Source organism: Lutra lutra, chromosome 3 (genome assembly GCF_902655055.1).
Source record: "Lutra lutra chromosome 3, mLutLut1.2, whole genome shotgun sequence".
NCBI lineage: Eukaryota > Metazoa > Chordata > Mammalia > Carnivora > Mustelidae > Lutra > Lutra lutra.
Window position 1 is genome coordinate 6,422,618 of NC_062280.1, and position 144,179 is coordinate 6,566,796.

Below are 144,179 nucleotides of genomic sequence, written 5' to 3' on the forward strand. Positions count from 1 at the left end.
ACATTTCGTGTTCATGGACTAGAAGACTTAACACTATTAAAATATACATACTACTCAAAATGATCTGCAGATTCTATGAGATCCCTATAAAAATTCCAGTGACATGTTCTTGTATACATAGAAAAAGACATCCTGAAATTCACATGGAATGTTAAAGGATCCCAAATAGCCAAAAAAATCTTGACAAAGAAAAACAAAGCTGCAGGTCTCACACTTTCTGATTTTAAAACCTGTTGAAAGCCATAATAATAATAACAGTATGCACAGGGATTAAGACATATCCAACTAATGGAACAGAACAGAAAGCTCAGAAATAAATTTGTATCTGGTCAGAAGGTCCTAAACAAAGGTGCCAAGGCTACTCAGTTGGGAAAGTATAGTTTCTTCAACAAATGGTGTTGGTGAAATTGAATATCCACATGCAAAAGAATTAAACTGACCTTTAGTTTACACCATATACAAAAATTAACTGAAAATAGATTATAGACCTAGATATAAGACCTGAAACTATGAAACTCCTAGAAAAAGTGGGGGAAAGACTTCATGACATTAGCTTTGGTAAGATGTTGTGGGTTTTTTTCGTCATTGTTGTTTATTTTTGTTTTTGTTTTAACTATGACAGCAAATACAAAGGCAGCAAAAGAAAAACGAACAAATGAAACTATAGCAAACTTTAAAAACTTCTGCACAGCAAGGAAAACAGTCAACAGAGGGTAAAAGCAACCTATTAAATAGGATAGAATATTTGCAAACCATATATTAAATAAGAGGTTCATAGCTAGAACATATAAAGAACACTTATAGTTCAACAATAATAACATAATTTGATTAAAAATGGTCAAAAGATGCAAATAGACATTTTGAAAGATGGTATACAATTGGTCAAGTATATAAAAAGATTCTCAACATCAACCATCAAAAGTGAAATTGAAACCACAATTAGATGTCACCCTATACCCATAAAGATATCCACTATCAAAAGAAAGAAGGAAAGAAAACAAAGAAAAAAAATGGTGACAAAGATGTAGAGAAATTTTAACCCTTGTATATGTCAGTGGTAGTGTAAAATAGTGCTGTTGCTATAGAAAACATTATTGAAGTTTCTCAAAATGTTAAAAATAGAATTACCATATGTTCCAGCAATCCAATTGCTGACCTTTGAATGAAGCAGGGGTTAGGGAAACTGAGCCCCAGGCAGTGAAAAATCTGTGTAAAACTTTGACTCCTCTAAGATTTCACTACTAAATGCCTACTTTTGACCAGAAGCCTTGTCTATAATATTAATTAGTTAACATGGTAGCGAATTAACACATTCATTAATTAACATGTGTTTTGTATATTTTATGTGCTATATACTGCATTCCTAAAATAAAATAAGCTAGAGAAATGGAAGTATTAGTGGAGAAAATTTTAAAAAAGAGATAATACATTTATAATATTGTATTGTATTCATAAAAACAAACAAACCTGTGCATAAATGGGCCCAAGCAGTTCAAACTCATATTGTTCCATGGTTAACTGTATATCCAAAAGAACTGAAAACAGATCTCAAAAGACATTTCCACACCATACTCATTGCAATATTATTACAATAACCGTGGGGTGGAAGGAACATAAAGCTCCATCAATAGATGAATAAAGAAAATGTAGTATACACTATACAGTGGAATATTATTCATTCTTCAAAAAGATGGAAATGCTGTTTTATATTACAACGTGGAGGAAATTTGAGGACATTATGCTAAGTGAAACAATTCAGTTGCAAAAAGACAAAAAATGTATGATTCCATCCTTATAAGTTATCTAAAGTAGTAGAACTCTTAGAAACAAAAAGTAGAATGGTGGTTTTGAGGGGTTCGGGGAGGGAGAAAAGGGGAATTGTGTCATGGATATAGAGTTTAAGTTTGAGGAGGAGCAAGATGGTGGAGGAGTAGGAGACATAAATATCATCAGGTCCCAGGAGTTCAGCTAGATAGTTAACAAACCATTTTGAATAGCTACAAACTCAACAGGAGAGAGAAGAAAAGAGCAGCAATTCTAGGAACATAAAATCAACCACTTTCTGGAAGGTAGGACTTACAAAGAAATGAATCCGAAATGACAGGAAGATAGACCACGAGGGGGGGGGGGGGCAGCTCCCAGCAAGTGATAGAGCAACAGATCACAAGGTCAGAACTTTCAGAAGTCTGCTCCACTGAGGGACATCACTCCAGAGACTAAGCAGGGGAGCCCTCATAGGGACAGTGTGGTCTCAGGAACCATGGGGGTCACAGAAAAACCAGGGGTGTCTGAGTGTGGCAGAGCTCCCAGGTATTGAAGCCAGAAGCCAGCTACAGAGATGGAGCTGAAGAGTGGGCTCTCAGCTTGGGATTACCTTAAACCATGACCCACACCACAATCAGAATACTGCTTTTTGGGCAGGGACCCAACACAGCAGACCTGGGGAGACTCACTTTCCTCCTCTGGGAGGAGTGGCGTGGGAGCATGCTGCAGGAATCAGCTGGATTTGGAAACTCCAAATAGGACCATGCACCAGAGATAGAGATGTTCAGTCACAGGCTGGGTAAGCTCAGAGTGTGGCTGGAGACCAGGGAGAAAGAAGGGATTGACCGCTTTTCTTTGAGGGCACATTGAGGAGTGGAGCCCCGAGCTCTGGGCTCCTATGGAGCTGAAGATTGGGAGGCTGCCATTTTCATTCCTGTCCTCCAAAGCTGTATGGAAATTGTTCAGGGAACAAAAGCTCCTGAAACCAAAAATGATCAGATGACTTAGCCTAGCCCCTCGCAAGTCTGGTGCAATCCCGTCTTGGGCAAAGACACTTGAGAATCACTACAACAGGCCCCTCCCCCAGAAGATCATCAAGAACATTCAACCAAGACCAAATTCACTGATCAATGAGAACTGCGTAACTCCAGAGCTAGGGAAAAGCAACACATAGAATTCATGGCTTTTTTCCCATGATCATCTAGCTTTTCAAAGTTAAATTTTTTTAAATTTTATTTTTTATTCAATTTTTAAAAATTCCTCTTTCCTATTTTAATGTTTTTAAACTATTTTATCTTATCAAAACCTTTGTTAAAATATTTTTTTAATTTTCATTGTTATAATCATATTTTATCCCTTCATTGTATTTAACCTTATGTTTTCTATAAATATAGGGTTTTTTTTCCCCTTATAATTTTGGGATAAAGTTTCTTCTAATAGATCAAAATATACCCTAAATCTAGCACATGGCTTTTTTCTAGTCTCCAGCCTGATCACATTCTTTCCTTTTTTTTTTTTTCCTTTTTTCAACCAACTTGTTATCTTATAAATTCCCTTTTATAATCTTTTTAAATTTTCATCTTTACAATCATATTCAATCCCTTCAACATATTTACCCTTATTTTTGTGTATATATAATTTTTCTTTCTATAAAATTTTGGAAGGTAGTTTCTTCTAACAGACAAAAATTAACGTAAAATCAAGTGTGGTGTTTTTTTTTTTTCTTTTTACTTTTCTCCCCCTTTCTTCTCCCACCAGTTTTAGGTCTCTTCTGATTTGGTTAATGTATATTTTTCTGGTATTGTTGCTACCCTTTTAGTTTTGTTCTTTCATTCATCTATCCTTATCTGGATAAAATGACAGGGTGGAAAAACTCACCTCAAAATGAAAAACAAGAGGTAGTACTGACAACTAGGGACCTAATCAATACAGACATTAGTAAGATGTCAGAACTAGTGTTCAGAATGTGGATTATCAAGGTCTTAGCTAGGATCAAAAAAAAGCATGGAAGAAGGGCACCTGGGTGGCTCAGTGGGTTAAGCCTCTGCCTTCAGCTCAGCTCATCATCTCAGGGTCCTGGGATTGAGCCCCACATTGGGCTTTCTGCTCAGGAGGAAGTCTGCTTCCCCCTCTTTCTCTACCTGCCTCTCTTCTTACTTGTGATCTGTCAAATAAAAAATAAAATAAAATCTTAAACAAAAAAAAAGCATGGAAGATATTAGAGAATCCCTTTCTGGAGAAATAAAATCCCTTTCTGGGGAAATAAAAAACCTAAAATCTAACCAACTAGCAAGGCTATTGGTGAGGTGCAATGAAAAATGGAGGCTTTTACTGCTAAGATAAATGAGGCAGAAGAGAGAATTAGTGATACAGAAGGCCAAATGATGGAGAAAAAAGAAGCTGGAAAAAAAAAAAGAGAGAGAGCAAGAGGGAAACAATTACTGGACCAGGAGGGGTGAATTCGAGAGATAAGTGATACCATAAAATGAAACAAATTAGAATAATTGGGATCCCAGAAGAAGAAAGAGAAGGGCAGAAGGAATATTGGAGCAAATTATAGCAAAGAACTTCCCTATTTTGAGGAAGGAAATAGGCTTCAAAATCCAGGAGGTACAGGGAACCCCCTCAAATCAATAAAAATAGGTCAACACCCTGTCATATAATAGTAAAATGTACAAGACTCAGTGACAAAGAGAAAATCCTGAAAGCAGCTCAGTAACGAAGAAGACTGTAACATACCACGTTAGAAATATTAGATTGGCAGCAGACCTATCCACAGAGACCTGGCAGGCCAGAAAGGACCGGCATGATATATTCAGAGCACTAAATGAGAAAAATATGCAGCCAAGAATACTATATCCAGCTAGGCTGTCATTGAAAATAGAAGAAGAGATAAAGGCTTCCAGGGCAAATAAAAATTAAAAGAATTTGCAAACACCAAACCAGCCCTACAGGAAATACTGAAAGGGGTCCTCTAAGCAAAGAGTGAGCCTAAAAGCAATAGATCAGAAAGGAACAGAGACAATAGACAGTCACAGTCAACTTACAGGCAATACAATGGCACTAAATTCATATCTTTTCATAATTACCCTGAATGAAAATGGGCTAAATGCCCCAATCAAAAGACACAGGGTATCAGAATGGATGAAAAAACAAGACCCATTGATATACTGTCTACAAGAAATTCATATTAGACCCAAAGACACCTCCAGATTTAAAGTGAGGGGGTGGAAAACAATTTACCATCTTAATGGACAACAAAAGAAAGCTGGGGTGGCAATCCTTATATTAGATAAATTAGCTTTTAAGCAAAGACCATAATAAGAGTTGAGGAAGGACACTTTATCACACTTAAAGGGTCTGTCCAACAAGATCTAACAATTTTAAATATCTATGCCTCATTATATAAACCAATTAATAATAAAATTCAAAGAAACAAATCAAGAATAATACAATAATAGTAGAGGACTTTAACACCCTCCCTTCACTGAAATGGACAGATCATCCAAGCAAAGATTAACAAAGAAATAAAGGCTTTAAAGGATACACTGGATCATAGACATCATAGATATATTTAAAATGTTCCATCCCAAAACAACAGAATATACATTCTTCTCTCGTGCATATGACACATCTTCCAAAATAGATCATATCTTGGGTCACCACTCAGGTTTCAACTGGTACCAAAGGACTGGAATCATTCCCTGCATATTTTCAGACCACAGTGCTTTAAAACTAGAACTCAATCACAAGAGGAATGTTGGAAATAACTCAAATACATGGAGGCTAAAGAGCATCCTACTAAAGAATGAATGGGACAACTAGGGAATTAAAAAAGAATTTAAAAATTCATGGAAACAAATGAAAATGGAAACACAACTGTTCAAAATCTTTGGGACATAGCAAAGTCAGTCCTGAGAGGAAAGTATATACTGATACAAGCATTTCTCAAGAAATAAGAAAGGTCTCAAGTACACAACCTAACCCTACACCTAAAGAAACTGGAGAAAGAACAGCAAAGAAAGCCTAAACCCAGCTGGAGAAGAGAAATAATAAGGATCAGAGCAGAAATCAATGAAATAGAGACTAAAAGAACAGTAGAACATATCAGCAAAAGTAGGAGCTGGTTCTTTGAAAGAAATAATAAGATTGATAAATCCCTGGCCAGACTTCTCAAAAAGAAAAGAGAAAGGACCCAAATTAATAAAATCATGAATGAAAGAGGAGAGAGCACAACTAACACCAAAGAAATACAAACAATTATAAGTGCTTATTATGAGCAACTATATGCCAGCAAATTTGATAATCTGGAAGAAATGGATGCATTCCTAGAGACATATAAACACATATAAACTACCACAACTGAACCAGGAAGAAATAGAAAACCTGAACAGACCCATAACCAGTAAGGAGATTGAAGCAGCCATCAAAAATCTCCCAACAGGGACGCCTGGGTGGCTCAGTTGGTTAAGCAGCTGCCTTCAGCTCAGGTCATGATCCCAGCGTCCTGGGATCGAGTCCCACATCGGGGTCCTTGCTCATCAGGGAGCCTGCTTCTCCCTCTGCCTCTGCCTGCCATTCTGTCTGCCTGTGCTTGCTCTCTCTCCCTCTCTCTCTCTCTCTCTCTGACAAATAAATAAATAAATAAATCTCCCAACAAACAAGAGCCCATAGCCAGAAGGCTTCCCAAGAGAATTCTACCAAACGTTTAAAGAAGAATTATACCTATTCCCCTAAAACTGTTCCAGAAAACTAGAAATAAAAGGAAAACTTCCAAACTCATTTGATGAGGCCAGCATTACCTTGATCCCAAAACCAGATACCCCATCAAAAGAATTACAGACCATTATCCTTGATGAACACAGATGCAAAAATTCTCACCAAAATACTAGCCAATAGGATCCAACAGTACATTAAAAGGATGGTTCACCAAAACCAAGTGAGATTTATTCCTGGGCTGCAAGATTGGTTCAACATCTGTGAATCAATCAGTGTGATATAATAAATTAGTGAAAGAAAGAACAAGAACTATATGATACTCTCAATAGATGCTGGAAAAGCATTTGAAAAAGTACAGTGCCCTTTCTTGATCAAAACTCTTCACAGTGTAGGGATAGAGGGTACATACCTCAATATCACCAAAACAATATATGAAAAACCACAGCAATATCATTCTCAATGGGGAAAACCTGGGAACTTTTCCCCTAAGATCAAGAACATGGCAGATGTCCACTATCACCACTGGATTCAGCATAGAACTAGAAGCCCTAGCCTCAGCAATCAGAGAGCAAAAAGAAATAAAATGCATCCAAATCAACAAAGAAGTCAAACTCTCACTCTTTGCAGATGACATCATACTTTATGTGGAAAACCCAAAAGGCTCCACTACAAAACTGCTAGAACTCCTACAGGAATTCAGTAAAATGTCAGGCTATAAAATCAATGCACAGAAATCAGTTGCATTTTTACACACCAACCACAAGACATAAGAAAGAGAAATTAAGGAGTCAACCCCATTTACAATTGCACCTGAAACCATAAGATACCTAGGAATAAATCTTCCCAAAGAGGCAAAGAATCTGTATTCAGAACACTGTAAACTACTCATGAAAGAAATTGAGAAGACAAAAAAATGTAAAAACATTCTATGCTCATGGATTAGGAGAACAAATATTGTGAAAATGTTGTGCTACCTAAAGCAATCTACATATTTAATGCAATCCCTATCAAAATACCATCACTGTTTTTCAAAGAAATGGAACAAATAATACTAAAATTTATATGGAACCAGAAAAGACCCGAAGAGCCAGAGGAATGTTGAAAAAGGAAACCAAAGTTTGTGGCATCACAATTCTAAACTTCAAGCTCTATTACAAATATGTCATCATTGAGACAGAATAGTACTGGCACAAAAACAGACACATAGATCAATGGGACAGAATAGAGAACCCATAAATGGACCCTCAACTCTATGGTCAACTAATCTTCAACAAAGCAGGAAAGAATTTCCAATGGAAAAAAGTCTCTTCAACAATGGTATTGGGGAAAATTGGACAGCCACATGCAGAAGAATGAAACTGGACCATTTCCTTACACCACACACAAAAATAGACTGAAAATGGATGAAAGATCTCAATGTGAGACAGGAATCCAACAAAATCCTTGAGGAGAACACAGGCAGCAACCTCTTCTACCTCAGCTGCAGCAACTTCTTCCTAGAAACATCACCAAAGGCAAGGGAAGCAAAGGCAAAAATGAACTATTGGAACTTCATCAAAATCAAAAGCTTCTGCATAGCAAAAGTAACAGTCAATAAAACCAAAAGACAACTGACAGAATGAGAGAAGGTATTTGCAAGTAGCATATCAGATAAAGGGTTAGTATCCAAGATCTATAAAGAACTTCTCAAACTCAACACCCAAAGAACAAATAATCCAATCAAGAAATGGGCAGAGGACATGAACAGACATTCCTGCAAAGAAGACATCCAGATGGCCAACAGACACATGAAAAAATGCTCCACATCACTCAGCATCAGGGAAATACAAATCAAAAACCACAATGAGATACCACCTCACACCAGTCAGAATGGCTAAAATTAACAAGTCAGGAAATGACAGATGTTGGCAAGGATTCAGAGAAAATAGGACCCTCCTACACTGTTGCTGGGAATGCAAGCTGGTGCAGCCACTCTGGAAAACAGTTCGTTCCTCAAAAAATTGAAAATAGAGCTATGCTATGACCCAACAATTGCACTACTGGATATTTCCCCTAAAGATTCAAATCTAATGTCCCAAAGGGGCATGTGGACTCTAATATTTATAGTAGTCATGTCCAAATAGCCAGATTATGGAAATAACCTTCTGTCCATCAACAGATGAATGGATAAAGATGTGGTGTATATATACAATGGAATACTATGCAGCCATTAAAAAAATGAAATGTTGTATTTTGCAACAATGTGGATTTAACTAGAGGGTATTATGCTAAGCAAAATAAGTCAGAGAAAGACAATTATCATATGATCTGTCTGATATGAGAAATTTGAGAGGCAGGGCGGCAGCTCATTAAGGGTAGAGAGGGAAAAAATGAAACAAGATGGGATCAGGAGGGAGACAAAGTATAAGGGACTCTTAATATCATGAAACAAACTGAGGGCTGCTGGGCAGTGGGGGGGAAGGTTAGGATGGCTGGGTTATGGACACTGGGGAGGGTATGTGATATGGTGAGTGCTGTGATATGTGTAAGGCTGAAGATTCACAGACCTATACCCCTGGGACAAATAATACATTATACATTAATTTAAAAAACAACAACAAAAAAAAGAGTGTAAGTTTTACAAGATGAAAGATTTTGGAGATCCATTGCACAACAGTATATATACAGTTAATACTACTGTACTCTACATTTAAACATAGTTAAGATAGTAAATATTATTATTTTTTTTAACCACAATAAAAAAAATTATCTCAAAATTACCTCAAGATCAAAGAGCCAAGTGCAGGAGCTAAAACTAAAGAAACTTTAGAAGAAATCATTGGGAAAAATCTCCATGACCACAGATTTGGCTCTGATTTCTTAAATATAACACAGAACAGACAACAAAAGAAAGAATAATATGTAAACTGGACTTTAAAATTAAAGATTTCTGCATCAAAAGAGTTTATCAACAGAAAGAAAAGGCAACTCACAGAATGGCAGAAATACTTGCAAATTATGTATCTAGTAAGGGATTCATATTCAGAGTGTATAAATTATTTCTACAACTCAGCATCAACAAAAACAAACAGTCCGATTTTTTTTTAAAGTGTTGAGAACATGAACATTTCTTCAAAGATATACAAATAGTCAATTAACATATGAAAAGATGCTCAACATTTATAATCATTAGGGAACTGTAAATCAAAAGCTCCAAGACATATCTCTTCCTGTCTGTTATATTGGCTATTATTAACACACACACACACACACACACACACACGGAAAAAAAAAAAAAAAGACAAAGTCTTGGTAAGGATGCACAGAAATTGGATGCTTTGTGTATTGTTGCTGGTGGATAATTGCTGGTGGATAAGTAGTGTGCTGCAGCTGTTTTGAAAAACAGTATGGCAATTCCTCAAAAATTTTTTTTAAAAGTACACCATATGATCCAACAATTCTCCTTTGGATATAAAAGAAAATAACCAAAAGCAAGGAACTGAACCAAAAAGATATGTGTATACTGAAACATTCATAACAGCATTATGCACAATAGTTGGGACACAGCAGCAATCTACATGTCCTTTGATGGTTGAAGCTAAAACAAAATGTGCTATATACATAAAATGGAATATTATTCAGTCTTTTTTTAAAAGGATTTTATTTTATTTATTTGACACAGAGAGCACAAGCAGAGGAGCAGCAGAGGGAGAGGGAGAAGCAGGCTCTCCACCAAGCCGGGATCCCCATGGAGGGCTGGATCCTGGGACCCTAGGATCATGACCTGAGCTGAAGGCAGACACTTAACTGACTGAGCCACCCAGGTTCCCCTATTATTCAGTCTTAAAAAAATTCTCATGCATGGGACTCCGTGTGGCTCGGTCAGTTAAGTGTCTGCCTTCAGTTCAGGTCGTGATCCCAGGGTTTTTTAATAGAGTCTCACATGAGGCTCCTTGCCAGCAGGGAGTCTGCTTCTCCCTCTGCCTGCTACTCCCCTGCTTGTGTGCTTGCTCACTTGCTCTCTTTCTCTCTCAAATAAATAAAATCTTAAAAAAAAAATCTCACAGTACTGCAGCATGGATGAAGCTTGAAGACATTATGGTAAGTGAAATAAGCCAGTTATAAGAAACACGTGCTCTGTATAATCACTTTTATGAGCTGTCTAGAGTAGTCAAGTTCACAGAGACAAAAAGTAGAATGGCGATTTTCAGGAACTGAGGAAAGGAGAGAATGGGGAGTTACTGTTTAATGGGGATGAAATTTCAGTTTGGCAATATGAAAAAAATTCTGGAGATTGATAGTAGTGATGGCTGCACAAAAATGTGAATGTACTTAATGCCACTGAACTGTGCACTTCTGTGGTAAAAATTATAAAAATTTTTTATTATGTGTATTTGACCATAATTAAAGAAAAAAAAAAACCCATTTGGGCAGCAAGGAAGTTTATAACATACATATGCTCTCTGTAGGTCCAAAAAAAAAAAAAAAATCTTTCAAATGAAAATTTGAGATTCAAGTTCATGCACTGTTCAAATTTATACTACCTAAATGGCCATGAATCCTAAGATGGGCTCAAGCTGTGGCTAATGGCAAAACTGAGATGCTTGTAAAACAAAAATGTGAAGTTTTTAGAAATGATTTTATAATTGTGGGCATAGGGAGGTACAACTGAAAACCAAAAACCATTGAGTATGATCTTTATAAAAAGATTAAATCATATGAGAAGATAAATCACCATATGAGACAGCAAATGCAACATAGACTTAGCTTAAACTACCAAAAAGTATAATAATTTGAAGAAAACTAAAGGATAAAATAAAACTTATTCCAGAGGATAAAATAACTAAATGTATTAAAAAATAATATAAACCATCATGGAGAAATACAATGATGAGGAAAAGAGAAAAATCAGAATCTACAAAAGGAGAAAATTTTTTTATTTTTATTTATTTATTTTTTAAGATTGTATTATTTGAGAGAAAGAGTGTGAGCATGAGCAGGGGGAGAGGCAGAGGGAGAAGCAGGCTCCCCACTGAGCGGGGAGCCCAATGCAGGGCTTGATTCCAGAACCCTGGGATCATGACCTGGGCTGAAGCAGACACTTAATTGACTGAGCCACCCAGGTGCCCCAAGAAAACCAAATTTTAAAGAATAAGTATGATAACTAAAATCTAACTTCAATAGATATGTTAATTATCATATGAATAATAAAATGCCACAAGTCACAAGAAAATGGGAAAATGTAAAAACATTTAATAAAATTAGAAAATAGAATGAAAAGTTATAACCTAATTCAAATTTTGCAATAAAATTACAGAAAAAAATTTAAATTATAGATGTGAATATTTGAAGAGAAATTTGATAATATATTTTCAGAATTTAAGCGTCATATAGATCCCTAAATTAATAATGACATGAATCCCCAGGGACCCAGTGACTTCTGAGAAGTGTCAACAGAAATCGAGGAAGACACAAAAAAAAATGGAAAAACATTCCATGCTCATGTATTGGAAAGACAAATATTGTGAAAATGTCTATGCTACCTAAAGCAATCTACATATTTAATGCAATCCCTATCAAAATACCATCATTTTTTTTCCAAATAGAACAAATAATCCTAAAATTTATGTGGAACCAGAAAAGACCCCGAATAGCCAGAGGAATGTTGAAAAAGAAAGCCAAAGTTGGTGGCATCACAATTCCAGAAATAGATTCAAAACCATACAATGAAACATCAACATACTGAAAAGAGTGAATATCTTAACATCAATGAAGATGTAAAGACAAGTATGCCAAACCGAGAGCAGATTTCTCATCAGCAAATTCACAGGTTGAGTAAAATAAGGAAAAAAAAAGTAGTTTTATTTTATGTACAATGAATTATGTACAATTCCTAAAAATGATATGAAGTGCTTGAAAATAAAGAAACAGAAAAATATGCTGTATACTGACAAAATATGTGAGTAGTAACCAAAAAATCAGAAAAAAGAAGTCTCTAATAAACAAAACAGGAATATTGGGATGAGCAGGAAGGATTGGTGGAGACGTGGTGAAACTAAAGCCCTAGCTCACCAAAAGCATATCCTCAGAATATATGAATGCAAAATTTAACCCACTTTTCAGGAGAAGTCTTAATAAACTCTCTTAGAAAAAAACTAAACCAAACATAAAGAAAAAAAAAAAAAGTAGTAGATCGATGTTAAATTTTATTCATTCAAAAAAAGTCCTCATTATTCTCAGAATTTACCAAATAATTCAGGATGGTTAAGTAATCTATGAATACTTAATCAAAGATCATCTCTTTCCTTCTACACGAAAAAGCAATGAGGTTTGTTTTTCTGGTTTCTTTGTTTGTTTTTTTAAACATGAAGGTTGTCAAGGTATACATCTAAAGCAAAGGTAGAAAAGCTACATATCTAAAACAAAAGAAGAAAATGTTCATTTTTTTTTATCCCTAAGTAAAAATATGGCAGGGTTTTGGCTGATGATTTTAAAGTTTAAAACTCATTTAAGTTTTCATTTAACTCATTCAGTCTTTGAAAACATAATTTATTATGAAATTCATCAACTTCATAAACATGTTCTTTTCTGAGGCTAATCTGTCCTGGAAGGAGACCCTGAGACTGAATTTCAATGCAAGTAGTTTCTTTGAGAGCTGATTATGGGAACTACCATAGAAGGAGTAAGGGGGACAGTGCCTGGAAGAAAGTATTAAGAGCTCTGGGCTATTGGTGTCCAATCCCAGTGGGAACCTCTGGAACAAAGTGGAAATCCTACATCAGATAGGTCTTCTGAAAGGCATGAAATTGCCTTCATTTTGGGTCAGGCGCTGTTACTGGGCTGGTAAATTCTAGCACTTAGGACCTGCAGGTGTGAAGCTAAAGCATGTTTTGGCCTGAGAAAACGTTAAGCAAAGAGTTTTAAGTACTCATAGTAAGAAGCTGTGGTATCTAAAAGACTTGTGAGTGCTGGCATAACAAGCCTGAGCTCTGAGAGCATCTTCAACAGTTGTATCTTTTCCTAAGACTTGGGTTCTTTATATTTAAATGAATATATGCATGACAGAAAGCATCCACAACTTCTTCAAAGAGTTAATAAATCGACTTCAGAATAGAGTTAAACAAACCGGCAGAACTTCATTGACTGAATTGACTAGCTGGTTACTACTGTCATGTACGTATATATTCATTACTATTCATTACTATGGTAAGACAATAAATGTTAAAATATAGAAAAAAATTTCCTAGTAATTATTTATACTTGTGATTTTCTGCATAAGTGGAAAAATAATATAATAAAAATACATCTTACATTTGTTGCTTTAGATAAATTATCTGGCATGGAGTTTGTTTCTGTATCCCGAGGCTTTGGTAGTCATTATCCCTAACTCAATTACTTTCCTCGTCATGTAATTTTGAAAAGTTTTTTTTCCTCATTAAAAAAATAAATCCTCTAATTACTAATGTGGAGGAATAAAGGATAAAATATATAGTTTAGATATTATCTACTATATATTCTAACAGATATTGGGCACTCATAAATGTTTATTTGAACAAAAAAATTTCAGTGAACACTTATTTCATTTTGATGTTATGCTTTAAAAAGATAATTTATACTTGTTCAAGAAATTAAAATCTTATATAACCAAATTTTAGGTTCAAATAGCTCTTTATTTGTTATTAATATGTATTGTTTTTATTTATTTATTTGACCATGTATTGCTTTTAAATGTGTAATTATAAAAATATTTTAGGATAAGCCAAGTAAAAACTTGAACAAAGCAACTCCAATATACATTGCTTATATAACAATTTTAAACTAATGTGTCATCTTAAATCATGTCATAACCATATATTTTTCATTTGTTTCCTAAATTTCATGAAACATAGTGTGAATTCATTATAATTATAAATTTTTATTTTGACGATTTCATTCTGGATTAATGTTTCAACCTCCTGGCAAGGAAGAAAAGAATCTAAGTTTGTCTTCTGACTCTTTGTAATATTTCTGCTAAATGTAGTGAGGAAAAAATAATTTAAATTTTAAATTCATTTTAATTTCATTACTAAATACCCTCTAGGGAAAACATTTCTTCTCTGTCGACATAATTAATAATTTTAAAGGGTGTTTTCAATATGCATTTGCCTGTAAGAAAATATATAATACAAAGGCTTGGGAAAACAAAAATTATATATTTCTAGATATGATATGCTCCATGTATCTATTGGGAATGTGACTACATTAATATCCAAAATTAAACATAAAAGATACATACTCTTCACAAAGTCAGTCTCTGAGATAATAGCCTATTAATATCAAAAATAAATAAAATATTTTGCTTCTATTTGCTTAAGCAGTTTCTAATTTGTTTTTCAGAACTGCAGTAAGATACTTTCTGACACAAATGTTTTGCTTTGTGAGCCCTCCCTCTCATATCTTCTCTCCTATCAACCATTTCCAACGTGTATAGTGACTGTTTTCTGTGATGAATTACTTTTTACCTCTGTTGGAAAACATTAAGTTTTTATGGAAAAGGGGGAACAAACCAATGCTAAATAAAATGCCTACTGAGTAAACTCAAGCACTGAGCATGTTATTGTATTTTTTACAACCAATAACACAAGGTGGGTGGCAATTTTATTTTATGGTTTGTTTCATTTTGCTTTTTGACTTAATTGCAAAAATTTTATTCTTAGGTGATTAAAAGATTCGTAAATGTCCCAAGGTGGGACAAGACTGTGTGATGGATGATGATGCAATGGGAAGAATGTGGCCAGGGGAGCCCTTGATCCCAAGCCAGGCGACAGGACTGATCCATCTGACAAAGCAGAATAATCTAATCACGAAACACATGACTTGATGTTAGGTAGAAAGTAACCTTTCAATGAACATCTAAGGCTACTCTCAGAATAACACCAAGTTATCAAGTGTAAAATTTTACAGATTGTATCTGAATAACTGTTGAAAATCAGTCCTGCGTAAGGAAGGGAAAAAAATTGGCATGTTAGATCTAACTGGATTTGAACCTTGATTTTGCTGTTGAAAAGATGACTGAATTTACCTGAAATATTTAAATACTCCGAAATTCCTCTTCCTATGTAAAATGTGTACACTAAACAATCTTTAGGTACGTTCCAATAATTAAGTAAGATAAAAAATGTAAAGTTCAAATGAGTGAGGTGATCTATAAAAGTGCTCTTTGTCATTATTGTTTTCATAACGTATATTTTAATAATAGCATAATTACAGTATTCCCCCTTTATCTGTGAGGATACATTTCAAGACTCCTAGTGGATCCCGAAAACATAACACTAAACTTTATATATACTATGTTTTTCCTATGCATACAAACATATGATAAAGTTTCATTTATAAATCAGGCACAGCAAGAGATTAATCAATAATAATAATAATAAAATTGTATAATTAAAACAATGTAATAAAACATATGAATGTGCTCTCTCTTTCTCAGAATATCGTATTGCACTGTATTCACCCTTCTTGTGATGACATGACACAATAAAATGCCTACGTGATCAGATGAAATGAAATGAATATCGGAGGTGTTGAGGCTATTATTGGATGGTCTAGTTCAGAAGACGGATGATCTACTTCTAGACTGCAGTTGGCTGTGGGTGAAAGGAGCCTCCGAATGTGAAATCATGGGTAAGAGCGGGACCACGGTTATCTTGTTTAGTAGGGATCTCTCCTTCAACGTGTAGATACTGATGTGTGTTACTGATAACCTTTAAGCGTTAGCCATAAAGCCCATGACTAAAAGGTGGTTGTGGCAAAAAATAATATGAGCTTTATGAATGTACTTATAAAACTGAAGTTCTCTGAAGCCAAACTCTATAGACCACTTTTTTTCATGCCCATCAAAAGCCAATTGAAGAATGCCTGCAAGTTTGGTGGCCGACTACACTCTTAAATGAAAGGCTGTCCGGAGTCTGGGTGGCTCAATCGGTTAAGCCTCTGCCATTGGCTCAGTCATGATCCCAGTCCTGGGACTGAACCCTGCTCGGGGCTCCCTGCACAGCAGGGAGCCTGCTTTTCCCTCCCTCTCTGCCTGCCTCTCTTTCTCTTTCTCTCTCTGTCAAATAAATAAAATCTTCAAAAAGAAAATAAATTCGATGCCACTTGGACTTAAGTATTATGCTTTCGTAAGACCTGGTGAGTATCCTAGCCAGTTACACAAGCACTGGGTGCTGTCATGTTGGTCCGGTTAAAGTGATTCAGAAATTACTGCCGCCAAATGAAGATTTTTAGTTGTTTGTCTTTAGAATTCCATTTGGGAATGTAGATTGCTATAATGCTATAAAGATGCAGCAGAAACCGTTTTATACTTCGTCATAGCTTCATTAAATTATATAACCAAGAGCATGGCTTTCGTGAGAAGAGTGAAGCAGATCCTGAACTTGGAGCCTGTGCTTGGAGGTTCTCAACTAACTCTACTCCTCACAGCTGAAAGTCAAATGAGGGAGATCTGAACAGAGCACTGCCATTGCTGACACGGGATTATCCCAAGCACTGAATTATGACAGAGTGGTGGATGATTGGTGGATAATACACTTCAAATAATTAGTAATCTTTGTACCTCAAGATAGGAGTAAACAAAACCACCTCTTTGAGCATAATTACATTGCTTTAACACACACTAATTAAGTCTTATAATGATATTTGAATAGCCCCAAAATTTAAATTTATGTCTCCTGCAGCCCATTAATTAATATTAACTCCCTATTCTGAAAGTGTTTTACCATGTCCCTCACTGACACCAACATCAAATTTTATCAAGCAGTTGATAAAAATTTGCAGAATAAAGTAATAGCAAAAGAATATGACCAAAATCCTTGTTTAAACTATATTCAAAATAGGCTGTCCTATGTGAAAGATAGATACTCTTTATGAAAACATTTCCTCAATAATATTCTCCAGGGCAAGGAGATTAATACTTTGGAGAAAATTATTGAATATTTGCAGAAATCATGAAATAATTATTTTTTTTGTAACTCAGTATCTAATGTCATTAATTGATAGACTATTCCATAAGTAAAGGACACATGTATATAAAACCAGTGTTCACATAGAGCACAGCATCACTGGAATGAACAGCCAGAATATGGTTCAACATTTTGTTAAAATATGTGACACGTTACTTTCTATTTGTCTGTCCACCTCATTAGTTGTTCCACGTCCTCTAATAGTGAGGCTTATTGTAAGCATCTATTAGTGCTTTCCATATGGTAATTAGTATTTATCGAATAAAGAAACACTGATGGGTAGAGTAAAACACAAGACTAGAAAGAGAAGGCTAACTCCTTCTCTTTGGGCAAAGAACTCACAGGGATTATTGGGACATTTCTTCATCTGAGAGACACACTTAACAGATGGTCTCCACTCTTTATTTGATGAATAGTCAGAATTAAAACAAAGATTTGGAGAAAATATCAGAGTAAAGATCAAAATGACATGTTATAGATTAAATAATTTTCAAGAATAATTTTGAAGGCTTTTTCTAATCAGGGCATTAAAGTTCTGTGAGTATTTCATGAATACTAATTTTAATTCCTGTTCTCTACAACAAGTGTCTACTCAAGAAAATTATAACCTCTGCTAGGTTTTGTTTTGGTTTTGGTTTTGGTTTTTCCCTAGAAAAGAACTGGCAACAATTAAGAGAAAGATGGATTCCCAATACTTGGTCTCTGGTAGTGGCAAAACCCCACACAATTGTTTTGTGCCTCAGGTATGTTCTCTACCAGAAACTCTATTGCACAGAAGCATTTTCCTCCATCTAAAAAGTCCCTTCAAGTAATTGCTACTGCAGAAGCAAACATTCTGATTTGCATTGACTTACAATATTTCCTGCAGTCATGCAAGACCCTAAATGCAGTTTTCTCATCTAAAAACATGAGTTTATAAACTCTAGATTATTGATCATTTCTGCTATTGGGTAGATATTATTGACTAATGCAGACATTCTTTCATAATGTTCTCCCATTAAGGAAATCTGGACTAAGAGTGAAAATACACCATGGGTCTGCCTTGATACACAATTTCCATTTCAAAGATACAAAAATTGAAGCATACTGAGATGTTAAGTGTGGTGGATAAAGCTACATAAAGAATGAATATTACAAATTAAAATTGAGTTCCATAAGAATTCAAAATCAAACATAGCAATAAAATATGTTTAACTACTTAAATGAAATGTTTAAGCTCATACATTAAAAAAAATCTATACAATAAAAAAAAAAATCTATACAATAGGGAAAAGATGGTCTCTTCAACAAACAGTGCTGGGAAAACTGGACAGCTACATGCAAAAGAATGAAACCAGACCACTTTCCCGTACCATACATAAAAATAAACTCAAAATGAATTAAAGATTTAAATGTGAAACCTGAAACCATAAAACTCCTAGTAGAAAACATAGGCAGTAATTCTTTGACATCAGCCATAATTTTTTTTTTTTTTTTAGATGTCTCTCCTCAGGCAAGAGAAACAAAAGCAAAATTATTGGGACTATACCAAAATAAAAAGCTTTTGCACAGTGAAGAAAACCATCAACAAAATGAAAATGGGAGAAGACATTTGCAAATGATATATTCAAAAAGAGGTTAATATCTAAAATGTATAAAGAAATTATGCAACTCAATACCAAAAAAATAATAATCTGGTTAAAAATGGGCAGAGGACCCAAATAGATATTTTTCCCAAAAAGATATACAGATGACCAAAAGGCACATGAAAAGATGCTCCTTACCACTAAACATCAGGGAAATAAAAATCAAAAACTACAATGAGTTATCACTTTACACCAATCAGAATGGCTAAAATCCAAAGTTAAGGAAATAACAAAGTGTTTGTGAGGATGTGGAGAGAAAGGAACCCTCATGGGCTATTGGTGGGAATGCTAATTGATGTAGCCACTGTAGAAAACAGTATGGAGATTCCTCAAAAAATTAAAAACAGAATTTCCTTATAATCCAGTAATTCCACTAATGGTTGTTTACCATACACACGTACCACACACACACACACACAGAACACTAATTTAAAAAGATATATGCAGGGCGCCTGGGTGGCTCAGTGGGTTAAGCCGCTGCCTTCGGCTCAGGTCATGATCTCAGGGTCCTGGGATCGAGTCCCACATCGGGCTCTCTGCTCAGCAGGAAGCCTGTTTCCCTCTCTCTCTCTCTCTCTGCCTGCCTCTCTGTCTACTTGTGATCTCTCTCTGTCAAATAAATAAATAAAATCTTTAAAAAAAAATAAAAAAATAAATAAAAAAAAATAAAAAGATATATGCAAACTTATGCTTATTGTAGCATTATTTACAATGGTCTAGATATGGAAACAACCTAAGTGTCCATGGCTGGATGAGTGGATAATGAATATCACCTATATCTATGTCTATGTCTATATCTATATCTATAACTATACCCCCCCCACAATGGAATACTACTCAGCCATAAACAAATGGAAATCTTGCCGTTTGTGACAACATAGATAGACTTGGAGAGTATCATGCTAACTGAAATAAGACAGAGATAAATACCTATTGTTTCACTTATATGTTGAATCCCAAAACAAGACAAACTAACCAAACAAAACTAGTAGATATAGAGAACAGATTTGTTGTTAGGAAAGGGGAAGGGTTTTGGGGACTGAGTGAAAAGGGTGAAGGGAGTTGATTATATGGTGACAAATGGTAATGACTAATTATGATAGCATTTCATTACATAATATATGCAAATATCAAACTATTGTGTGGCATACTTGGAACTAATATGTTATATATTAATTTTGCCTAAAAATTCTTTGTTTCCTGATACTGCTATTAAGAATTACTATACAACCCAAATGTGTTTCTTAAACTTCTGGAGCTCAGAAATCTTAAAGCAGTTTCACTGGGCTAATGGCAACGCTATACTTGGATGTGAAAATGTTATATAATATAGGTCTAAAAGTATATTCAATTATTTTCTGAGACCTTGATTCTGGCTCTTCCTATTATACATTAAACCATACTATTATTATCAGTAAGTATCAATAATCCAATGTCTGTTGCTTTCTCTAAGGAATCTTTCTGAAACAGTTCTCAATTGAAATATTTTCTCTTTTTTTTTCAGTTGTTTATTGTTAAACATTAGTATTTATCCTTTTTCAATTGAACATTTAACAGAAATCTGAAATATATACAGAGTCTGTCCTTTGAGGACCTCCTTTGAGGAGCATGTAGATTGGTGTTTTACAGATAATATTCTAATTACTGTATGTTTATGAGAGTTCCTGTGGTATCAAAAACAAATAAATATATAAAAGGGCAGGTATGGACTGCTCATGTTAATATGGCAAGAAACAAAGATTAAGATCAATTTAGAGTTGTCTACCATAAGACAAGACAAAGTGTATATTTTCCTTTTTACTTATTTTACATGATATTCAGAACAGTAGTTAGAGTTTCAACCTAAATCATTAATATTGAAGCTGCAGGATCCTTACTTAAGCAGCACTGTTTTATTTATGAAATAGATCATTGTTTCAAAAACCCTATTTCAGAAGACTAGTCCAACCCTATTTACAGTGACTACTACTCTGACTAGATAATTATAATTTATATTATAATTAAAATGCTCAGATTGGTTTTATTCTCTGCTAGATTGTAATGAAGCTTTATGGGTAACTATAATTAACCTCCACTGATATTAATTATACACATTTAGGGATTTTGAAATTGCTGAACATGCAATTCTCTTCACAATGCATAGGGCAGTGTGGAATAAAGCATCTACACAGCAGGGCTTGCAGCCACAGTCTATGTGGTGAACAAGAATAGATAGTTGCTAGAAGTGACATGCAAGGGTCATTCAGTTCATGATTATAAATTATTTCATTTTCTGCCTGTTAGGTATATGAAAGCCATGTATGATGTCACACATTTTCTCCAAAGTAGCTCAGGCTCTCAGTAGCTCAAGCTACCCAGCCAATCTGTAAAAGGTAGATGACATGGTTCAATTTTCTATCAGTGACTTTCATCCTCTCCAAGGTTAGCCAAAGAGATCCAGCAAGATTCTGTTCCAGAAGAGAACATAATGGGAACTAAATCTTTATGCAGTGCCTTTATGTTTGAAATGTCAGGGCAAAAGCACATCCATCTCTCCTACCTCTTCCATTACTCCCTTTGTTACAACCCACTCCTAAAGTGCTTTCTTTCTTTGGTTCTAATAAAGTCCCTGATTTTGTGTTTATTAACATCAAGAGCAGAAGCACAATGGGAAGCGTGGGTGCATAGTTCAGCAGAACTACTGCTTAAAATATAACAGCATTATGTAGACAAAGGGGAGCCCTCTTACACTGTTGGTAGGAATGCAAATGGGTGCAGCTGCTCTGGAAGACAGTAGGGAGGTTCCTCAAAGAGTTGAAAATAGAGCTACCCTATGACCCAGTAATTGCACTACTGGGTAATTACTGAAAAGATACAAACAGTGATCTGAAGGGGCACTTGAACTCCACTGTTTATAGCATCAATGTCCAGGATAGCTAAACTATGGAAAGAGCCCAGATGTCCACTGACAGATAAATGGATTAAGAAGATCTGGTTACACACACACACACACACACACACACACACACACACACACACAGGAATATTACTCAGCCATCAAAAAGAATGAAATCTGAGTCCTTGGACTGCCTGGTGGAGTGAGCACCAGGCCTTCCCCTCGTCAGTGGAGACTTCCCTTTCCTTGAGGTTTCATCCTCCCAGCTGTTCGTGGATATGGCACCCAGAAACCAGGTTTGACAATGCTGTGAGAAGACTCTTGTTTTTGGAAATGGTCTTCAAGAAGGAAAAGCTGAAATCAAGCAAGAGCAGTTGATGAACAAGATTGTGGCAAACTCTGAGAGCACTAGCTCCCTGAAGGCTTGCATTATTGCCTTGACTGCCAAGATCAGCAATTATGAAGAACAGATGTATAAACATTGAAAGGACAAAGTCCACAAGCGTTAATCCGTTGACGAACATCAACCAGAGGAAAATATGCTCAGAAACCTCTGTAAGACCAACTACAGTTTCTTTGAGAAGACATGCATGGAGCTGAGGATAGAGTACACCTTCCCCCTCTGTACCACCAGAAAGGCCACCAACTCTGGGCATCCAAGAAGACCCTGTGCATTTGGGTTTTCCAGGAGGTACAAAAGCTCAAAAACCAAAAAAAGGGCCTTCTAAGCTAGAGCAGCAGCAGCCCGGAAATGTGGCAGAAGAACCCAGACAGCCTTCCGAAGGTGGAAGAGAGGAAATCAGAGAAAACCAATAAATTTTATTAGAGTCAAAAAAAAAAAAAAAAAAAAAAGAATGAAATCTTGCTATTTGCAATGACAGGGATGAAACTAGAGGGTACTATGTTAAGCAAAATAAGTCAATTAGAGAAAGACAATTATCATATGATTTCACTCTTATGTAGGATTTAAGAAACAAAACAGAGGATCATAGGGGAAGAGAGGAAAAAATAAAATAAGACCAAATCAGAGAAGGAAACAAACCATGAGAGACTTTTAACTATAGGAAACAAACTGAAGGTTGCTGGAGGGGAGGTGAGTGGGGAATAAGGTAACTAGGTGATGGGCATTAAGGAAGGCACGTGATGTAGTGAGTACTGGGTGTTATATGCAACTGATGAATCCCTAAACTCTACCACTGAAACTAATAATACACTGTATGTTAATTCAATTTAAATATTTTTTTTTAAAAAAGGACAAGAAAAAATATAACAGCATTATGTTTTAGAACTAGCCTAAGAACCTGGATTACACATTTTCTCTTTTTTTTTTCCAGCTGTGGAAATGTAACATGTATTTTTGTTTTTATATTTAGTTAGCCAACATATAGTACATCATTAGTTTTTTATTTATTTTTTTTTATTTTTTTTTTTTTTATTTTCAGCGTAACAGTATTCCTTGGTTTGGCACCACACCCAGAGCTCCGTGCAATCCGTGCCCTCTCCAATACCCACCACCTGGTTCCCCCAACCTCCCACCCCCCACCGCTTCAAACCCCTCAGATTGTTTTTCAGAGTCCATAGTCTCTCATGGTTCACCTCCCCTTCCAATTTCCCCCAACTCCCTTCTCCTCTCTAACTCCCCTTGTCCTCCATGCTATTTGTTATGCTCCACATATTTAGTTTTTGATGTTGTGTTCAATGAACCATTAGTTGCATATAACACCCAGGTCTCACCACAATTTCTTTTGACCAAGAACACCTGTCTTTTGCTTGTGTTCCTTCTCTATCCTCCTCTTCCACAACTTCTAATACCTATTGAAATACCTATTTCACTCAATGCATTTAGTCACCATAGATGGGGTATAAACCACCACCTTTAGGAGTGGGACAAAGACCAGAAAAAATCTATGGGAGGTATGCATATATAAACATAACTGTGAAAAACTCAATTTAATTTAAAGTATCTTCAACCTTAACCCCAAGCCATCTCAACACAATTTCAAATTTCATGTTTTTCAAAATTAGCAACTCCAGCAGCCAGAGGGCATGAATTAGTTCCAGATAATGGGAATTTTCCTATTGTTATGGATCAAAAGTTCATATTTATCTCCCTAACTGTTTCTTCCAGTAGGCAATACAGTATTCTTTCTGTATTTTGGGACGTGCATTTTTTTCTTTACCCAGTTTATTCTCACTAGCTAAAAACCATTAATATGGACACCGCATGATCCTTACTTAAGTTGCATTGTTTTATTTATGAAATAGATCATTGCTTCAAAAATCCTATTTCAGAAGACTAGCCCAATCCTATTTATCGTGACTACTATACTGACTAGGTAATTGATACTAACAATTAGGTCTGAAACTATGCAGGACCTTAGGTATTACACTGTTAGTAGGACAGCCTGCTGTAGTTTTACCCACACATATGCACACACACACACACACACACACACACACACACACACACACACACTCAAGCAGGTATACCCCTCTTTTCAAAAGGTCATACTAGGCCACTTTGCTTTTTTGAAAAACCTACATCTGTACATGTTTTTGCTAACTAAAAGAAATGTGAAAAGGACTTTCGCTTTTGCAGGAAGAGGTGAAAAGTAAAAATAGCATTCAGCATGAGTTTTGCAGCAAACTCACCCCCAGCACCCAGAGTGCTCCCCGAAGCTCTTACACCCAGCATCTCAAACCACTGAACTGTGTCTGTGAACGTATACTTTATCTCAATTTATCTTGTGCATTCTTAGCAAGATGTGCCTTAAGTTTCCAGAAAAAACTTAAGAGAGGTTTTTTTGGGGGGTCTGGAAATGTTCAAAAAATTTTAATATAATTTAATGATAACTGTTTCTTCACCTAAGTTGCTTCAACTTACAAAAGTTTCCATAGGAAAGCTCTTCTCTCAGACAGCAGGAGACCCCGGTATAGATGTATATATGTATACACACATGTATATATGTACATGCACATACATGTGTTTATATATGTGCCTATACAGAGAGTATGTGTGGGTCTATCTCTCTATAACAATCTGTATCCATATCATCTATATCCATATGTGTCTACACTCTACTAACAGGAACACCATATTTCTGGATCAGAAAATAGATTTTTTATTTACTCACAGAGCAATCTGATCAGCACCGATTCCCTGTGCCCAGTCCTCTGCAGGGTAAAGCAATGAGAGCGAAATGTCACTGCATGCTGTGGTTGCACCGGGGAAGATGCAGTTATGAAATCCTGAGTGTGTGTAGGGCAGCTGGTACATCCGACCATTCTCCCTCTGGAGACAGAGTGAAGGAGACCTTTGTTCTGGGATACAGAGAAATCCTCTCTGGGAAAGGATAAGGGAAATGGAGAGAAGGTGTCTAGCTCTCTTATGAGTCTGAAAAGTAAAGAAATGACTCCAAATTTATTGTTCTTAGAATCTAAGTAAATGGATCCAGTGAAGAGGCCAGTTTATATTCCTTTGTAGTCATACACAATGTCTCACTTCAAAGTCATGTTTCCCATTCAATCCTCCTTCAACACAAGAACCAGTTTTCTTTGCGCTCAAAGCTCTGACCACATAGAAACATAAAAAAATATTCATGAGTGTTGTTTCCAGACACTAACATAGGGTGTTTCCATAGATATTTTGTAATTGTGGGATCTAAACTCTAAGATGTACTTCCTTATTCCATTAAATTAACAGCATTCTCTTCCCTCCAATCATTCTAGCTCCCTAACATAATTTTTTCAATGATCTTAAATAATTACAACCCAGTGGTTTTCATTACAGAAGGACAATACTTTTGCATTACACAGCCTGCCCAAGTTCCGATATGGAGGTCCTTAGATGTTGGTCTAAGTGTTGAAGCCATCTGCTCTCATTAAGGGAGACCACTGGCTTTTTGAGCAGGAGTGTGTCCATAGTGTTAATTTATGAGGATTATTTCAGTAGCGATTGGTTTGAAATATAAATGTGGAGAAACAGAAGACTGAGAAAATACATTAGAAAATATTGCAGTAATCCAGGTATAAGACGATATATTCATGGACTAGAGTAGCAATAAAAATAATGAAAAGGAGGAAGTTAAAGCAGGAGACATTCGAAGGAAAAAGCTGATACCTGAATTTGGAAGTATGGTTATAATGAAAAGTCAAAATCACCAATACTCAAGTGGTGGGGAAAATGAAAATAAATTTACTTATAATTAAAGGGAAAGGAGGATGTCAGATATGGTGGGAACAGAGAGCTTTTAGAAATGTTACGTTTGAAATGTTAGACTAGGCAAGGAGAAAGGAACAATACTCTGGAGTGTCACTACCAGAGCACTGGGCTGTAGTGATCATGGGCATGCCAAATCAATTATATGTATGTTCTTTCCATTAGAATAGCTAGTTGATCCCTGGTCTTATTCACTTAACGAAACTATTTTTCTGGTGGAAACTTAGTCTCTTAGACGAGTACGGCATGCTTTTCTTATGAAGTCTTCACACATTTCTAGCTGTGTCATCATTTTCAGGAACATTAACTGTCACAGGTAGTATCAAAACTTTACAGGTTTTTGTCCTCTGAAATCTCTGTAATATGTTCTGTGTATGTGTTTCGGGGGATATCTCTTCTTGCCTTAAAAACTAAATTGCACACAGTTCAATCTCATTACATTAGGGATATTACATTATGGGTGTTTCCCATCTCTGAGGATTAGTTGTATATTTAAGTAAAAGTGAATCAATATAATTATATTTCTAATGATTTTACTTTTCCTGTTAATATTAATGTATTTTATGAATGAATAGAAAATGTACTTCTAATATTATTTAATGACCAATTGTTCCTTGTAAGTATTATTCCCAAAAATGTTGTCAGTAATCATCTGCCGTTTTCCTTTTCTGGAACACGTAGGTCACAATAGGATGTCAACACAGACCTTTATAGTTTTTACCTCCTTTTGATTTCATGTAAATGATAGGCATTAAAACTTTTAACAAGTTTTCAAATTATCTAAAATGATACAACTAATATTTGGTTGTAATTCAAGAACAAAAAATGTATAAAGCCTTGAACTAATCTAATTCTCTGATTTATTTTACAAAAAGCAGTTATACTTAATAAATAACCCTACCATTAGAACACTCCTGGTACTTTAAGGTAAGGTATGGTGCATATTGGTATGTTATATCTGAAGCTAACAGTAGTCTCCAGGAACACAAGCCTTTACTTTCTTGTCTAGTTTTTATATTTTGTTGAATGAACAAATAACAAAGGTGAACACTTAAGTGATAGGTAGTAAATTAAACTTTCAAAGAAGGTACTACAGTTACTAAGTGAGTAAAACCAACAAACTGACATATTTTTCAAACTACAGACCTTAGACTGGGTAAAACTGCATGTGCCTAGGGACGTGTGGGTGGCTCAGTCTGTTAAATGTCTGACACTTGATTTCAGCTCAGATCATGATTTCAGCAACATGACATTGTGATTCTTTCTGTCCCTCTCCCTCTGTCCTCCCCCCTCTTAAAAATGCATGTGACAAATGGTTTAGTCTGGGCATGCATATATTGTCATAAAAGGAAGTGGATAAATATAGTAATTTCAGGTGTCTAGATAACATCATTAATATAGTTCTGACTTGATGATATACTTTTGTGACTTCTTTGGTGGGCTTAAATATGCATTTGGGGGAAAAAAGTGTCTTAAGATATCACCCAGTCTAATGTGGTTTTTACTGAAATGAAAATATGCAACAATAAACTTCCATGGCTCAGATTTGAGATATGCCACTTTAAAGGAAAAACATTTTAAGGGGCATAGTCTTGATGTTGGAAATCTGCAAAGAGAACTGGATTATAATGATGTATAAACTCATAGCAGAGTTAGTACAAAATCAAATCTTATCAACCTATATCCTTGAGATACAGAAATTGTTTGATTAAATTAAAGTGTATTTTTAGGCATCTTTTACCATATATTTCAATTGTGCGCTCCTTCTCTACCAATAATAAGCTGAATGAGCTAGGAGAGAATTAAATATCAATATACTTGTAGGAATACTTCCTACTTTTGAAATGGCTTATTTGTGGAAATGACTTTAGGGGACTAATATGAAGAATGCCATGGAAGCAACCTTATGATAAGTCATTTGTTTCTCTGTAATCTGCCTTATTGTTTATCTTGTTAAGAAACTTGTTGAGCAATTCGGTTGGATCTTCTGGCACCTGACAGGGGCCTCATCAGTCACTGCACAAGCTTTGGCCTACAAACTCTTTTATGGGATTCAGGAGGGATATGGATTTAAATTTTAAACTGGTTTCTGTCAGTGTGACAAATGAACACCAGAAAATTGTAGGACAATGGTAGAAGGTTGAAATGCATGCCAGAAGTAATGGGCCAATCTTCAAGTGGAATCGACAAAAATAGCCTTAAAGCATCTCCAGGTTATACCATTACCTTCATTCTGTGTCCAAGGCATACGGACAGCCTGCTACAGAAGATTTCAATTCTGCATTATATTCCCAAGTAACATAACTGACTGCTCTGAGTAATTAAATCCATTAGAATGGAAAGCCCTGTTAAAAAAGCATTAAATTTCTTAGCATCAATTTTTTCAAGAGTTGAATAACAAAGAATAACCTAACAAAGTCTTAAGATAATGACATCTAAAATCCTCTCCCAGTTTGTTTTCCCCAGATTCATTTGCTTTATTCCTTTACTAGTTATATGTAATGGTGATACTACCTGTGACAGTTAATGTTCCTGAAAATGATGACACAGCTAGAAATGTGTGAAGACTTCATAAGAAAAGCATGCCATACTCGTCTAAGAGACTAAGTTTCCACCAGAAAAATACTCTGCAGTGTGCTATCTTATGCAGATTTTAAGAATATGTTTTTGCCAGAAAGAACTAGAAAAGATAGATTATTGCATTTGATGACGTGCGTTTTAGTAGATCTAGGGACTCATAAGAGAAATAAGTGAAGCAGTAACTGTGATGTTATCAGACAGAGCCCAGTGGGGCCTGCCTCAGGGCTTGGGTTCCATACTTAGGAGTCAAAGTAGAAGAATGCTGGGCCATTATTTCTGAGAGAGAGAGAGAGAGAGGTGAGGGAGGACAGAGAGGCGGGGGAGAGAATCTTAAGCAGGCTTCATGGAGTCTTGGGTGCTTAACTGAAAGAGCCACTCAGGCATCCCAAGGGCCTAATTTTAAAACATGAGATGATATCTATTTTATTTACAGATAATAAGGGATACCGATGGCTAGAAATATGTGTTTGCTTTTATTAACATGTTTTAGCCATTAGAGTAAGTGTTCAAATAAGTCTTCAAATTATGATGGCACAATTTAATACTTCACTGAAAATGCAAGGCTTTCTTGTTTATTATATAAAAACTATATTTCCTATATGAATTTATCTAAAGTAGAAATGATTTAAGCCATAGAGCCACCAAATATTTGAATATTAAATACATATATATATACATATATGTATATGTATGTATGTATGTGTGTGTGTATATCTATATATACATATATATATATATATGTATATATATATATAGGATAGTGGGCTTCAAGTTTCTAAAGGATTTGTATTACTCTATTGATATCATTGATATTCCCAAACATGTTAAATGAAGCTACTATAATAAACAGTAAAGTAGACCTGGTAAAATTTTAGCAATCTCGTACATCTCTAGTCAGTTCAAATCTGTGTGACTTACAGATCAAACTGATTCTCTGGGGAGTCTGAGGAAACACCACCTCTTTATTTATTTTTTTTTTAAGATTTTATTTATTTATTTGACAGAGAGAGATCACAAGTAGGCAGAGAGGCAGGCAGAGAGAGAGAGAGGGAAGCAGGCTCCCTGCTGAGCAGAGAGCCCGATGCGGGACTCGATCCCAGGACCCTGAGATCATGACCTGAGCCGAAGGCAGTGGCTTAACCCACTGAGCCACCCAGGCGCCCCAACACCACCTCTTTATAATCATCCTGCTAGCTATAGAATATATTTATGTAGCATTGCTAAAATATTATAAGGGCTATAAAATATATCACTAATCAATTTCATACAGAAATAATGATAATGACAAGTAGCTAAGGTGAACTCTATTCTAAAAATGCACATACTACAGGAAATTGTGTTAGCAGAGCTATGAATTGATACACTGAACTAAATACATTAGCAATATGTTGTTTAATTTTTCTTTAGAGTATGGGAACATATGTAAATGTGAAATATCAAGACATGAAAGAATAAGGGAAAAAAGGTTTGGGCTGTGAGCAAATTCAAATATTAAGGAAAGTGGAATATAAAAAAAAAAGGAAGGTAATAGAACACAAGACTGTAAAAATTTCACCAGAAATATAGGTTCAAGTAAAACGAATGAAGGTAATAAAGTGAAATGAAATGTGCTTTAATTTTCTTTCAACATCTCGGAGTTCTGAGCAGAATTACAACACCTACCCCATAAACTTGTTTAGCAAATATTCATTAAAATGAAATATAATGATGATGGTTGCCAAAAGTGAATAGAATTGCTCTTCTTTCTAAATACTGTGTAGTCGATTATATTGGAAAAGTCAGGATCTAAAGCCAAAATTTCTCGGCAGTCAAATAAAAGCAAAATCGTCTTTGTCAGTCCTAGTCTAAAAACCAGCCTAGAAATCCTTTAAACTCAAATTAACCTTCAAATTTCCTTAGCAAGTTGTGATGTTGAAGACCTACACACTTTTTCTCATATGCTTGGCTATAATTCAACGGAAGCTTTTCTCTAGCATTGAAAGATAGAGCTATTTTGTTTTGCAACAGCTAAAGTAGTTGTCTTACACTGGGGGGCTTTATATTAAATTTAAAATTTTCCTTAAATATCTAGAATCACTTTCAGCATTAGGAGAGATCTGTCTAATTCTGGGCCAGGGGGTTCTGAACCTAAGGGAAGGAGCAAATTTAATTATTTCAGGCTCACTTTTGGGTATAAATTCAGTAAGTGGATTGATAATAAGAATTGTCCAGGCTATTTAATTGCTATTTCTATCTCTGAAAAAAAATCCCAATCTGTCTTCTTCCAAAGTCCCTGCATATACAATCAAGAATATTAAATACAGTTAAGTTGAATGTATGTGTGATGTGATGCCACAATATAATTTTTATAGTATTTTGTCTTTATGTTAAATTCCCTTTATTAAGGTTATCTTATTGTTTTTACCTTTACAAAAACATGGATATGTCTTTCTTCCCTAAATTGGTCCAAATGATTCCTTTGAATTAAATCAAGAGAGTTGCTTATTTCCATATCTGATATTCTGGTTAATTCTGACATAGTAAAGTGCTGGAAAAGATAAGGACATTTGTCAAGGGGATTACAATTTAACTTAAGTGAGTAGAGATGTGTAAAAATAATTTCAGTCTCACTTGGGACAATGCAATTTACTTTTTTCTCAAGATGCCAGGTGGATTCGTGTGGACTTACGTGAAATGTTTCTTATGCTATATCATAAGCACAAGCATTGGTTATAATTCTTGCTCTTTTATATACTTGAGTCATTTACAACAGAAATTTCTATCTGCTTTGCACTTAAGAGTATTAAAAATCCCTCTTTTATAAACCTAAGCTATTTTATACCTTTTTGTAAAAAATATGGTATATAAGAGATATACATGTAAAATCTCATTAAGTGTCAGTTAAATACTAGAGAAAAACCAATTGATGAATAGTGGAGAGAGACATGGCAGCTTTGAAACATTTTAAATGTTGATACCAGTTTTTCTCCACCATTTCACAGATTGTGATCTGATAATATTCTCTCTTTCTTCAATATTTTATTTATTTATTTGACAAAGAGAAAAATCACAAGTAGGCCAAGAGGCAGGCAGAGACAGAGGGGGAAGCCGGCTTCCGTTCCCGCTGAGCAGAGAGCAGATAGATGCGGGGCTGGATCCCAGGACCCCCAGATCAGTCAGGACCTGAGCGCAAGGCAGAGGCTCAACCCACTGAGCCAGCCAGGTGCCCCTGATAATATTCTGTCTTGATGGAATTCTTGGTTTATGGACTATGACACACCTCCTGTTTTGCTTTTTCTTCTAGTGAAACTCCAGCAATAATGGTACCAAGGGATTCTGGAGTGAAGAGAAATCGCTTCCTACTAAAGAGATAATGGAGACTAATAGAACAGAAGGTTCTGATGAACTGAACACTGGTGGTGGATGAGAAAAAGGAAAGTATCAGAAGGGCTGAGTAGGCAGTGTTCTTATCTGAGGAAGCAGAGAAGGAGAAGGTGAACCTCTGAAGAACATAAAAAGTTAAGTGATGAGAAAAGAGCAACTAAGAGGAGAAGGGGAAGAGATAGGCTGAAAACATATGCAGACGTTTGAAAGTTCTAGTCCAGCTAAGTAGTTTGGGCTTTATTTTAAAGACTAATTCACTGTGGACTATCCTCATTTATAAAGTTAGGATAATTCTATTATATATTGCATAAAGTTGTTATAATAATAACTTCAATACATTGTGTTAGACAATGTTTAAAAATGTGTTTAGTATTAAAACTCCTTTTTGATATAGATACCATCATCTCCGTTTTATAGATGAGGATTGAGTCAGAGAAAAATAAATTTTACAAATCACACACTTTGGACATGCAAGCATTCCTTAAATGTCAGAACCAAATTTTATACTGAAGCAGTCCATCGCTAGCTGCTGGGCTCCTCACCACACATATACTAGACTCTGTTTCAGAACTAAGTGAGATTATGTATGTGATGAAGGAATGTCACCACTCCGCTACGGTTTATGTCCTACGCTCTAAAATCAACACCCCTCCTTAAAAATCTTAACTCTTTTAAATCCTGTACAAATTTTTATAATCTTGTTCAAAAGCTATAAGCTTGCTTCATTTCCTCAGCCTCTGTAGATTCTCATACCTGTACGTCCCCAATTTCAATATCTCAACCCTCCTCTCTCACTTAACATCAAGTAAGATAAAATGAAATGGTAAAATAAAATAAAATAACAGAAAATGTGTAAATAGCCTCAGCTTCCTGTCAATTAAGGTTAAAATTGTGTCTCTCACCCACTTTGGTGCCCCATTTCATATCCTAAGGATATTTAAATAATTCCTATGACTAGATTTTCTGACCAGTCTGACTAATGCACTTAATACCCAACTGCATTTTCTTACAGAAAGGGAAGAGATTATAAAAAGTTTGGGGCACCTGAGTGGCTCAGTGGGTTAAGCCTCTGCCTTCAGCACGGGTCATGATCTCAGGGTCCTGGGATCGAGCCCCGCATCACATCGGGCTCTCTGCTCGGCAGGGAGCCTGCTTCCCCCTCTCTCTCTGCCTGCCTTTCTGCCTACTTGTGATCTCTCTCTCTCTCTCTGTCAAATAAATAAATAAAATATTTTTTTAAGTTAAAAAATATGTGAAATAGTTATGACAAAGGAGCAAAACCATGTTACAAATCTCAAGAATGTGTATATCTTGTCCAAATAATTGTTTTCAAATAGGTGTAGAGTCAAGAATTCATTAAAAAAATAAAAAATAAACCACACTTTTTGAATCATGTCAAAATCCAATTGTTTAAAAAGTTTTCCTTTTAGATTTAGTTCTACACATTAATCTCCTCAGCAAGAGAGACTGTTTTTGTTTTTGTTTTTCTTATTTTGGTTTTGTCAGTTTTGTACCCTTTAAATGGTTTATTTCATTATTATGAGTTTTAGTGGTTCAGAAGTATCTGCACTTTTTTGGTAATATAAAATTATTTTCTCCTTTGGTGACATTGTTTGATAAAAGTGCTTTGGTATGATTCTCAATACAGTCACTATAGTTCTTCCAATCAAATAGTTTGAATTTAGATATAAAGAAATAGAAGATTCCAACAGTAGATGAGACATCCTGTTCAAAACAGACATGACCATAAACCAAAAACGTACTTGGAAATGATTTGAAGGTTATAGAAATCCAAGAAGCTGGACACCCCTGTGGCTCAGTCATTAAACGTCTGCCTTCAGCTCGGGTCATGATCCCAGGATCCTGGGATTGAGACCTTCATCCAGCTCCCGGCTTAGCCGGAAAACCTGCTTCTCTCTCTCCCACTCCTCCCTGCTTGTATTCCCTCTCTTGCCATCTCTCTCTCTATAAAATAAATAAATAAAATCTTTAAAAAAAAATCCAAGAAGTTATAATGAAAAAATTATCTCAAGATCATCATGACTATCAACTCAATTCATTTACAGATAGGACTTTGTTTTTTTTTGTTTTGTTTTGTTGAAACATGCCAGAAAATGATGTGGAATTTCAATTTCATTATCCATTAGGTATTTGCTTCCAACTAAGATATATTACAGATAAGTTAGTTTTGATACTTTTGTCTTGTCCTTCTAATCCAAATAATGATTCCTCACTGAAACAAAGCCACACCTTTGATCTATTTTACTTTTAAAATTACAAATTCAAACATCCAACTGTAGTTTTTCTTCACATACAACTTAGTTTTTTCTTCTAAACTGAGTCCATATCCTCCTATTTTCTTCTTACGGAATCTATAAAAAATCCCCAAAATATCTGTTTTACCACACAACAAAATTACAATTTCCCTGTACATCAAATTAAAATTATTTTATTTCATCCATTTTAGATATTGTATTTTTAAATTATGATTTCACATATCTAACATGATTTCATTTTTTCTCTTTACCCTTCCTTGAAACATGAAAAATGTAAATGTGATTTTGTCATGGAACAGAGGGATACATGTTGAATATTCTTTACTGAATGTATTTGGAATTATTATTGAATGGTATCTAACTTTCTCTTGTTAGAAAAATATTAAGATTGTCCTTAAAATACTTAAATTCTTACCTACAAGCTTCCTTATAGTGGAAAAACAAACCAACCAACCCAGCATTTCCTTTAATGTATGGAAGATCTTTGATATAGTCCTAAATAGTCTTTAATTGGGAGTAATAACATATGAATGAGTTTGAGATTCTGAGAGTAGACGTGTTAATATTTTTTTTAAGAATCTAGCTTAATAGCACACTTAGCCTTTTTCTGATTCAATAAAAAATCTTATAACCATTTTTCTTATAGATGCAAATGGGAAAAAAATCCTCCCTGAGACATATAGAACCAATGTTCTGTTATATTAACAAGAAATTTTTGACTAGTCATTAATTTGCCTCTTGAATTTTATTTTTAGCAGAATACTTTGGGTATCTCTTTTACTGGACTCATACATTATTTGAATTTCAACTATCTTTTATGTGTGAAAGTATTTCCCCATACTAAATAAAAATAGCTTACAGCTTTTAGGTGTCGATTCTATTTCTTGCATATTTCTACAGTTTTGGTGCTAATAATTTGAAACTATTGGGACAATAACATATACATAAGTTTTATACATGGTATTTATTATACATGTCTTATTATAAAGGGAAAAATTCTGTCTCTAATCATAGAAATTAACAATTTTAGAGTTAATGTTAAAACAAATAAATTCCCATTTTAAACTCTAATATTCCTGAAATTGTACTAACTTTAGAAATGGCTATCTTGGGCATCTGGGTGGCTCAGTGGTTGAGCATCTGCCTTCGGCTCAGGTCATGATCCCAGGGTCCTGGGATCAAGCCCTGCATCAGACTCCCTGATCAGTGGGAAGCCTGCTCTTCTCCCTCTCCCACTCCTGCTGCTTGTGTTCCTGCTCTCACTGTCTCTCTCTCTCTCTCTCTCAAATAAATAAAAATGAAATCTTAAAAAAAAAGAAAAAAAGAAATAGCTATCTTCTCCATAATATTTATAATTAATGTTTCTACATATATTTGAAAAACATTTCCAGAGTTTCAAAATTCTTTTTTATGTTGGGGTTATATAATCAAGAAGTCCTCTCTTTTTATTTAAAAAAAAAAAAATCTTAGTCTTTGGACTAAATATAGTTTCATGGTTGGAAAAGTTCTTTTTGTCAATCTCAGGCAACTGCTTCTAGCACGCAATTTGTCATTTGAGAAGTAAGTGGAGCATGGCCCAGGTGTGAAGTGAACTGATGGAAAATTATGAATCAAGTTAGGAAGAAGGAGAATTCCAAGGTTGGCTTGAAATAGCAGGAAGACCTACGCTTCAGGAATCATGGGCAGAATTATGGAGACAGTTCTTGTAAGGCATTAATAAAAACAGTCTCAAGAAACGACACAAAGTTATTATGCTAGTTGAAGGCTTGAAAAGTAGGGCAGATCCTGAGAAAAACTTCAAAGGGTAGAACTGAAAGCAAACAAAACAAAACAAAACAAAACAAACAAACAAAAAAAAACCCAGGAATGGTTTAGTCAGTCTTACTCAAAACATATTCTTGTTCTTCAAACTGTAAAGCAATATGTTATATCCTGAGGATAAAAATAATAAATAAAACAAATAAGACCCATATACTTCTGAACTTAAAGTCAATACTGCCAAGATCAAGTCTATATATATATATTTTTTTTATCTTGAGTATAAACACTGGTCCCTCTACAACCCATACTCAACTCTGCAGCCAGAGTGGAGAAACCTGAGTTGGTCTAACTAGGTCTACGGGGAAGTCATACATGCACTATAGCCAGAAGTCACCAATCAAAAAATTCAGGTATGGGGTATGGTGCGGTTTGTGTTACCTGCTCTAACAACACTGATTATTTTGATTAGAAAAGTCTTAAGTGTTATTTGAAAAATATCATATAGTTTTTAAAAAAGTATAAAGAGTAAAACCAAAGTCATCTTTCATTATATCTACCCCTGGTTGCTCTGTTAACTTCTTTTTTTTTTTTTTAACCTTTTTATGTGTATCTCTTCAAAGCTTTAATACAAATTTAGATAAGCTATTGATTTTACTACTGAATTACTTTTAAAACGTTTTTATCATTATGACCTTTTACTTTTGATCAAATCCAAAATCCGTAACAGGCCCTGTGTATTCCTTTACCCTCTTAAACCTGACTTGTCCTTCACTAAACTGGACAACAGTCCAGACAAGCTCCTCACACTGACCCAGCGTCGAGAGAGGTGGTAGATGTGTTTGATATGTTCTTGCAACATGCCAGCTCTCACTGACCTAATCCTTCTCCTTATGTGTATTGCATCTTAATTTTCATTTTTCTTAATTTTTTAAAAATTTTCTTCATTTTTTTCTTTTCATTTTTCTTAATTTTTCATTTTCCTTGATGTCCCCTAACCCCTCAGGCAAGGTTGCATTCTGTATTCTCCACAATAATCAATACACTTGATATATCTTATTTCTGCCTCTTAATTCTCACTACTTCTGTTTTTAAAGCTTTATTTATTTATTTGAGAGAGAGAGGAAAGGGACTAGATATTTGAGAATGCAAGTGGGAGGAGGGGGAGAGAGTGAGAATCTTCAAGACCCATCTTGGGTCTTCAAGAATCTTCAAGAATCTTCATGACCCATGAGATCACACCCTGAGCCAAAACGAAGAGTTGGATGCTTAAAAGACTAAGACACCCTGGTGCTCTTCTCACTAACTTCTTAATTATATTGTTATATCTTGTATCTTTACTGATTACTGATATATTTTCACTTAGTAAATGTTGGCTGAATCAATACACTTTTCATAAACTGATTATTATAAATTTTAGACATATTTCCATATTAACAAACACAGGTCTACATATCTTAATAATAACATATTTCATTAAGTAATTTGGCTGTGTTTTACTCAGCAATTTCTCCTTGAACATTGACAATAACCACTTTGATACAATTTTAAATAAACTTCTAATGAGCAATTTATACAAACGCTTTATTTATTAATTAACTTATTTACTTAAACACATGTATTAGAGAGAGAATTGTTAGGTAAAGTACATGTATTTTCTTTATTTTGGTATGTACACACGTAAGATATATTGCTAAATGAGCTCAATACTAGCAATAAACGTACAAATTTATTTTTATATTAGTAGAATATAAAAGGCAATAGCCATAAGAAATGGCATCTGAAGTCTAATTTATGAGTCTTATTTGATGCTGTTCTTCCACTTTATTATGAAATAATATTTTATATATATTATTTTATGTTGAGTTTAAAATTTAACCCTTTGTTCATAAACATTCAAGTCTACTTGTTTAAAATGATGACAATGATGATAATAATATAAAAAATGGCAGTAATAACAAATAGTGACAGTAGTATTAGAAGCAGAAGAAACAGGTGTTACCGACGTATCACTCGGAATGTGGCATTCGCTGCTATCCTATTGGAATAGGAACCCTCTTAAATATTTATAAACAAGTCCTGTCTTAACACTAAGGATAATTAAAGACTAGATTGGGTTGCTGAACATCTAAGGAAAGACAAGAGCCAAAGAATAAGCAAATTATTTTATAAGTAAAGCATATGCAAAAGGAAATAGGAAGTATTCTTAGTGTCTCTGCTAACTTCTCAATTCTACTTTTACTTAAGTTTTCTTTTTTGTTCAAGATTATTTATTTATTTATTTGGGAGAGAGAGACAGAGCCTGCACATGAGTGGGGGGAAGGGCAGAAAGAGGGAGAAAGAGACTCCCCACTGAGCAAGGACCCTGATGCCGGGCTCAATCCCAGGATCCCAGGATTATGACCTGAACTAAAGGCAGACATTTAATAACTGAGTGTACCCAGGCACCCTTATTTTTATGTAAATCCTTGAATGGATTCTACTACACTCCAAAATTATGCATTACTTACTCATTATAGCAATTATAATGACCAAAATTTTCTCTTTAAGATTATGATCTTTCTTTACTTTTCTTCAGCATCTCTAAAATACTGTAATCACTGAATAAATAACAGTTATATTGCTTTACAAATGGGAACTTCTTTCCAGATTAAAAAATGCATTACTAGATTTCTCTTTTCAGTTTTGTTTCTCTGGTATGACTAATATTTTGCTTTGCAATACTTGTCTGACATTTTTAAAATGTCAAGAATTGCAAAGAACTAAAATTACAGTTTTTTTTTAATTTCTGATTTTGTAGAGAAATCAAGAAATTCAGGGACACAACTAAAATGAGGGATCTGTGGGAAAATTTATATGTATGTAAAATTATATATATACCTATATACAAGTAAAACACAAATTTGTTCAATATCTACTAAGCAGAATCCAGAGTAGCTTATTTAAAAATAAATAAATAAGTAGGGTCTATTAGTGGAGCATGGAATTCTGAATAATTTAGATTGATCTAGTAGAAGCTTTGTTTGGGCATGCTTATACATCTTATACTACAACAAACTTAATACTACAATCAATGATTTAATTCAGTATTTCCCTCTTCCATAAAATGTTTAGCAGTTATATGCTCTGTTAGCTATATATTAAAATATAATAAACACATGGCTTTATGATATTATTATATGCATTTTTAAAAAATTAGAAGTTCTCTGAAGAAGCAAAGTGTTGAGGCTCATTTCATTTCGATTCCTGTTATAGATGTTTTATACCATGATATTGACTTTGGTTGTGAGCTGCTCTCCTGGTAGAATTGATTTATGATACACTCTGTTGCTATCCAGACAGTTTCCAGTGAAGTGACAAAGAAGTTCTGCTTCCATACCCATCTAATCAATGGAAAGCAAAGCAAGACCAGACAAAACAAAACCCTTTATAAAAAGGTGACTGGACACTAAATGTCATGTTGTGTTTGCTATGTGTGAAAATAAATAGTGGACATATATACTTTGTTAATTGACATTGTTATGTGCTTCCTAAAAGACCAATTTATACCTGGTACAGAGACTATAAAAACTGTTGTTGCATCAAATGGTTTGTTAAAAAAATAACTGCCCATACATTTTATGTGAAACTTAATACTTCAACTTTTAATCTTTGCTTTTTTATTTGTGAGGATATAGATGTCAAAACATTTATAGAATAAAGAGTAAGTGACAAAATGAGAGAAAATATATATTCAGGTAGAAAACTGACTGATAAAATATTATTTTGCCAAATTGAAGACCATGAAACACATTACATATTATCTTTATAGTCTAAAACACTGAATATTGCAGTGCTCTGTCACTAAAATATTAAACCAGGAAGAGAGGAAAGATAAATATGGAGAAGTGAAGGAAAGATACAGTGAAGGCAGATTTTAGTGAGTCTTGGATGCCATGATAACCCATAAAGAAAAATCAATTAATTAAAAAAATAAACTGAATGTCCCATTTGTATTTTGCTTTAGAAATATGTTTGTGGGCAGTGTGCACAGGAAAGGGACTGGAAATACAATGGATCAAGACAAGACTTTTGCTCTGGTATGAAGAATATTGGGAAAGTTTCTGGGAGGGACAATATTATAGAGAATTAAGAAGAGGGAGCATATTTTGTGGTGTTTTGAATATAAATTGGGTAACTTAGGTATTGATAGAACATGGATAGTAAAATACAAAAATGAACCAAGAGTGTTTCTAAGATTCTAGTCCAAGTGAGTAAGTACTTTGAAATGTCATAGATTAAGATACGCAACGAAAAGAGAAGAACATTTGGAAAGTGGATGCAGGGATTAAGATCACATCTTAATATTGATCTTAAGATCAATCATAAGTTTCTCAATTTCCAAAATGAATCCAGGTAATCTCTGTAGAAAGTGCAAATAAACTCTCATTATGGCGCTTACCACTCCCCACAGGGTGTAATCCAGTGTCATGCTGGCAGATTGATTACATAAGACCACTTCCATCATGGCAGCAGTGATCCTCACAGTGATAGACATATATTTGGGGAGTAGACTTGCCTGCTCTGTCTACAGCAGTCCTGCCAGGACTATCACTCACAGATTTATAGAATATTGTGATCATTACCAAGGTATTACATAAAACGCTGCCTACCAGGGAATTTATGGCAAGGTAAATGTGGTCGTATACTCCATGGCAAGGAACTTTCTGGTCTTATCACACATTCCATCAACCCCAGGAACATCCGACCTGGGAGAGCCATATAATGACTTTCAGAGGGCTCAGTTAACGTAACTGAGGCCACAATGAACATGTTGCATTGGGATGTTGGCTTTATGATGAGGCATTTGTCTCAAATCTGCAACCAGCATATAATGCAGTCTCTCCCCTGGCCCGAAATATAAATCCTAAAACCAAGAGCAGAGATAGGAATGTTTTTTTCTTATAACTGTACCTAAATAATCTATATGAAGAATGTTTGATTCCCATAACTTGAGTCCACGGTGTCAAAGGAAGACTGCTACCATCAGAGAATCTGGCAATAAATCCAATGAATTGGAAAATGAAATTGTCTCCCATCATTTGACATTTCTCATTCAGATTAAATAACAAATCAACACGGATACTATGATATTAGTTGATCCTGATTACTAGGGAAAATTATGTTGTTGATACCTAACAGGGAACAGAAAGACTCATTGGAAGTCAGAATGAATTCACTGTGATTCTTCTTACAACAGTCTTTCCTTATAATTTTGGTCAGTGGAAAACTGTGATTTCTACTAAAAAAAAAAAAAGTCAATAGTAACTTTGTGCAGGAATAACACGAGTTATTTCTCCAGGTCAAGAACTCAATTTATCTGTGGTGTAGAAGAGGATAGGGGAGATACGGGATGATTAGTGCCTATCATTATTTAGACACATAAAGGTGTCTATTTTTACTAACATACTTCATGGCTAGCTAGGAAGCCTAGGACTATCGCAGTCATATATTTTATATTACGCATTTTTCTTCCATATTCCTACAACCTTATAAGAAGAATGACAGTGCCTACAAATGGATAGTACCCATGATGATACATTTACTAACAGATGATTATACTTTGTGTATGCCCTGAAATGGAGACACAAAATTTACCTGAAGGAAGTATGAGAGTGAAGGATGATGGACTTTAACAGATCTTCCATTTGTGGTTCTTAAAAAAAAAAAAAAAAAAAAAAAAGATTTTAGTTACTTGAGAGAGAGAGCAAGCACAAATGATGGGGGGAGGGGAAGAGAGAAGGGGACAAGCAGACTGCCCACTGGGCTGGGAGCAGAAAGTGGAGCTGGTTCCCGGGACCTGGTGATCATGACCTGAGCCAAAGGCGATGCTTAACCGACTGAGCCACCCAAGCGCCCCTTCATTTGAAGTTCTACTTCATCTTCCCCTTTCTACTCCTACACCTTCCCTCTGCCTTGGGAAGCTGTGCTCATTGGCTTCCAATTTTATACAGGCAGTGCAGAGTCCTTGCAAAAAATCATGGGGAGGAATTATATTGATCGAAATCTATTTACTTCACTCTATGTATCCCTGGGAGGTATTTGGTCTGTCTGTGTCCCTTGCATGGATGTCACTACTTCATTTAATACAACTTGCTTTACCCACCTCTTTCCAGGTTCTGTGAGCCGCTTCCTCATGCCCCTTCGTGCCTGAGATATTCAGAGTTGTCCTGCTATCAGGGGAATAAAAGCTCCTCTGATGCTACTTGCTGTGGATTCCTGCATGATTCCTTGTGGTTCAAACCATCCTCATACCTTGTGCGTATCTTTATTGTAGAGAATATACAATGAAATTTCCTAATGTGAGTGTGCCATGCATCTCCTTTTAGCACCATGAAGTTGACACTGTGTGAGAGCTTTCTAAGACAAGCCATGTAGGAAGCCCTGAAAGTGCAACAGGGAACACTGGAAATTTTGAGTGACCACGGTAGGTCCATCTCATAAATTTTCAACATATTTGTTGAGAGGAAACTGCTATGAGCAAGAATGACGGACCAAAGCAGAACTGCTGGTAGAAGCAGAGGAAGTTGCTTTGAAATAATCTTTGATATGAAAGGCTGCAGATCTCAGAGATCACTACTAAGATACAAGTTGTAAAAATGAAGAGAAGCTGGGACTGGAAAGAACTAAAAGAAAATACAGAGAGTCTTATTTTTTAAGTCCTTTGTCAAAGCAGCAATAAAAAACAGAGAAATTTTCTACAGGATCTATATAAATTTTAAAAATTACCTAATATATGGGGCGCCTGGGTGGCTCAGTGGGTTAAGCCGCTGCCTTCGGCTCAGGTCATGATCCCAGGTCCTGGGTTCGAGCCCCACATCGGGCTTTCTGCTCAGCAGGGAGCCTGCTTCCTCCTCTCTCTCTGCCTGCCTCTCTGCCTACTTGTGATTTCTCTCTGTCAAATAAATAAATAAAATCTTTAAAAAAAAAAATTACCTAATATATTTAGAGAAACTAATAAAAGGCTGATGAAGCAAGTTTAGCCTTGAAAAAACAGCATAAAGAATGTACACAACACACACACACTCATAGAAACAAACAGTAAAAGATGATGGCAGAAAACAGAATAATTTGCAAAGGAAATGATAAAAATTATGAAATATTTTTAAGTCTAAATAATTCCAGTAAAGACAAAGAATAGTTTGGGTATCTTAAAAATGCTAAATCAGTTGGCATCATACTTCTGGAAGGCAGAATTTCCTGTTGGAAAGCAGTTGCTACTTGAAGAAGATACTTAAGAAAAGACCATGGAAAGCAAGAATATATTATCTACACAACTTTTCCTTTGAGGAAAAGAACAAAGACAAATCTTTGGAGTTTGGAACATTAGAACTTGAGTTCTAGACTTGAGGAATCTATATAGAAGATGACTCCTAAATATTCTAGAGAAGTTTCAGCCAAAAATTGTTGATTAGGAAAAAGTGGAAAATGTCTGGAGGTGAACACTGAGAATATTTAACTATAACATTAAGAGTAAAACAAAGGAGCAGTAGATAGTTCAATATAGAATGTAACTGGTAAAAATAAGAAAAAAATAAAAATGGGAAGGAACGGATAAAAAAAAAAGTAGAAGTGGACCGATTTCCCTAATTTTCTCTTGTGTAGTAGCTGGGAATTAAAAGCTGACAAATCAAGTAGTGAAATTATCTCAAAAATGCAAAGATCAGACGTGGTAATACTGAAGGAACTGATAGGGGTTAGGGTAAAGGTATTACAAAATAGCATACATATAAAGACAGCTATGAAGAAATAGAATATTTGCCTAAGTATAAAAACTACTATAAAAGGATTAAGAAAACAAAACACATTTTAAGACATATACACACAAATGGTTAATATAACATAAAATATTATCACAGGACTATGACTGAATGTATCTATATATGATTAAGATAGGGAGGTTTAACTCTGTAACAGAAAGAAAAAAAAAAAACCTTAAACGCATCATTTCCTTGACGTTTTTTCATATTTTAACATAAAATGGACATCTTCACACATTATTACATATTTATTCCATAAAATTATTTCCTAAGGCTACAATAGTATAAAAGTTACACTAATAGGAATTTAATTAAAATGTAAACTCATTGTTTAAAATAATTCATATCTTGAAACTTTTACTCAGACTACAATTTCTAAAATGCACTTGATAATTTTTCAAGTAGATAGTGATATTCATGGTTAAAAAATTTCTTCATTAGATAAAAAAATCTCAATTCCGTATTTGAAAACCTTTTTTTTTTTTTTTTCCCTCTCTCCCTCTTTTCTTTTGGGAGAAGAAATATTTTTTGCTATAGAAATAAAACAATGAGAACAGAATCATGGTAAAATTCCACTTTTGTTTATTTTAAAGTCAGTGGCCAATATTTCTTGGATATACTTAGCTACTTGGATATTTTGATGTTTCAAATATTCCTCCTACTTCAAGCTGCCAAAGCCAAGTCAGACATGTGCCATCAGAGCAGCAGGGCTGCTTCCGAGGAAAAGGAAGTGCTACATTTTATAAGAAAAGGTGCTGGTTAATCAATCATTTCTTTTTTGTTTCTCTATATAAGCCATATATACAAATGATTTTTAATTTGTGTAACTTTTTCATAAAAATTATTTAGTTTAAGTTCTATATATGAAATAATTTACTGTATTTTAATTCACACTTATGAAGCCTTTTAACTCATATTTTATGACTCTTATGCAAGGGAAAAACACATATACATGTTGTATAATACCCAAATTGTTCAACAACCTAGCACGATATTCATGAAGTAAAAAATAAGAAAATATTGATACAAAATAACCACCTTAAATTATTTTCAAATATATCATTTTTTTCTTTTAAGTTAAACATTTAAATACATAGAACATATAAATTGAACAATCATCGCAAAAATGTACTAAAATTTGATTAAAAGAAATGCCAAGAGGAATTTGAATTAGTTTCCTATTTTTTATAACTATGTTTAGAAAAAAATAACAATATTATTAGTTTTATTTCTTCCTCACCTTTAAAAAAGTTCTTTTCCTGGGGCACCTGGGTGCCTCAGTCAGTCAAGCATCTGTCTCTGGCTTAGGTTAAGATCCCAAGGTCCTGGGATTGAGCCCTGTGTAGGGCTCCTGGCTCAGTGGGGAGCCTGCTTTTCCCACTCTCTCTGCAGCTGCCCCTGCTGGTGCTCTCTCACTCTCTCTCTCTCTCTCTCTCTCTGTCAAATAAATAAATAAAATCTTTTTTAAAAAAATTCTCTTCCTGCCACTCTTGGTTTTTGTTGGATATTTTTAATGATTCTATTTTGTCTATTTTATTGACTTAGTTCTATCACCTATCTATCTATCTATCATTTGAGAGAGACTGAGAGAGAGAGAGAGAGCATGAGCCAGGGGTGGGGGTATGGGACAGCTGTGAATCTCCAGCGACTTCCTGCTGAACAGGGACCTGAACCTGGGGGCTCAATCCCATGACCTTGAGATCTTGACCTGAGCCTAAATCAAGAGCCATCGACCTAACCAACTGAGTCACTCAGGTACCCTATGCTCTAGGATTCAAAGATTCCCATTATTAATTTATAACTGGTCCCTGGTTTCATGCATTATTCCCATCTGAATGCAGTGTGAGAAGCTTATCGCAGTATTCTTACATTGTAGGTTTCCTAGCCTTTGTGCCATTGATCCCATACATTTTATGTCTAAGTGTGTTAAAAACTCTAAAATACCTTGTTGTTATTTTCCACTGTTATTTTTAATCCACTTTTGTAGTGTTAACAAATAAAAAGTATTTAACCATATTTATTTAATTCTATTTAATCATGCATTTACCATTCCCGGTGCTCACTATTCACTTTTATAGATATTTTACAACTATCTCTTGAGTATCATTTCCTTCTCCCTGAAGTACTTTGACATTTTTGCAGTGCTAATCTGCTGACAATGGGTTCTCTCTACTTTTTATGTCAAAAAAATAAAACAAATCAAAAACCTAAAAACAAAAAACCACAAGTCTTTATTATGCCTTTTGTAAAAGATATTTCCTCTTGGTTTAACATCCTAATTTACTGTCTGATCTTTTCTTCCAATTAATACTTTTGTTTTTTCTTTTCAATACTTTAAAGATATAGGTATACAATGAAAAACTATGTTAATAAAACTATGGGGAATGCTTATACTGTGGAATAACTAAACTTTCAGTCAGAGTATTTGACCCTAGGTTTTAGAACACCTATAGTGTCACGTTGAAGAAAAGAGACAAAAGCATAGAAACATGGAAGTAAAGGCTATAAAGACAATTGGAAAAAAAAAAAAAAGATGTGGAAGGTGACGTAGTGATGAGGTGCCCATTTGCGTGAAATGTTCAGAATGTTTCTCTAAGTGTGTGAGTATAAAGGAGTCAGCTAGAGCATGACAGACAGCAGAAAATATAAACCCAAGCCTTGGAGTAGGTGAGTGCTTGGGTTATTCCAGGTGATTTTCCCAAGTCTCTTATAGCTGAAAATCGTAAGTTAAACTAAAAAACGTGGATTTGACTCATATAGCAAAAAGGAAAAAGTATATCTACCATTTTTGCTTGTTTTTTATGTTAACAAAAGTCCAATTCCAAACTTTGAAATATGGTATTTTTCTGATCTGTCTTAATTTTTAATTGTACAGATTGTGAAAAATCACTAATTCAGCAGTTAGTTCTTATTGAAAGGTACTTGATGAATCATATCCTCTTATAACAAATGGTTATAAATCACTCTCCTTTAAAATCTTTATTTTTTAGAAAATATTTCTTTTTTTCCCTTTTTTCCCTGTAGAAAATAAATTACATCTTAATTTAATAAATCATTATTAACTGTCAGTAAGTATGTTGTAAGTATGTCAGTAAGTATGTAAGTAAGTATGTTGATACTGTCTACCTACATAATTAGGTCCTTGATATGATTAGATGCTTTACTGAAACCTAGTAAGAGTCAACTGATGGTGACTTAATCTATGACAAAAAAGGAAAGACAGTCTCTTCATAATGGTGCTGGAAAAACTGGACAGCTACATGCAAATGAGGGAAACTGGACGACTTTTTTACATTATACACAAAAACAATCTCAAATGGACAAAATACATAAATGTGAAACTTGAAACCATAAAAGTCCTAGACCAAAACAAGCAGTATTCTCTTGGCCATCAGCCTTATTTTTGGATGTCTTCTCAAGCAAGGAAAACAAAAGCAAAATTAAAGTATTGGGACGACAACAAAATAAAAAACTTTTGTACATCAAAGGAAGCCATAAACAAAACAAAAAGGCAATGTATTAAGTAGGAGAAGATATGTGCAAAAGATATATTTGTTAAGAGGTTAATATTCAAAATATATAAAGAATTCATACAACTTAACACCAAAAAAACAAATAACCCAATTAAAAAATGGACAGAGGACCATATTTTTTTTCAAAGAATACATACCGATGTCTAACAAATATATGAAAAAATGCTCAACATCACTCATCATCAGGGAAAAGCAAATCAAAATCTAATCAGAAAAAAAATGAGATATCACCCCACACCTGTCAGAAGAGCTACTGTCAAAAAAAAAAAAAGTCAAAAAGACAAGAAATAACAAAAGATGTGGTAAAGATGTGGAGGAAAGAGAACTCCTGTACACTGTTAGAGGGAATGTAAATTGGGGCAACAACTGTGGAAAACAGTACAGAGATTTCTCAAAACATTAAAAATAGAATTACTATATGACCCAGTAATTTCACCACTGTATATTACCCAAAGAAAACACAAACAGTAGTTAGAAAAGATACACACCCCTGTTTATTATAGCATTATTTACAATAACCAAGATTTGATTTGCAAACAACTCAAGTGCCCATCAAATGAATGGATAAAGAAAATGTTACACACACACACACACACACACACACACACACACACACACACACACAAACACACACACCAGGACACAATGGAAAAGGAATATTATTAGCCACAAAAGAAGAATGAGATCCCACCATTTGTGACAACATGGATGGACCTAGAGGGTACTATGTTAAGTGAAATAAGTCAGGCAGAGAAAAACAATACCATATGATTTATTTTATATGTGGAATCAAAAACAAACAAAACAAAAACAGAAACATACTCATAAATAAAGGGAAAAAATTGGTGGTTGCCAGAGGGTAAATGGATTAGGGGGATGGTAAAGTAGGTAAAGGGGATTAAAAGGTAAAATAAGTCATGGAAATAATATAAATAAAATAATAATATTAAATAAAAAATAAAATTATAAGTCATGGAAATAAAAAACACAGTATAGGGAATATAGTCATTAATGCTATAATAACATCGTGTGGTGATAGATTATAAAAATATTTATTATGGCAAACATTGCACAATATATAAAATTGTCAAATCATTTTGTCATGCACCTGAAACTAATATAACATTGTATATCAACTATACTTAAATTTTTTTTAAAGTGTCAACTGAAATATAATCCATTATCGCTAGCTTCCCACACCCTTATTTTATTCTGTATTTAGAAAATAGAAGACTGTTTCTTCTCCAAGACAAAGCCTATGCATATCATTTATTTTTTAAAAAATTACTATTATTCTTTTATCAAACAAAAACAATCAACATGGTCAAATTATGCAGAATGTTTCATCACAACCTGGATGAATTTTTACAATTTAAGCCTTTATATTCAGGTAGGACACTGAAAAACTACTATTGATATGGTAGCTTTAAATAGAGTTAAGGAACATAGTCCCCTGGAAAATAATGCTCATTCAAATTAAACAATTAAATATATACATACATATATAGATACAAAGTCTATATATATTTATATGTTGTTTAATGTATGTATGCATTTATGGCTTTGTATATGTGTATGTATGGACTTAAAATATATGTATATGTATATATACATATATATGTATTTTTTCACTGCCCAATTTGTGATTTCTTTTCCTATGTATATACATAAGTCATAGAATGTTTACTATAAGCAAATTCTTGAATTAGAATGGATCCAGAGTCACAGCCACAAAATCAGTAGACTGGTAAAAGCTCAACCTAAAATATAGTTTTGGGGAACAGGCCAAAAGTATATATTGAATTCTTCAAATCTATGTCACACTTGTCAATGAACCATAGTCTCGAGCATGCCTTCTGGAAATATAGAAAAAATTGAAACTCGGATATTCTTTCTGTTATGGTCAGTTTATCAGTTTTCTATTGCTATGTAACACGTATTATCTCTGTTTCCGTGGGAGAGAAGTCGGGACATAGGCTGGATAGGTCCTCTGATCAGCATTTCGTCAGGCTGAAATCCAGGTATCATTAGGCCTGTGATCTCATCTGAGGCAAGAAAGCATACTCAGATAGAACGAAGTGATTACCTTCAATGTCTCTTACTAGAGAGAACACAGGCTTTTCAAACATAAACATTTATAAGCTAATGCCAGACAAATTCCAGATGAAGGATCACCCTTCATTCTGCTCTGTATCTTTATTCAAATAAATTATTTAAAGATGTGTCACTTTTATTATTTTTGTTACAGGCTTGGGTTTGTTTTCTATTTGGCTGCTTATATTTTGTTACTATATTACCATTCCATCGTAATTTTTTCTTCAATTTTACTATATTTTCTTCCCTTTCAAACAGAATGCTTTTTAACTATAAATAACAGACATTCAGTGTTAGTCCAAGAGATCAACAGTGCTATCAAGAACCAAAATCTGTCTTTGTTCTGTTCTCTACAGTGCTGGCTTCCTCCTGTTACTGATTTTTTTTATGTGGTTATAGCAAGACAACTAAAAAAGCAAGAGGGATATTAGTACTTATCACTCATTTCAAGAGAAAAACAGAGTTTCATTTCTTTTTGCTCTCTTTAAATACTTAATGTTTCTTTACCAGGAGGAATTGACTTGCTTCAGCCAGGCTCTGAACTCCTTAGTGTTAAGGAAAATGGAAACATGATTGACTTCGACTAAGTTTCCGTACCCCAAGTCTCTGGAGCTGTGGTCAAATTCCCAATTCAAATTATTGCAGGAAGGGAGAAGTTGCCCGGAATTCCTCTTGAGGACCCAAGTGCCAATGTCTCTTTCACTTCCCTTTATTCAAAGCATACATTATTTTGTTTACCTACTATGTTCCAATATTTGGGGAGACACTGCAACTAATGTTATTAGTTCTGTCATTGTATACTAGTGTCTTGAGCTGCAAATTAAAACCTTTTCATGATTCTATGTGTCATTTAACCAAAGAAAATGATTTCAAAGAAAAGCTCATCAAGATCCAAGAAGGCTAAAGAATTATATATGTATATAGGGGTGTATATTTTTCCATTAAATGTATTTTTATTGATTTTTATGCTTAAATATATGAATACATTAAAATTTTATTAAATGCTTACCTAAAACAACTGGAAAATTATTTTCATAATTATGTAAATTTATTATAAGTATGGCATACTCCTAGTTTCTAGTAAGAAAATACTTATGATTATAAATTATTATTTTGTAAGCAATGTTGCATTAAGTTAGCTTTAATGGAAGAAAAAACCTGCAGTTTTCAGATTGCTGCTAGAGAGAAATTGCTGGCTGAGGAGAGGGAGCTAGCAAAATGGCCTCATTCGAGATGAAGTAAATTTAATTAGCTAGGTCTTAGAGTGGAGCAAATATTAGAGAAAAGAAACAAAGTTTCTTCCTAGTTGAACTCTTGTTCTGCTCAAACTCTCCAAGGTTACATTAACCTAGAACTGTCAAAAAGTGCTGCTGTTATAGCTTAAACAGCCTTAAATAAATTATTTTTCAGGATTGGGCATTTTATAGAAAACCAGAGTATTCAACAGACAGCTACGCTACTTGTCCTCTAAGGGGAGATAACAGAGAGTAAAATAAAATGTCTTGAAGTGACAAAAATAAAGTCATGTGGATAAGCAAATTTAGTATCATTTCACCTGAATTAATGAATCTGGCTGGATAATAATGAAATGCCAATGACAAAAAAGTGGCAGTAAACATATTGGAAGAATGCAATATAATGAAGAGATAATTTAAGATATTAGGCCAAGCAAATGATAGTTAAAAAAAATAATAACTTTTTTAAGATTTTATTTATTTATTTGACAGAGAGTGAGAGCATAAGCAGGAGGAGAAGCAGAGAGAGAGGGAGAAGCAGGCTCCCCGCTGAGCAGGAAGCCTGACGTGAGGTTCAGTTCTAGGACCCTGGGGTCATGAACTGAGCCAAAGGCAGACACTTAACTGACTGAGCCACCCAAGTGTCCCTGATACAGAGTTCTTAAGCTCTTTTTTTGGCGGGGGGGGGCTTAGTGAGGGGAAGCAGTAGTAAGCATTAAATACTTTCAATTAGAAAACAGTCAATAGTGACATAGGCGAAAGGGATTGAGTATACTTAACACGATGAGCACTGGGTGATGTACGGAGCTGTTGAATCCTGTACTGTACATCTGAAACCAATACAGCCCTGTCTGTCAACTGCACTGGAGTTGAAGTTTTTAAATAATAAAAAATTAAAAGTAGTCAATCAAATCTTTGTGTAAATCTGTAAAAGGAGCAAAATATTGCTCTTAACACTAGGCAACTGGAGAATTATACACTATAAATTTCAACTTTTAACTTCGTTTCTACATGTTTGCTTTCATTTCTAAACTAGAACTTGAGTTCTAGTTTAGTAATGAATGCATAATTTCCTTTACTAATTTGCTAATTTCTTGCTTCTCCAACTCCTTTTTTACCCTTAGTTCAAGTTATTCTTGATAGCCTGTTAAGAGTTACAGACTTCTATTTGCAAATGAACTGTAATCGAGGATTATTCATAAATGAATACATATAGTGACAACTAAAGATATCAAGTTTCCCTGTAATTACTGAATTAAGAGAAAATATGTACATGTTGTTCTGAGTACTTGTTCAATGATATTTTAATATTATACACATGAGACATTTTTGTGTCATTAGACATTATTTGTAGCTTCTTAAAAATATAATTATTACTAACCTCAAAACTATGCCCAACCTGAGAAAATCTTCCAAATTACTATCTGAGACTTCATTCTGAAACAAGATTAGTATTGTTTTTGGAAAACTGGCAAAGTGTAACCAGATCATAATGCTCTGGATTGTCTGAAATGCTTTCATTTAGGCATATAAGTGTATCCCCATCTTCCAGCAGTAAGAGACAAATGGCCTTTCGCTGAATGTATATTTCTGAATCTAAGTCATAATGCCTCAATATTTGTCTTTGCTGGTGAAGTACAGTCGACATTTCAACAACAGGAGCACCGAGTGGGTGGATCCACTTACGTGTGGATTTTTTTTTTAGTAGGAAATACTGTAAAGTTTTTTTTTTTTATGATTTACTTAACAACATTTCCTCTAGCTTACTTTATTGTAAGAATATAGTATATAATGCATATAAACATGGAAAATATGTATTAATCCACTGTTTATATATTATAGTATTTCCAATAATTGTAGGCTTTCAGTAGTTAAGTTTTTGAGGAGTCAAAGTAATATATGGATTTCTTAATACAAACAGGATTTGGCACCCCCAATCCTCACCTGTATTGACAAAGTTATATTACATATTACATATTGTATATTACATAATATATTATTACATCAAAATATTATACTATACTATACCTTGATATATTAAAGTTATAAATTCTAGAATGGAATATGAAGAACTATTCTTTATAAGTTCTCATTAGAAATATATATTTTACTTGTATTTTGGTTTTCCAAGTATTAAATCTCCATAGATTATTTGCTAACCTTATTTTAAAATATTTTATGACTTGTACATAATACAAGTTCATTTAGCATAGAAAGTTTACAAGATATACTTACAAATTTGTGTGTGTCAAGTTCTTATTCTTGTAACTTTTATAACAAAATTTATAAAATTATAAATTCAATAGATTTCATTTAGAATTTTAAATTTATCTTTCTAAGGAAACGATGTGGTACCTGGGTGGCTCAGTCATTGAGCGTCTGTCTTTGGCTTAGGTCATGACCCCAGGGTCCTGGGATTGAGCCCAGTATCTGGCTCCCTGATCAGCTGGAGGCCTGCTTCTCCCTCTCCAGCTCTCCCTGCTTGTGTTCCCTCTCTGACTGTATCTCTCTTTGTCAATAAATAAATAAAATCTTTAAAAAAATAAGGAAAGGAAAAGAATATAGGCTAGACTTCTTTTTTTTTATTTTTTTATTTCTTTCCAGCGTAACAGTATTCATTGTTTTTGCACCACACCCAGGGCTCCATGCAATCCGTGCCCTCCCCGATACCCACCACCTGCTTCCCCCAACCTCCCACCCCCCGCCCCTTCAAGACCCTCAGATTGTTTTTGCAAAAGGTTTTTACATACATAATCTTTTGTTAATTTAACATAGCATTCTGGTACACAAAAATCGAAAATTTAGTTTTCAATAACTGTTTCACCTCAATTTAGCTTTATTATCTTAAACAAAAATATTGTATAATACTATAATGTTTTTCTTGTTTTTAAAACTTTAGCAAATAAGACTTCATAAATATACAGTCCTATTTTACACATCAAATAATACTTAATTAGATCCCCTAAATGACATCCAGTCTAATATTTTGAGAATAGGGTAAAATGTGTATTTTTATTTGGTAGTGATCTCTAGTATATATTGCTAGAGTGATATCAAATAGGATATCACAACATAAGTGATTCTAACTTGCAGGAAATAGGTGATTTCCCCTAAAATAATAAAAATAAAATATTAAATATTATAAAACCCACAGATTACATAAAATAGCTAAGGAAATAATGTTTATGTTTTTAAATATATAAAATTTTATAACTTTTATAAGCAGGTACCTTATTATATTCAATTATTTGTTTTCCCAGAATAAATTCTTTTTGCATTATTTATTATTACTACTTCTGTTCATCTATATATTTTCCAGTTGCTATAACTTCTACTAGAAAGTTCGGCATTTTTTTAACCTTGATAGTTTTTGCCCATACTTACACATTTTTTTTTTTTGTCAAAGTTGGCCTAGTGTGTGTATTTTTCCAATAGACATTTTCTACTAAAAGTACCTGACTTTTTTTCATCATGATCTCTGTGATCTCATGAATTCTGTTTTTGGAAGGGTCCATTTCAAAACCTCCCAATGCATATGTATTATATTGTTTGATTTATTAAAATCCTAATAAGTAATTTTTGGTGTTGCTACTTCAACCACTGGGCTGAGAGTTTATCAAACATTGCCAAAAAAACTTAAGAAAAAATTTTTTTTTCATAATTATATATAATTTCCCTGAGTTTCCAATCTATCAATGTCCTTTTTCAAAAGCTTCAGATTTTTGATTAATTAATGAATCGAGTAGTAGGGATAAAAATAATCTAAATAAAATATTACCTAATGTTACTGACATATATAAAAGACTTCCCTAGAGGTCAATTATCATATGGCAAGTGAGAATTCAGATCCCTGCTGATCTCCTTGTGACTTCACCAAAATAGCTGATGTATTGAAAGTCTTAAAATCTGTCATCTACATTTTTTATATGGCTAGTCAATGGAAACTAGTTTAATATTTACACAGCTAAAGCTTATCCAGCTATATTTTCAAAAAGAAATAGGTATGTATGTGATCCTTTCTAAATTTTCTTATCTTCTATAGAAGAATTTTTGGAATTTTCTTTTACTTCTCCCAATAATTTTATTTATTCTATTCTATTTATTCTATTCAATATCATTGATTACGTGTTTCTGTTTTGTTTTTTCCAACTATTTTCATCTTCATCACTGTTCTTATGCTATGTACAACAATTTCTGAAATTTAAAACAGAACAAAATAAAAGTTTCCTAGAAGCATTTCCCTGTTTCCATTCTCCTTCCTTCTATTACATCAGACATATCACAACTTGATTACATTTTCTATCCTAACTATGTAACATTGGTCTTCTTTAATCTTTCTTTTTTCTTCTTTAATATGGAGTAATTATTTTTGTGTTTAGTAAATCCAGGTTTTCCTTTCTTTTGCAATTACATGATGGATTGCATTCTGATTTGCACAGATGCTAAAGATTTCCAAATTAGCAAATAATTAAAATGACAAAGTTATAACCCATAATTTAAGAGAAGGAGAAAATATAGGGGCACCTGGGTGGCTCACTGAGTTAAAGCCTCTGCCTTCGGCTCAGGTCATGATCCCAGGGTCCTGGGATCGAGCCCCGTATCAGGCTCAAGCCTGCTTCCTGCTCTCTCTCTCTGCCTGCCTCTCTTCCTACCTGTGATCTGTCTGTCAAATAAATAAATAAAATCTTAAAAGAGAGAGAGAGAAGGAGAAAATATACAGTTAACATCATCCTTTTGGTGTTATTAGTTATCTATACTTGATTACTAATGATGACAATAACTACAGTCATACGCTTTGATCTCATCAAAAGTCATATATTTGAATTTTTGTTGCTGTTGAAATTTCTAATTCTATTGTCCAGTGTGATATGGCCTGGTAGAAACAGAGTGGAATAAATAGGTGGGAATATTAGGTAAAACAAGAATATGTTCTGTTGTTGATAAAAAATGGCTCAAAAAAAAAAAAAAAGGCTTGAGACATTGCCAGAAGGATTGAGAAATCAGAATTTTATGATGAACAAAGAAGAGAACAAGAGGAATAAAACCTATGAATGACAGCAAGGAAAGTCCCGGGAGAATACCAAATATAATACAAAAACGTAGTCCAGAATTACAAATGAGAATAGAGTATGGTGAGACATTGATGAGCTTTGAAGCTTGTGTGCCCTAAGATCTGAGTGGTTCAGATCTATTGGTTCACCCTCCCATGAGTCTCTAATATTCTGGAAAAGTCTGAAAAAAGAGCTTGCAAAGCCAACTGCCTCATGATGTCTTTATTAGGAATTCAAAGGATTCAGCTGTGTTGCTGAATATCAATATGTTCTTCTCATGGAACTAATTCAGGATAAAGTTACAGAATTACATTTGACATTGGAGATTATTTGGATACTAAAGCGTACAAAATTTAAACATAAAGAAATAAATATGGTTCATGAGTCCCACATGCCATCTTTTAAAACAACCAGATCTATTTTACTGATTCTCATTCAAAATCAACAAAGAGCCTATTTTAAACATTTCAATTTGTACCATACCTTTTATAAGATGAAAAACAAACAAACACAAAAATAAACAAAAATAATATCTTCCAAGGCAGGGTCCATTCAAAGGGACTAATTTGCAAATGTGATAACAGCTATTCCACTATTCAGGATCTAAGGTTAAGCTGAAAAATTTATTCGCCACTCTTTCACTGGTCGGCATTATAAGATAGCACCACTTGGTTTTGTGATTTTTCTTTCCTCACACATTATACTTACTTTTTTCATGTCTTCCTGTTAGTACAGAGTAAACAGAATATATTCACTTTACTGGCACAATAGAATAAATACCAACTCAGATAAAAGAATAGGGCTAGGAAAATGTTTTACTTTTTTATATTACTAAATCACAAGTACATTTGAAAACAGAGCTTGGAAGTTGAAGTCTACTTCAATAATGTATAAGTCCTTGTCTATGTTGAGGTAGACTAATGCTTAAAGTTTCCAATAGATGAATATCTTTCTCTTTCTTAAAGAAAAAAAAATCAAAGAGACATTTGAGCCTGTGAGTATGGGCTTTGTAATCCTAAATATGGTGATTTATCTTCTTTCATGGACATAAATTGCATAGTAAAATTGTAAAGAATGGAAAGAAATATTTAAGTTGAGGATATATATCAAAGTACTTTGAAAATGTTACTTTCTAATACAATACAAATATGACTTTCATCTTAAATATGATGTTGATTTTCAGAAATTTGTGGAAGGCCTAGCAATTTGTAATGTGTGGTGATAAACATCTTTCTTTGTCACAGCCAAGATACATGACAAACAAGGAATAATAGAGTAAAAAATAAATACGCAAAACCAGGAATACCGTCTTGAAAAACAGTTGCCATCAGAAGCAATAGACTTCAGAGTGGAACTTCTGCATCAGTCTATGACGGCAGGGTTTATATTCCTTTCTTGACTTATTTCTAACCTTACACTATAAAATTAGATTCTTACAAAATCAGAGCTCTAAAACTCTCCATTTTCCACTGTTCTTCCTTTCTCATTTTTAGTCTTTGCATCTAAAATGATCTGTGAAAGAATAAAGTTATACTTCAGCTGCTGCTGTGTTTAATCTATCAGCATTCAGACATCTCTCCAATGACATTATTCACAGAGTCAAGAAATAAATGCAACTTCAAAGCATGAAATCTGGTCTCTCTCTTTTTAAATATGATAACATTTTCAAAGGTGAAAGAGGTCTTCCTTGAAACTAGCAACTGATTTCATGCTGTAAGTTCCTCATTTGATTTGAATTTGATATTAAATAGACGGGCGCACAACCATATCAAACACGATGGCCCTACTTTGTTAAAGTCAGACATATTAGAAAGCAAGGACCTATGCAATCATTATTGATCAGAAGATGACAATGTGTCACAACATTTATTGAGCACCTATTTTTATTGGACATTAGTGTCTAATATAATATCCATAATTTCTCAATATGAATAAAATTGTAGTATATGGGAAAAAAGGGACAAGTCATGGATATGGAAAACTTCCTACTTTAATTCATGGCAGTTTCTAGTCAAATGATTTTGGCAAACTACTTCATATATCTCTTTCATTTTTCTGACTTTTAAGATGAGGGTATTAATCTACTTCACTGTCTATGAGCATTCAAAGAGTTATTTTATGATAATTTGCTATAAACCATAATATATTAAACAATTATAAATCATTTGTAAAGGTCCTATCATAAGATAGTAAAATTATAGAATTTCAGAAAGCATGGCTATTCTTCAAAGTAAAGTTGGTCAGATACCTCGTTACTTAAAATAAATCTTTCTAATAGAATCATGAATATTGGGAACGAGATTGCCCATGGCCCCCACTTACTCATAAAGCAGAGGTTCCAAGCCAAGAAGACCACAGTACCAACCCCCTTGGTGCCCACTCACTGAGCAAGAGAGCCATTCCAGGAAAACAGCCTCAGTGCCATGGCACAGGATATTGCCCAGGAAGAAAGCAGGCTTTAGAGATGCAAATTATTCAGCTCAGCCTAAAGGGACTGCCTCAGTTTGAAGCAGAGAATGGGGAACTCCTTCTTAGGGTACTGTCCAAAAACAATGGAGATCTTAATGCAGAACAGTTAAGAGAAGGCTGATAGCTCCATGATATAAGGAACAGGCAGAAAAGCTAGAAGTTTAACAGAAATAACCGGGGGCAGGGCGGAGGTCAAGAGAAACCCTCCTGGGATCACAGTCAACCCTGGGGATCTAAAAGGCTGTGCAAATGTCCTATGTTGGACTCACTCAGGAGCAATCAGAAAAGGATACAGAGCTGACTTGAAAACACACAAACCCATCAACACAGACAAGAGGATTTATTGGTATCAAGGGCTTAAAGTACCTTTGAGCAGAGTCTGAACATTAAGTCACTCTGACCTAAGGGCAACTTCTTGGAAGGCAAGCTTAAAAATAAAATCACACATAGCTCTGGAAGTCTGAAAAAGTCTTTCAGTAACCAAGGATGTACCCTTTGATATCCCAAAAGAGAACTTTCAATATAAGAGTCCTTGGCTAAAGATGGGAGCAAAGAAAGAAAGAGAGAGAGAGAAAGGAAAGGAGAGAGGGAGGGAGGGAGGAAGTAGGATCAGGGACCAGAGTTACATATGACCCAGAAATTCAACTTCTAAATATATTCCTCATGAAATGAAAAGACACACCCATCCAAAAATTTGTCCACAAATGGATCAAAGCAGTATCATTCATATTATCTAAAAATGGAAACAAATTATTCATCACTGGATATATTAATAAATAAGATGTAAGTCAAATGTGATATATTCATACAATGAAATATTATTCAACAATAGAAAAAGAAATAAATGAATAAAACATGTTTCAACATGGATGCAACTTAAAACCTGGTAACTCTGTATTTAAATTCTTAAGAAACTGCCAAATTGGGGTGCCTGGGTGGCTCAGTGGGTTAAAGCCTCTATCTTCATCTCAGGTCATGACCCCAGGGCCCTGGGATTGAGCCCCACATTGGGCTATCCCCTCAGCAGGAAGCCTGCTTCCTTCTCTCTCTCAGTCTGTCTCTCTGCTTACTCTCTCTCTGTCAAATAAATAAAATCGTAAGAAAGAAAGAAGGAAGGAAGGAAGGAAAGAAGGAAGGAAGGAAGGAAGGAAGGAAGGAAAAAAGGAAGGAAGGAAGGAAGGAAGGAAAGGAAGAAAGAAAGAAAGGAAGAAAGAAAGAAACTTCCAAATTGTAGTATTGGGTTATTCAGTAGGAACAAAAATATTCAAATTAGATTTTGGTAATGGCTTCACAACTCTATGAACATACTAAAAAGCACTGATTGTACAATTTAAATGGGTGAATTTTATCTTAGTAATACCATTTTTAAAAACACGAGCACGTGGTAAAATTAATGCCAAAATGTGCCGGGAGTTAACACTGAATATTGAATTAGTAGGATTAGATGTAAAATGTCTTCATAAGTAAAGCTTCAATAGACATATTTTGCCGTTTCTGTCCTTTCATGTTTCATTCCTTAAAACACCTTTCCAGCCCAAACTCAACACCTAAGAAATGCCATAGAGGTATTTTGACTTGGTGACTCTGTCCCTAGGTGCCAATGATTTGGTCAGGGACTAACTCCTACTCTACTAGAGAGTCCATCAGTGGACAAACAGGCAGATTAGTTTTCTTGAAAATTTCAACGGAGAGACACATAATTTCCAGTAAGCTCATGTTGAAGTGGAGCTTGAAAAGCCATTTTAGAGACATTTTAAAACAACATCTGTAGCTGGCTATTGCAAAGAAAACTATTGGCCACAAAGAAGCCCATGTCTGGAGTAGACATAAAGAGCTAAGTAGAGAAGATGAACTGAGGTTTGGGTGGGACAGAGAATGACACAGAGAGAAAGAAGAAATGGATCATTGCTTAGGTTACTTTGGACTTCCTACTTCAACGTCTGCTCACATTGCTTCAAGTCTGCATTTTTTTTTTCTTGAAAAGTTTCCACACATTCCACTAAACTTGACACAGCTTTGGGGAGTACTGGTTCTTAGCAACAAAGGAACTCTATAAGAAAATAAAAATTGATGACAAAACTTAGCGTATAAGTAAAAGACTGTCAGAGATGAAGACATGACTATGGAGATGCACGGGCTAGACTTAGCACCTGGTCCAGACATGAAAGTAAACAGTCTCTGATATGATGTGCCAATAAAGGTCCTTAAGCTGGAGAAGTTGCGTACCCATGCCTGTGATGATGACAGAACCTAGAGGATTTAGTTACCAAAAGCAGAAGACATTAATGTTTCTCTAACAGAAAACAGAGATGATACATATTCACAATTCAGGTTTTGAAAAGATATGCTGTCAGCAAAGTGAATTTCATCTAGAAATACAAGGGTCAAGTCATAATATTTAACTTGCTAAGGGAGAGATGTAACTGTTTAGAATTAAGAATATGTTGTTTCAATATTCAATGGCAAGTTTTATCTTCTGTATATTTATTTGTCATGGGGACTAGCAACACATAACAAAGTAAAGCTCTGGCCTTAATTTGATCTTCATCAAAGGTCCACTATTTGAGTGTTTTGGCACCTAATTCTTCAACATTTTGGATAAAGGCAAAGGCAAACTTATCTCCAAAGTCTCTAAGAGGGCACAGTCCTCAGACAATAATCTTAAGAGTAGAATGTCTATGTAGTCTGCTTATCAGTCTTTACAAAGATTTCCTTTTTGTACCAGGGCATCAGGGAGAACCAGAAAAATGTTAATACATAATAACAAAATACTATTTAAAAATGGAAAATGAGCTTTGAATAGTAATTTAGAATTTGTGCAATGTCAAAGACATCCCCAAGAGTAATAGACGAAAATAAACAAGCCTTTTTGTAACGTAAAAATTCCTCATGAGACGCTGTCATTAGATAGATTATTACCAGCGTTTTTTCTTTTCTCTTCATATTCAATAAAAACTTAACATTCGCTGGGTTAATGTTTCACACAATAAACTGTAAAATAAGAATTTACAGTAGTAGCAGAAGCTACATAAAATTTGTTTGTTATGTTGTATAGTATATATAGGCTCTGGAGACTTGTAAACTCTGGTCTTTCCAGAATTCTCTGGAAAAGAGCAGTGTTAAGACTGAAGCACATAACACTGCATGCAAAGGATTGGTACACTTTTTTAGCACATTTTGCCTGGTGTGATGACAGTTTTTAATTAGCTTTGAAGCTATTTGGCTTTTTAACATATGAGAAAATTTTACAGTCAAATTAATAATTCAATATTCAAAGTAAAGAGTAAATTTGGGCTGAAACATTCTGTCTTCTTAATTTGTGTACATATACATACATTTTTCAAGCGTCGTATTTTAATGGGTAAATCTTTCTAAACTGGTATTTGGCTTCACTGGTTCATGAATGCTTTGAAAATATATAAAAATTATATGTGCATATATATATATATATATATATATATATTTGTCTCCAGTTGTGATGTGTGTTCATTACAGTCCCAAAATAGTCCTTAAGTCAAGAAAGTTGAGAGAATCAATACTCTAAATGTTGCTAACAATGTGGGGTAAAAGGTATAATTTGAAAAAACACTTTTTAAACTTTAACCATGTTGTGGAAAAAAAAAATAGAAAAAAAGCCACCAAAAACAGAGAAACAGGTTCCCTGTGTATTTTCTGTTTAAATGTCACATGTTCCAAATGTTAAATCTATGAACACAATTTATCATTGATGCTTTGACATTGTTATACTGATGATGGCCTTTAAAAATACTTTGCTTAACTAAATTCATCCTGTTAGAGAAATGCTTAGTCAAATGATAATGTCCTTGTGCACTGAGAAGAGACAGTCATAAATCATCTCTAGTAAAACAAACATTTCTCAGCAACCTTTCCATTTTAATTAATAATGAAGAAGATAATTCTGTTCAGAGGATAACATGATAACTTTGTCTCTAGAGACCATGAAAGTCTTTTTTAACAAGACTCTTTGAAAGAAATCTATCCATCTGTCCATCCATTCACTGACCCACTGAGCTCTTATTTTACTCATATATACCAAGTCTCTATAGTTATTTAAAAGTCTCTATAGTTATTTAAGTCTCTATAGTTATAAAATAACTATAATTATAAAAATAACTATAATTATAAAAATAATTTTGAACTCTTGTAATGTGACAGCACTGGGGATATTTTTTTAAGATTTTATTTATTTATTTGACAGAGATCACAAGGAGTCAGAGAGGCAGGCAGAGAGAGAGAGATGGAGAAGCAGGCTCCTTGCTGAGCAGAGAGCCCGATGCAGGACTTGATCCCAGGATCCTGAAATCATGACCTGAGCCGAAGGCAGAGGCTTAACCCACTGAGCCACCCAAGTGTACCTGCACTGGGGATTGAATAGTAAAACAAAAAAAAAAAAAAAAAAAAGAAAACAGAAACATTATTTTCCACCTGAAATTTATATTCTAATGAAAGCAATAGATATTTATCCAATAGTTAAACAAATATATAATTCCAAATTGTCATAGCATACTTGAAAAAAATATAGGATCTCTAGGAGTATATGAGAGGAAGACTTATCTAGAGGCAGATTTTATAACAGAATTTATAACTGATTTTATCAAATAAAGAAAAATCCACTGAAAAATTTTACCCAAAAAAGTTACATAATTTTAAAAAATCCAGTGCTAAACAACATAGTTTCTTTTTTGTGTACTTTCTTTGGTTCCTGCAGCCTTATTTGTTTTATACTTGGTTGTTTTGGGTGATAATGATAAGATTCATTTTTACTGAACTTGTTTAGGAAACCTATTAACTTGTGAGTTTATCATTCTGGCCAGGAGAATTAAATGTGCTATTTGCAAATTGTGAATGAAGACAGGAAGTTTTCAAAGAAAACTCGCGAGATTCTTGTTCCTACACCATACTTCAGTACATGATGTCAACTGTCACTTATTTTAAAAAAGCAAAAAGGAATTTTTTTAAAAAGAAATAAAAAAGGAAATTCAACAAGTACAAAATAGTATAAGGATAAGAGGATCATACATTCAGTTTTTTGAAATTCCGAGGATAAAGAGCTCGTCATAGTCCTGAGGGGAGATTTTGAATGGGTAGTTGTCTCTAGCTGCACGGAGTTTGGTGGAGTAGAATCAGGAAAATAGACTTGGGGTTCATAAATGAATACATAAAACCATAAACTGTGGGCATTATAAAATCATGTGAGTAAAAATTGGAGCATAAGAGGGACCTAGGACTGAGTCTTAAGTCTAATACATAAAAGCCAGACGGAGATGGTGGTCAAGAGATTTAAAGTGTTAGCACTGAAGGTACTAAAAACTTAGCTATCTACTCCACACAAGGGAAAGTGGAAGCAAAGACTAGAGGGAGTCATGAATATGCAGTTTCAGAAGGATAAATTTGAAGTTCCTTGAAGAATGGTTTTGGTGAAAGTAGTTAGAAGTTAGAAGGCCGTAGTTAGAGGGATATGCCTTTGATGTTAAGATACATCCATATGACATTCTGTATGTAAATGTACATGTACACATGGGCAATAGCGAGATATTTAATAGCTGGTAACAGAGGATCTTGGAGGCCCCTGCAGTGCAAACATCTATGCTTTAGTTGTTGGACTGAAGGGACCTAGAAGGCAGAGAACAAAGTAACTCCTCACTAATACCTGAGGAAATATTTAAATATTTTAATAGTAAATCCACAAGATTTTAGGAACAAGCAAAACTCTACTTCTACCACTTGTACAATTTCTATATAATCAGAACTTTTTCATGATCATTGTTAAAAACAACACTTAAACCAGGTCTTTGAGTCTTGCCTATGATGCCTCTGAATGTGTTCATAATACCTACAATGCCGTAACAATATATTTTGTAAAACTTTATCATTATTCCAAATATATTTGCAATCTTTAATATACAGTCAGGAAATACTCAGTTCTTCAAGCATGGTCATTTTCCTCATCTTCATTTAGCAACTTCAAACCATTTTTTATAGGTTCTAGTGATTTAGGCCTCAAGTGTTGGTCATAACCTTTTCTAGTTCAAATGTATCCATTATTCTATATAAATTCAATATCTACAAGACCATTCTTTTATTACAGCTATTTGATTCTTTAACTCTAATTACGTTTCCTTCATTCAGCTTAGGCCACCTACATATCTACACATAAGTGTGTAGTATCTCAGATATATTCAACTTCTAAAGTATGAAAGAAATCATATTTTTACCAAATACCTATTTAATCCTTTAATTACTTCCACTAAACCTCCTCTCATACCTGTATTTATCTCCTGGTTTCTATCTGTCTCAGTCTGATTTTCTCTTCTTAATTGCCCTAAACATCTCATTTCATAATTTCAAAGACTCTCATCTTCTTAGTCATTCCCCATCGTCCACCCTGTGTCCTCTGCCTCAGCTGCCTACAAAACATCAGCTCTCTACAGAGGAGATGTCTTGGCCACTCTTATACTTGCATACAGATCCCTTCATGAAAAGACAGGAAAAAAAAAAAAAAAAGCCACACTTGAAAGTCATGGTCTCTAAACTCGTCACAATTTTGCCTTACTTGGAAATTTTTAGTCATATTTTTATTCTTGAAAAAAAATAATTATTTTCTTTAATGTTTATTTAAATCCACTTATCAAATATAATAGACAATTTTATAGTGCTATAATAACTTCAAAAATAAGAACTACCTTTCTCCACATAGCTTAAAAATTAAAATTATTGAAAATTAGATAGGTCCTTGCATGTATCTCCTCAATCCTATTTCCTTCTGTTCCCCAGAAGTGGACAGTATCCCAAATTTTGTATTAATGTTAGTTTGTTTTTATTTCTAGTTTTGCCACATATCTATGTATTACTGGATTGCATATTTTAAAAATTAATATAAATGAAATAATTACATACATTTTCATTTTCTTTTGTCTCACTATTCTCAATTACATTATGTTTTAAGATTTTTCTACATATCAGGAGCTGTGAAAGGTCTGAGATTTTTAGCCTACTTCCTAACTGACAAGCTGGTCTGCTGCAAGTTCAAAGATCTGGCAGAACACAGATGACTTCTTGGTAGAGACAAAGGAATAGATTACTCCCCATACAGTGAGCAACATGACCTTCACGCTCTCATGGGTGCATCTTGCCCCAACGAGCCCCACGGGGTGACATGGTGTCAAGGTAAGGTGAATGCGGCATACACATAAGTCTGTGTCAGAGTTGAAGAACCCAGAGCTTAGGAATCCATAATCTTTGAAAAAAAGGCTGCAGGCAAGCCTAAATTTTACCCCAAATGGAGACATTATCTTTATGATCTTAGACAGTAAATAAATATGCCCTCTACCTGAAAGACACTCTAGTTCCCAAGCTGTTTGCTTTGTAAACATCCTTGAAATGATAGTTATAAAAGATGTGTAGAAACCACAAGGAGGATTATCTCCCAACCTTACGTTCATGTGTGTAGATGCCATTCACTTATTCGTATTGTATGGTAGTCCTGTGCATAAACAGACCATATTTATTTATTAACTGAGTTGCTTTCAGGTTGTTAATATCACAGAAATATCAATTAGTGAATTTACTGAATGGAAGGGCATGCTTATCTTTATTTTTTTTTAAGATTTATTTATTTATTTATTTGACAGAGCAATCACAAGTAGGTAGAGAGGCAGGCAGAGAGAGAGGGGGAAGCAGGCTCCCTGCTGAGCAGAGACCCCCAATGCGGGGCTCGATCCCAGGACCCCGAGATCATGACCTGAGCCAAAGGCAGAGGCTTAACCTACTGAGCCACCCAGGCGCCTCGCTTATCTTCAAATTTAAGAGATGATACCAAGTTAATTTCAAATTGGTTGAACTAACTTACATAATCAACAAGCAGTGTTTAAGATTCCCACTAACCCATATCCTCTCTTGGTGCTATGCTTTAGAAAGTTTTGCAAAATGATGGTGATGCAAGAGCTCGATTTGACTTGGACTTGCATTTCAATGACAATCTACGAATTTTTTTTTAAATGTTGATTGGCCATTTGTGTTTTCTGCAAGACACTTCTTTATATCTCTCGAAGATTCTATTCTACTTGATATTTGTAATGTGTTGGATTAAATTTAAGGAAATGTCCATGTGTATTTATTTATGTTAATTTGTATATAATTTTTTTAAAGATTTTATTTATTTATTTGACAGAGAGAAATCACAAGTAAGCAGAGAGGCAGGCAGAGAGAGAGGAGGAAGCAGGCTCCCCGCTGAGCAGAAAGCCCGATGTGGGGCTCGAACCCAGGACCTGGGATCATGACCCGAGCCGAAGGCAGCGGCTTAACCCACTGAGCCACCCAGGTGCCCCCTAATTTGTATATAATTTGTACATATGGCCATATCTGTATCTAACCACATGATCATTTTTTGCTTATAGGTATCACAAATTTCCTTCTCAAGAGGTTATTAAATTTAGCGTGGTATAATTATAGATCTAACATTTTTAAGACATTTTTTGTACCACAAGTTTTTAAAAATATTTTATTTTTTCCTACAAAAGTTTAACCCTTTAAACTTTCAAGCTACCTGGAACTGACTGTGGACAGAGGATCCAATTTAATAATTTTTCCATATGGATATTAAACATTCCTAACACATTTTTGCTGTATCTTTTTCCTACTGATTTTCATTGCTTCTTCATCATATATTAATTTTTCATGTACATGTGGAAAAATTTCTGAGTCTCCTCTTCTGTACCATCAACCAATTAGTCTATCTGCATTTTTATTACTATAGGTTATTATACAACTATAGGTAACATAGACTTATTATTATATATTCAAATAGATTATAATTACTATAGGTTTAATACTTATATAATATAAATTATAATATATTATTCTAATAGCAGTGTGCAGCCGCTAATGTCTTGGCTCAATTTTGGTTTTGAATATTCTTTTTTTATTTTTAAAAGTGGCTTCCTTCCTAGTATTTGCTCCTTTGTCTACATAGCTTAATGATCAGCCAATGATTAAGCAGATGTTGTGCTCAAACAGCAAAAACCAGCATTTTCTGCTAATGGATCTGTGCCAGGGTGAGAAAGCACATTCAAAATTTAGGGCTGGTCAGGGCTTGGCCCTCTCTGACTTCTTTGTACATAGCCTAAGCTAGAAATATGCCTGTTTCAACCGTGATCATAATCTCAGTAGACCCACACCCTTAGCCCTCCCTTACCTATTTCTGAAATATTTTTCACTTTGATAAGCAATGACAATGGGTGTAAGTTTTGCCCAGTACTCCAAAGAGAAAGCTTGCTTCAAAGACAGCAGAAAAGATTATGGTCTTTACAAACTTCCCTAATTTGGGAGAATCTCCCATTCAATTTAACAGGGGTACAGAATTCAAGGGTGGGTAGTACAGGAGAGAGGGAGGAACTCCAGCCTAGCATATCACAAACTGCCATTATTTTTACTGGAAGTTCAGCAAGTTCTCAAAAGTAAAGTCTGCTTAGGTTGTATCTTTGGTCATTTCCAAGATTGCTATTTTATTTTTATTTATTTATTTTTAATTTATTTTAATTTTTAACTGTGGTGGTGGAGTTACACTTCTGTTCAACTTGATAACTACCTTCTGGGCAAAAATTTTGCTTCCACCCTGCCCCTCCCCTTGATATTTGCTCTATGCTGTTAGGAAGAAAAAAAAAATATCAATCTAACCAGAAATACTTTTCAAATTTTTTTATTTTATTTTATTTTATTTATTTATTTGACAGCGAGAGAGATCACAAGTAGGCAGAGAGGCAGACAGAGAGAGGGGGAAGCAGGCTCCCTGCTGAGCAGCGAGCCCAATGTGGGGCTTGATCCCAGGACCCTGAGATCATGACCCGAGCTGAAAGCAGAGGCTTAACCCACTGAGCCACTCAGGTGCCCCTAAACATATATATTATTATCATTTCATTTTTTAAAGTATTGCTAATATGACAAATGTCATGTTAAGTCCTTTATTTGGAAATAGTCTTAATCATAAAAATGATGACAATTTTCTTTTTTTTTTTAAAGATTTTTATTTATTTATTTGACAGAGAGAGACCACAAGTAGGCAGAGAGGCAGGCAGAGAGAGAGGAAAGGAAGCAGTCTCCCTGCTGAGCAGAGAACCCAATGTGGGGCTCGATCCCAGGACCCCGGGATCATGACCTGAGCCCAAGGCAGAGGCTTAACCCACTGAGCCACCCAGGGGCCCCGATGATAATTTTCATTATATTGTAGGAAATTTTGCCATTCTTTATAGCCAGAATACCTCTTAGAGATATTTACATTCATGTATTTCCTGTAAAAGATACCATTCATTTGAAACATATCGTTGCCTTAAATGGAGATATTTTCTGAAATTATTCAACTTTCGAACACAAACTTATAGAAGTAGACCTTCCTACTAGTCCAGAGGTTATCATTTATTTTAATCTTTGGTGAAGAAATTTTCATTTGTATCATTCTCTTTTCCCTAGTCCATGAATCAAGATCTATCCAGGTATGTAGTTTTCCAACTACTATTGTTCATGATTAATTTTATCTCATTTATCTTTCATTTACATCTTCAACAATTCTGTCATAGAGAATGGGATGCATTGATGGGCACAGTTCCCAAATGCATTTTCTACCTCTCATAAGGTTTTACATTTTGAAGTTCTGCTGACCTGAGTTATACTGCTACAGTTTTGTCCACTTATTGTGGGGAAAGGATGTCCATCCTGGAAAATCAGTGTCTCTCTTTAGTTCTTATTACTTTAACAAATGAAGTTGAGGTGTAAAAAAAAAAATTCTGTTACGTGTAAGGTAGATAGCAATTATGAGCTTTTGTATTCAGGCAAACTTAAGTCCAAATCCAAATCTTCTATCTGCTCTTTGATATTCTGAAAGTTTGATTTCTTTGTAAAATTGGGCTCGTACTTTCTACAGGGCTTGCTATAAGATTTCAGTGAAATAATGCAGAGCATAGTTTAAAACACAAGACAGAGATTTAACACAGTTAGCTTTTACTGCTTTGCATAAGGAACTCTTTTCCTGAAGAGACTATCTATCCCAGAACACAATGTGTTATTGCCAATCCATCTGTCATCTGCTACATAAGGAATTGGAGTCACTGAATGTGGACCACTACTTGAGCAATTCACAATGATTTTTACATTGTAAGAAGAATCCAGCAGAATTTAAATTAGTACAATCCCTGGGATGCCTGGGTGGCTCAGTCAGTTAAGTGTCTGCCTTCGGTTCAGGTCATGATTCCAGCATCCTGGGATTGAGTCCCTGTTGGGCTCCTTACTCAGCAGAGAGCCTTTTCCCTATTCCTCTGCCACACCCTGAGCTCATGCTCTCTCTCTCTGACAAATAAATAAATAAAGTCTTAAACAAATAGTTAATACAATCCCTGTGCCCATGTTTTAGGTGTAGTACAGCCTAGCAAGGGTCAGGGCTTAATTATTTCCTAGATGCCTGTGTAGTTCTATTTCAGGCTAGAGTCTCATCAACACTACAACATGTGGAAATATTCCACTCAGAATTAAAATTCTTCATTGGGAGTGCTGTTGTAAATATCAATCTTATTCTGTGTTGGTAACCATATAAGCAGGATAATATAAAAAGGGACATAAGATCCACAAGATGTTACATTAGCCAAAGTAGACATCTTGGACGTTCAGATTTTTTTTCTACAACTTTTGTAGAGGATGCTGGGACAGAAGTGGTCTACCTTAGAAACAGAAACTATAAATGCAATGTAAGCCAGCGAGGCTTATCTGCATCTTCTCTGTTTGTGAGAGAGATGAAACGTCACACAGAGTTGTAACATAGAATGAAGACATACTAAAAATATTTATATCTTTGATTCACCAATACCTGAAGTTGGTATCCCCTTTCATTTTCAATTATATGAATCCACTTATTCTTATTTGTTTTTGTGATTTGCATTTTATTTAGGCTTTTTTTTTAGGATTTTATTTATTTATTTGACAGAGATCACAAGTAGGCAGAGAAGCAGGCAGAGAGAGAGAGAGGAGGAAGCAGGGTCCCTGCTGAGCAGAGAGCCCAATGCCAGGCTCGATCCCAGGACCCTGGGATCATGACCTGAGCTGAAGGCAGAGGCTTTAACCCCCTGAGCCGCCCAGGCACCCCTAAGCTGATTTTAAATAGAAGATTACTAAGGTCAGAAAATAAGCATGGTATGATCTCAATCTTTTGTATTTGTTGAGGCCTGATTTGTGACCCAGCATGTGATCTATTTGAAGAATGTTCCATGTGCACTTGAAAAGAATGCGTATTCTGCTGTTTAGGATGTGATGTTCTGAATATATCTGTTAAGTCCATCTGGTCCAGGGTGTCATTCAAAGCCATTGATTCCTTGTTGGTTTTCTGTTTAGATGATCTGTCCATTGCTGTGAGTTGGGTATTAAAGTCCCCTACTATTATTGTATTAGTATCAATGAGTTTCTTTATGTTTGTTATTGTTTAATATATCTGGGTGCTCCCAAGTTGGGGGCTTAAATATTTATAATTGTTAGATCTTCTTCTTTAATAGACCCCTTTATTATAAATAGTGTCCATCTCTTGTTACAGTCTTAGCTTTAAAATCTAGTTGTTCTGATATAATTATGGCTACTTCAGTTTTCTTTTGGTGTTTATTAGCATAATATTTGTTTGTCCATCCCCTCACTTTCAATCTGGAGATATCTTTAGGTCTAAAATGAGTCTCTTGTGAGGAGCATATGGATGGGTCTTGTTTTTTGGTTTTTGGGTTTTTTGTTTGTTTGTTTTTGTTTTTTTTTAATCCATTCTGATACTCTATGTTTTTTGACTCAAGCATTTTTAGTCCACTTATATTCAGAGTGATTATTGATAAGTAAGAATTTAGTGGCATTGTTAACCTGTTAAGTTGTTTTTTGGAAGATTTTCTCTCTTCCTCTCTAGTCTTTGTTACTTTTAGTTTTTCCTATTCAAAGAGTTCCCTTTAATATTTCTTGCAGGGCTGGTTTAGTGGTCATTGGCTTGTTTAGTTTTTTTTTTTGTTGGGAAAGTTCCTTATCTCTCCTATGCTGAAAGATAGCCTTGCTTGATAAAGTATTCTTGGCTGCGTATCTTTCTCAATTCAACACACTGACTATGTCATTCCACTCTTTTCTGGTCTGTCACCTTTCTGTGGAGAGATCTGGTGCTAACCTTATTTGTTTTCCCTTGTAAATTAGGGATTTCTTTTCCCATGTTGCTTTTAGGATTCTTCCTTATCTCTGTATTTTGCAAATTTTACTATGGTATGTCTTGGTGTTGGCCTGCTTTAGTTGATTTTGATGGGAGTTCTCTGTGCCTCCTGGATTTGAATATTGTTTTCTTCCCCAGATTAGGGAAGTTTTCAGCTGTAATTTACTCATATAAACTTTCTGCCTTTTTTCCCCCACTCTTCTTCAGGACTCCTATGATACGAATGTTATTGTGCTTTATGGAGTCACGGAGTTAACTAAGTCTACATTCGTGATCCAATATTTTCCTTTCCCTCTTATTTTCACCTTCATTATTTTTCACAGTTTTATCTTCTGTGTCACTTATTCTTCTGCATCTTCCAAACTTGTGGTTATTATATCCATCCATCCAGTCTGTTTCACATCACAGCTATAGCATTTTTTTTTTTTTAATTTCAGCCTGACTAGATTTTAGGTCTTTTTTCTCTTTAGTAAGAGACTCACTGGTGTTTTTTATGCTTTTCTCAAGCCAAGCTAGTTTCCTTATGACTGCTGCTTTACATTCTGGATCAGGGATATTACTTGTATCTGTTTCAATTAGATCCCTGGTGGTGACCTTTTCTTGTTCTTCCTTTTGGGATGAATTCTTCCCTCTTGGCACTTTGTCTAGGTCTCTGTCTTCTCTGTGTTAGAAAAGCCTGTTATGTTTCTTGCTCCTGAAGTAATGACTTTATTTAGAAGAGGTCATATACTGTCCAGGGCCCAGTGCTTCAGGAAATTGTCCAGTGTGAAGAGTTTTAACTAAGTGTTCTCTGGTCTGTTTGTTAACAGAGGCCTTCTCCTATTTCCACTAGAAATGAAGCTTTGGAATACTCTATGATCAGTAGACTTGGTGCCTACGGGAAGTTTGTGCTGATCTTCTTGGGAAAGGGTCTGCTGCTTTGGTTCTCAGACACACTTGCCCTAGGAAAGAAGTACCTACAGAGTGCAAGGGTGGGGGGTATGGGTGGTCAGGGGTTGATGTAAGCAGATCAGCCCTCCACTGTTGTGCTGTTCTGCACACGCACAGTCTACGCTGATGGGTGGAGAAAAATGGGGCCAGCCCTCTCTTTCATCCCCAGAGAGGGGAGTTCACACCCACCACTGCCTGGGAAGCTCCAGAGAAGAGTAAACAATCTCCTCTCATATGTCTCAGGCTTCCTTCATATCCTTGCCCACACTCTATCTGTACCTGGCCATTTGCTCAACTGACAGAAGTCCGTACCTGTTTCTTTTTCTCAGGCATACCAGCTGAGTTTCAAAATTCTAAATTTAAAGGATCTAGCATAGCATGAACGCACCTGGGTCCTCACAGGGAGGGTTTTACCACAAAAGTTGGTGAGATTTTTCCCAGAAGAGCAGTCACACCAAAATGCAGGAACTTGGAGTTTAGGTGGAAATGCAGCGAAAAGTCCAGTCTAGGTTAGCTCCCTTAGCAGGTATCTATACTTAAGGATCAGGGGAGTGCAATGGTGCCCACTGGCTCTTTTGTCTCCTGAGAGGCAATGCCACCTGTCCTGGATGCATTCCAAAAAGGGGGAAACATCTCTCCCAGTGCGTCTCATGGGATCCTCAGCTTGCATTTTCTGTTCCTGGGCCTCTTCCCTCTTTTACTGCAGGATCACTGCTGCACACCCTAAGCTCTGCACCAGCCACAGTAAGGGCTTCTAAAACTCTAGTCTTTGAGCTCCAAATGTTATACAAATTCACCATAGTCAGCCCCTCTCCATTTCCCAGTCAATGGTTTAGGGGAAGTGTTTTTCTTGTGTGATCTCCTGTGCATGGCTCTCTCTCTCTCTCCCTCTCTCTCTTTTACCTCTCCATGATCAGGACTGCCTCCCCTCTGAAGCACCCATGATACTTTTCTCTCCCAAATCACTTCTCTACCCCTCCTACCTTCCATAATGTGGACTCTTCTCTCCCTCTAGTTGTGTAGTTTATGTTGTCATCCTCAGAGCAATTAGTTGGGTGTTCATAATGATTTGATATTGATCTCACTATATTCAAGGGACAAGACAAGCATAAGCTCTAACTGCAATGTGACGAAGCTTGAAATCAACCACAAGAAAAAATTTGGAAAGACCGTAAATGCAAGAAGGTTAAAGAACATCCTACTAAAAAATGAATAGGCTAATCAGAAAATTAAAGGAGAAATAAAAAAAAAAAATACAGGCAAACAAATGAAAATGAAAACATGATGTCCAAATTCTCTAGGCTGCAGCAACAGTGGTAATAAGAGGAACATATATAGCAATATAGTCCTACCTCAAGGAAAAAAAAAATCTAAACTACACAACCAAACTTTACACCTAAAGGACCTAGAAGAAGAACAATAATTGAAACCTAAAGCCAAAAGAATAAGGGAAATAGTAAATATTAGAGCAGAAATAAATGATACAGAAACAACAAGAAAAAAAAAAAAAAACAAAAACAAATCAATGAAACTAGGTTCTTTAAAAAATTAATAAAATTGAGGGGCACCTGGGTGGCTCAGTGGATTAAGCCTCTGCCTTCGGCTCAGGTCATGATCCCAGGGTCCTGGTATCAAGCCCCACATCGGGCTCTCTGCTCAGCAGGGAGCCTGCTTCTCCCTCTTTCTCTGCCTGCCTCTCTGCCTACTTGTGATCTCTGTCTGTCAAATGAATGAATAAAATCTTTAAAAAAAATTAATAAAATTGATAAACCCTTAGCCAGACTTATTAAAAAGAAAAGAGAAAGGACCCAAATAAATAAAATCACAAATTAAAGAGGAAAGATCACAAGCAATACCACAGAAATGTAAACAATTATAAGGGAATATTATAAAAATATTGTATGCCAACAAACCTGGCAATCTGGGAAAAAAATTGATAAGTTCCTAGAAGCATATAAACTACCAAACCTGAAACAGGAAGAAATAGAAAATATGAACAGACCAATAACCAGCAGAGAAATTGAATCAGTAATCCAAAACCCCCCAACAAACAGAAGTCCAGGGCCAGATGGCATCCCAGAGGAAGACTACAAAGCATTTAAAGAAGAATTAATGACTAGTTATTCTTCTCAAACTGCTACAAAAAAATAGTAATGGAAGGGAAACTTCCAAACTCATTCTACAAGGCCAGCATTACCTTGATTCCAAAACCAGACAAAGACTTCACTAAAAAAGGAGAATTAAAGGCCAATATCCCTGAAGAAAATGGATGTAAAAATTCTCAACAAGACACTAACAAATCAAATCCAATAGTATATTAAAAGAGTCATTCACCAAGAGCAAGTGGGATTTATTCCTGGGATGAGTGGTTCAATATTCACAAATCAATCAAAATGATACGCCACATTAATAAAAGAAAGGATTAGGGGCCCCTGGGTGGCTCAGTGGATTAAGCCGCTGCCTTCAGCTCAGGTCATGATCTCAGGGTCCTGGGATCGAGTCCCGCATCGGGCTCTCTGCTCAGCAGGGTGCCTGCTTCCCTCTCTCTCTCTCTCTCTGCCTGCCTCTCCGTCTACTTGTGATCTCTCTCTGTCAAATAAATAAATAAAATCTTTAAAAAAAAATAAAAGAAAGGATTAGAACCATATGATCCTCTCAATAGGTATAGAAATGCCTCTAACAGAGTGCCACATATATCCTTATAAAAATCCTCAGCGGGGCGCCTGAGTGGCTCAGTGGGTTAAAGCCTCTGCCTTCGGCTCAGGTCATGATCCCAGGGTTCTGGGATCGAGTCCCGCATCGGGCTCTCTGCTCAGCGGGGAGCCTACTTCCTCCTCTCTCTCTGCCTGCCTCTCTGCCTACTTGTGATCTCTGTCTGTTAAATAAATAAATAAATAAATAAATAAAATCTTTAAAAAAAAATCTTCAGCAAATTATGGATAAAGGGAACATAACTCAACCTTATAAAGGCCATACATGAAAGACCCAGGGCTAATATCATAGTCACTGGGGAAAAACTGAGAGCTTTTCCTCTAAGGTCAGGGACAACACAGGGATATACACTCTCACCATTGTTATTTAACATAGTACTGGAAGTACTAGCCTCAGCAATCAGAAAACAGAATGAAATAAAAGGCATCCAAATGGGCAAGGAAGAAGTCAAACTTTTACGCTTAGCAGACAACATGATACTTTATGCATAAAACCTGAAAGAGTCCATTGAAAAATTGCAGAACTGATGCTTGAATTCAGTAGTGGCAGGATACAAAATCAACATACAGAAATCTGTTGCATTTCTATAGACCAACGATGAAGGACTGGAAAGAGAAGTCAAAGAAGCCATCCCACTTGCAATTCCACCAAAAACCATAAGATACCTAGGAATAAATCAAGCCAAAGATTTAAAAGATTGTACTCTAAAATTATAGAACAGTTATGAAAGAAATTAAAGATGACACAAAGAAATGGAAAAACATCCCATGCTCATGGCTTGAAAAAACAAATATTGTTAAAAGGTTTATACTACTCAAAGAAATCTGCACATTTAATGCAATCCCGCTCAAAATACCACCAGCATTTTCACATAGCTAGAACAAACAATCTTAAAATCGTATCAAACCACAAAAGATCTGGATAGCCAAAGCAATCTTGAAAAAGTAAAGCAAAGCTTGAGGCATCATAATTCTGGACTTCAAGCTCTATTACAAAGCTGTAAGAGTCATCAAGACAATATAGTACTGGCACAAAAGCAGACACATAGATCAATGGAACAGAATAGAAAGCCCAGAAATTGACCCACAACCATATGGTCAACTAATCTTCAACAAAGCAGGAAAGAATATCTAATGTAGAAAAAAAAAAAAGTCTGTTCAACAAATAGAGTTGGGAAAACTGGGCCACTTTCTTACAGCATACACAAAAATAATTTCAAAATGGATTAAAGACCTCTATGTGAGACAAGAAACCATCAAAACTGAAGAACACAGGCAGCAACCTCTTTGACATCAGCTCTAACAACTTCTTACTAGACAGGTCTCTGGAAGCTAGGGAAACAAAAGCAAAAATGAACTATTGGGACTTCATCATGATACAAAGCTTCTGCAAGGTGAAGAAAACAATCAGCAAAACTTAGAAGAAACTTACAGAAAGGGAGAAGATATTTGCAGATGACATAGCTGATAAAGGGTTAGGATCCAAAATTTACAAAGAACTTATCCAATTCAACACCCAAAGAACATAGAATCCCAGTTAAGAAATGGGCAAAAGACAGGAATTGACATCTTTCCATTGAAGACATACAGATGGCTAATTGACACATGAAAAGACGGTCAACTTTACTCATCATTAGAGAAATATAAATCAAAACCACGATGAGATACCACGTCACACCTGTTGGAATAGCTAAAATTAACAGCACAGAAAATGACAGATGTTAGCTAGGATGCAGAGATGGGGGAACCCTCTTACACTGTTGGTGGGAATACAAATTTGTGTAGCACTGTGGAAAACAGTATGGAGGTTCTCAAAAAGTTAAAAATAGATCTAACCTGCAATCCAGCAATTGTACTACTAGTTATTTTCCCAAAAGACACAAAAATACTGATTCAAAGGGGTACATGCACCCTTTAGCATACAGCAGCACTATCAACAATAGCCAAATTATAGAAAGAGCCCAAATGTCCATCAAGTGACAAAGGGATATATATACACAGATACACATACACATGTTTACATGTATACACACAAACACACACACTTATATATATATATACACATGAAAAATGCACACACACTCAATGGAATATTACTGAGTCATCAAACAGAATATTGCCATTTACAATGACATGGATGGAACTAGAATGTACTATGCTAAGTGAAATAAGTCAGTCAAAGAAAGACAAATACCATATGATTTCACTCATTTGAGGAATTTAAGAAACCAAACAGATCAACGTAGGGGAAGGGAAAAAAAGAGAAAAGAGAGAGGAAAACAAACTATAAAAGACTTAACTATAGAGAACACACTGAGGGTTGCTGGAGGGGAGGTGAACAGGGGACGGGCTACATGGGTGATGGGTATTAAGGAGGTCACTTGTGTTGAGTGCTGGGTGTTTTATGTAAGTGATGAATCACTAAATTCCACTCCTGAAACCAATACTACATTATATATTAACTAAGTATAACTTTAAAAGAAGAATGCTGAACAAAACCTCAGTACACCTGTCATTGTTTTCTAACAAGTTCTTGTTATTTTACTAGAAAATGATATGAAAATGAATTATATATTGTTTTTCCTAAATGAAATTGCATTCTCATTCAAAATAATGAATTTTTGGATTTGCCGGAACATGGAAAAGCACAACCAAGTATCTTCTTTAAGAAGTGTTTATATTTAAGTTTTAGATTACTGTGAGATGAACAAACATAAGAATTTAAAAACAGAAAGTTGAAGTACATATGCATTGATGAATAAACAGCTGCATATATCAAGGATAAAACAAAAATATGTAAAGAATATACAAAAATATGGAGAGAATAAAAGAGCAACATAAACAAAAGAAACACAAAGCAAATACTAATGGGAGAAAAGTTGATACTAAAACATATGCACAATTGTTTTATGCTTCAGGTCTACAAGAAGACGATATTCAAAAGTAAAGCAAGGCTGAGAGGGGTTAGTTGAATGGGAAAGCTTTAGCAGGGTTAAAAGTATTCTGGAGAAATGGAATGCATTACGTTTTAATCCATGTGAATTACACAATCTATTTTTTTTAATCTTGTGTCTAATACCTTCCATTTTCTATTACAAATTTTCAAACAAATGGGCCACTGTCCCCCATCACAGTTTCACTGCAGAAAACAGGCTGGACAATAGTACAAGGTTCAAGTAAGGACAATTCAATGTTTTCAGTTGTTTGTTTTGTTTCATTTTTTCAGCGACTGAAGTAGAACCTGGGACAGAGAGAGGGTGGTTCTCAGGTTTGCCCTATAAGCATGATACAAACGAGCCATTTGGAACATTAAGCAGGGGCAAAATTACTTTCACATAAAGAGATCTGACTAGATTATTCCAGGAAAAAAGAGAACCAGGAAAACAAAAGGGCTCATTCCTGATAGCATCTTTTGATTCCTTAGATCTGACTATCCCTTGGATTTTCCAACTACATAAATCAATACATACCCATGTTTCTTTAGTCAGTTTGAATTGGGTTTATGCCCCTTGAAACTCAGATATTGCTAACTAATGAATCATTTTGTTTTTGTCACAAAATAGACAACATGTTCAGGAATGATTTTAAGGAAAACATTTGTTAGAAAGGATGTCTTTTGACCTGGAATATATCATATATTTTTATGTTGAATAATCTGCAGAGTGTTTTAAAATGTGCCAGTTTATTCAAAATATGATATCAAAAGTTCTCCCCTCCTAATTAGATGATAGAAAATTTGTAAAGTATTAGCTTTTGTTTTGTAAAAATAGTTGCTAGGGGAACAACCCAATTGCGTATTTTATTTTAAAGCATTTCAAACCATTGTTAGACTTATCTCAACTCCATGTTGCAAAAATCAATGTTTTGGCAGTTCTTTTAAACCATACACTGCATGTCTAAACATTGTGCCAGTCTCCATTGTCTTTCAAGTCTGTAGAATATGCAGATAGGAACTTCAGCAAGATCATTTCATAACTGCTAACCATTTGGGAAAACTGTAAAGATAAGCAAAAAACTAAAGCTGACTGTTGGAAAAAGTGGATGACCAAGAAATTGTATATTTTTATTGCTTACCATGTTATTCTGATTTATTAACAAGAGAAATTCCTGTTAATTTATAAATGAGGTAATATTTAAACTAGTGTGTGTGTGTGTGTGTGTGTGTAATATAGCTGAAACTGTATATGCATTATATATATGTAATAAACTGATGAACTATAAGAACAACAAAGGTATTTGAATGATAGTCAATCTACATATGCATGCTTTATAGAATGCTTATCTCTGCCAGGAATAACGAACCAAGATGGATTCCTTCCAAATTAAATTTCGAGGTCCCTGGATTTAGTCCACAATATAGATGGACTGATCTTGTTTGGCCGTGTTGATCATCTTTGAAAGGCATTTCTCAGGTGACTCTAAAACAGTAAAAGCATTAGAAACGTCTCCCCTAGAGCTGTCTGGTATTGATTTTTTTGCTTCAACTGAGACATGGATCAATAACACTTCTTTGACAATCATCACTACTAAAGTGGGGTCACGTTGTATTCCAACACTTCCTTGTATACGTTTAGAGATATCATTGCAAAAATCTATCTCTTAACCCATCATGAGGTTTTTTTTTCAGTTAATAAGAATATGCTGTACAATACAGCATATTCCTTTGGAGTGTAGCTTTTATTCAATCAAGGACTTTTGTTGAAGGTCATCTAATTCCTTTTAGACTTACTGCCCTCCCCCCAGGGAAAAAAGGTAACAGCTACAGAGTAATTAGTACACAGGAGTTAGGAGCAATCAAGGTATATTAAATTATATATATTTATTTAAATATGTACATGTATATTTATTGTAATTTCATAGAAACATGCACATGTATCTATTTATCACAACAATAAACCAGAATAACAGGATAATACTAATATTTCTAGTAATATAGGAAGTGCTGAGTAAAGGTAATTGCTAGACCCCAGGAAAAAGAACTGATCATAAAAGAACAAACGTAACTGAGCCATTGCCAATTTTGCCTAAAATTTCAATTCTTATCATATCTCCCTTGGTAAGTTACTCATTACATTTTATTCCACTATACCTCATTTCTGATATAAATACGTACTGATCACCTCACTGAGAGTATTAAAAATTGTCATATTAGGATGTTTACATATTAGTAAAAAACCTTAACTTTGTGTTTTATTCATTTGTTGTAAAAAATAAATGATTGTCTTTCCAAAATCATATTTTCACAGATGGAAAATTATTTGCCCCCAGTGATTTGAAAGATTTTTTTTTTAAAGATTTTATTTATTTATTTGACAGACAGAGATTACAAGTAGGCAGAGAGGCAGGCAGAGAGAGAGGAGGAAGCAGGCTCCCTGCTGAGCAAAGAACCCGATGTGGGACTCGATCCCAGGACTCTGAGATCATGACCTGAGCCGAAGGCAGAGGCTTTAACCCGCTGAGCCACCCAGGCACCCCGATTTGAAAGATTTTTATAAGTTAGAGCAATGATAACTTAAATTTTTCAATTATTGATGAAGCATATAATTTTTATTAGAATAGATGACATTAACTTGACACTTGCTTATGTGTAAATTTTAAATGTTTGATTTTATGTGATTATAAACTGCATCTAATATCCTCAGGAATGTAAACATTCACACAGACACATACAAAGAAATACATTGTTAGGTTAGTGCTCATGTAACAATTAGTGTTCATATAATAATTACAGGTAGATTGCCTTGGACTTTCTGTTTAAGAGACCTCAAAAATTCTTAGTGAATAACAAACACACACATTCATATTTATATAAACATAGAGATTTTTGAAAATATCTATATTAGTGGGTTAAATTATTTCCCCGTCTTACATAAACTTATACAAGTGACATTGAGATGATAACTTTTGCTTTTCTAAAAGTGTGTACTAGAAATATATTAAAATAAATTTAATGGGTAATTTGGAGGACTCTAACATTCATATTTTGATACGTACTTACTACACATATTATATACTTGTATAGTAAAATATAAACATTAAAACAAATATAAATAAAATTTATACATATATTACATTTATACATATAAGATAATATAGAATATAAAATATAAGTACCAATATTATATATTCATGTGTACATACCACACACACATACAAGCACACACATGTGCATGCAAACACTTATACACACAAATATATTCCAAATTTGTAGGACTAGGAGTCATTGTAGCCTCCATTATTATGTGTGTGTGTGTATGTGCATTTCTATTTGTAATTGTATTTATGTAAATATAATTTATAAATGTAATATATTTATGTGGAATATATTTGGTTTTATAATTTATCAACAATTTCTGTTAAAGTTCTAAGATGTATTTTAAATATTGCTTCAAAGTTCATGTTTTAACATCTATACTTCACCCATACACCTATATGTATATGTATACATTACTATGTGTTAAATTATTCACAGAAAACATATTATGTTTGTATTTTAAATATCATTTTCTTATTCTATCTTCTCTCTCACATAGATATTATATAAGGCCAGTAATAAATATTAAATAAAATTGGTTAATTTAAAGGAAAAGAACATTAGAGGCATGCAAAATAACATAAATACATTTAGAAAAGATACAATTTATTTCAGACCTAAATCCTCTCCAGAATCCCAAATGGTCATAACAGTATTGCAGAAAGAAAACTACATCTCATTTGTCTTATAAAATTTAAACCAAAAAGCACACAGGAAATAATAATTAAAAAGAGAAGCCATAGAACAAAAACATTATCCGTTAAGGTGTTCTCCATGAAGAAGAAAAAAAAGGTGCTATTATTTCACTTGTAGTCCCTCTATTCTTTTGGCCTAAAAATAGCCATTGACTTGTTTTTCATTATGTGCAATGTCAGAGGGAACCGCCGATTCTGCAGGTGGAACAAATAGCTGCTTTGCTCAAAAACACTCTGGCAATCAGCCACACATTCTGCCAAAGCAGCACGCTGACCACCTACTTGGCTTGAGTCAGATGGCTATTTGGAAAGCTTTCCGTCGTTACCTTTTATGTGCTATAACTGCCCACTTTTCAGCATGACTCATTTCTCACTTTATGCCAAAGAACTGAATTATCTTGTATTTTTCTTGTTATCTTTCTGGAGAGTCTGACATGACTTTAATGTCAGTGTATTTCTTACTAGAAAGGAACATATGCGATATTTTGAAAACTGGCTGAACTTGACAGCGTGCGGACTGACACTCTGAATGTGTAATTTTCTAACATTGCCTTGTGGGATATACGTGTGTTTACTTTTAGGGTCTGGAAACGTAAAGCTTTTGATATAACACCTCCTAAGATTGTTTTTAAGATTCTTCAAAATAAAACACAGAAAACTTAGGTCTGTCTGGAGTTTTTGGAAATGGAAAACCTTTGGTGAGCAGAGTTTCTGTAAGCCCTGAAGAGGCATATCCTTTGTAGCCTTGAGTAAACTCCCAATAATTATTGTTACTTTTCCATGGGAATTCAAAAACTGAAAATCCAACTGTTAACTCCAAGGAAATTGTAGCAGGAGCAAGAACAGGGTTCCATTATGGAGAGGCACAGAGTGCTAAGGAGAAAGGCCATGATCACGTAAACCTCTCACGAGACATAGCATCTCCCACTATCCCTCCATCTTACTGTCCCTTACCCTGTTTTTCCACCTGCCATTCTAGTACTCCTTCCCAGTGACATCGTTCTCTCTTTTCAAACTACTTACTGCTCCTGTGTTAACATCATCAGCAAACAAGAAACCTAACATGTAACTCAAAGTGCTCATTACTTCTTCACCAGCACCAGTTGCAGAAATCACACTGACAAGGTGATACAGATGAAGAGACAGAACTAGTAGATGCAAAAAAAAACAAAACAAAAGAAACACATCTGCTGATGTAAGTAATGCTTGAGTCAAAAAATTTACGACAAGAAATCTGGAGGGCAGAAGTAAAAAGAAATAATCAGTTTCAAGGTCTATATACCTGAGGACACAGTACGTGTCCAGAAGCTCAGGCATTTTTCAAACCCAACTGTAGACTAAAGGGTACTTTGAAATCAATATTAATGCTATAACTTCATTTTTTTAAACAGAAGTCCCTGTGGGCGTAATTATGCTTTCTACAGCTCCTATTTTGAAAGGCATCAAGGTCAAGAACATGGCATCTTACGTAGGAAGCCAGGAATAAGTGTGTATTGGATGAGAAAATGTTTTGGATAGAATGAAAGGGGCTGCCGCTTGACTTCTTTCTAACTTCTGCTTTCCTTCTTACCTGTCATATGATTATATGAACAAATGATTTGACCAATAGTTTAGCCTGAGTTTTAATTTCTGCTTTGGTAATCTAAAGATTGTAATCCTAATTCATAGGGTTTATGGTGGTTAATGAGATCATGTATTTCAAGCGCTTAACATACTCCTCATACGGAGAATTCATTAGGAATATTCAGAGAGTGATACATATTTATTTATTTAATAGTAAACTTTACGAATTTACTCCAGAAGGAATGGTATAGATGAGTTGGAGAACAGAGTTATAATGATGTGTACATTAGCAATCAGGTTTCTCTATTGTCATTCCTATTCATATCTTCAGTCCACAGGTGACCATTCCTTTTGAGGAAGTTAAGAGCAATTGAGAGAATCATATTCTGGTTTCATATTCTTGGATCCGCAGTTTCTGGATGTATCTACAAAGCACATACATACAGGCACACGTGTGCATACACACACACACACTTACACACACACACACACACACACACACACACACACACACAAAGAAAATCAAGCCTGGGACTCACTATACTATTATATAAACATAAAAGAAAAATAATGAAAAAGAAGTACATTCTGCAAACTCAAGTGGACAATATCTCAAAAAATTATTTGTTCCTATTCATCAACTTTACTTCTTGCCACTATCATAAGTGAACTGCAGAACTCAAAGGTCTTCCTCAGTCTCTACATTAATATTGATACAATTGAGATATTTTCCAGAATGAGCAAGGGATATATTTTTCATATATGTTCTTCCATTACTCTGTGTTGTTCCTTCCCACTTGTCAAGAAACAAACTTAGTCTTGACTGCATTTTCCAACGTATTACTAGATGGCCAGGGAGCATAAAATTCCCATGAAGCCAATTCTATAATCATGGCGTTGGCAAACTAGCTTCTAGAAACCATTAAACTCGTATCATAAATCTGGTCATAGCAAATCTATATGGGAATTGATGGGACATAGAGAATGAATTATGCATCACGGAACTGCTGAATGGCAAAGGAAGAATGCTCATTCAGACACATATCGTATAGAGGAGAAATACATATTTTTATGGTATCTTTATATTCTCAATATTAAGTAACTGAAATTGTCACAAAATATGAATGATTTGTAATGTTATAGTTTAATATTTCAAAAGAAACATTAGAATTCATAATTGTAGAAATAACTGCATTTTTTGTTTGAGCAAAAAATATACAGTACTTTTATAGGTATATATTATTGAAAATACACAAAATATAATATTTGCATTGGATAACGACTAATTAAAGTGATTATCATTGAAGTATCAAAAATATAGCTTGGTTTATAATTATGATGATCTCTGATCAGCTCAACTAGTGAGTTTTAGTTAGAAAAAAATGCATATTTAACTGCAGATGTGAACACACACATTTAGATTAATACTAAAATTATAATTAATAGTCTCATAATGCAAATGATGCTAATGATCTCTTTTAAAGGTTCAGAAAGTATATATTTTAAAAGAAATCTGTTTCTGCTTATTATAAAAATTTTCTTGAAGTACACATTTCATATAAAATGAACATAAGAATTACAGTTCCTGAGGAAGGAATTAGCCTGATGAACAAGCTGATCAAATACAGAATGCCTTGAGACCTATAAAAAAATTTTTTTAAAGATTTTATTTATTTATTTGACACAGAGAGAGAGAGATCACAAGTAGGCAGAGAGGCAGGCAGAGAGAGAGGAGGAAGCAGGCTACCTGCTGTGTAGAGAGCCCGATGTAGGGCTCGATCTCAGGACCCTGGGATCATGACCTGAGCCGAAGGCAGAGGCTTAACCCACTGAGCCACCCAGGTGCCCCGAGACCTATAAAATTAATCCTAATTATTCAATATGCTTTAATTGTATATATTTTGTGAACATGCCAGGAATCCATTTAAAGAGGCTCCATCCTTAGGAAGACTTGCCTACAAGGTACTGTTTGAGCAAAATCAATAATTTCCCAAGCTTTCATAAATAGTAAACCTTTTCTATTAATGATTTGATACATTCTTAGAGGAAAGAGAAATTAGTTTGCTTGTCATTTTTTTTTAGATGATCTGGTAATGGGGTTGGAATTTATTTATTTATGAATTTTTATCTATTTATTTGACAGAGAGAGATCACAAGTAGGCAGAGAGGCAGGCAGAGAGAGGAGGAAGCAGGCTCCCTGCTGAGCAGAGAGCCCGATGCGGGGCTCGATCCCAGGACCCTGAGATCATGACCCGTTTGCTAGTCATTTTAAGTGAATTAGTCAGACTCTTGAGGTGCTGATGAGAAAGTGAACACATTCCTTGGACCATCAGAACGTAATGAGAAAAGTGTTATTTAGGGGACATCCAGTAACACCCAAGAGATAAACTTCACCTAGTTAAACTGAGCCAGTCTCTGTTTTGGGGAGAATAAAGAAGAGAACTGAAAGGAGAAAAAAAAAAAAAAGTACTACACTGGAAGCAACAGTAATTTAATAAATAACTAAAGCCAATGCTAATTAGATGCTTAAAGTTACAGCCAAAGAATCTGTATACACTTACGTATGGCATGACTCGGTAACCCATTTTCCTCTGTGTAGGAAATTACCTAATTTTTATATTTTAAAAACTGTTTTTAAAAGCTAAAAATTTTTATATATAAAAAAGGAGCCTAACTGTGTTCTTTTCATTATGCTATTGAGCTTAGAAAGCTTCCTCCCTCCAGGAACTCCACTTTTCAAATTCATGTGAAAGTAGATGATGAAAGTGCTTACGTAATTATCTGTCTATACAATGAACTTTAGAGCACAGAATTTAGTATGTACCATAAGCTTTCTTTTAAACTTTTATCTAGTGGTGACTATTTTTACATTATATTATGAAGAGGTCTTTTTTTCTCTCTTACTAGAAATAGGTAATGTAAAAGGTATAAAACTAGAAGTGCAAAACAATAAGAAAAACATCTTTTAAAAATAAAAAGCAGGAATCTGATAAAAGGAAATAAGAATAAAATCAAAAGTATTTAGATGTAACGTCATGGAGCTAGAAGCTTTACGATGGTATTTCTGGCATCCGGTGTACATACTGGTCAGAGATCCGGCAGTAAACATCACTTTAGCACCTTTGCACTGTAGCATCCTTCTCTGAGGAATCCTTTCTCCCTTGTCTAGAAAACATTATTTTCTTCCAAAGCATATGCTATTAATATAAATTGACCAGTTACTGAAATATATTGTAATCAGAAATCTTTTGCAGCTAAATTCGTGTGATGAGCTGTACACAGATTTTCGAAATGTAAAATGGCCTTTCTTCATCAAAAGCTGACTAAAAACCAACTTAATGGCTACCCGTTAATAATACACAAAGAGTTTATTTCCCTAGGGCTAGGTCAAAGTCAAGAAATAGTATTGGTCATAGACCTTGAGGGCATTATGCTAAGTGAAATAGAGAAAGACAAGTACTCTACGATCTGATCTCACGTGTATGTGGACCCTAAAATAACCCCCAAAACAAAACTCACAGGGATAGAACAGATTCGTGGTTGCCAGAGGTGGGGGGTAGTGATGGGCAAATGGTTGAAAGGTCAAAAGGTACAAACTTCCAGTTATAAAATAAGCCCTGGGTATGTAACATGCAGCATGGCGACTACAGTTAATAATACTATATTGTATATGTGCTAAGGTAGTAGAACTTAAAAGTCTTCATCACAAGAAACAAATTGTAAATGTGTGCTGGTGGATATTAACTAGACTTACTGTAGTGTTCATGTAATACTAAATCATTATGTTGTACACCGAAAAGTAATGTTATGTCAATTACATCACCATTCAAAAGAAAAGAAAAAAACGGAAATAGTGTTGGTTCATGTCACCCATTTTATAAAATTGCCTTTAAAAATTCTTTCAAGAATTCTTTAAATTTTGGATTTCAGAGAAGTTGAAATTATTATTTGTTATAGGAAGATAATCTATGATTTTATGTTTTAAGTTTTTAATTAAATTCTAGGTAGTTAACATACTCCATGAATTTGAATAGACAACTTAAAACTTTCTAAGGTTAATATAAACTATGATTTAGTTTTATCAGTTATCATTACAAGTTGGTTCCAATATTAACATAAAAATATATGGTACCACAGTAGAGTGCAAAGTCTCCAAACTCGATCTATGGTTATATTCTTAATGTTTTAAGAATTATGTAAAATAGATATGTGTGTATGCATCCATATATATACACATATACTGCATACTTATAAGATATATGAATATACCTGATTTTGATTTTATGTCATTTGTTTTCAAAAGGAAACATGTTTATGTAATTTATAAATAAGACCTGACTTGGTGAAAAGGTCATTTCTTAATTTTTTCTCAAACTTAGAATTGAGATATAATATTGAGGACCTAAATTTTCCCTTTTAGGGGCACATAAGTGTCTCAGTTGGTTAAGCATCTAAGTCTTGATTTTGGCTCCGATCATGATCTCAGGGTTGTGAGATCTGCATGTGGGTGTGGAGCCTGCTTAGGATTTTCTCTCCCTTTCCCTCTACCCCACCCCACCCATTCCCATGTTCTCTCTTCTAAAAAAAAGTAAAATAAAATTTGCCATTTAAATATGATCCAAAAATTACTCTGGATTACTCACTACTTGTGAGATAGAAAAGCAGAACAATATTTGTAAAAAGCAGGGACTTTTGAGACAAGATTAAAATCATAGTTTGTCACCTGATGTCAGAAGTAGGTATTGGCCTCATTTCCTCAATTATGAAATGGGAATGGTAATACATAATGACTTATATGAGAGAGTTGGTATGCTATAATTTTTTGTGTCTCCTTTATCATGAGAAAAATGGCAAAATTGATATGCAGGAGAAGCTGAGGAGTCCTGAGATGAATCAAAGCTCTTCTCTCTTCTAGATTGTGTCCTTCATCAGCTTTGTCCATTTCTTTTTCCCAGGCCGATTGCACGGTCTAATATTTAGGCCAGAACGCTATCAGTCACACGGTTTGAATTTGTTCAGGCTTCAGGATCCAGAAAGATATCCTGCACTGACATCCTTTTTATTTGAAGCTGTTATGGTCACAGGTCTTCAAATGTCTGTGAATCCTTTCTACACTGTACTACTCCACTGAAGGAAACTTGTAGCTCTATGTATCCCTAAAAGAGGGGAAAAAAATCTGCACAGTGAAGATTTTCACTCTACCCTAGTGTTTTTCCTTTATGATGGTTTGATCTTTCACTGTTAAATGCTTTCTTCAAAAGAATCATCTGCTAATGGAGATAGAACTGGCCAAATCTATAATTTTCTGCATGAGTCACAAGATAATGAAAAATAGTGACTCCAAATTCCTAAATAAATTATTTTCTTATTTAACCCCAAAGGGGAAAAAAAAAATATATATATATATATACAGATACACGTTTTTATGTATTATGTATTTTTGTTAACACAGATCTTCTGAAAATGTATATATCAAGATTGAGATAATGTACTTAAACATGAAAGGATATGAGACAAGGTTCAAGTATCTTTATTTTACATTTTCATTATAATTATATGGGAAAATTCCCCTGAAGCATGTTGCTAAATGTGTGCCTTTAAATAGAGCATGAGTGCATTTTTGCTGAAACATTCGTGCTTTGGTTAATTTTCATAAGCCTCCCAAGAGTGAGGGGACAGGCCGGAAAGCTCTGGTGGCAGGTGCTTTGCTACCTGCCTCACTGTAATATATGGCTGGCAATAAAGTTAATGCTTCCTTCACTCACTGATCACCATTCACAGAAAGACTGAAGCCTTGGATGTGGTACAATATTTAAGGAGATGGCATTTCAGATTCATGAATGCTTATTCTGAGAATTTAACAGTTTTAGAAACTGCCATTTCTCAGGTCTTGTGTAACAGAGGGGAGACACACTTCTCTATGGGTTATAGCAATCATTTGTATATAGTATTAAAATAATATACATACATCATATATACCTTCATTATGCACACATACACACACATACATGTACACATGGTACAATTTGTCAGAACTATTTCTGAGGTCTCTGATACATCAGTGAATTTTATGAAAAAAAATAGTGACTTAATTTTTATTAGAATAGCTGTCATTTTCATTCTCAATATAATAATCCTCATTTTATATTTGAGAGCATTTGCTCATAAAGACAGTGAGGAACTAGAACCAGACCAGATGGTAACTGGCAGAACAGTGATTTACAGTTATATTTGACTCTAGAACTTGACAATTAACTGCTATATTATATCACAAACTAGTCAGGAATCATTTAACTTTCGCAACTTAAGTTTCCTGAACCATAAATCGGGAGGGGGAGAAGTATTAATATTGTAAAATTGTTTTGAAATTTTGAAATTATATGCAAATTATCTGGCAAAATAGAGTGTCCAGTAAATTTTAGCCATTTTTTTTTCCTTTGGATGCTAAGCTACAGTCACAGATGGTAAATAGATTTCTTCTTGAGTGCTAACCTCTATAATTAGTAGTTGCTGAGATAGCCAGTTAAGCCCTCTGTACAGGCAAGAATGTCCTGATAAAGTATTGATGTTTTCTGTGATCAGAGGTAAGGGGAGATTTTTTTCATTCCACGATTAAATTCTAAGATAAATGGATATAAACTCAATTTCTTATTGTGTCAATAGTGCCTTAAACTTGCTTCTCCTAGATTTGGGACCTTGAGAAAATTATAACTTTTCTGTGATCCTTTTTCCTTCATGTGTAAAAAGAGATGAAAATGGTACCAATTACAGAGAATTGTCATGAAAGTTAAATGAGATGACAGACATAAAGCTACAGGTTGAACACACACATTTTACTATGTCCCAAACTGCAGTAAAAATCCATCACACTGAAGCACAAACTGGAAAGCACAAAGTAAGTAGCAGAAAGGACCCCTACCAAAGTTTTGTCAGCTTGAAGGTCAGAGGCTGATTTGTGACTAATTCAAAATCTTGAATACTGAATCTGTGGGTGGTGCATTTGAAAATCTAGGGAAAGACAACAGCAACATCAGCATTTACTTACTGGCTTCCCTTTGCAAAGCTAAGATATTTTTAGATTGCTCTGCTAGTTGAGGCACATGAAAACAAAACAATAGAGCATATATGTAATTTTTTTTTAATTTATTAGCAAGGTTTTGAAGAAGGGAGCATTAGAGGGTGTAAAATAAGGACTCGCTGGACGGAGGATGCTGAGGTTAGGTTGTGGCAGGAGACATGTGTGAAAAATGGGGAAGCTAAGTGAATACACACATCCTAACTGTTGACACCTTCAAAACTCTTCCCTATTTGGCTTCCAGATCCTCACAGAGCTGGAGTCTTCTGGTAGGAGAAAGAATGGCAGTTCTCTAGTGCATCTGATTTTGGGGTTTCCCTGAGAAAAAGTCTAGTCTAGTCTCTGTGAAGAGTACAAAAACCAATTTACTCAGTTTTTAATGAGATTTTTAATGGTTAACTCTGAAACACCAACACAAAGCTAACGATCACCAGACTTTCAGTGAAAGCGCCCATCATGAAAGAGATCTTAAAAATGTCATAGGTAGAAAAGACAGATTTTTGCAGGTAGAAGAATTCAGAACTGTCATAAATAGCCTCAAAAAGAAAAAGCTACAAATGGAATTAAACTGAGAATTATAAAAATAAACCATTCAGAGAACAAATTTGCCTTTGAATGTTAAGAAAAAGACCAAAAAAAAAAAAAACATAGAAAAAAACATTATACCAAACAACATAAAACTTTCGATAAAGTTTAAAAGTTGAAAAAATATCCTGTAAAATAGAACATTAAGAAAGAAAAAAAAAAGTGTGACATAAAAATTAAGGGGAGTAAAATGAAAGTCTAACCTAGATAATCTATATTAAAAAATACAAAAGAAAAAAAAAATCTAAGAGAAAGAAATTATCAAAGAAATAACTCAAGAAAATTTCCCAGAAGTTAAAGATACAGTATTCAGATTAAAAGAGTTTACCAAACACAAAATAAAATAAATTGTGAAGGTTTTAATCTTATTAATGATGATTTTACAGAAAAGTGAAGCAAATAAATTTTTATTTGCAGTGAAAAAGTGTAATATATGCATTACCCATAAATAACAACTCCCTGGTCATAATTAGGTACTATGGGGCATGGATATGAGAAAAATGATAATATAATCATATCAGGAATTTGGGAAGATGGAAAGGTTTCTTATATTTGTAGAGGTGAGAGATAAAGAGAGATACATTTTCATATCCTGGTGTTAATTTCATAGCTAAAGCTAAACACTGAAAAATCAAGTAGCAGCAGTCAATCTAGGGGTGCCTGGGTGGCCCAGTCTGCCTTCAGCTCAGGTCATGATCCTGGAGTCCTGGGATCCAGCCCCACACAGGGAGTCTGCTTCTCCCTCTCCCTTTACTGCTTCCCGTTTAAGTTCTCTTACTCTCTCCCTCTCTCTCTCTCTCTCTCTCAAATAAATTAAAAAAAAAAGAGAGAGAAAAGAAAGTAGCAGTATAAGCATAATGATAAAATTCTTTAAAATGAAGCTATATATACAATGGTGCCTGGGTGGCTCAGTTAGTTAAGCATCTGACTCTTGATTTTAGCTCAGGACTTGACCTGATGATCAGAAGTTCAAGTGGCTAATGAGGTAAAAGACATTGCTTGGGGGAAGAGGAAATATAGGCAGAATCAGGGAACCCAGCATAACTATTTGAAACTCTAAAATATCTGCCCATAGGCTTTAATCAAGTTATAATATATGAAATGAAATGACAAGTAACTTTGACCAATGTCTCACCCATACAAAATATAAATTATGAGATGATGATAATCTTTCATTATAATTATCCTCACCATGGACCAATATTCTTAAATCAACATGATATAAGTATACAAAAACATGAGAAAGGAAATACTGGACACAAATATAGGGAGCACATATAGGGAGCCTCTCAACCAGAGGCACAGGGTGGGGTTCCGGAGGAAGCCACGTTTTTGAGCTACATGATGAGAACTGAACGAGGGCTAGCAGTTTGCCAAGTGGGGATTTTGAAGGCAGAGAAAGTGTTGCAGAGGCAATATTTCTTACACAGAAGCTGGAGAGAGTATGATTCACTTGTGAAATTTAAAAAAAAAAATGTATGGTTCGATCACAAAACATCAGATGAGGAAATGGAAGACATAATAGAAAAGAGGAAAGCAGAAGCAGATCTTACAAGCATCAGAAACCATTACTAGCGTGAGTTGGGAGACATTGAAACAACGTATAACAGGATAGTGACTTTCCTACAAACACTTTAAAAAATCTGGATGTGGTCTGAATAATAAATTAAAGGACAGTATTGAGACCAACTAGAGATTTTTTTTTTTTTTTTTCAGAAATCGTACTGAGACTAATTGTAGCCTCAGCTGGCAGAGCAGCAATGAGAGTGATCACTTCTAGAAGGAGGACTTGAGCGTGCACAGGTTTTATCTGATGGGAATGGGCTTCAGGGATGGGAGAGAAAGGGTGCAAGATGATTTCAGAGTTGCTGATACAGACACCTAGGGGAACTGTGATGCTGTTGACAAGAGAGAAATGGACAGAGCGTACTTGGTGTGTGGAAAGGGCCAGGAGAAAATGATGATTTGGGTTAAAGAGTGCTGTACTTTCAGTGTTTCAAGACAATCTACGTAAAATGCCAAATCGATTCAACTAAAACTCCAGCAAAGGTTGTAAGCTATAAAATATATTTGGGAGTCATCAAAATGTGGCTCATAATCAAAGCCACGGAAATGCAGTACCTTCTCCAAGGGCATTGTGTGGAAGAGGAAAAGAAACCGGGACAGAATGCTGTGGAACAAAAGTTATCACAGCCAGCCTGAAGAGGAAGTCTAAGAAAAAAGAGGTCAGTGGATGAATAATTTCATAAAAGCCAAGGCAAGTGAGTAATCCAAAGAGGAAGGAGTTTTTACTTGACATTTTAAAAGCAAAAATTTTCAGCTCCTATTTTTCATCCGATTGATTTTAGATTTCCTTCTCTAGTCTGCGTGTGTGTGAGATGTTGGAAAGGAATATAATCTATGCTTTGGTCACCTCTCTGCCCCAGGTGCCTGAAACAGTGTCACTCGATGATGGAATAAAGGTTAGTACTTTTGAAGATTTATTTATAACATATCGTTGTTTTAAAAACTGGTAGAAAACATTTAATATGTAGAATCAATTTCATTATTTAGTTTTATTAATATTATTAAATTTGTATAATACAATTAGAGCAAATGTAGACTCAAATCTTCAGTGCTTCTTGATTAAAATGCCCTAATTTTTTTTTTAATTCTGCAAACGAAATCCCTCAACTGTGAAATAGTCCTTCCATCAATTCACCAGGGTCATCTCTGCCTCTACCTGTTATCAGAACAAGCTTCTCATGATACAATGAAAAAAATATGCATGATGGCATGTTTATCAAATATCTGATTTGCAGTTTAAAAAAGAAATTAAATTCAAAAGACCACCTAATAAATAATCCGCTACAATTCTTATTAATCAGCGCTCAAAGGTTTTTTTTGAGTGTATATAGATTTATGTCATTTTATCACATGTGTAGATCTGTGTTGCCACCATTATAATTAAAATACAAAACCATTCCATCACCCTGAAGATGTGTTATTCTTGTACAGTCGCACGTCCCCTGCTCCTCTCCAATATCTGTACTCATGTAATCACTCAACTATTTTCCATCTTTACGTGTAATTTGATCATTTTGATATGCCACATAAATAGAACCACACAATCTATGATCTTTTGAGATTGCTTTTTTCACTCAACCAAATCCCCTTGAGATTCATCCAAGTTATGTATATCAACATTCTATTCCTTTTTATTGCTGAATAAGTATATCACAGTATGGATGTACCACAGTTTAGCCATTCATCTACTGAGGGAAAAATATTGGTGGTTGACTATAATAAGTAAGTTGCTATGAACAACCGAACAATTGTGCAGAGGTTTTTGTGTGGACATAAATTTTTATTTCTCTGGGAAAAATGCCTAGAAGTACAATTTCCAGGCCATATGGTAAGTATATTTTTAAATGAAGCTGCCAAACTATTCTCCTTTAATGACTCATTTAGGGTAGTTCTTCTCTTTGAGCACTTGAAACATGGAGTGCTTCGTATCAGATTAGAGTTTCCTCTGGCCCCATAGTATCAGATTAGTTTCACTGTTCTTCAAAATATTTTTCCCCTATATGTAAGTTGCTGTTTATTTTCTATTATTTCCCTGTGGTCAAAAGGGCAGTTTAATTCAAAAGGCATTTTAAAAGAAGTCGCGTTCTGTTCACATTTGCTTTTAATCAATAGTGAAGTCTTTCAGCTTAGGAAACTATGGAAAAACGTGAGTTTTTGCAGCATTTTTAATTGGCTCTTCCACCACACATATTCTGTGCTAAAATAGATCCCCCAAATCTATGCTAACTTATTATAAACATGCAACCCTTTATCTTCTCGGCATAATGTAAAAGGCAGTCATCTCATGAGACACTGTTGTTTTTTCATCTCAATGTTTTTTCAAGTGATAAACCAAAACTGTGACTTTTTATCTTGCACTGAACTAACAGTGTGAGTCACAGGAGAGAAAAAGCTTTAGGTGCTTATGACAGGAAGAGGCATGAAATAAATTTACTGACAGAACTTAATGTTACAAGAAACAATATTATCACTGTTGGGTTTTTTTAATTAATGTTTCGACATTTTTTTCTTGATACTATCTCCCATATACTGAGGTCCTTACCACAAGCATACAAATATGCAAATATCAATATAACTTCATAATATCAAAAATCTTAATTTTTAATTTTTTTTATTTTTTAAAAGATTTTATTTATTTATTTGAGAGAGAGAGAGAGAGAATGAGAGAGAGAGAGCATGAGGGGGGAGAGGTCAGAGGGAGAAGTAGACTCCCTGCCTAGCAGGAACCCTGATGTGGGACTTGATCCCGGGATTCCAGGATCATGACCTAAGCCAAAAGCAGTTGCTTTCACCAACTGAAACACCCAGGCACCCCTAAAAATCTTTATTTTCAAAACAACTGCATTGCCAAGTTAATAAGCAAAATTCAACAAAGTAAGGAACCTATGACACTTGAGATTGGTAAAACTAGGCAAGGAAGGGTAGTTTACTGAGTTCTTAAACTATGTGTTTAGGATCCAATTTCTTGATAATAATGAGAAAAAAAATATTTAAATAATATATATTGGGGCACTTACTTTGTGTCTGGTAATGTTCTAAGAAATGTGCAGATGTTTTTGAAAATTTCATTCTCTCAACAATCTTATTATATATTACAAATGAAGAAACTGAGACAAAAATAAATTACATAACTCCTTATCTGACCGAGGATGATAAACCTGAAAGTCATATAGTCAGGAACCCAGGTAATCTGAGTTAAGATCCCAGCTCTTAACCTCTATACACTACAACCTCTTTAAGAACAATATATAGGCACCTTTATGTAAGCTCTAACAATTAGGCCTTGAAAACTTAAATTAAAAAAAAAAATTATTCAATAATCAGGTAATGGCTGATATGGGAAAAATAAATGGTTTGAATATTTCTTCGACTTAGCTAACTATTATAACAATAGGTTATGGCAATATGTCCAACAACTATTAAAATTTTCTTTCACCTTGTATTCCCACTGGCTTTCTTTGTTTTGAAGTGTTTGTATTATAAAGTATAAGATCTGAAGCAGCCAAAATGATTCCAACCACGGAGAAAAAGGTTTTTATTTTAGTATTTAAAAGGTCACTAAAGCTGAGAAACACTAAATTACATTGCTAGAATCACAGTGTCTGTCAACACAACACACTTTCACAGCTGGTTTTCTCAATCTGAGTTAGATTTGCATTTTGGAAATCATATTAAGGTACCAGTAAGGGGTAAATTGGGCTTCTTATGTTGATTGAAAATTTTGGAACTAGAAGGAGTACTTTGTTTTCTAAGTATACTTTCAAAAAATTGCCTTTAAGATTACTATAATCTCCCAAAATACGTATCAATCAAAAACAATATAACAAGTTTCAGATAGTAAAATATTTATTTACTTTTCTCTAAATAGTGAGAAAGGTTACATCTTAATAAATAGTAAACCACACACACACACACACACACACACACACACACACACACACGATCACTTGATGGATTCTTATTTGTTTCTTTCTGTAGGGGAAAAATATCATGTGTGGTTCTTCCACTTTCTGGTTATCTTCTACTTAATCCTACACAGAGAGAGCAGCTACCCCATCGTGAAAGAAATTGAGGCCAGTCCTTATGATTAGGCTATTGGTATTTGAGAAAACAGATTTGTTGCCAATAAAAGAATGCCATAAGGATTTTATGCTCTTCTGTATTGGAACAGCCTGCTTTGCTAAATTAAAGTTTAAAGACTTTTAATCCAATCCCACACTGTGTGTTTTTTGCTTTGTTTTGTTTCATTGGGGAGGAGGGTTGTTTTAATTCTATTTCATTAGAGCTGAACGAAAGGAAAGAGAACTCCAAAAAGTTGTGTAGGACTGTATCATGCTGTTATGCTCCAAATCTGAAACGGAAGTCCGCCAGCAATGTGTCGGGAACAGGTGACAGGAATTTGGAATGCAACAGAGGGTACCACTTAAAAAGTATCAGATACCCTAAATGTGCTGTTATCCATTGTCTATTCTTAGAGTCTAAAATTTCTACCTTTAGATTTCCTGTTTGGCTAAAAGCATTATCTTTAATAGGAAAGAAAGAAAAGCAAGTATAATAACGTTAGTATCTTACTATCACTAAAGCCAAGTACATTTTAATGGTCTGATTGAAAACAAACAAAGAGACAAACCAACAAACTGCAATGACGCTAAGAAGGGCAGACTCAGCTTGGGGAGCCCAAACCTGGATGAGGCGCAGACATAACACCGGTTGGGGGGGGAAGTTGATTTAGCTTGATGTTTACCTTTTTGCAGTTGGCTTGAGATCATTTTAAGGACTAAAATTTCCTTACAACACACTGACCCTTTGTTTTGATAATTACAGTAAATTGCCATGCTTCTCAGGAGATACAAATTAGTTTCAGAATTGGCAAGAAAGCCATGTATTTCTATGTCCTTGTTTCGAAGGTGACCTTTGACTGACTAGGCCATTGAATACTGGAGATTGCTGTTTCACTGGGTATTCAATTTCGGTTTAAAAATGTTAGAAAGTGGGCTTTAAATTTGGTAAGTACATTTCCCGAGAAATGTCTACCTGATGAAAGAGCAGCTGATAAAAAAATAATGTCTAACCCTATTGTTTCAAGGACCAATAAGGAGTTTAAATTTATAATGAAATCACTAATTTGAAAAAAACAAATCAAAATTCGTTTTTTTTTTTTTTTTTTTTTTTTTTAGCATCAAGGCCCATCATGATTGTATTCTTCTTAAAACTCTCCTCCCTACAGAGTTGGAAAATAATAGTATCGATGTTAGATTTGAGAATATTAGTTATCTTTTAGATTCTACTGCATATAAGGGATTTCAGTTAATTATTGTAGCTCATGGTGAAAAGCACAAGGATGAAAACACTGAACTGTATTCAGGAACAAAGCTTAATATTAAGGGTGAAGGAAAGCCCTTATGACTATTATCTATTCATTTATGCATTAAATTCATTTATCTGTAAACAAATAATTGTGGAGGACTTACATTGGGAAAGTAAAAGTGATTTATGCTAGGTGAGATGTTTGTTTTTTGCAGTGAACACATATATTAAATTAAGCAACCTGCTTTTATTAAGTATTAACTAAGTTCTTAAGTTAAAAACCATTAGAGAAAAACAGTGATGGAAACTTTTCTTTTGAAAATGAGTCTACGGCCATACCACCCTGAACGCGCCCGATCTCGTCTGATCTCGGAAGCTAAGCAGGGTCGGGCCTGGTTAGTACTTGGATGGGAAAATGAGATAAAGTCCTGAAAAATCCTGTTCTTGAAACTGGTAGATTTGAAAATAAAGTTCTGTTTCACTAGAAAATAAACATTTTTGTGGATTTTTAAAAATATTTTCACTTACATGTAGTCTGTGCATAAATATCGAATCCAGACTGTTCCGTGCTTTCTCAGCATCAGTGACAGTAAGGCCTCTTGGAAGTGCCATCCTGCTTCACTCAGTAGCTCTCTCACTGTGATAGAGCCTGGGCCATACTAAACATCGCTCTGTCTTCATTGGCTATGGAGATTGCATATTGAGTGAAATTGCCCAAAATATCAAGGCTGCCCCTACTTAACATTCTTCTTTGCAAAAAAAGATTTTATTTATTTATTTATTTATGAGAGAGAGGGAGAGCACACGAGACGGGGAGGGTCAAAGGGAGAAGCAGACTCCCCCAGAGCAGGGAGACTGAGCCCCTATGCAGGAGGGTAGGGGGCTTGGTCTCGGACCCCAGCACTATGAACTGAGCAGGAGGCAGGCACTTAACTGACGTGCCACCAGGGTGCTTCCCTAGTTAACATTCTTGAAATAAAGATTTTGTCAAGGGGCTAGTGTCTACACCACACAAGCGCCTCACATATTTAAACAGCAAACCATTTTTTAACTTCACTTGTACAGGGAAATATAGCCAGCCACTAAAGGACACTGAATTTGGGATGCCTGGGTGGCACAGTCGTTAAGCGTCTGCCTTCAGCTCAGCTCATGATCCCCAGGGCCTGGGATCGAGCCCCGGATGGGATCCTTGCTCAATGGGGATTCTGCTTCTCCCTCCCCCTGCTTCTCTCTCTGCCTGTTTCTCCCCCGCTTGTGCTAGTGTTCTCTCTCTCTCTCTGACAAATAAAATCTTAAAAAAAATTTTTTTTAACTAATAAGCTCATTAAGAAAATAAAGGACACTGATTTTTTAAGGCTTGTTGGGTCGCATTTCAGTGGTATAAGAATACTGCTAGTTTGAAAGTAAGAAAAGTTTAATGGTAATGCAGTCAACAAACAAACAAAAAAGGCATATCAGTAAAGAGGATTGTTCTGAGAATTAAGATACAAAAATAATACATAATACAGAATAATACAGAAAAGACAGTGAGCAAAGAAATAGGAAAGACTGTTCTCTTCCAAATGCCTGTCTTACTCAAGCTAAATATTCAAACATGGACACCGAGTTGGATAGCGAAGTGAAAAAAAAAAAACAGAAAAGAAAAAGAAGACTCGACAATGAAGCAGGCTATTAAAGGTATACAATGTGGTAACTGGGAATGTATAATTAAAAAAAGAAAGCACTTCCCTTTTTTGCTGTAGTTTCCTTTGCTTCTGGCCAGAATAGTCATTAGCACCTAGCATTTTCTCTACATGTTTGCAGTTGTGAACTTGAATGTAGACCTTAGCTCCCATCCCCCATAAGACTTCAGCCCACCGTGTGACTCAAAATCTCAACAAATCCTTAGACACTCTCAGCTTTTCATTTTAAAAGCAAAAAGGATAACTAATGTCACTCTTTGACATACACAGTTGTTAGCATTTAACACATTTTTCTTAGTACTTGGAGGCAAGAAAGATCATGGCTTGTCTTTTTTAGGTTTAAAACTGGAAATCATAAGTATAAGGAACATCTGAGGGGGAAAAAAAAAAGTTACCGAGGGCTTTTTACATTGTCAGAAATACACTGATATCTCTATAGTCTCTGGTCAAGAAAGTGATCAATTGTGCTTCTATTTCACGACTTGTGGCATAGTGCTCAACAGCAGTTAAGAAAATGCAATGGATTTGCAAGTGGTGATTAAAATCCACCCTTTTCGAGGAGGATAAAAACATCCCAGAAAAGTATTAGATAATACTTGCATATTGCCATATTTCTTGAGGTAACAATAGATTTTAACAAAAGGAAGGTTAGCCACAGTAGGAAAAAGAGAACCTTAAAGCATTTCCTTGAATTAAAGTCCAACAAAAATAAATTAATAACACCTCCAGAATTGTTTTGTGAAAGCATATTTTTAAATTTGACTTTGAAATATATGTGACTACTATACTAATTATAATAAAATGTGAGACTCCATCAAACATAAATATTTAACAGTGGTAACTGTTCTCTTTACATTGTAATTAATTAATTAGTTAATTAATTATATACAACTGAACTTATAACTTCTTAGTTATTTTCTTGGAAATATTAATCTGTGACTATTGCCATTAAATCACTTACTGACATATGTAATAGATGCTAATATTTTAAAAAATACTTTTACATTATCTATGAATACTAAGAATTATTTCAATCACTCAAAACCATTGAATATCATGAGGAGTAAAATTACTAAATATACATATTTGCAAACATCAAGTATCAATCTTAAAAAAATAGAACTCTTCAGATGATGAAGCTAAAACCTCATCATGTAAAATGTTAGTCTGAAATTAAATACTCATAAATACATATAATCAAATATATATTAATTATATGTAAATAGGACGTGTATATAGGAAATAGGCTTGTGATGGAAAAGTAAAACTTCAGAGGTGCTCCAGAGCCAAAGAAGAACATTCAATATTACCACAGAGATATAGTTTTTCTTGAACATTAATGTGTTTTCCAGTTTGAGCTCAATTGTGGATTTATTCTTTTGGATGAAATGGCACAGAATAACACTCTCCTAATTTCAGTATGGCATGTGCTTGTTTGCAAATGTTGTGTTTATGTGTATTTTGGTCAGGAGTCAGTGGAAGGTACATCTCCTGAGATGAAAAAGATTCTCAACAAAGCAGTAAAGGAAACAGACCTCAATATACTAACGGCCATATGTGGAAAACCCACAGCTAATATCTTCCTCGATGATGAAAAACTGAGAACTTTCCCTTTACGGTCAGGTACAAGACAGGGATGTCCTTTCTCACCACTTTTGTTCAACATAATTCTAGGAGTTCTAGCAATAGCAATCAGACAAGAAAAATAAATGAGGCATCCCTCTCAATAAAGAAGCAGCTAAACTGTCACTATCTGCAGATGGCCTAATGTTATATATGGAAAATCCTAAAGACTTTAAAACAAAACAAAACAAAACAAAAAACTACTAAAGTAATAAAGGAATTCAGTAAAGTGGTAGGATACAAAATTAATACCCAGAAATTGATAGCATTTCTATGCACTAGTAATGAAATAGCTGACAGAGAAATTAAAGCAGAACAAGACACCGATTACAATCACACCAAAAAGAATAAAATGCCTAGTTATAAACTTAACCAAAGAGGTGAAAGACCTGTATCCTGAAAACTATGAAAAAACTCATGAAATAAGTTGAAGATGATACAAACAAATGGAAAAATACCTCATGCACATGGATTGGAAGAAAAATATTGTTAAAATGTCCATATTACCTAAAGCAACTTACAGATTCGATGCAATCCCTATCAAATACCAATAACATTATTGACAAAAATAGAATAATCCTAAAATTTGCATGGAACCACAGAGAGCCTGAGAGGCCAAAACAATCCTGAGAAAGAACAAAGCGGGAGGTATCACAATCCCAGATTTCAGGATCTACTGCAAATCTGTGGTGATCAAAACAGTAGGGTACTCGCACAAAAATAGACATATAGATCAGTAAAATAGAATAGAAAGTTTAGAAAAAAGTCCACAATTATATGGTCAATTAATCCTCAACAAAGGTAACAAGGATATAAAATGTGGAAAAGAGGGTTTTTTTTTTTTCAATAAACAGTGCTAAGAAAACTGAACAGCTAATGTAAAACAATGAAACTAGATCACTTGTTTACACCATACACAAAAATAAACTAAGAAATAAAGACCCAAATATGAGACTTGAAACCACAGGAATCCTAGAAGAGAGGACAAGCAGTAATTTCTCTGACATTGGCCATAGCAACATTTTTCTAGATATGTCTCCTGAGGCAAAGGAAATAAAAGTGAGAATAAATTATCAGTACTACATTGAAATAAAAAGCTTCTGCACAGCAAAGGAAACAAACAACAAAACTAAAAGACAATCCACGGAATGGCAGAAGATATTTGTAAATAACTTTTCGAATAAAGGGTTAGGATCCAAAATATACAGAGAACTGATACAAATCAACACCCAAAAAACAAATAATCTGATTTAAAATGCACAGAAGACATGAACAGACATTTCCCTGAGGAAGACATATAGATGGCCAGCAGACACATGAAAAGATTCTCAACATTACTCATCATTAGAGTAATGTAAATCAAAGCTACAATGAGAAATCACCTCAAACTTGTTCGAATGGCTAAAATAAAAAACATTAAAAAATAACAGGTGTTGGTGAGGATGTGGAGAAATGGAAATTTTTTTCCATTGTTGTTGGGAATGGAAAACTGGTGCAGCCACTGTGGAAAACAGTATGGAGGTTCCTCAAAAAGTTAAAAATAGAAATACCCTATAATCCAGTAATCACATCAGTGAGTATCTACTCAAAAAATACAAAAAAATATTAATTCAAATATATGTGCATCCCTATGTTTATTGCAGCATTATTTACAATAGTCAAATTATGGGGGAAGCTTAAGTATCCATCAATAACATAAATGAATGGATATGGAAGATACAATTTGCACACACACACACACACACACACACACACATGTATGCACATGAAATATTATATGGCTGTAAGAAAGGATATCATGCCATTTGAGAAAATGTGGACAGACCTAGAGGATATTATACTATGTGAAATAAGTCAGATTGAGAAAGAAATATACCATAAGATTCCACTTGTAAAAGACATCTGTAAAAATGAAAAAACAAACAAAAATAGAATTGGATCTATAAATACAGAGAATAAACTGAGGGTTGCCAGAGGGGACACAAGTGGGAGTTGGGCAAAGTGGTTCAAGGAAAGAGGGAGACAGATATGGAATGAATAATTCCCAGGAATAAGGATACATCATAAAGAATAGACTCAATGATATTATAATAGTGATATAATGGGAAAGACAGTAGCTATACTTGTGGCGAACACAACATAATCTATAAAATTCTAATATCACTAAGTTATTCACCTGAAACTAATGTAGCACCATTTGTCAACTATACTCAAATTAAAAAAAAAAATCATTAAATGAGAGCTTTTACCTTATTTGGGAGATGAGAAGTTGACAGCTAGAAAATAAATAATAATTCAAGAGAGTAAAGAGAAAACCCTAAGTATTTTCTGTAGTTTCGTGTACTGTAATTCAGAAAGAACTGAAATCATAATGATTGGAAGTGTCTTGGCAGACTTTATGAGCAAGTTAAGACCTCTGCAGTCCAGAAGGTTGAGTGGAATTTAAATAAGCCATGGATAAGCCAGCTTGTATACAAGCTTATCTATATATATTATAAAAATATATAAAACTATTATATTATATTCCTGCTTATCTATATATGTTATAAAATATATAAAACATATTATATATTGAACATATTATATATGTGTTACATATTGTTACATATATTGTGTGTGTGGGGGTGTGTGTGTGTGTGTGTGTGTGTACAGAGGTAAGGAGTGATATATACACAGCCCCTTTTATTAAGGCTTCTAAAACTGTGATACTTGTTGATTTGTCCATGAATGTCAAATAGGAATGTATAAGTGAAAGTTTTAAAATGTCATATTTCTTATCTAAAAATAAATTTTAAAAAACAACAAAATAAAAAATCTCAAATCTCAATACAGCCTTTTGAGTGTGTGTGTGAATAAGTATCTCTTTTTTCTATATCTGGAATTTTGTACAAAAGTCTTGTTGAAAATGTCTATGTCTTTCAACAAAAGTAAGTTATTAGTTATGTAGTCTAATCTGGCAAGCAAACATGCTGTATTAGTTGCTAAAATTAGAGATATCAGAGATATTACAAATAAGTATGCATATTTTCTTCCTACAAAGTAGATGATCTGGTAACACAAAGGACCATATTTTGCCATGACAACAATTGCTAGAGCAGAGTGGTTGCCCTTTCTTGTGCAACATCACCACCCGGTCTGCTTCATTCATTTAATTTCCTTGCCAAGTCTCTGTCTATGTTGAGTTTGTGGCTTTGGTTTTATCATAAAATTCATTTTCATAACATTTTACATTTACAATGTCAAGAATTCCAATCACTTGCATTTATCAAAAAGCATTTATCTCCTTATATTGTTTATTTAGTAATTTGTTTAAAACTTTCCTATTTCATCTTGTTTTTTCATTAAAGTTTTGAACAAAATTGTGCACATATGGTTTTTATTTATCCACTTTCATGTAATTCCTTTTATGAAAAATGGAATTCACTGTTTTTACTAGGACTAAAATATTTTAAAGATAGGCTTTCTGTGGGTAGCAGGTGGGTGGAAAGGTAAGCAGTTGAGTGTTAAAATCATCAGCTGTGCAAATTTAATGTAAATATGTTAATCATGGACATAATTCTGAAGAAAAAATGTAATCAAGATATTTAAGAAATCAAGAAATACTGAAATTTTCTTCAGTTGGAGAATCACCTTATTATGGAATAAATATGATTTTGTGCATGAAGATGTGGTCATACTTAAAGTAATTTTTTGTAATCTAATTTTTTGGAATAAACATTCTTTAACATATTTCAAAGAATCAATTTTTCAAATAAGACATAATCTGTACTACTCTCCCAAAATAATATTTTCAACTTCCAAATTTGAAAGCAGAAAATACAAAAGTATATTTCATAAATAAATAAAATATCTAGAGTTAAAATAACCTCAAGATAAGTATTATTCTCAGAAAATTGAACACAATTACAGTTTTATGAAAATTCTTTTTAGTTTGTGCAGATAAGGAAGAAGAAGCGTATTGGGGGTCTCTAGCTACTCCCAGGTTCACTGTCTGCTTAGAAGAACTCACAGGAATTAGTACAAAGTTATATTTATGACCATGATTTATTAAAAGGAAGGATACACAGCAGAACTGAAAAGGAAGAAAAAGGCACATGGGGCAAAGTCTGGAAAGAACTGGATGCAAATTTTCGAGAGTCCTCTCCCCGTGGAGACACACAGAAGGTGCTTCATTTCTTCCAACAAGCCATGGTGACAACACATGTGAAAGAATGTACCTCATTAGGGACTCAGGGCCAAGGTCCTTTACCGGGGTCTGGTGAATTGGCACCGTCTGCCTAGCACACACCAAAATTCCAGATTCCCAGAAGGGAAACAGGTACTCAGTACTGCAGTGTTTGCACCAACAGTGAGGTGTCGTTTAAGACACATCTTAAAACGGTGGGAACGCTCCCCAAATCCAAGTTCCCAGGCATCAGACCAAAGGCAACTTTGCCAGCGATCCTTTTTTAAGAATAACAGTTTCAAGCCTGTTCCTGCACAGGAGTCTTTTGGAATTGGCTTCTGTAATTAATTCCGTTTTTGTTTAAAGCCTAATGACAATCTGAGGTTTATTTCCCTTTAAATCTTTGCTATAAGCTACAAAGAGATTATGGGCCATCGAGTGGAGAAGCAAAGACTGAAGAAGCATATTTCTACAGTATTTAAATAATTGGTTATGCTGATTGCTTGCCATTTAACCTAAGGTTTAAAGGAATCAGATATTTCTTTTTCCTAATACTTACTTTTAAGTTGCTAAACATGAACAATCTCCCAGTGGCATGAACACTGCATTTCTAATCGTATCTGACACAGCGCTGGAAGGATCTTCCACGGCTCCCGGTGTTGAGCCTGCAGGTGTGTGCTGTAGGCGCTGCAGAGCTCCTGGGAGATCCTCTTCATTTTCTCGTACAGTTGAGAATCTCTTTCTCATCACTCATGTGCTTATCTCTGAAGCCAAGAAATCATTTCCCCTTTTTTTGGAGATGAATAAAGCGTTACTACTACATGCAATGGTAATAGAAACAAATTAACGTTTATAATAATTACATGGAAATCAATACAACGGCTGCTGGGGCGATGGCTATGCTTGCAATGGGTTAGGCAAAAGAGATTTATTTAAAAGATGGTGCTGATCAGGAGAGTCAAAGAAAATGACTCTACCGCTTCTGTGTGACTGAGGAGGTTATGATCTCTGTGGTGGCGTTAGCATGCTAAGTATTATTTTATTGTATTTAGGCCGTCTATCTGCCAGATTATATTGCATAGTATGTAAACATATATGAGTTTACATAGAGGAAAACTCTTTTTGAAGTGCTCTTGTTCTTTCCTGTACGTTCTTCATATATGTTAATGTAAACATTAAATAAACAGTTGAAAGCTAAATGATAGAATTTTTGAGTAAGTGTAGTATACTCATTCTGCATAACCAAATGTACACATTGTCTAAAATAAGTCGTAGTCATTCCTCTCCAATTGTTTTTTAAATTTCACCATGAAAACTCATTTACTGTGTTGGCCTCTGAATGGCAAATATATATTTTTTCTTATCAAATGAGGATACAGTTTCTTCAAATATAATAATTTAATTATCCAGGAAAGACAGTGATTAAAACAGAATCACACTGATGATCAATTTTATCCAATACTGATTTATACTCTTGAAAAGTTCATGTCAGTTGAAGGCTTTTAGGACAGAGAAAGAACAATAAATTATGAAGTCTGTACAAGAATCAGTTTAGAAGAAAAAGTGAGTTAAAATAGTGAAACCTGCTCTTTGAAAATGTTATCCTTTTTGTGACATGAAAACCATGCATAATAAGGGCATTTTAGAGGTTCTTTAATCACATTTTAAAAACTGGCAGATGAATTTGGATTAAATTTAAGAAAATCTTCCCTTTAGTAGGCATTCAATCAAGTGGAAATCTAAGTCCTACATAATCAAACACGCTTTAAACTTGATGAGTAACTAAAAAATATTCACCACATTACAGAAAAATACTACTTAAATCATAGGATTGTCCTTATTCTCATTCAGTTATTGAACTTATAAAAGCTTTGATACTTCAATTTCTTCACCAAAAAAAAAAAAAAAAAAAAAAAAGATTAAGGTAAAGCGATTAAACTTCTTCTTTAAAGCATTTTGATTTTGGTCAGTATTTTAATGTCTAACATTTTTATCAGTCTTTTCAGTTTTCAAAAAAGGCCTTTACATCCATTATCTCATTTAACCACCACGGTAAGCCAAATGAGGAAGACATTAGTATTCCCCCTTTAGAGAAAAGAAGCTGGGAGTTTTCAAAGGCCAAATGAAGTTTATTGAGTAGGAACCATATAGAAAATCTCAATTTCCTCTTAGTGATTTCCACAAAATTTGTCCATGTCCTTTGGTTCTTCTCGCATGATAAAAAATAAAATTAGTCCCTTTACAAAGATTCTGCCTCCCATTGTTTTGTTTAGGAAAACAAACAAACATTATCTTGGTTAAGAAGATTGTACTAATTTATTCTACTCTGGCCTATATTTTCAAAATCAAATTCTTAAATTATCTCTTCCTACTAACACTGAAACATGTTCAATTTCCTATATTAAAAATTAACAAATAACCAACAAAACTAAATAATTCTGAAGTTTAATATCTTTGTGCAGTACCCAAAAAGTACAGGACTCTGTATTAAACTCTTATCTCAAAAGAGCACATGGTAGAGCCACAACAGTGTCAGTGACTCTTGACAATCCTAAAACCCATACAAATTTCTGATTAAATAATAAATTTTTATAATCTCCAAGCTCTGGGGTTCCAAAACCCAAGAAAGATTTGAAGCAGAGAAGGGAAATGGTTTATATCCTCCATGCTTTTCTGAGTGGAACTCAAATATTGATTGTGTCCCAAACCTCAAAATACCTGTTATTAAGTAATTTTGATATCTGGGGATGTCGTGTTTCTAACAATAGCGTTCACTCCAGGTCAGGTACAGGATGGACAATGGATGCCATGATAAGTGTTTTTCTTCTCCAGTCCTTAATTCAAGCCTTTCTCCATTACCCAAATTCTCCTTCCGCTCTGTGTAATGTCATCACCAACCATTTCCAGGATTCACTTCAGGAAACAACACATTCATGCTACTCTATATTCTTAGTTTAATTTTTGAAACATTAATTCTGTTGACAGATATATTCCAAAAGTATGCTCAAGTTTTCTTTATGTTCTTGAATAAAACTATATGTACTCTGGTAATACCTGTTTACCATTCCTCACCAGGCCCTACTTTAATTCAAAGACCATGAATTACTATAATGTGGCTTTTATAACCTAAACATAAATGCCTACCTTTAAGTCATAATAACAAAGGCAATTCAATGCATGCCGGTAAACAAAATTAGCTCAGTTTAATCCAGATTTACAGGAGAGAAAATGGACTTTTCCTTTACTTTCTCATTACTAATACACTGAGCATCAATATTTCTTCAAGCTTCAGTGCATGACCATTCAACATTTAGAGTCTATTGAAAGCAGAACTTTTAAAAATGAGCTCAATTCAATGGATATTCTCTTTCAAGTTATTCTTAAAGGTCTTAACCTGAAAAGTAACTTGCCCTCGTTGGTAGAAAGCAAACTCTATATTAGAAAGCTCAAAAAATAAAGTCAATTATGCTATTCAGTTTTACTCATTTATAACAAGTATGTCTAGGGGACAGACAGGTAACCTTTATTTGTCCTCACAGATGGGGCTGTTAGTTTGAATAATGTACCTCTTGCCATTTTATTTCTTCATGATTCTATAAGGCAACCCATTTGTTATTTTTATGAAGCTTTGCTTGAATATGATAAAAAAAAACAATGCAAATATTTGTGATGTTAGAGCTATTGATGATTTGCCTTTTAGTCTAACTTTTCAAAGAATACTTTGCAGCAAGTAAGACATTTTCAAAGTTAATATATTCTTTAAAAATCTTAGTGGGAAGGTTTTGGTTTTATCCTGATTTGTCTCGTGCAATGGTATGTTGATATCTAGTATAGTTGCTGAGGGCATAGACTCTAACACCAGACTAGACGGGTCCACAGATTAGTTTAGAAAAAATAAGATGCTTGGAGTAGTTTCAGTACATCATAAACACTAGGTAGGTAGTAATCAATTATTAGAAATTTTGTTCTAACCAGAGAACAATACTGTTATGTCATAATCATTTCATGTCTGTGTGTGTGTGTATTTGAATATTTTACCTTGTACAAGTAAAATATCCATTTGTTTCTATTGTTAAATTTTTGCAGAAGATGTTAAAAACCTTCAAATTACTTTTTTCTTTTTCTTTTTTTCTTCCTTTTGAGAGCACAAGAGGGGTAGTAAGTGGGGGAGGGGGAGAGAGAGAAAGAAAGAATCTTAAGCAGGCATCACACATAGCATGGAACCCCACACAGGATTTCGTTTTACTGCTCTGAGACCATTACCTGAGCTGAAATCAAGAGTCAGGAGCTTAACTGACTGAACCACCCAGGTGCCCCTGTCTTCAAATTGCTTAATTAAAGATTATAGTGAAATATGTTTGCAAAGCCTGTTCTTTGAGTGTATTACTTATTCCACTTAATTTAGTCAAGTTAAGATGGGTTATTCAAATTGGTCAACATTTTGAAGTATAAAATATATTAAAATATTAATTTCAACAAATATAAGCCATTGTTACACATTTTAGATGTATAATATCTAATATTACTTTACATTGCATTTTAATTTTTTGTTTTTTATAAAAATGTCAAGTATAAATGTACAAAAATGTATAGCAACCACTGCTATTTTACCACCCAGTATTAATAGATGTTACCATTTTGCTATAATGTAACACTTACCTATTTTAACAAATAATAACAGAATACTAAATACATTTTCTCCCACCAGCCTATCCACTACCTCCCTAATCTGGACTGGCTCCTATTCCTAAAGTTGGTATATATAATGCTTGTGTGTCTTTTTTTTTTTTTAAAGATTTTATTTATTTATTTGACAGAGAGAGATCACAAGCAGGCAGAGAGGCAGGCAGAGAGAGAGGAGGAAGCAGGCTCCCTGCTGAGCAGAGAGCCCGATGCGGGGCTCGATCCCAGGACCCTGAGATCATGACCTGAGCCGAAGGCAGAGGCTTTAACCCACTGAGCCACCCAGGCGCCCCTGCTTGTGTGTCTTTTACATTTTTTTGCTATACATATATTTCCATATATATACATGATATATATGACTACATATCCCAATAAATATTATTCTGTGCTTATTGAAAATGTAAACAAAATATAGAAAAATCTGTATTCTTTGTCACTTCTTTTCTCACTCTTTAGCTTCTAAAAATGATAGTTCACTTAGGAGAGAAAAATTACAGCAGAATTTGTCTGAATTATCATATACTATGAAATAGAGGAAAACAGATTAATGAGGTTTCGTTCTAACTATATCTTCTTTTATGTGATTTGTATTTCATAAACCTCATAAATGCACATAAATCACAAGGGAACATTACAAGAGATTTATTTTGACTTGTAATCAGAATTACTAAGACTACATAGTTATATCCAATATTCATTGAATTATGAAGTAAGGCTGTCCTCAAAATCTTAGAGATAACATCAAAAGATGTTAAACATCATTAGCCACTAGGGAAATGCAAATTAAAACCACAATGAGTTATCACCACATTCACATTAGAGTGGCTAAATTAAAAAATAATAGTAATAATGATAACACTAAATGCTGGAAAGAATGCAGAAAAACTATCTCATGTATGTTGCTGGGGGCAAATGTAAAGTAACACAGGCACTATGGAAAACAGTTCAGCAGTTTCTTATCAATTTATTAATTTATTTTTTACTGTGTTATGTTTGTCACCATACGGTACATCATTAGTTTTTGATGTAATGTTCATGATTCATTGTTTGTGTATAACATCCAGTGCTCCCTATAATCTGTGCCCTCCTTAATACCCATCACCAGGCTTACCCACCCCACCCCCTTCTAAAACCCTCAGTTTGTTTCCCAGAGTCCATAGTTCTTTATAGATCTTGGATCAGTCCTTTGTCTGTAGTGTCATTTGCAAATATCTTCTCCAATTCTGTGGGTTGCCTCTTTATTTCGCTGACTGTTTCCTTTGCTGTGCAGAAGCTTCTTATCTTGATGAAGTCCCAAAACTCTTATCAATTTATATACTTAAACTTATGTTATACTTAACATAAGACCTAGAATCCCATTATTGGGCATTTATCTCAGAAAAAAAAAAAAATGGAACTTGTGTTTGCACAAAAATTTGAACACAAAGGTTCCTAACAGCTTTATTTTTTATAACTTAAAACTGCAAACATCTCAAGTATCCTTCAAAGGATGAGTGGTCAAGCCAACGCTGGTATATCCATAAAAGAAAATGCTACTCGGCAATAAAAAGGAAGTCATTAATGATACACATAACCACTTGGATGTATTTCAAGAGCATTAAGCTTAGTGAAAAAAGCATCCTATCTCAAAAACTTACATTTTGTATAAGTCTATACATGTGATACTCTTGAAGTAATAAAAGAATAAATAGAAAACAGATTGCCAATTGCCAAAGGACAAGGACAGTGGTGGGCAGATGAGTATAGCTACTAAGAAGTAGTACAGAGAGTTTGTTGTGATCAAACAGTTCTGTATTTTGACTGTGGTGGGCACATGAATACACATGCACACGCAGAGTCAAATTAGAACGATTCACAAATGTACACACACAAATGAGTACATGTAAAAACTAAAGAAAACTGGAAAAGTTCTGTCAGTCTAGTAAATGGAATTTTATCAACGTCGTTTTTCTGGCTTTGATATTAATCTACAGCTTTGTAAGGTGTCACCATTCAGGGAAGCTGCATGAAAAGTTTATCAGACTCAATAGCTCTTCTTTGATTAGGTTTTGCTTTGTCAGTATGAAAATAAGGCATTAACACATTGATAGTATGTTTTAAAATTGGCCATAAGTGTTCTGACAGGAATGGTGCATAAAAATTTAAAAAAAAAGTTGTAAAGGAGATTGGCATTTAATTAGAATACTTATTTATAATCTATCAATATAATCTGATTTTATTTTCACATTGTAGTCTCTTTTTGACTTCATACTTCTCAGTCCTTTAAGACTCATGGCACTAGTTGGAATTTGGTTATAACTAACAGAAATTACCAGCTATTTTAAAAGAAAGATTTAATGAAGGAAAATAAATATATACAATGATGTTGGGAGGGATGGAAGAGTAGCCTCCAATTTAAACCTCTAAGAAATAAAACGAAAACAACACTACGGAATTTGCCCATGTGGACATCTCCTACTCCTGCCAAAATTAAGAAGTTGACAACTCAACAGAAAACCGCAGGGACTGTTGACCGAAAGAACATATTTCTTTACCTTTGATCCAGAACGTTGGAAGCTGCCATTGCTGCGCCTGTTGGCTCTAGAAAAACATGCTATTTCTGACATGTTTTTACTACTGAAACACGGGTAGCTCACACCTGCATCTCAAAACCCAAGTAGTGGATGATTATTAGGCAATTTTATACAGAAAGCCAAGTTCTCCATGACTATAATTTCTAGTAGAAATACAGAAGCACTAAAATTATGATCTTTGTTTTATTTCATATCCATTGCCATGTGAATTGATACTACAATTATTTCTGTGGCGAGTCAGGAGAATCACAAGACTATGGCTGGTATTCATAATTGTATTTTCCAATTTTTTCCATGTTTTCTTTACCCTTAACCAGTACTTCAGCTGGTTATGGTGATTTACCTAGTGCATTGACTAAAACATCATTCATGGGAAGCCCTGAGTAATTCTGTTTCTTTGAGGTTTCCATTATATTAACTTTTGTCATACTGTGTAACAAATTGCTTCAAAATTTAGTGGCTTAAAAAATTATCTCAGGGTTTTATGAGTCAGGCATCCAAATGTGACTTAGAAGAGTCTTCTGGCTCTGGCTCACAACATGGCAGTTGTGGACAGTCTCAAAAATGATTCCCAGAAACACTCCTTCTATTATCTGTGGCATCGTGCAATCCTCTACCCTTGAATGTTGGCTGGATTTAGTGAATCCCTTTGTCAATAGAATATAGCAAAATGTAGGAGATGTCACATCTGAGATTATGCTACCAAAAGATAGTGACTTCATTTTTTTTTTTTTTTTAAGATTCATTTGAGAGAAGGAGAAAGCATGAGTAGGGGGAGGGACAGAAGGACAGGGAGAGAAAGACTCCTCAAGCAGACTCCCTACTGAGCACAGAATCTGATGTAGGACTTGATCCCAAGGACCCTGAGATCATGACTTGAGCCCAAATCAAGAGTGGACTCCCCAACAGACTGAGACACCCAGACTCCCCAAAAGACTGTGACTTTTACCTTGCTCTAACTCTTTCTTCCACTTTTTCTGGGAGAATTCAACTGCCATATTGGGAGTAGCTGTATAGAAAAGTCCACATGATGGGGAAGTGACATCTCCAGTCAACATTCTATGAGGACCTGCCATTTTACCAATAAGCAGCCACATGTGGAGATTTGGAAGTGGATTTACTCCCAGATGGTGTTTGAGATCACTGCATCCCCATCTGGGACCTTGACTGCAGCCTTACAAAGGAGCCAGAGCCAGAAGTCTCTTCTAAGTCACATTTGGATGCCTGACTCATAAATCCCTGAGATAATTTTTTAAGCCACTAAATTTTGAAGTAATTTGTTACACAGTATTAGACAACTAATACAGCAGTATTACCAGATATTCTGGGTTTCATGAGAGTTCCATTATCTCTCACAGCCCTATTTTCTCTTGATAAGTAGGGTCAGTCATCTTAGTGATCTGTGACCTGTTGCCTAATGGAATGAAAACTAACGGTCAGAAGTCTGTCTTAAGCCCAGTTCAGTGTAATCATCACTGTGTCTCCTGAATGAAACATTTCCATATTGGATATTAGAACTGAAACCAAAACTTCTCACAGCTGCCTTAAATTTCTAACTTCCTCTTTTTTCCAAAAGTTATGTTTTAAGTATAATGGGTATAAATCATTCTCCACATATTTGGATGAGAAATATAATTTTAATTTCTCATGGCAGGTCTAATTCCAATAGAGTGACAGCAACTTGACATGTTGTTTCCAATTCTTCTCAGAGTTCATTTCTAAGTTTTGTGCATTTATTCGATGTCAAGTCATTGGTCAATGAAGCATCTGATTCCCTAATCATCTTTTTTAAACAAGCATTGGTTGAACGATCCTTGGACACTTCGGTGGTTAGACACTGGATCCCACAGAAAGCTGTTCATTCATTCCTACTCTTCTCTTTTAGCTCCAGACTTGTTACCATGTTATTTTTTAGTTGCTGCCAGTATCTAACTTGTATCTTCCAGCTTCTCTGTGACTCCAGAATTTTCCCGGGGAATACAACTCGTGGCCCCATCTCTCTTTGTCCTAGCTCTCCGTCTCCACGGCAGCCATCTCCCCAGACATCACAGATCAAGAGGCAATAGATCATTCTCTATGTTGGTGGGATAGATCCTTTGTTCTTTTCTAAGGATATAGAACATCTTTATTGAGATATAAGCCACATACCACATAATTTACCCATTTAAAGTGTACAAATCAATGGTTTTTCATATGTTCACAGACATGTTCAACTACCGTCACAGTCAATTATAGTACATTGCTACCACTTCCAAAAGAAACTGTTTGCTGTATCACTTCCTTGTCCTCTTATCTCTGCCAGTCCTATAAACCATTACCTGTTTGTGTCTATAGACATGCCTGTTCTGATATTTCATTTAAATATAATTATATATTATGTGGTCTCCTGTGACGGGCTTCTTTTAGTTAGCATGATATTTTAAACTTCATCCGTGTTGTAGCAGGTAATGGCACTTAATGCCTTTATATAGTTGAACAGTATTTCATTGTGTGGATATGCCGGATTTTGTTTATTCATTCATGCTCATGGATATTTGAGTTGTTTATACTTTTTGACTATTATAAATATATAATTCAGCTATAAACATGCATATATAAGATTTTGTGTGGGCATATGCTTTCATTTCTTTTATCTATACCTAGGAGTAGAATTACCGAGCCATATAAAACATTGACGTTTCACCGTTTGAGTAACTTCCAGACTATTTTCCAAAGTGGTTGTATCATTATATGCACCCACCAGCACTGTATGAGACTTCTAACTTCTCTACCTCTCTGAAACTTGCTATTGACTTTTTAGTTACAGTCAAGCTAGGAAGTGTGAGGTGATACCTAATCATGGTTTGGTTTGTATTTCCCTAATGATTAATGACAGAGCATCTGTTCATGTGTCCACTGGTACATCCTCTGTGAGGAAGTGTCTATATTGATCCTCTGCCTATTTCTTATTTTTATTAATTTTGATATATTTTATATTTTAATAGATTTTCATCTTTTTCAGGATCATAAAACTAACACACTTTAGAAAAAGTTTAAACATAATCTAAAGAAGAAAGATTTCGAAACTTCCACCCATCACAGTGGGTCATTTAATGGTTTGCTACATGAATCTCAGGCTCTCTCTCTCATTCGCTCTCTCACACACAAATTCCTTTACATATATGTATATGTACATGTTGATATGGTAAATATGTGGTTTTTCCAAACAGAATTCTAGATGTAGATTGTTGGTCAAAATGTTTCTTCATATAAGAATATCCCTTGAGTTTTTTCCACGTTGGATGGCATAGATCCAACACACCCCCTCAGCGGCACACTATTCACTTGTACCTGTGTACCACAATTTACTGATCAATCCCTCGGACACTAACGTTGTTTATCATTCCTTGTTACATAAACCAGTCCTGTCATTAAAAATTGTAATGTAATGAAATGTCTGGAATATATGCATTTATATAAAAGTTTTACATAAACACATATACAAGTATATACAACTATTTGTAAATGGGATCATATTCCCGGAAAACAAAATAAGATATTCTTCTTTTTTTCTGCATAATTCTTTGAAATAATTGGGAAGATGTTCTATTCCACAGGGAGTGTGTGTCTGAGTAAGAGTGGGTAGTGAGGAGGTAGGCAGAGGGAGAAATACCAACTGAATGCTAACTTGAAAATAACACTGCCAAATTATAAATTTTTATTTTTTGATTAGGTATTTTTTTTCTTAAATGGCAAGGAGAAAAAAAGCAAAGCAAAGTCATGTCTCTTCTACTATCTGTCTTGATATATGTTTTCAATTTTTGGAAAATGGTTACAAAGAAGATGATTTTTAAGTGTTGGTTGCTTTCACTGGAAATGCATGAAGCTCAGGAGGCAGAAACGTGTAATCGTTTTATCAGTTATTTCTAATAAATGGCTTTCAAATAGTAGTGATAATATCAGACCTAAGTTATAAATTAATTGTTCAAAAAATACTGCAGCTTTGCTCAAGGTCATATTTTTTGTGGGACAACTGAGGACTCAGAATATTAAAGAATAAAAGTTCAGATCAACTCACAGGTGGGTTAAAAAACCTCTCAAACAAGTTTTGTCTGGAGGATCTTCCTTCTGGATGGGCGAAGAAGGATGCCACATCCTTCTAAAAATTACAGTCTAGAGACCAATTATGGAAAGTAGGGTTATAGAAAAGTTGCGTATCTTCTTTCTTGTTATGTTTATATGTTTCTTTGCATTTTTTAAATATTTCCTTCCTTCTCCTTCTTCCCAATAATATCTTATATTCAAGTTGTTGGTAGTTTCCCAATTTAGGATTTAGGTAACAAAGTATTTAGTGCGGCTGTGGGGAAAAATGAGAAGTGATAAATACAGCTCGGTATTGATAAAATGTTGGAATTCTGTATTTGCTCATTTTCAGAAAAGTTTTGGAAGTTGTTTTTGTTTTGTTTTTATAACTTAAGAAAGCTGCATCTTGTTAGGTGGAAACAATTGTTTTACTCTGCATTGAAGTCCTAATGTGTGTTAAAGGATGAACATGAAAGCTGAGTTGCCAAAGGCACGGACTGGGATAGCTATCAATTTATTACAGGTCCGTACCAAATCCACCCTTCTTTGTTCTACTTTGTAACACCTGAGCTGGATTCAAAAAACAAATTTTTTTTTTCCCTTTGCCATGTGGTGCAGTATTCGATTTTGTCAATAGAGGGAGCTAGTAAGACACTGATAGTCAACGCAATGTGCGCTCCGGTTGTGTTCTTTCCCCTAACAAGGGGGCTACCGGTGAATGGGTGTGTGGGAGGCCTAGTGGTGCTCCCTTTCTGGGCGGTATTCCCGTCGCCCAGCAGAGCATTTCCGAAGGAGCAGACCTGACCCAGTGGCACCTCTGTGGGAACGTATTGCCCACAGTGTACGCAGTTTCTATGGACCAGTGTAGTCCACCTGCCCTCTTGGGCAAGATTCCAAGCCTTACAGGGGCCACTGCTGCAAACCAGCTCCATTCCACCCAAAGGGCAAGTTTCTTTGCATGGGCTTTTCAGGTGGCAGCTACACTCTCCAGCAACATGCGCATTTTAGCCCAGGGAGCAGTGTGCTATTTTCAGTTCCTATTTTCTCTCATCTTTACCCTTGCTTATCCCTGTAGGTATACAATACTCCCTATGTTTGCTATTTCTTTATTCATTCGAAGCTCCCCTCCCTACCCCCTGCTTTTTTTTCAAGTAGCTAACCACTTTTTTACTAGTTAAAAATTCCTTATAATGAAATTTTCCCATTTGAATAGGAAAATTTATCTCCCGACTAGAACCTGAGGGTTACATCTCCATTGCAAAAAGTTGTAGTTTGCAGAAGCCTGTTGAAGATTTCTGCTTTAGCACAAAGTAGGATGGGCTTGTTTTGACAATAATTATTATACAATAGCAAGATGTAATAATAGTAAACTATACAGGGACATCAAATATCCTATAGAAGCAAGTGTTGATACCAGATTTTATTTATGGTTAATTTAAACAAAACCACATTGCATTTAGCTGCTGAATATTTATTTGTGGTTGATTTTTCCTTTCTTGGTCAAAATTATGGAATAATTTTGTTGCTATTTACTAAAAAAGGTATTGTTTTACAGAACTGTAATACAATGAAAGAACATGTTAACTTAAATCTCAGTTTCTCGAATTGTGATGATTTGCCTTTTCACCCTGCTTTGACTAATGAATACTTAGTAAAGTGAATAAAGAAACAACAATAATTTGATTCAAAATTCTTTATATAATTGCCAATATAAGCAAAAGATATTTGTTTGCAGGATAACACCAAACAGATTGGCTTAATAAAATATATTTTTTCAGTATGTTTCCTAAATCAGTTTGAAATTAGAATAGGGTAAGTTATTCTTTATCTTTTCTATACAAATACTTCTATTTTGAGGTTTTATAAAATTTAGCATTTTCTTCATATAACAAAACTATAAACAGTGCAACGGAGGAGTTGACTCGTTCTGGAGGAGTCATAGCATTGGGACAGGAGCTTCAAGCATTCCATGCCAATATTCTGTTGAGTTTTATATAACCAGTATGTTTTACTTGTGAGGAATATTCATGTTTCTTTAAATTTAATGTATCTTTGCAATGTGTATATGTATAGATATATCTACAAATAGATGGACAAAGTTTATGATTGATACACTAAATAGGTTCTGTTTCAAAAAGCTTTTACTATGAACCATATAGTTTACTCAAGGTATTCTGAGAATCGTATATGGAGTTGCTTCTGTATTCTATTTTGACTTTTGTTTTCTATGGCTCCTTAGAACGTCAGCAAGTCATGTTAACAATGGATAATCGGAAGATTCTGAAGAGACTAGATTATTGGTTGACTTTTTCTGGACCTTCTGATAAATCCAGATGGCTTTCTCAGGAGCCCCTGGAATTTATCTGCAAAGCATATCATCTCGTAGGGAAGCCCTACTCTTCTTCCATCCCCCTACTATTACAAACTTAAGATGATGACCAAAATTCTGTACAAAATATTAAGAATGCCTCTGGAAACTCAAGACTTATAAGATTCCTGGACACCAAGAATAAAAAAATCTTTATGATTAAATTAATATGATCTGGCACGGTAAGAAAAAACCCCTAGAACTTTGAATAATATGACCCACGCCATCTAGCAGCAAAAGTAAACAAAGAAAAAAATATATGTACCGAAGATAGAAGAAGGGAATTAAGAGTATATTTACCTGGATGAACACTGAAAGATGCATAGAATTGCTGAATCATATTGTACATTTAAAACTAATATAAATATACTTCAATAAAAATTGTGTCACTTAATATGGATGTTAAAGGCTTACATTAAAATTAACACTATCTTTTTCTCACCCTTATATTGTGGTAAGAATTATTAGAAAAGAATAAAAAAAGAAAAAGAATATATTTCTATTTCTCCTTTAATAATGTAGCATGAAATAATGCCCCTGCCCTCAAAGTCTTTAAAAGGATGATCATAACATTCCCCGGGGATTAAATATTTTTAGAAATATTATATGTTAAATTTAAGGTGATATTCTAGGTAGCAATCTGTTTATAATCTGTAATAACAATATAATTATGCTACTGTTCTTTACATATTCTCATTTGTGTTGTAAATTAATTATGAAATGTTTATCAATTATACTGTCATCATGAAAGAAGGGAAAAAAATACCCTCAAGAGCATTTCTAATGATTTAATTAAGTAAGAAGTATTATAAAGAAGGTAATGAATCAAGCTTAAATAGAAAAATTGAACAACTCTTCTGGGATTCACATAAAATTATTTATAGACGTGTTAATGTGTGTTTTAATAACATAGAAAAGTAACTCCAAATAGTACTTCAACCGATTTTTAACAAGAACATGTTGCAATAAAAGCAAAATATGTGTGTGTTTGCTTAATATGGATTCATATTTAACTTTTTAAAACTGCTATAATACATTTCACTTCACGGTAAAATAACATCATCCAAATGAATTTCCCGTCCCCCTTTAACATAAACAAATTCTCCTGATTGTAACATCTTGAACTAGTGTAGCACATTTGTTATAAATGATGAGTCAATACTGATACTTTATTATTAGCTAAAGTCCACAGTTAACATTAGTATCCCCTTTTTGTGTTGTACGTTCTACGTTTTGGCAAATGCAGAATAACATGTATTCTCCATTATAGTATCATACAGAATAGTTTCACTGCCCAAAATACACCCTGGGCTAAACTTATTCATTTCTCCTTTCCTCCCCTCAGGCCCCTTATAGCCGCTGATAGTTTTACTGTCTCCACAGGTTTGCCTTTTGCAGAGCACTATATAGTTGGAACATATGGTATGAGTCTTTTATGAGCCCATATGTTGGCAATATGTATTTAAGTATCCCATGTCTTTTCATGGCTTGATGGCCCTTTTTTTTTTATTGCTGAATAATATCTCATTGTGTGTCATAGTTCATTAATCCATACACCTATCTTGGCTGTTTCCAACTTTTGGCAATTAAGAATAAAGATATGATAAACATTTGTATGCAAGTTTTCGTGTGGAACTAAGTTCTTAATTTGAGTAAGTTGCGAAGAGCGAAATTGTTGGATTCCTTGGTAGGTAAGAGTGTGTTTCGTTGTGTAAGAAACTGCAAAATTGTCTGTGTAAGTGATTTCTCCATCTTGCATTCCTGCTGGCAGTTGAGAGATTCTGCTGCTTCACATCCTTACCAGCATTTGGCATTGGTATTTTGGATTTTAGCCATTCTAACAGGTGTATAGTATTTCATTGCTGTTTATATTCACAATAGCTTCCTAATGTATCTGATTGAGCATCTTCTCCTATGCTCATTTGCAATCTATAATCTTCATTGTTCAGGTGTCTGTTCAACTTTATTGTCTACTTCTTAATTGCCTTGTTTGCTCTCTTACTGCTGACTTAAGGTTTCTTTGTATATTTTGGACACTAGTCCTTTATGAGGTACACGTTTTGAAAACATTTTCTCCCAGTCTGTCACTTGCTTTTTATTCTATTGACATTAGTTTTTTACATAGAAGCCTGTAATTTTAATAAAGTCCAATTTAATATTGTTTCTTTTATGAATCATGTTTTGGAGTCATATCAAAAAAATCGTCAAACACAAAGTCACCTGTTTTATGTTATCTTCTAAGAGTTTTGTAGTCTGCATTAAGGTCTGTGATTTTGACTTGATTTTTGTGAATGGTATAAAGTTAGTGTCTAGATTCATTTTTGTGCATCGTATTCCTAGTTGTTCCAGAACCCTTTGTTGAAGAGGCTACCTTTTCTCTGTTCAGTTTGTCAGAGACCAGTTAACTATATTTGTGTGGGTGTATTTCTGGCTTCTCTATTCTGTTCCATCAACAGATTTATCTGTGCTTTTGCCAACATCACCTTGTCTTGTTTACTGAAGCTGTATAATAAGCTATGAAGTGAGGAAGTGTTAGTCCTCTTTTTTTCTCTCCTGCAATACTATGGTGGCTATTCTAGGTCTTTTGATTTTCCACATAAGCATTAGAATCAGTTTGTTTATATCCATAAAATACAACTTGATGTCATTTTCATTGATTTGGAAAGAACCAACATCTTAACAATATTGAGTCTTTCTGTTCATGTACATGGAACATCTCTCCACTTTTTGGATCTTCTTGGATTTCTTTCATCAGAGTTTTATAGTTTTCCTCATATAGATCTCTACACCTAAACATTTTTTGGTGCTAAATAAAGTGTTCTTAATTTGAAATTCCAAGTGTCCATTAATGGTATCTAAGAAAACAACTGACTTTTGTATATTAACCCTTTATCTCTTCTACCTTGTTATAACCACCTGTTAGCTCCAGGAAGTGTATTTTCCTGATTAAGTTTTGTCATTTTCTATGTAGACAATCATGTCATCTGCAAAGACAATTTTATCTCATCTTATCACATTAGCTAGAACTTTAGTAAAATGTTGAATTGTATTACTGGTGAGAGCAGACAGCCTTGATTTTTATCTTAGCATGAAAGCTTCTAGTTAATTGTCATTAAATATGAGGTTGGCTCTAGGTATTTTTGTAGATGCTCTTTTTCAAGTTGAAAAAGTTCCTCTCTGTTCCTAGTTTGTTGAGAATTTTTTGTCATGAGTGTTGAACTTTGTCAATTTTTTTTTTCTACATTTGCTGGTATGATCATAGGATTTTTAAAGATTTGGCCTGTTCAGATGATGCACTACATTAATTTTCCAATAGTAAGTCAGCCTTACATTTCTGGAGTAAATATTACTTCACTGTGACTTTTTATACGTTGCTGTTTTTTATTTGCTAATATTTTTTAAGAAATTTGTACCTATGATCATGAGAGATTCGTCCGCAGGTTGCTTTTTTAATAATGTCTTTAGTTTTGGTATCAGGATAATGCTCGTCTCACAGAAAGAATTAAAAAAAAATATTCCTTCCATTTTCTGGAGGAGATTATAAAAATTGATGTAATTTCTTCCATAAATGTTTGCAAGAATTCACCAGCGAACCCATGTGGGCCTGGTTCTTTCTGTCTTGGAAGGCTAATAATTATTGATTTAATATCTTTAATAGATACAGGCATAGTCATATTATGTACTTCTTGTCTGAGTTTTCCTGTACTGTCCTTCAAAGATTTGGACCCTTTTATCTAGTTATAAAACTTGTGGGACTCCGAATGAATATTTTTCCTTTAAGGATAATGCCATCCTATGCTTTGTTTTTTAAAGTATACAAGGCTTAACCTTTTTAATTATTATTAACACTTTAATATCTCATTTGTTCTGATTTCAAATGAAATGCACTGTTCTAAATAACTGAATATGCTCAATATTCAAAGGCTAAATCTTTAAACTAAGCAGTAGTATCATTTTAGCTGTGTTTAATCAATGAATAATTTTTCAAAATATGTTACACATCTTTCTTTGGAAAACCATTTGGTAAACATGTGTTGACCTCATTTCATTAACGATTTCATCATTATCATAATCTGAGTTGAAACATTATCTAAAAAGGAGTAACCTCACATCTTTGCTAAACTTTGTACTCTAATTGTAATACTTCTGCCTTGTCGTTGTAGCAGGCTCTAAAGTGTTCTTCATTGGGATAACTCATCTGAGTTTGGGTACACAACTGCAGTTATTTATTGCTTTCGATTCCTGCCAGGCCCTACTAATTTTATTGGTAATTTAAGGAATCTGGTATTGGAGAGGTCATTGCCTCTTTCCAGAGAACAAATATTCCAGAATTTTGAACTTAATCAGCAATTTGAATTTTATGAGTGAAAGAATTCCACCGAAATATAAAAATAGTACAGTAACCGGTGAAAATATTCTTAATTCTAAATAGTTTACTATTTACAACCTATAAATAATTGAATAAATATACAGACCGGAGGGTGTTTAAAGAAATAAATCTACCTCATAATTACTTTTCAGTATCTTAATGAATATTTAATTCATTATAAAAATTGATGTTATTTAATCTCATTTATTATGCTTATTGTTACAGCAGTAAAGTGAGTAAAAATCAACACATTATTTCTCCAAATGCTTTGAATAAGTTGGCATCAAATGGAAGTACCAAATTGAGCAAACACAGCAAAGCATTAAATGTTTAGACAGTTCCACATGATTATTAGAAATGAAAATGACACATTTCTATGCTTGAAACTCAATGCAAATTCTTATATAATTACAGAGGATGCTATAACTACTTTCATCAACTTAAATAATTTTCTTTAATGATGAAATGTAATTATAGCCCTTAATAGCCTCACAAATAAAATTACATAACTGACATTATTAACTGGAAAGTCCTACAAATAGAGTCCAAAATGGAGCTTTGGTACAACAACTGATAATCACAATGATGAGGAATAACACACACTTAAAATGATTTCTAAGATGTAATCTAAATAGAAGATTTTGATTTTATTACTTTAATCCATAGTGCTACCAAGGATAGAATATTTTTCTGTATATTAAAATAATGTTATGCATCTAGCTTATTTAATAGTATTTATATTAGCCAGAGGACTCAATGATCTGGCCATGCTATATAAAATAGAGCATTTATAGAATGTCTTATCAAGATTTTTGTTTGATTTTAATATAAAATCAATACTAAAAGTAACATATAGTCTAGTTTGAATGATGTGGAGTGGGACGCTCGAGGGTTTGATATGTAGTTTCTGCCCATGGAACTTGTGGCAGGAGGACTTTGATCAATATATGTACCAAAGGTACAAATTCACTTTCCAGAAGACAGATATCAACAGAGATGTTTTTTGTTAGACTAATAATATTAAAAATACTGACATCCTTAAATTTGAGATATTTCACATTTGGAAAAAAATTATGGCTTTCTATGAAATACCTCCAAGCAAATAGGTAATAACTGAGTACCAGAAAAGTTCTAAGGTCTGGTCACCACAATCCCCATTCAAATCTCCTTTCTCATTGATCTCCCCCATGGAATTGAAATATTTGAGTTTAACTCCTATACTTGATTTTCCAACCTTAAAACCTTGTTGTTGTTGTTATTGTTGTTGTTTTATAATTGGATGATTATAAAAACCTTTATTCACAGAACAGCTTAAAGATCAAGTAAGGTGAATATTTTTCTGTAAGCTATTGCATCCCATATAAACTCTCTAGTCTTTTTAAACTATCATTACCCCAGGAAGAAAGAGGAAAGCCAGATGGCATTGCCACATATGCACAACTTGTATATTTATGTATATGCATATGTATGTATTTCAGCACTAACATGATTCATGTTCTCCTGGAAAAGAAAATCCCATTCTATAAAATTGCATTGAAATTCGTGTGAAAAATAAAATTAAAGTTGATACCAAAACGTGTGCTACAGTGTTGCTAAAGTACATTAACAATAGTTGGTAGGGAGGAAACATCTTGGATCATCTAGGGAGGCAATTCACAATGGCTGAATGCTCCCACAGCAGATATTAAAGATGCAAAAATTCAAGGCAGCAAAACCAATAGAGTGTTTTAGAAGCACTTTAAATGAAGCAGGGTTGGTTGATAGTGAGGCAATGTTGGGCTTAGAGCTCTGAGTCAGTGAAGGTGTTGAGTTAGAGAGAACAGGCAGTGCGACATGTCAGAACCTAACGGCTGTACAAAGCTGGGGATGCACTTCTCAGCTCCTGGGAGCAAGTTAAGTAAGGCAACCCCAGAAACAAGTGCTTATATTTACTTTTTTTTTTAGATAATAGCTAAAAGAGCTCCTGTTTCAGCATAATAATTAATGGAACAGGTATTTTCCTGGTAAGAAGATCTAATTTTCTTTCTACTATAGTTTCCTCTTGTGTAGGAAAAATTGCAATAAACCAAAATCTCAATTATACTGCTATCATGGTCTTCATTATAAAATTTTTATTATCTAACACATATTGCAGACATGCATGTTGTGGTTGAACAGACTGTATATACAGGCATACACATAGACATGGTGTTTGTAACGAGGGAGGTATTGGGAGGTTGGGACTGGCAACAACCGCCCCCCCACCCCCCCGCCCACGCATTAACTTAGCATTGCCTTCATTGTATGTTTCTGGGTTAATATTGGTCAAAAAGTAAAAGTTTGTATAATTTTTGGAATTAGACGTGAAGTAGCCCCCATTATACTCTGAAAATTATCTTTTGATTAAAGTGGGTGAGACACATAAGACAGAGTGTCATCAAATTCCAGTTTCTTTGCACTCATGGCAAATTTCTGTTTAGTTCTCTTTCCTAACAGCTAGTTTTGCTGACCAAAAGAGACCCTATGTTAATCATCAGATGTTCCCCTGTAAACTCACAGAGGTGTATAGTCTCTGGAGACCAACAACCTTCCAGAGTCTTCTATATCAGCTTTTATTTTAATTTTCTGTGTTTATTTATTTGTAGTCCTCTTCCTGCATTTGGATACACTTAACTCCCAGATTTTCTTCCCCCAGGGAAGGTTAACGGGCTTCACTGAATTGCTCAACTACATTTGGATGGTCACTATACTAGCTCCTCACAAAACTCTGTAAGGTCTAATTCCTGTAACGAATCTCTTCCTCCACAAAGCCCACGGTGGTTTCTTTTCTGAATGTACCTTGTAAGAAACAATGTTCCAAAGACGGCCACAACAGTATTTCCAATTATACCCAGTCTTTCCCAATGTGACCTTGCCTGCCTTCCTACTCTCAGACCTTGAGGCTGGTGGCACCTTTTCAGTGCTTAGCTTTTAACTGGCACAGCAGCTTTTATTTTCTCTTTCAGGAAGCCAGTTCCTATGTAAGAAGAGTAACTATGCTAAAACCTGCCTGCCGTGAGAAATTCAAGCCACGTCGTGAGTCCCTGGAAGATGAGGTACCAGAGGGATAGAGAAAGAGGCCAACAAGAACCTCGGTACCAGACATGGGAAAGAGGATGGCATCTTAAAAGCAGACCCCAGCCATCCCAGCCCCAACCATCCCACATGGATGAAAGAGGAAACCCACAGTCAAGCACTTCTTAAAAATTAGAATGGAAATTGTGAAGAAAATAACTATTTTAAGCAGCTTAGTTTTGAACTTTGAAATACAGCTATAAAGAGGCAGACTTTTTCTTATTCCCAGTGAACATCCTTGGTGTACCAAATAGCTTTGTTAGAGATGGCTCTGTGTTCATATCGTGAGTCAAAAATATTAAAAATTAAGTTTTAAATATTTGTGAATACAAAATGATGATGAGAAGGTAGATCTATAATCTTAACTGGGCATTGCCTAGCCTCATAGTAACCCGGGACTTTATTTTTCACATTGACTGACTCTGGAGGTTGAAGTTTCTGACCCTACATACTTGGCTTTCTCCAAGATTAATTTCTTTCATTTATACATTTGCCTTTTATAATGACAACTTATAAATCAGCGTGATTCTAAGTACAAGGAATTATTATAATCCTTTAAGAGTTTGCACCATTGTTCCAAAAGCGACACAGTGACAATATATATTTGATATATTGTTCTTGCCAAAAAGTCACAACAGAAGGTGAAGTGTTCATCTTAAAACAATTTATCACTTCAAGTACGTATAAAGAAACTATAATTTGTAAAACGACTTCTTGAGGGAATTGTAGGTTTTATTTTATTAACACTGCTTCAGTCTATGCTGGTACTATGGCCCCCAAATTTACTTCAACTCACCAAAATATATTTTGCTAAGTGGCATTCCGGCCCAAAATGCATAAATTGAATTTGTTTATGGGAAAGCAATGGGCAACCTCAAATTGAGAAACACTACAAATTATCTACATATTTCAAAATATCAAGGTCAAGAGAGATAAAGAAAAGCTGAGATGCTGAAACAGATTAAAAGAAATGAAATGTAGTTTTGCATTCAGTATCAGGATAAGAACTATAATTGGCAATTTGTGCAGATGACTGTCTGCCTGCCTGTCTGCCTATCCGACCATCTCCACGCATAGTCTTTCATTAAAACATAATTTACATACAGTACAGTGCATAAACTTAAGTGCAGGGCTTGGTGAACTTTTTTATATGTTCCTATTTATTCACTGAACATTCATATTAAGATACAGAATATGTCCAGCACTGCATATAAGTTTTCTTCCTTTCTCTCTCGCAGTTGCTTTCATCCTAATGTCATGTTATCATCATAGAGTAACTCTGCCTCAGAATAAGATCCTATTGGAGCTGGAACGGCGACGGCCCACCGGAGGGCACGAAACACGTAAAGGGCCGCAGTTTGGGGCTGGCAACAGAAGACGCCACCCACGGAGGTGCAGGGCAGTGGGAGGGAGGAGTGGGTGTGGACTTGCAAGGCTACTGCCTGTTAACATGATAATGGCACTCACTACAAGATTTCTATCACTGTGTCTCTATCTCGACACTACCGCACCACTGGCACAGAAGTTACCTGGTAGTGACCCAGCCATGGCAAACAATCACAATGACAGAAAAAAGCACCAGAATTAAAAAGACCCATTTTCCTCTTGCAGTATACACACAGCGCCTCTACTGACAAGACCTATGTTTGCACCAGCTGAGGGATGTTGCTGGAATCCAGTTCAAGGATTACAAATCAAGGCAAAAAAGAGGTGTATTAGAATGGAGAGTTTTAAAAAATTGAAGGGGCACCCGGATGGCTCAGGCACCAAGTGTCTGCCTTCAGCTCAGGTCATGATCCCAGGGTCCTGATATCGAGCCCTGTATTGGGTTCCTCGCTCAGCAAGAAGCCTGCTTCTCCCTCTCCGACTCCCACTGTTTGTGTTCCCTCTCTTGCTGTCAAATAAATATTTTTATTTTTTTAAAAGATTTTATTTATTTATTTATTTGACAGAGAGAAAGATCACAAGTAGGCAGAGCAGCAGGCAAAGATAGAGGGGAAAGTAGGCTCCCCGCTGAGCCGGGAGCCCGACGTGGGACTTGATCCCAGGACCCTGAGATCATGACCTGAGCGGAAGGCAGAGGCTTAACCCGCTGAGCCACACAAGCACCCCTCTTGCTTTCAAATAAATAAATAAAATCTTAAAAAGAAATAAATAAAGAGAAATAAATAAAAAATTGGAAACTGGGACATACCACACATACTAACAGTCCAAAAAATCACCTCAAGCTTTACCACGTAATGAAACAAGGATTGCAGAGAAGAAAAAGAGAAAGCAAGCCCCAGTGTTGAAGCACTTTTGAGCCACTGCATAAGCCATGTTTGCTGTTTTCCATTACCATATCAGCCAAAGCCAGCCTAGGGTCTGTGCATTCAAGGACCTCATAATGTCAGGAACGAATTAGAGCCACTGTTGCTACAATTACCTACTAGATTGTTGTACAGCAGACAACCATTTGTGCTGTTTCCAGTTTCTTCTCCCATTATGAATAGAGCTGCTACAGACATTTTTATATATGTTTCTGGTAGGCATAGCACTCATTTCTGTTACATATATACCCAAGAGTGGAACTGCTGGATCATTGAATAAATGCATTTAGCTTTAATAGAAAATGCCTGAAATATTTTCAAGTAATTATAATAAATTTAGCCTCTCACCAACAGCAACGAAGGACCCAGTGTTCTATATTCTCATCAATCCTTGAATTGTCAGTTGTTTTAATTTTAGTTGTTCTGGTATGAATGTAGCTTTTATCTTTTTATGGTGTGAATTTGCATTTCCATGGCGACAATAGCATTGGGCACCTTTTCATTGGGTCATTTGGATTTTCTCATTTGTGGAGTGCTTGAAAAGTCCTTCAATCACTTTTTCATATTTGGTTGTCTTAGTGGTTTCATTTTCATTTCCAGAAATTTATTGTACATTTTAGATACCTGTTTTGGATTATATACATATGCGTTACAGATGTGTTCTTTCCAAATGGCCTGTCCTTTAAGTCTATGTATTTTTTTTTAATCAAAAGGTCTTATTTTTAGTGAAGTACTATTTTCTTCAGTTTTATGGTTAGAGTTTTTGTATATATATATATTTTTTAAATATTTTATTTATTTGACAGAGAGAGATCACAAGTAGGCAGAGAGGCAGACAGAGAAAGAGGGGGAAGCAGGCTCCCTGCTGAGCAGACAGTCGGATGCGGGGCTCGATCCCAGGACCCTGAGATCATGACCTGGGCTGAAGGCAGAGGCTTCACCCACTGAGCCACCCAGGCGCCCCGAGTTTTTGTATATTTTTAAAGAAATACTCATATATTCTAGCTTCACGAGATACTTATTTTTCCTCTTATTATAGAAAATTTCTTGGTTTTATTTTTCACAGTTGTTCTACTATTCCCTCCTTTTGAATTGTGTGTCACAGAAAACATGAGACAAGATTTTTTTCACAGAGATCCGATTAATAACACTATTTTCTTTTTTTTTTAAAGATTTTATTTATTTGTTTGTCAGAGAGAGAGAGAAAGAGAGAGAGAGAGATCACAAGTAGGCCGAGAGGCAGGCAGAGGCAGAGGGAGAAGCAGGTTCCCTGCCAAGCAAGGAGCCCGATGTGGGGCTTGATCCCAGGACCCTGAGATCAGGACCTGAGCCAAAGGCAGAGGCTTAACCCACTGAACCACCCAGGTGCCCCTTGTTTTATTTTTTAAATTCTCTTTACTCTGTGTTTGGTAGAGGCTGCACTAGCCATGTATAGTCTTTTTGGTGTGCTCCTTTATAAGAAGCATTACAAATTGCAGGAAGTACATGATAGGAGCGGCTAAAGCCCTGACAGTTTGGCCAGAATAGCAGAAAAGGACACCCTTGGAAATCTCAAAGTGCAGAGAAGACGTCAGAGGGGATAGAGACGGAGAAAGAAAACCATGTAATCATCATATTATATTGTAGTACATCTCCAAGCTGCATGTACATGAAAATGGCTGGAATAAGTATATCAAAGATTTTGAGAACTGAATTATGGTGTACACCACTGCCCAGAGTAGCTCTTGCGTCCACAGAATCCAGACCGGAACTTCAAGTGTAAACCCTACCAGGCGGATCGCCTTCTGAAAAAAAACAAAATTATATAAACACTTCCTAGAAGATCCTACATAGTAATCAGAATACCCATGATACAATCCAAGATTACCTGGCATACACAGAACAAGGAAAAATCTAAATAACTCTAATGGAAAATGTAAAAAACAAAACAAAACAAAACAAACAATCAAACAAAAAAACAGACACCAATACCAAGGTGACCCAAATGTTTGGATTATCAGACAAAGTTTATAAAACAGTTATAATTACCATGGTCCAAGAAGTAAGGACACAACCTGGAAAAGAATGAAATGATAGATGTTCTCAGCAAAGAAATAGAAGTCAGAAAGAACAACCAAATGGAAATTCTAGAACTGAAAACATAATAAAAGAAATAAAAGTAAATTGGAATGAAAGAAGGGTTCAGTAGAAGAATAGAGAGATGACAGAGGAAAAAAATCAGAGAACTTGGAAGATTGATCAACAGAAACTTCTCTTTCTGAACAACAGGAAAAAAATAAAATTAAATTAAAGGAACAGAACCTCAGTGATCCCAGGGAAATATCGAAAGTTCAATATTCATGTCCTCGGAGTATCAGAAGGTTAGGAAAACATGATTGGTGCAGGAAAATATTTGAGAATATAGTGACAACTGTCCAAATTTAATGAGATATAAATATTTTCTCAGAAGTGTAATGAACCTTAAACATATAAATCAAATAAATCTGCCTTCAGACACATAATATAGAGAGAATAATTATTTAAATTAATGTGAATTTCTCATCAGAAATGACAAGAGGCCAAATGAAAGTAGCAAATGAAAAGAAAATAACTGCCCTCTTAGAATTCTTTATTCAACAAAAATATCTTCAGAAATGAATGAAGGAACATTAAGGGCATGTGACTTTTTTTTTTTTTTTTTAGGCCAAAAGAAGTTTTTCAAGTAAAAAAAGTGATAGAAAGGAATTTGGAACATCCAAAATGAAGGAAGACCTACTTAACTGACATCTTTTTAAAATTGATAATTACTGGGTGCCTCGGTGGCTGGCTCAGTGGGTAAAGCCTCTGCCTTAGGCTCAGGTCATGATCTCAGGGTCCTGGGATGGAGCCCCGCATAGGGCTTTCTGCTCAGTGGGGAGCCTGCTTCCCCTTCTCTCTGCCTCCCTCTCTGCCTACTTGTGATCTCTGTCAAATAAATAAATAAAATCTTTAAATAAAACAAAATTGATAATTATATATATGGTTTATATTAGAGATATTATTGCCTTTGTATAGTAAAAAATATAACTGAAAGTAATTCACATCAATATGACCATCCAGGCAGGAAATGCAGGGCAAACAAACAAAAATTAGATTTTTTTTCTTTTTTTTTTTAAGAAAAATCCAAACCTATCAGAGTAATGTTATGCTTCTTCATTGCATGAAAGTAGTACCTAAATGGAGAAAAGAATAATATATCCACTTAAGAAAACAACTTGAAAAGTGAAACTATATTTAAATATTGTATTTATAGGAAGAAAACAGTCTATTTTTCCTTCACCTTATCTGTTTTTAACTGTCCTTTGGATGCTCATATAGGACCAACAGAACCAAACAGGAAGGAAGGGAAATGATCATGCATGTAAATATATAAGCTATTACTATCTAATCGAAGGAAAATAAAGTGTGCTAAGTAGTACCTGTATGTAAAACATTTAGATATTAGAAACAACAAAAAAAGACTTTCCAAAATAGTTAAAAGTGTAATAGAAGGTAGAACTGGAAATACACAGGAGAAAAGGGATTCAAAATATGTATCAGTGTGAGACAAAGAAGGGATTTTAGTCCAGTCTGTTTCATATTATGCCAAAAGATTTTTTAATTTCACCAAAAAAATAAATAAAATAAAAATAACCTTGATGAGAGGACTTCATAAACTAAAACCCTCTGAAAATAAAAGTTAGTATTGTTATTCCTATACTCATAAATTTAATTCCATTTTTATGTTTGTGTTTTTAAGTGGAAGTGGAAACTGTAGATGGGGAATAAAGTTACCATATTGCTACATTGCACATGCACTTAGATTACAGTAACAAAATAGTATAATCATCACTAAAACTCCAATTTATAGTATTGCCTTATCTAGAGAAAAAAATTCAAATTTCATACAGTACGTTGTGAATGAATAAATGCCTCTCTTTATTCAAAGCTATCGTCTTTCCTTTTAAAAGACAAAACATTGTTTTATTTAAAAACCAGGAAGCATATCCCACTTGATTAGCAGGCAACTTTGAATATTTCTTCCTTCACATTTTAACTGAAATGCTTTGAATGAGGATTGAGAATAAATAGAGATTTGTTGTTATTTATCACATTGGGCTCATAGTGCCAACGCTCAGAACTCTATTTATTTTCTCATTTTCTTTTTAAATTTTCAGTTAGGGTATGATGCCTACAAGAAATAGGTACTTAGTAAAAATTTCATGATTTGAACAGCTAAATATGTTTAATTAAACCAAAGAAGAAATAATAATTTTATATTTAGTTTTGCTGCTTTCCATTAAAGTAAGTAACTTTATTAAAGTAATAAAATCTAAATTTAAATACTATAAACTAATTATCCACCAGTCATAAGATTACAGATACAATCAATACATCCATAATTAGTATGATAGCAATCAAAGTTCATTCAAATGTTTTAGAGGATATTTGGGTTGTTTTCACCTTTATAAGAGGCAGATAGTATTATATACTTTTTTCCCCAGATAATTACAAAGGTTGTCAGTGGTGTCAACCCACCAAAAGTATTAGCAACTGCCATGTTGACCCTTTTTAGTGTCTGTGGCTGGTAATTGTTACATTTTCCTATTTTCTGACCAACTGGTTATAACCAAGAACAAAAATTAGTGCTAACACCAGCACCTGCAAACCTTGCATATTGGAAGGAATGCACTAGACTTTAAATTCACTACTTTTGAAACATGTCTTGTCACTGTCATATTTTTCACTGATTTCACCTAGCCTTGAGAGTTACATTTCTATTAAAATTATCATAAGTGACTTTGGTCTTTTATCTATCAGAATGTCCACATGTTTTAGCTAAAAATATAAAACAAGAAAAAAATAAAAATAATAGAGATTTTTCACACTAGTTTGTCAAAATGTGCTTTTCATGGACATATTACTTCTGTTGTTAAAAAGGAAGAAATTATTTACAGTTTCTTGTCTTTGTATAAGATCCTCTTGTTCTTGTTGAAGTTATTCTTTCTTTTGCTTTCATGTCAAGTAGTGAAAGGCAAAGAAAAACTCCACAGTTATACAGCAATGAACCTTAAATGTCTCAGACCTATTCATGAATGCTTTCTTCCAGTCACCAAGTACCTTTTTTACTAACAAACTAATTTTGACCTAATTATTGATGACAGTAATGGTTACTATTAGCCTATGTTTAATATTTACAAACATCACACAAAAATTGTTTTGGTTTGGTTTGGTTTGGTTTGGTTTGGGGGGGAGGGGGAGAGAAAGGGAGAGAAGGAGAGAGAGAGAAGGAGAGAGAGAATCTTAAACTGGCTCCATACCCAGTGCAGAGTCCTAGGGGAGGGGAGATCATTATCTAAGCTGAAATCAAGAGTTGGATACTTCATTAAGCCACCAGGCACCCCCCCCAAAATTGTGCTTTTATTACTGATATGGATGTGGTGGGCAGATATTTAAAATAATTATATTCTTAAATTTCTTTTTTCTTTAGGGAAGTGTCTAGTAGCCTTCCAGCTTATACGCCATTATGACTATGAATAAGTCTGCTTGTACTGAATTTTTCCATTTAGAGTAGAAAACATCAAGTTTTAAACAAACCAGAAGGAAAATTATACAACAAAGTTCTAAGTTTTTATCCCTATATGACAATAATATATTATTATACCTGCCATATTTAAAGGTTTTATTTAAAGATGACTGCAGAGACTCAGTCTTCTTTTTATGGCTCCTCCTCTCATCCAACATAAATAAACAGCAATATCACAAGAATTAATTGATAGCAAATATCCTGATTATGCATGAACTATAGGAAAATTGTAAGATTTTAGGTTCTGAGGAAAATTTAGAGCACAAAGTCCCATAGTCCTTGATTTTTTTTGGCTAATATATTCCTTTATGAATCTGGTTAATCTTCTGAACCCACTCTATAGAGCAAAGCAAATATGGACATTCTGTAGCTGGTATTAATTAACTGATATTATACACCAGGGACTCTGTGAGGCGCTGGTGAACAAACAGATACAAACTTTCCTAGTGAAATTTATAATCTGTGAGGAAGAATTACGTTAACCAAATAATCCCACACATGTAATTTTACAAACAGATAACTACTCTCAACTAAACATTGCAAGAAATTTCAATGTCTGTTAAATCTGTCCAGTGCAATGTTAATACCTGTAAACAATTAGTAATTTTGTGAAAATCCAGGCAGAGGGGGATTTATGCCTGTGTCCTCCCCCAAAAGCCATGCTTGAAGTACAAAATAGAAGTACTGGAAGTACCAAATAGAAGTACTGGGAGGTAAAACCTTTGGGAGATAATTAGGTGATAATGATGGAAATCCTCATGAATGGGATTAATGCCTTTGTGGAGACAAGAGAGAAATAATCTCTTTTTTTTTTTTTTTAAAGATTTTTTTTTTTTTTTTTTTATTTGACAGAGAGAAATCACAAATAAGCAGAGAGGCAGGCAGAGAGAGAGGAGGAAGCAGGCTCCCTGCTGAGCAGAAAGCCCGATGTGGGGCTCGAACCCAGGACCTGGGATCATGACCTGAGCTGAAGGCAGCGGCTTAACCCACTGAGCCACCCAGGCGCCCCGAGAAATAATCTCTTAATCTCTACCCTGTGAGGACACAATGAGAAGATCTTTATCTTCAAACCTGCAGGACAGCTCTCATCTGACATGGAATCTGCCGGCACCTTGCACTTGCACTTCCTAGTCTCCAGAACAGTGAGAAATAAATGTTTGTTGTTTAAGTCATCCAATCTGCGGTATTTAGTTATGGCAGACTGAGACAGGAGGCTAATAATAAGTTAGTAAGGGGAAGAGGCATTATAAAACCTTTCAGACAAAATCTGGAGAAGCCCTAAAGTCATAGGAAGCATGAAAAAGCAAAAAGTGAAAGAAATTCAGTGTGATGGAAATGCTGACCTCCAAGAGAAAACTGCATGAAGAGAGGTTTGAAGGCATTGAGGGGGAGGGGGTTGCTGCTAGGGAACTTAAGTCCTTAAAAGCCATTTAAAAAATTTTTCAGCTTTATTTTAATGAAATAGGAAGTCGTTACTTATTTTATGTTTAGAGATGTGAAATGATCAATTTAATGTTAAAATACCACTGTACCAAGAAGAGTTTAAAAATGTCAGAAGGAGAGGGGCGCCTGGGTGGCTCAGTGGGTTAAGCCGCTGCCTTCGGCTCAGGTCATGATCTCAGGGTTCTGGGATCGAGTCCCGCATCGGGGTCTCTGCTCGACAGGGAGCCTGCTTCTCTCTCTCTCTCTCTCTCTCTCTCTCTCTCTCTGCCTGCCTCTCTGTCTACTTGTGATCTCTCTCTGTCAAATAAATAATAAATAAAATCTTTAAAAAAAAAATGTCAGAACGAGACAATCACAGTCGTGCAAAAGTTTGTATTTTCCTTCCCACCCCAAACTGTGTTACAAACTTTTGTCTTATTACAGGTCTCATTTATAGATGAGGAAACTAAAGGAATAGTCATGAGTGAAGACAGGACTGTTGTTTGCTGAGGCTAAGCAGGCAAATTAGGAAGGGCTTTGTATAGGAGGATAAGGGGTTTGAAGTTTATTCACAAAGGAAAAGGAAACTGTATACAGAGTGAATTAAAATTGTGAGTCAGTCAAACCTTCACTACATTTACTCAATATTTTCCTTGGGTGCTTATGAAACAGATGCTACGCTAGATTAGAGAACATAATTGTGACTAAGATAGGCAAAGACTGTAAAAATAACCAGAATACAGAAAGATCACTCCGACATCAACATGATTAATTAAATTTCAGTAAGTCCAGATGAATGGATGCCTGGGTGGCTCAGTCAGTTAAGTCTTCAGCTCGGGTCATGGTCATGATCCCAGCCTCCTGGGATCCAGTCCTGCATTCAGCTCCCTGCTCAGCAGTGGGTCTCCTTTTCCCTCTACCATTCCATCCTGCTTGTGATCCCTAGCTCGCTCTCTCTCTCTAACGTGCACACATACACAATCTCTCTCTCAATTAAATAGATAAAATCTTTAAAAAAATATATACTCCAGATGAAGTATAATCAGGGCCAATATTAAACAGAAAACAGAAGATATTTAAAATATATTAAGGATATGAAACTATTATTTTTAAATAGATTGATATTCATGTTAAAATGACTTATTTTCTTAAATAAAACATTTAGAGTATATATATATATATATATATATATATATATATATATAATATGTAATCTGTGTGTGTATGTTTAAATAAGGAGTCTAAGAGTATAGTAAGTATATAAAAGAGGGAAGCTGGGGCGCCTGGGTGGCTCAGTGGGTTAAAGCCTCTGCCTTCAGCTCGGGTCATGATCCCAGGGTCCTGGGATCGAGCCCCGCATCAGGCTCTCTGCTCAGCGGATAGCCTGCTTCCCTCTCTCTCTCTCTGCCTGCCTCTCTGCCTACTTGTGATCTCTGTCTGTGAAATAAATAAATAAATAATCTTAAAAAAAAAAAAAAGGGAAGCTAAAGAGATAAGCAGGTCACTGATTTCAAAGCATTTGACATGCAGATTGAACTTAAGCATTTTATGATTTTTTTTTTTTTTTAAGTCAAGGAAAACAAAGGCGAAAGCTCAGGAAAGTCGGAAAACCACCTAAGGGTGGAGACCTGCCTAGTTTTGGAACTACCAAACATATGAACCTGAGGATAGCAAACAAAGATAAATTATATATAAACCCATCCCCACCACCTCCACAGTTCATGGATTACAAAAATAGAAAAAAAAAGTCTCCCCAGATAATTGAACCCCGAGCTGACCTTACCTAGGCATGCTCTCTGAAATCATACCAGTTCATGCTGTGAAAGAACTCAAGCCAAATGCGCAGTTAAAATGATTCCTTCCACACAGACACGTGACAGAGGTCAATGCAAATCCTCTGTACAAGAAACTAACTTTAAAACGGGCCTCAAAGCATTTTTACTGGTAAATTTCAGCAAGTTTTAGGTAAATTATCAGAAAACCACAAATAAAATTATCCCATATACAATAAAGAGCAGAACTTGCAAAGACTTCAGATATTGGAATCAGCCCTTATGAAATGTACAATAAAAATATATCCAGTAAGATTTAAACAAACTGATTAATGTGAGAAAAAAAATAAATCAAAGGACTAAGCTATTTAGAAAAGAAACAACTATAAATATAAAATATAATCAATTAAAAAATTATTAAATTAATTAATTAAAAATTAATTTAAAAACTATTAGATTTCAATTGATAAATACAAATATTAGGAGAGTGGTTATTTCTGAGGGGAAAGAGAATGAGATTAGGTAGGGAGAGTCGACAATTTTTTTCCAGGTTCAACACAGTGGTGTTTATCATTTTCCATATATATTTCTATATATCTATATATCTATATACACATATATAGATATATATAATGTATTTTATACACATTTACATGCATATAAAACATTCTTTTGTACCAGCATTTAATAAAAACAGAGTGACAAGTTAACAAGTTTTTAGGGATGGAAATGAAATTTGATCGCAGTGGGAGGGAAACAGAGGACTTAGAACTATGCACACTATCAGGTAGTGTTACTGAGAAAGATGCAAAGGTGGGAGAAGGCGTGAGTTTGAAGAAACATGCATTTTTTTTTAAGAGTTTAATCACTTGCTTATTTGAGAGAGAGGGCAAGGGAGCAGAGGGGAAAGGACAAGCAGACTCTGATGAAACACAGAACCAGGAGCAGGGCTGACCTCAGGACCCTTGAGATCATTACCTGAGCGGAAACCAAGAGGTGAAAGTTTACCTGACTGAGCCACCCATGCACTCTTAAAGAAATATGCATTTAAAACTGCATTTGGTGGGATGCCTGGGTGCCTTGGTTAGTGAAGTGACTCCCTTCGGCTGGGGTCATGATCCCAGGGTTCAGATTGAGTGCCCCAGTGGGCTCCTTGCTCAGTGGGGAGTCTGCTTCTCCCTCGGCTGCTGCTCTCCGTGCTTTTGCTCGTGCTCTCTCTGACAAATAAGCAAAACCTTTAAGAAAAATAAAAATAAAAAATAGCCTTTGACTTAGGTCATGATCCCAGGGTCCTGGGAAGGAGCCCAGCTTTAGGCTCCCTACTCAACAGGGAACCTGCTTCTCCCTCTCTCTCTGCCCCTCCCCCCAACTCATGCTCACTCTTTCTCTCTCTCTCTGCCTCAAATACAATCTTTACACCAAATAAAAATAAAACATTGCATTTAAAATGTCTATGGAGCACGTAGGTGGAGATACAGAGGTAGTAGTTAGAAATGTTGTTAGAAATTCAGTGAAGAGGGGCGCCTGGGTGGCTCAGTGGGTTAAAGCCTCTGCCTTCGGCTCAGGTCATGATCCCAGGGTCCTGGGATCGAGCCCTGCATCGGGCTCTCTGCTCAGCGGGGAGCCTGCTTCCTCCTCTCTCTCTACCTGCCTTTCTGCCTACTTGTGATCTCTGTCTGTCAAATAGATAAATAAAATCTTTAAAAAAAAATTCAGTGAAGATATAGATAAAAATCAAGAATGTTAAAGATGTATGTAATGAGATGCAAATCTAAGACAGAGGGTAAAGAACCAATAGTTACGTGTTACTCAGAGTGTTGTCAATCTCACACTGTCTCATTCCCATAAACCCAAAGACAGTTTTATGTTAAGGTAACAGGCAGAAATGTTGAGGCACTAGCTGAATCGCAGTACTGCTAAGCTCTTCCTGTTGTAGTCCTAAAAGTCGGAGGGTTACAGGTGAGCCGATAGTAGTGCAAGGGCCATAGAAACCAATGCATGACCCGCCCTGCCTTGCAGTGAATAGAGGGAGGGGGCCACTGTCAGGGAGCCTGGGTGGTGCAGACCAGGGCAGGCAGGTCAGCGCAGCTGGAGAGACCAGGGCAGAGGACAGTGGACAGACTGAGTAGGAAACAACCTGATAATTCCCAGGTTGAAAACAGAACCACACAGAACACTCATATTTAAAAACTGATAAAGGACTAAAAGAATGAGAACCACTAACTGTTGAAGTAAAAGGAATAACAAAAGAAAAGTCTTTGGCGATAAGTGGAAGGTAACTTTCAAGAAGGGGGAAGGAGGAGGGCCAAAGGCTTTTGAAAAGGACTCAAGTTGCCTGTGTGCAAGGAAGTGGTTGGGGTAGAGGAAGACCAGAAGCAGTTCAAAGCCGAACTAGGCAAGAGTTAAAGGGGAGAGTTTAGGATACATTCAAGAGGTTTTTCTTGGTTAGAATCAGCAAGACTGGGTAACAATTTGAATATACAAGAAAAAGGTGACAAGAAGCGGAATATTCCTCCTACGATTTTAGCTCAGAAATGTAACAAGATAAGAAACACTGAAAGAGGATGCTGGCGACGGGAAATATAATTCCCTCTGTATTTCATCTTTAAACACACATTACACCTACTGAGTACACAACACGTCCAAGGGCATGGCAAGCGAGCAAAGGAAAAGGAGACCCAGAATGCAATGGACTGGACTGTGTCCAATGACAAACAGTAGAGCATCATTATTACATTGGATAATATTTGGAAAATACAGCAACCCGTTTATAATTAGTTGGATTTACCATAAAACACTGAAAAAAGAAAAGCACCCCAGTAACCAGGTGGTGGCCTGGCAAAGTTAGCTAGACCTTGTTGCTGGCCTGACATTCAGGACTAGGCCATGGTGTTCTTCTGATGAACTCAAATAATCTTATATTAGACAGGGCTAATCTATGACCCAGACGGATTAAGATACAACCAAGACCAGTACATAATTGTGTCTGACCGCAAACCCAGTATGAACATTGTCTAAGCTGCAGAAGTGACCAAAACACCAGCTATCTGGCTAATCAGACTGCTACTTTTTTCTCAATTACAGCATTAGCCTAGGGCTAGACTTCACTTTAGATAAGATCTATTAAGATATCCAATCAAAGAATTAGCCCAGCCTCTAGAACAAAGTCCAGCTTCCTTAAACCTGCAGTAAAATCACCCAGCAAAAGCCCCAATCCTACAAATCCTTTATAACACCTTCTTAATGAGGCATCTCACAGATTCCCGAGATGCGGTCTCCTTTGCTGCAAGAACATTGAATATCATTCAGGTGGAATCACTGTTGGTCTTTTACTAGGAAAAATTGCCAGAACTTCAGTACCCTGCATGTCTCCCAGTCCTAACCCCCAAATACCCCCCAACACCCACACACAGAGCAAGCAAAAGTAAAAATGCACTGTGCTGGGGGGAACAGAGACACAGGGAAAATGTCATAATAGAATTTTGGTTTCATCAGTTGAAAATGAAAATGAGAAGTCTGGATCTTTTCAAAACTCGTTCAAGCCATATCTACACCGTTTTGTTTTTTTTTTTTAAGCTTGGGGCTTCAGATATTAATCAAATTCATAATAATGCAAGGTATTTATTCTTCATACATACCGGATCACTATTAGATATGTATCCAGTGTATTCAGAGTGTAGAAATGTGATTACCCACACTTCACCAATCAAGTTATCTTTATAAATCATTATAAACTCTTTCCGTTTACACTCAGTGGCCTTGGTAATCAGTGAAATCCAAGTAGCAGATCTGATTGGGTTATCTCATCAGATAAAACAGAAATATTCCCTCCCTCTCTCTCTCTCTGTCTCTCTCTCTTAATTTATTCTTCTCTGACCCCCAGGCTGCCTTTCCATGTAGGCCGCCTAACATTTCCACAAGGGAACAAGAATGTTAAGTAGCTCTTCTCTCTTTCCTATGGAGCTGGTTAGGGACGTCTTATGTGGATGCATCTGTGCTGGTCCTTGGCCAGTCCCTTGTTGCCTGTTTGCCCGCTGACAGGTTTTATGAAGGACACTAAGTGCACGGTTGCCACCTCGTTCATGAGTTCATCTGTAAGTTTGTACCACATGCCTTTCCCAGTTTGCGCTTGTTTTCCTCGGTTTCCTTCTCGCCAGGAAAGGTGAAGATTACTCCATGGTTGTGCAGATGATTGCCTCACACGTGGTACCGTCGACATAGTCCCTTGGTACCTCATACAGCTTCTTGAATTATACTTTCCAGTGGTTTTGGATGTCTTCCTGTGCTGTTAGCACTTTGCCATCTGCTGTCCTGATGCCGCTGCAGTCTTTGGGTAAAATTCAATGTTTATAAGCCCCTTTGTAGTGTTTTTATCTACCTCTTGTTTCCAATATTTTTTATGACACTGATTTTTTTTTTTAATCTCTCATACTTGGATTTAAAATTTTCCCAAGCATTTTCTGGCATTTCAGAGGACAGAAATAATTTTGTTAAATGCATCATGCTAAAATATGGAGCCAATACTCTAGCAAATGATGTTCAAAAGTACCACAAATATTTATTGAAATGAAAGTGATAGTGGATTTATATCCACTGGCCTTAAAAGTCCAACAGTTTCCTAAAATTTTATATACTTAGCTCGTAAGTAAGCTCTATGCATCTAAGTTGTCATGGTTTCAGATTTTTTTTTAAATGCTTTATTTTTCAAATCTTGAATCCATCCCAGACTATGTTGACCATTTTCCTTGTTGTTGTTGTTTTATTTAGAATGATTTTGAATGACCATATAGCATCAATATCCTCTACATTTTAAAGTGTTTAATCATTAAACTACTATGAGAGGAACATAAATGTCTACAAATCTTTGAAAGTAATTATCACTTTATTTACAGTTTTTTCCCTCCTACTATCACTACTGACAGCTCTCTGGAACATATTTAGACATGCCTGCCAGGTTCATCAAAAAATATATATTGCTTCAAAATTGGACAAAAATATACTTCTGCTCCTGACAAGATGAATTTATGTGCTGCCCTTCCCCACATCAGAGTTACACAAAATAAACGTCTTCATGGTTTTTATTACCATCACCTTTACGTTTTCTTCTTTTTTCACAAAGAGGAACTAGTTGTGATGGGGAAATTCACAGTCATAAATAAAAGTGATGTGATGACACATGTTACCAAGTATTGTAGAAGTATTTCACAGAACCCAAGGGAAAGTTTCTAAAAGCTCTAAAAATTATAAGTGATGACAAAACCATCTGGATGAAAATGATCATATATTCACTATAAACTAATTCTGTTGTTGCTACAGAAAAGCACTAATTCATGAGAACTGTTCAATTTACCTCACATTCTCCATTTTTTCCAAAATTAGGATTTCCTGCTCATCCTGCTTATTAGCAATACTTATTGGACTATTCACTTTTGCTAAAATATATATGAAAAATAGGGATTCAGAAGGGATATACCCGAGTCATTTAGAGGTACCATAGTTTATGTTAGTACACTTATCCCTTTCAAAGACCTCAGAACAACAAATAAAACAAATAAAACAAACAAAAAAACGAAAAATAACCAGAGGTTGACCAAGGCTGACACGTCACTCTCTCTTCTCTGTCTCCACATACCTTCAGTTTCAGTTATAGTGGAATCAAAGTTCAGACAATATAAAATGTTTTTGTGTGATCTTGTCTTATAATTGGCAGCATTAATATTAGTATCTTTAATAAGATGGCTAAAGCTACTATCATCATTAGAAAAGTTAAAGTTTAATAGGATTAGAGTTCATTAAGCATAAAGAGCTTTAAGCATTCTGGTACTAAAACAACCTGGTAAATTCGTATATTCCAAGACATCATTCCTCTGTGAATCAAGTAAACTTCCTTTGCGTTCTCAATTTTATTTTTCTCAGTGCTCCCTTGCCCCCAAGAGTCATATGCTTTTGTGAAATTTCTGAGGCTATAGGTATTGGAGTAGCAGTTCAAGTGTAACTAAACCAAATGGGTACAGTCAAAAGAGGTCATTATGACAGCGTTTAATTCCCAAATAATACATAATAATAATACAATATAGTAACATGTATGCTAGGAACATGGGCATAATGTCAGTTACCAAGTTTTAGTTAAGAACAGAAGTAGTCCTTATGCATTGAAAATTTAAGCAGAATAAATGTTCAATTTATACTGATAATAAACACCTCTCTAAAAGTTTAGGAAAATAAGAAAGCAAGCTGGTGTGTCTATCTGATAATTAAAAGCCATAAAACCACTATCTAGTGGAAACATTTTATTGGTTGTCTCTAATGTGGTCTATTCATACTAGACAATGTGCACGTGAAAAGGCTTCAGATCTAAGGGCTGACTGCAGGCTACACTCCTTTGATTAATTCCTTAATAGTTGGGAGCAAACCAAAGAGCACGTTTTAAGTGATGGG